This window comes from Mesocricetus auratus, unplaced genomic scaffold (assembly GCF_017639785.1).
Source record: "Mesocricetus auratus isolate SY011 unplaced genomic scaffold, BCM_Maur_2.0 Super-Scaffold_100007, whole genome shotgun sequence".
Lineage (NCBI taxonomy): Eukaryota > Metazoa > Chordata > Mammalia > Rodentia > Cricetidae > Mesocricetus > Mesocricetus auratus.
The window spans coordinates 10,540,776-10,644,549 of record NW_024429191.1 but is presented as its reverse complement, the minus strand read 5'-3'; the positions used below and the strand labels follow the sequence as shown (position 1 = coordinate 10,644,549).

General features: G+C 53.1%; 13 protein-coding genes across 26 annotated transcripts; 7 read left to right on the top strand and 6 right to left on the bottom strand.

The window, feature by feature from the left end:
* Positions 1–655: 655 nt before the first annotated feature.
* Positions 656–17,257, top strand: Wdr90 (WD repeat domain 90). The gene is given in 42 exon segments (XM_040748362.1): positions 656–1,020; positions 1,118–1,294; positions 1,380–1,488; positions 1,657–1,827; positions 2,044–2,158; positions 2,251–2,318; positions 2,669–2,763; positions 2,833–3,051; positions 3,406–3,474; positions 4,486–4,596; positions 4,676–4,821; positions 4,901–4,958; positions 6,148–6,266; positions 6,357–6,518; positions 6,597–6,727; positions 6,793–6,909; positions 7,253–7,488; positions 7,679–7,818; positions 7,988–8,118; positions 9,068–9,198; positions 9,480–9,641; positions 9,736–9,864; positions 10,084–10,199; positions 10,274–10,314; positions 10,511–10,642; positions 10,861–11,052; positions 11,261–11,361; positions 11,754–11,856; positions 12,037–12,158; positions 12,311–12,470; positions 12,544–12,734; positions 13,038–13,206; positions 13,311–13,422; positions 13,771–13,942; positions 15,123–15,245; positions 15,389–15,407; positions 15,410–15,562; positions 15,674–15,804; positions 15,888–16,031; positions 16,099–16,218; positions 16,357–16,441; positions 16,801–17,257. Coding segments are annotated over 42 exon segments (5,676 nt in total). The 5' UTR covers positions 656–684; the 3' UTR covers positions 16,959–17,257.
* Positions 17,258–17,532: 275 nt separating this feature from the next.
* Rhot2 (ras homolog family member T2) lies at positions 17,533–22,907 on the top strand. Of its 2 annotated transcripts, XM_040748364.1 has the most exons (19): positions 17,533–17,677; positions 17,762–17,820; positions 17,907–17,988; positions 18,090–18,133; positions 18,900–18,953; positions 19,291–19,343; positions 19,421–19,529; positions 19,628–19,729; positions 19,863–19,961; positions 20,050–20,158; positions 20,235–20,355; positions 20,627–20,711; positions 20,783–20,925; positions 21,008–21,108; positions 21,184–21,314; positions 21,425–21,505; positions 21,666–21,788; positions 21,882–22,084; positions 22,296–22,907. In XM_040748364.1, the coding sequence occupies exons 1-19, from the start codon at positions 17,641–17,643 to the stop codon at positions 22,420–22,422; spliced, it is 1,863 nt and encodes a 620-aa protein (XP_040604298.1). In that variant the 5' UTR covers positions 17,533–17,640; the 3' UTR covers positions 22,423–22,907. The 2 variants fall into 2 exon arrangements, with proteins under 2 accessions (XP_040604298.1, XP_040604297.1); XM_040748363.1 differs by lacking the exon at positions 18,900–18,953 and having other exon boundaries at positions 17,537–17,677.
* A 959-nt stretch (positions 22,908–23,866) lies between these two features.
* Positions 23,867–27,364, top strand: Rhbdl1 (rhomboid like 1). 3 transcript variants are annotated; one of them, XM_013121704.3, is made up of 8 exons: positions 23,867–24,827; positions 25,249–25,422; positions 25,628–25,852; positions 25,928–26,076; positions 26,243–26,355; positions 26,448–26,548; positions 26,626–26,686; positions 26,770–27,364. In XM_013121704.3, the coding sequence occupies exons 1-8, from the start codon at positions 24,789–24,791 to the stop codon at positions 27,039–27,041; spliced, it is 1,134 nt and encodes a 377-aa protein (XP_012977158.1). In that variant the 5' UTR covers positions 23,867–24,788; the 3' UTR covers positions 27,042–27,364. The 3 variants fall into 3 exon arrangements, with proteins under 3 accessions (XP_012977158.1, XP_012977159.1, XP_005081619.1); XM_005081562.4 differs by having other exon boundaries at positions 23,885–24,827; positions 25,249–25,410; XM_013121705.3 differs by lacking the exon at positions 25,249–25,422 and having other exon boundaries at positions 23,869–24,827.
* Positions 27,365–28,788: 1,424 nt separating this feature from the next.
* On the top strand, positions 28,789–31,105 carry Stub1 (STIP1 homology and U-box containing protein 1). 2 transcript variants are annotated; one of them, XM_005081564.4, is made up of 7 exons: positions 28,789–29,056; positions 29,515–29,713; positions 29,796–29,961; positions 30,129–30,216; positions 30,400–30,456; positions 30,535–30,651; positions 30,728–31,105. In XM_005081564.4, the coding sequence occupies exons 1-7, from the start codon at positions 28,898–28,900 to the stop codon at positions 30,851–30,853; spliced, it is 912 nt and encodes a 303-aa protein (XP_005081621.1). In that variant the 5' UTR covers positions 28,789–28,897; the 3' UTR covers positions 30,854–31,105. The 2 variants fall into 2 exon arrangements, with proteins under 2 accessions (XP_005081621.1, XP_021089519.1); XM_021233860.2 differs by lacking the exon at positions 30,400–30,456 and having other exon boundaries at positions 28,896–29,056.
* Jmjd8 (jumonji domain containing 8) lies at positions 30,006–32,894 on the bottom strand. The gene is made up of 9 exons (XM_005081563.4): positions 32,573–32,894; positions 32,395–32,493; positions 32,204–32,252; positions 32,033–32,129; positions 31,874–31,942; positions 31,670–31,789; positions 31,526–31,593; positions 31,304–31,438; positions 30,006–31,231 (listed from the first exon to the last, which is right to left on the bottom strand). The coding sequence occupies exons 1-9, from the start codon at positions 32,728–32,730 to the stop codon at positions 31,151–31,153; spliced, it is 876 nt and encodes a 291-aa protein (XP_005081620.1). The 5' UTR covers positions 32,731–32,894; the 3' UTR covers positions 30,006–31,150.
* Positions 32,895–33,032: 138 nt separating this feature from the next.
* Wdr24 (WD repeat domain 24) lies at positions 33,033–38,405 on the bottom strand. The gene is made up of 9 exons (XM_005081565.4): positions 37,335–38,405; positions 35,908–36,085; positions 35,135–35,807; positions 34,550–34,668; positions 34,352–34,473; positions 34,176–34,280; positions 33,707–34,047; positions 33,392–33,576; positions 33,033–33,319 (listed from the first exon to the last, which is right to left on the bottom strand). The coding sequence occupies exons 1-9, from the start codon at positions 37,813–37,815 to the stop codon at positions 33,151–33,153; spliced, it is 2,373 nt and encodes a 790-aa protein (XP_005081622.1). The 5' UTR covers positions 37,816–38,405; the 3' UTR covers positions 33,033–33,150.
* Positions 38,406–40,573: 2,168 nt separating this feature from the next.
* Positions 40,574–52,792, bottom strand: Fbxl16 (F-box and leucine rich repeat protein 16). Its single transcript, XM_040748360.1, has 6 exons — positions 52,536–52,792; positions 44,725–45,371; positions 43,536–44,044; positions 43,124–43,208; positions 42,809–42,872; positions 40,574–42,441 (listed from the first exon to the last, which is right to left on the bottom strand). The coding sequence occupies exons 2-6, from the start codon at positions 45,355–45,357 to the stop codon at positions 42,293–42,295; spliced, it is 1,440 nt and encodes a 479-aa protein (XP_040604294.1). The 5' UTR covers positions 45,358–45,371; positions 52,536–52,792; the 3' UTR covers positions 40,574–42,292.
* LOC121141267 (tight junction protein ZO-2-like) lies at positions 52,555–56,558 on the bottom strand. Its single transcript, XM_040748361.1, has 2 exons — positions 56,413–56,558; positions 52,555–53,311 (listed from the first exon to the last, which is right to left on the bottom strand). Exon 2 carries the CDS (start codon positions 53,176–53,178, stop codon positions 52,555–52,557), a length of 624 nt encoding a protein of 207 aa, XP_040604295.1. The 5' UTR covers positions 53,179–53,311; positions 56,413–56,558.
* Positions 56,559–62,483: 5,925 nt separating this feature from the next.
* Metrn (meteorin, glial cell differentiation regulator) lies at positions 62,484–64,690 on the top strand. Of its 2 annotated transcripts, none has more exons than XM_040748354.1 (4): positions 62,484–62,687; positions 62,795–63,285; positions 64,087–64,146; positions 64,230–64,690. In XM_040748354.1, the coding sequence occupies exons 1-4, from the start codon at positions 62,590–62,592 to the stop codon at positions 64,544–64,546; spliced, it is 966 nt and encodes a 321-aa protein (XP_040604288.1). In that variant the 5' UTR covers positions 62,484–62,589; the 3' UTR covers positions 64,547–64,690. The 2 variants fall into 2 exon arrangements, with proteins under 2 accessions (XP_040604288.1, XP_005081623.1); XM_005081566.4 differs by having other exon boundaries at positions 62,487–62,687; positions 62,885–63,285.
* Positions 64,691–64,844: 154 nt separating this feature from the next.
* On the top strand, positions 64,845–68,942 carry Antkmt (adenine nucleotide translocase lysine methyltransferase). 4 transcript variants are annotated; one of them, XM_040748356.1, is made up of 5 exons: positions 64,845–67,438; positions 67,808–67,912; positions 67,995–68,135; positions 68,473–68,523; positions 68,671–68,942. In XM_040748356.1, exons 1-5 carry the CDS (start codon positions 67,277–67,279, stop codon positions 68,899–68,901), a joined length of 690 nt encoding a protein of 229 aa, XP_040604290.1. In that variant the 5' UTR covers positions 64,845–67,276; the 3' UTR covers positions 68,902–68,942. The 4 variants fall into 4 exon arrangements, with proteins under 4 accessions (XP_040604290.1, XP_040604291.1, XP_040604293.1 ...); XM_040748359.1 differs by lacking the exon at positions 64,845–67,438 and adding an exon at positions 67,483–67,561; XM_040748358.1 differs by lacking the exon at positions 64,845–67,438 and adding an exon at positions 67,514–67,655.
* Positions 68,938–72,627, bottom strand: Ccdc78 (coiled-coil domain containing 78). Of its 4 annotated transcripts, XM_005081710.4 has the most exons (13): positions 72,359–72,626; positions 72,036–72,152; positions 71,872–71,958; positions 71,531–71,650; positions 71,135–71,223; positions 70,956–71,034; positions 70,745–70,870; positions 70,321–70,496; positions 70,113–70,194; positions 69,885–69,964; positions 69,424–69,490; positions 69,253–69,353; positions 68,938–69,163 (listed from the first exon to the last, which is right to left on the bottom strand). In XM_005081710.4, exons 1-13 carry the CDS (start codon positions 72,416–72,418, stop codon positions 69,052–69,054), a joined length of 1,296 nt encoding a protein of 431 aa, XP_005081767.1. In that variant the 5' UTR covers positions 72,419–72,626; the 3' UTR covers positions 68,938–69,051. The 4 variants fall into 4 exon arrangements, 3 of the variants coding, with proteins under 3 accessions (XP_005081767.1, XP_040604286.1, XP_040604287.1); XM_040748352.1 differs by lacking the exons at positions 72,036–72,152; positions 72,359–72,626 and having other exon boundaries at positions 71,782–71,903; XR_005878133.1 differs by lacking the exons at positions 68,938–69,163; positions 70,113–70,194 and having other exon boundaries at positions 69,271–69,353; positions 69,424–69,964; positions 72,359–72,627.
* Positions 72,628–72,944: 317 nt separating this feature from the next.
* Haghl (hydroxyacylglutathione hydrolase like) lies at positions 72,945–76,111 on the top strand. The gene is made up of 8 exons (XM_040748355.1): positions 72,945–73,693; positions 73,939–74,003; positions 74,092–74,209; positions 74,295–74,403; positions 74,484–74,587; positions 74,945–75,046; positions 75,260–75,339; positions 75,666–76,111. Exons 1-8 carry the CDS (start codon positions 73,589–73,591, stop codon positions 75,832–75,834), a joined length of 852 nt encoding a protein of 283 aa, XP_040604289.1. The 5' UTR covers positions 72,945–73,588; the 3' UTR covers positions 75,835–76,111.
* A 27-nt stretch (positions 76,112–76,138) lies between these two features.
* Positions 76,139–85,510, bottom strand: Ciao3 (cytosolic iron-sulfur assembly component 3). 3 transcript variants are annotated; one of them, XM_040748349.1, is made up of 11 exons: positions 85,377–85,510; positions 84,233–84,328; positions 82,666–82,809; positions 82,266–82,398; positions 80,012–80,146; positions 79,526–79,644; positions 78,671–78,800; positions 78,135–78,207; positions 77,704–77,841; positions 77,126–77,283; positions 76,139–76,976 (listed from the first exon to the last, which is right to left on the bottom strand). In XM_040748349.1, exons 1-11 carry the CDS (start codon positions 85,440–85,442, stop codon positions 76,738–76,740), a joined length of 1,431 nt encoding a protein of 476 aa, XP_040604283.1. In that variant the 5' UTR covers positions 85,443–85,510; the 3' UTR covers positions 76,139–76,737. The 3 variants fall into 3 exon arrangements, with proteins under 3 accessions (XP_040604283.1, XP_040604284.1, XP_040604285.1); XM_040748350.1 differs by lacking the exon at positions 85,377–85,510 and adding an exon at positions 85,033–85,310; XM_040748351.1 differs by lacking the exon at positions 84,233–84,328 and having other exon boundaries at positions 85,377–85,479.
* Positions 85,511–103,774: the final 18,264 nt, after the last annotated feature.

Here is a 103,774-nt window from a genome sequence, read left to right as displayed (position 1 = left end):
ACTAGGGCTGGTTCCTAGCCAGGTCCCTGACATAGGATTAACCAGGGGCATGTCTCTACTTAGAGGCAGAGTCCATTTACACAGGGATTGAACTTGAATGGGATCCTAGCCCTAGACACCAGGTGTTGCCTGGTCTCTCAAGCTTGTAGGCCTGACTGGGGGGTATTGGGTATCGAGCGTCTTTGGGTATATGTTGAACTTGAACCTGTGCTGACTGGTTGTTTGGGACCCTAGCCCCAGCGGGCATTGATTGGTAACTTGTTTTCCTAAAGCAGTGAGACCCAGAATAACTGGGTGCCGATCAGGTGCCTCCACAGGGTTGGAAAGCATAGATGAGGCCCAGGGCTGACCGTGGACATGGACAGTACTCATCAACCTCTCCTGCTCACATACAGAAAAAAGGTTCAGTCTCTCAAATGTGGAGGCCTCAGAGAGGGTTAGCGACCACCCCTACTTAAAACAAGTGGCCTGGGGGGCTGGGCGTGGTCGCAGAGGCCCAATCAGGAAGGGACAGCGGTGGGAGTGGCCAGGGCGAGCCTAGAGAGGCCGAGGAACTCTCAAGAGAATGGTGTAGGGGTGTAGGAGGCTGCTAGGCAATCGGGTGTCACGCAGCCACCGGAGTTCCGTGCGTCGCCCTGGCGGAAGTGACGCAACGTTGCCTGGCGGCTGTTGCTAGGCGCCGTGATGCGTGTCTTGCGTAGGACGGCGTCAGCTGAGGCGGGAAGCGCGAGCTGTAGCGCCATGGCCGGAGGTAGCTGTGCGCACCTGGAGCGCTGTCGTCGGGTCTCGCGTCCCGGGAATGCCCGGTCCGAGGTGCCCCCTGCGTCACTGACTATTCCTGGCGCGGAAGCCTGTCCCGCAAGAGGAGGGGGAGGGTCACGGCGCGCCGCCCAAGGCCGGTGCTCTGGCGGCGTCCCTTCTCCAGCAGCTTGGCAGCATCCCTTCCTCAACTTATTCAGACACTTCAGGGTGGATGAGTGGAAACGGTCCAGCAAAGAGGGAGATGTGGCCGTGGTGACGGTACTGGCCGGGGCCTTCCTGCTCCTCAGAAATCTTCTGGTGGGCACTCCTAGTATCTTCCAGCTTTGCGCTGTTCGCAGCTCCTCTCTCTTTGCAGGACAAGGTCCTGAAGAGCGCCGTGTATCGCATCCGTGGGTCTGTCTCTGCTAGCAACTACATCCAGCTCCCTAGAACTAGCACCCAGTCTCTGGGGCTGACTGGGCGGTACCTGTATGTGCTTTTCCGGCCCCTGCCTACCAAGCACTTTGTCATCCACCTGGACGTGTCCACCGAGGTGCTCAGATTGGAAGAAGGGCTGTGTGTTTGTTGAGGCTTATTCTCCTGTAATCTCCTTCTAATGGCCTCGCTCTGCCTCACAGGACGGCCAGGTCATCCGTGTGTCTTTCTCCAGCCTCTTTAAGGAGTTCAAGTCCTCTGCTACATGGCTTCAGTTCCCCTTTGTCTTCGAGAGTAAGACGCCCAGAAGAGGTAGTGACACCTGGTTCAGGAGGGACAGCTTGAAGGCCTAGCATGGGATGGTACAGGCCCAGCTGGGCTTGTGTGTGGCCCGGGGGACGGCTGGGGTCTGGCTGAGAGGGTTGCAACTGTGGAAATGGGGAAATAAAATGGTAGGTGCTGACTGCACCTATTATGCAGACCTGGCAGGTATAGCTCCTTCTAATGCCCGCTGGACCTGCCTGCAACTGGACCTTCGTGACATTCTGATACTCTACCTGAGCCAGCGCTATGGCCACCTCAAGAGCATCAGGCTCTGTGCCAGCCTACTCGTCAGAAACCTCTACACCAGTGATCTGTGCTTTGACCCCGGTAAGGTCCACACTTCATGTCCCATCCTAATCAGAAGACTGGAACCCTCTGTTGGCAGATGAGAGCCATGCACCAGTGCCCCCAGTTCTAGAAAAAGCAATGGGGTGGGCTGGTATTCCAGCAATACACTGACAGATGCTTGATATTGCATCTTGTCTGGGATAGGAAGAGACAGGACAAACTCCCCTTGATCTAGAACAACCCTGATCATTGTAGCTGTCACTGTCACTGAGGCCCGGTGTGTAAAGTCGCCTGTCAACCCTGTGCCTCGAGAAATGGCCTTCCCAGTGCCAAAAGGGGAGAGATGGCATGACCATTACATCCACGTTCGGTGAGCAGTTCTGAACCTCTGGTGGAGAGGGGCCAGGTGTCCTTCAGCCCTAGATACTAATTTTGCCTCTGCCTGTGTTTGCCACCCATGAGATTTCCAAGTTATGACCCAAGAGCACCTTATGAGCAGGCTGAAAAGAACTGCACCTCTCCAGAGGCAGGTAGGCGTGTGGCACTACATGGTGCATAGGGCTTGGTGGGAAAAGGATTGGGGGTCTTGAGAGGGGTTCAGGAGTGTGGAGACCGTAGCTGGTGTGTGCCTGGGGCAGCCTAGAGATAGGTGCAGAGAAGGGCCTAGCTGGTGGCCATCTGAGATTCTAGAACCACATTTAAGGTCTGTGCAAATGGCATCTGACCCCCAAGCTTTCCAGTTGGGAGGGGAGCTGCAGGGCCTGGGGCAGAATGATGGCAGTGTTTGTTGTGTGGTGTCTGTAGAGTGGGTGAGGGGAGCTACCTCTGCTGGTGCCTTGCTACTCCATTCTGGCTCTTCGCTCTGTTGTAATCTTCCTAGGGCATGTGTCACAGCGCCTGCCTCATTCAGCAGTCTTTGGCAAACCTTTGCTGAGCAATAGGTCCTCTGTGGCCCAGATATCTAGTCCCGTATTGGTGAGTGCACTTGGAAAAGGGCTCAGGATTGGTGGCCCTAGGGTGCTGATGATGCATGCTCTGCTACAGCCCTGCAGGGTCCCCTCAGCACCCAGACTCCTTCCAGAAGTCAGCCTGACCTACAAGCATCCAGAGGTCTCCAGCATAGGTGCCACCAGCATCCCTGGCCAACACCCTTCAGCCTGGAATGAGGCCACTGATGCACACACAGTGGTCAGTGGTAGACATGCACTTGCTGACAAATCATCTGGGGTGCCCATGGCCCTCGAGGACCTTGGCTCCTGTAAGGTGAGTGTCCATCTGAAGGCATTTGGGTGTTAGTGAGATGAGGACCCTGAACTGCATTCACAGTGAATGGGCTTCTAATTCTCCTTGCTTTGAGCAAGAGACCTTGCTGATGAATAAAGCGGGGCTTGTTCCTGTCGCCAACTCGAAGGGTCACCCAGATAGTCAAGGAACAGGACATGCGTTTTTAGAGGCTTTACCACTGCAGACAGAAGATTCCTGCTAACAGGAGCCTGCCCCCACTCTCCCACCTTCCACCCCGTACCCAAACTTTTCCTTGAGAGGTAGCACAGGTGGGGCATTTGCAGGGGATGGAGTGACTTCCTCAAATCTCATTTTTGCATTCTCCTATTGCAGCTTTTCCTCCCAGACCCAGTCCTGAGGCTCAAGGGAGTCATCGGTTTTGGGGGTCACAGCACCCAATGGGTGAGGCTTTGAGTCACTTTGAGAATTGGGTGGCATGAGTGAGTTTTTGGAAAGGACAGATTCCTAGTCCTGTCTCTGGTACTTTCTTCCCTGTGGTCCTTGAAAAGCTATGCCCTGCCCACATCTGTTCATTCCTTGTGGACAAATGTAAGTCAGGTCATGGGTGTCCCCCATTCATCTGGCAGTGTCTGACAGGTAATGAATGGCTGGATCAAAGGCTCCCGAAGACCCAATAGCTCTGGATTGCATCTTTTTAAAAAAATTATTTTATGTGTATGAGTGTTAGGCCTGCATGTATATATGTGTCCCAGGAGTGCTGAGGAGGTTAGAAGAGGGCATTGGATACCCTGGAACTGGAGTTGTATAGATAGTGTGAGCTGTCATGTGAGTGCTAGGAACTGAACCCTAGCCCTCTGTAAAAGCAACAAGAGCTTTACACTGCTGAGTCTCCGGCCCCATAAAGATTTATGTGTGGGTGTGGGTGCCTGGACGTACGTATGCTTACTGTGTGTGTGCAGAAGCCCACAGAGATCAGAAAAGGACTTCAGATCCCCTGAACAAGAGTTATGGGCAGTTGTGAGTCACCATGTAGGTGCTTGGCACAGAACTCCTCTTCGAGAGTAGTAAGCCCCCTTTACTTCCCAGCCATCTCTCCAGCTCCAGTTACGTCTTTAGACATCTACAAGTGTGGATCTCTCTGCACCAGAACAGACCTGTTGGCATTGGGTGCGATGTGTAACGTCAGCTCCAGCACACGCAATGGGCTTTGAGGGAAACCGTGTGTGTGTGTGTGTGTGTGTGTGTGTGTGTGTGTGTGTGTGTGTGTGTGTGTGTGTGTGTGTGTGTGCGTGTGTGTGGTGTGTGTGTGTGCGTGTGTGTGTGTGTCTGTGTCTGTGTCTGTGTGTGTGTGTGTGTCTGTGTGCGTGCATGCACTAGCCTCCTCTTCTAAGCAGCCAAGAGGGACTTTGCTAGGTTTCTGTGAGTGACTTGGTTCTTGCCCTCATGTGCTAGGCCCTGTGGACCAAAGATGGCATGGCTGTTGTTTACCCCTGCCATGCAGTCATCATCGTCCTACAGGTTGATACTAGACAGCAGAGATTTTTCCTTGGCCACACAGACAAGGTATATGCCTCTTGGGCCTGGGTGGGGAGAGATGAGCCTACAGGCCATATATACCCTTCCCCTTTTTATACTTCTCCAGGTCTCTGCCCTGGCACTTGATGGGAATGATACACTGCTAGCCTCAGCCCAGGTGCAGCCTCCCAGCATGGTGCGTCTCTGGGACTTCCAGACTGGGGCATGCTTGTCCCTCTTCCGGAGCCCACTGCACACCATCTGCTCCCTCAGGTGTGCTAGCCTTGGGGCGGGGCAGCAGTGGGAGTGGGAGGTGCCCGGAAGTCGCTGACCTCATCTTCCACCTCTACAGCTTCTCAGGCAGTGGGGCGCTCCTCTGCGGTGTGGGCAAGGACAGACACGGAAGGACGGTAATGTGTCAATAAAACTAGCATACTTACTTTGACAGAAAAACAAAAAAACAAAAAACAAAAAACAACGAGTATACTTAGATAGCGAGCTTCATCCAGCCTCTGGTTTCTAAAACTCTTGTCTTTGTTTATTTCTGTTTATTAAAGTAGGGTGTATGCCTTGCTTTAAGATGAGGCCAGAGAGATGACTCACTGGTTAAGAGCACTGGCTATTTTTTCAGAGCCCTCTGGGTTCACTTCCAGTATCAACATGGAGCCTCACAACTGTTTGGATCCCCAGTTCCAGGGGATCCAATGCCTTCTTCTGGCTTCTGTGGGCACTGCACATGCATAGTGCACAGACATACATTTAGATAAACACTGATATACATAAAATAAAAATAATTAAAAAAAAAAAGAGTATCAGGCCAGGCGGTGGCGGCACATGCCTTTGATCCCAGCACTTGGGAGGCAGAGGCAGGCGGATCTCTGTGAGTGTGAGGTTGGTTCCAGGACAGACTCCAAAGCTACACAGAAAAACCCTGTCTCCAAAAAATAAACAAAGAGAGAGAGAGAGAGAGAGAGAGAGAGAGAGAGAGAGAATGTCAGATGGACTGGGTGTGGTGGCACATGGCATATTCCTTTTATTTCATTTTGTTTGAGATAGGGTTTCTCTGTGTAACAGTCCTGGTTGTCCTGGAACTTGTGTGTTGGCCTCAAACTCTGCTTCTAGTGCTGGGCTTAAAGCCCTAATACTGGGGAGGCAGAGGCAGGTTGGCATGTGTCTAGGCCAATGTGGTCTACATAGCAAGCTCCAGGCCAGCCAAAGCTACACTCTAGATCTGTATTTAAATGTCTGCTGTTGTCAGAGTTGTAGGCGTTTAGCTCTGAAGCGACTCAGTGTTTCAATGTATGCTACTTCTGGCTTTTTTCCCCTGAATGCTGGGAATCCAATCCAGGGCCTCACATGTTAGATGATTGCCTTGCCACTGAGATAGATAGACCCAGCCTCAGCCAGGTTCTGTGTTTATTGACAGACAGCTGCAGATGCAGACTTGTTGTCCAGGGACAGATCTCTTAAGTCAGGCGAACGCCTCTGTCTGTTGAGGCGCTGGGGTCACAACTAGTCCTTTCAGTTCAGGACAGGGCCAGGCAGAGATCTCACAGGGCTTGATGTCTGCAACTGGAGTTCATGGTGGGTTTGTTGCAGGTGGTGGTGGCCTGGGGCACAGACCAGGTGGGCCCTGGCGGCGAGGTAGTGGTTCTCGCAAAGGTGCATACTGACTTTGATATTCAGGCCTTCCGGATTGCCTTTTTTGATGAAACCAGGTGATGTGGCCAGGCTGTATGGTACTGGGACAGGGTTTATCGGGCCTTGAGCCCCTCTGCTCCACATTACTTACTCCTCCATGCCTACAGGATGGCATCATGTGGTAGGGGCAGTGTGCGACTGTGGCGACTGCGGGGTGGTGCCCTGCGCTCCTGTGCTGTGGACCTAGGGGAGTACTGTGCACTGGAGCTCACTGACCTTGCCTTTGCACCGGCCGGGGATGGCCGCCTGGCACCCTCGGCAGGCGTTCTGTGAGTCCCTGCCTTTGTTGTCCTCAGTCCACCCCTGTACCTTGGGCACCCTTCCTCACCTGTCGCCTTCCTTGGCAGCTTTGTTTGTAGCCAGAGTGGCCACATCCTGGAGGTTGACCATCAGCGCATGGCTGTGCAGCACATCCGCCGCTTGCTGCCCACGCAGTCTCCTGGTGCTCCGCTCACGGAGAAGCCGAGCTTCAGCTTGGGTAGGCGTCACCCATCCCTGGGGGAGGTGACATCACGTTGAGGTGCTGATGCCTGCCCTTTCCAGGGTCTGGCATTGCCATCAGCAGCCTCAGCATCGCTACTGCCACATGTGTCGTGGGCTCTGAGGATGGCTACCTGCGACTCTGGCCCCTGGACTTCTCCTCAGTGCTCCTAGAGGCCGGTGAGGCTGCAGATGTCTATCTATCCTAGCTTGGGGAGAACTGACCCTGCCTTAGGGGAGGTTGGGATCCTCTGCTTTTGGGAACACTATTCTTGTTGTGAGGTCAGGGGCTGTCCTGAGCCTGGCTGCCTAGCAATACCAGTGCTAGCTGCAGGCTGGTTTCACGGGGGTTCTGGGGCAGTAGCTAGTGGGCAGGATACTCTCAAAACCCTGGAGACTGTGGCAGCAACAGAACATGTGGTCTGTGTTCTGGGGACCTCAGTGCATAGAGTGGTATGAGTTTCCTGGAGTTAGTTCTAGAACTTGCAGGGCCCCAGAGGCTGTTAACTCATCCTTCCCACAGAACACGACGGCCCTGTCAGTTCAGTCTCCTTCAGTCCCGATGGCCTGCGTGTGCTGTCCACCACTACTTCAGGTCACCTGGGTTTCCTGGACGTCCTGTCCCGGGAATATACTGTGCTGACACGCTCCCACATGGCTCCAGTGCTGGCACTTTCTACAGAACAAAACCGGGGACAGATGGCCACTGTGTCCCTTGACCATACTGTTCGAATCTGGGACCTCGATACCCTCCAACAGGTGGGGAGTGGCAAAAGGCAGACAGAAGATTGGTCCAGATGCCATATCAAAATTTATGGGCAGGGGACCCGTAGGGAATTTGGTCCTCCCAGCCCTGTCTGGAACTTAGTGTTAAAATCACATAGATTACTCCTGTCTTGTGTGTTCTCTTGGCCCCTTCCCGCCCTCCATGGTGGTCTTTTCCCTCTAGCTGTACGACTTCTCGTCCTCTAAAGAAACCCCTAGTGCCGTTGCTTTCCACCCCACATTGCCAAACTTCTTCTGTGGCTTCAGCAGTGGGGCTGTGCGCTCCTTCAGCTTGGAGAACTCTGGAGTCCTGGTAGAACACACGTGAGTGCCCAGGGAACCGGGGCTTATAGACACTAGCAGTAAATGTGGAAGCTGAGGAGCTATGTGGGATCCCAAGTGGGAAGGACCCTTTGCTGGAAAGCCCGTGCCTCCATGAACCCCATCTTAGCTCCAAGGACCAAGGTCAGTGAGTGTCCCGTGTGTGGTGCAGGCGTCACCGAGGGACTATCACCAGCCTGGTCATCACACCTGACGGCAGATTCCTGTTCAGCTCCTGCTCTCAGGGCTCCCTGGTCCAGTACAGCTGTGCTGTTTCCCGATGCTGCGTCCTGCGTGTGACAGGTCAGGCTCCGAACCACTCACACTGCTTCCAAGGCACTGCAGAAGCCTGTCTTAGTTAGCTTTCTATTGCTGTGATAAAAGACCATGACCAAAAGCAACTTGGGAAGAAAGGCTTTATTCCACCCAGGGAAATCAAGGCAGGAACTTGAAGGTAGAAACTGAAGCAATGCTATGAAGGAGACCTACTTACTGTCTTGGTCCCTTGTTCATCCTGCTTTTTCACACAACCCAGGACCATCAGTCATTATTCAAGAAAATGTTCCACTGGGGGTGGTGGTGCAAGCCTTTAATCCCAGCACTGAGGAGGCAGAGGCAGGCAGATCTCTGTGAATTCGAGACCAGCCTGGTCTACAGAGAGAGTTCCAGGACAGCCTCCAAAGCTACACAGAGAAACCCTATCTCAAAAACCAAAACAAAAACAAACAAACAAACAAACAAACAAAAAAACAAATGGAAAAAAGGAAGGAAGGAAGAGAAAATGTCCCCCACAGATTTGCCTATAAAATCTGTCAGAAGAATTTTCTCATTTGAAGTTCCCTTTTCCCAGATGACCCTTGCTGTGATGTTTACAAAAATATTTAACCAGAGCAGGGCTATCACCTCCACATCCAGGACCTATGTTATGCCATGTGCCTCCCACCAAGGAAGGGTCTCTGAACCCTCCTCACAAGCCAAGGGTCAGTAAGGGTCTGTGTCTGCTCTGCTGTGGAAGGTGGGCAGCCTGGGCACTGGGAAAATGATTGGGAGAGTCCCGTTCAAAGGGCATCTATGCCTCTGGTGATCCACCTTGGCTTATGCCTGCCAAGTGGTCATGTGATCATGGCCTGTGAGAACTGGTGAACTCAAGTGCAAGTTCTGTGGAAGCTGTAGAGGGCCATTGTACGCTGCAGGGGAGGTGGACTGAATGTATCCTGTCACGCCTGCTGACCCACTGCCCTTGCTGCTACAGCCAACATGGTTTGTCAGGATGGCCGCCCCAACCCCAATATTCTGGCAGTCAGTGGAGACAGCTGCCGGCTGGCCTTTGTGGGCCCCTCTAAGTGCATGGTGACAGTCATGGAGTCAGACTCCTTGGATGAGGTGAGTGTGGGGCCTCCTAGGTCAGGGGTTCTGCCTGGCTAGATATAGAGCATAAAGTGGGCCAGAAGGAGGTAAGAGGCTGCAATTGCTCAGGAGCAGTCCCAGGCCTATCCGCCATGCTAAAGGGGTCCTGGGCTCACCATGCTCTCCAGAGTTCAGCTTCCTATGTGAGGGTTGTGTCTGGATACCCAGGTGGGTACTCCTGAAGCCACTTCCCTCCCAAGCTCTGGGTGGTGCCTGCTAAACCTGGAGTTGGAGGCTAGTGGTCACTTGTCCCCCAGCTACTACACGTTGATGTTAGCACCCTCAACCTGGCCAGCAACCACCTGGACTGGGCTGTGGCTGTCTGCTTCAGTCCTGGGGACTCAAACCATCTGCTGGTGTCCACATCCTCCAACAAGGTTGTGGTACTGGATGCTGTGTCGGGACACACTCTCCGGAAGGTGAGTCATGGGACAACAGGCAGCTGGCCTGCTGACCCTTCCCTGTTCCTGCAGCCCTGCCCCCAGTGCCCACTTTGAGAATACTTCCTTCTAGTTTTCCAGTGTCCGCTCCAGAGCCTGCTCCTCCCTGGCTCTTAGTGGGGATGCGCGTTTGCTGCTGGCAGCCGCTGGCCGGACCATTACAGTGTGGGATTATCCAACACAGCCAAACTCCAGCTGCCAGGTATGTGCTGTGGGCAACAAGTGGGTGTGGCTCTGCATAGCTGACTGAGGAGACCCCTGGAGGACCAAGTGAGGGAAGGCAGGGACGAGAAGGATGGAAGGTGATGTGCAGAACCTTCTACCTGCTGAGGCCAAACGCTACCTGGGGATACCTAGATACTGGGAGCACAGAATCCTGGACATGCTCAGGGACCCTGTATGTGACACTTGCTGTCCCTAGGTTTACATTGGCCACTCAGAGCCTGTGCGTGTTGTAGCCTTCACACCTGATCAGCAGCAGGTCCTCAGCGTGGGGGATGCCATCTTCCTCTGGGATGTTCTGGCCACTTCTGAGAGGCAAGTATCCACTCTTCACCATGTCTGCATGGGCCTTTTGCTGACCAGCCTCTAACACCTTTTCTTGTTCTCAGTGACCAAAGTGAACCTGGGGTGCCCCCAGTCCATGAGGCCGGTGAGTGACCCAGCTTAGCTGGAAGAAGAGATTATAGCAGTGATAGTTGGTGTGAAGCTGGCACTGGGTTGGGCAGGTGACTCCATGTCCTCTCCCATGCCTGATTGCCTGATGTGTCTGTCATCACCACAGAGACTGCCTCCCTAATAGACAGATCTGATATGCTCAGCCCTGATAATGGCCTTTCTATCTCTAGACTCCAGTGTAGGACAGCTGGAGGACCTGGCATCTGGGGCCAGTGGACTCCCTCGGCTGCAAGTACCCATACCATCTCAGGCATCACCACCCACATTGAGTATCCATGACAGGCCCCTTGAAGACAGCACTGGTAAGGGTTGGGGTCCTGGGCAGGTCTGCGTGCATGGGCTCAGTGTGTGCCTTGGTGCTGATTCTGGGGTGGTGTCAGGTAGCTGTTTTCTTTTAAGACAGGGTCTCACTATGTTGCTCTGTAGACCAGGTGACCTCGAGCTCCCTGAGATATGCTTGTTGGGATGAAAGGCGTGCACCACCATGTCTGTTTCCCTTTCTTGTTGGCTCTAATCCTAGGCACCTTCTCCACATCGGATGAAGAAGGACTCTGTGAGGAGAGCCATGTCTCTGAGGCATTTCTGCAAGCCCAGGCGCCGATCCCACCTGTGCTTGTGGAGAGGGAGGCCAGTGGGGCTGGGGATGGCCCAGGGCGGGCTGCAAAGGGCTCTTGGGCACCAGCTGCAGTTCCTTTTCGTCCCAGCCAGACGGGTAAGCAGGTGGTCAGGGCAGTTTGGGGGCTTGTAGTAATCTTTCTTCAGAGATGAATTGAGGTCACCTCCAGGACTCTGGGGATCTTGGTATACCTGCAGTGGGTGGAACACAGCTCAGCCTAGCAGGGTTGGGGGGCTTTGTGTCTGGGGAGGGGTCTCAGATGGTAGTAGGCAGTTCAGTGTCCTATGACCTCTTCTCCTGTCAGGTGAATGGAGCAGCCTTCGGAGAGTGAAGACTGGACTCCCAACCCGTCCGGATTCTTACAAGCACTTCACAGCTCGATACAAGGCCCCTACACGGGTCAAGGTTGGCAGCATTTCATGTTGCCACTCGAGGGGTTTCTGAGAGTACTCCTTTCTGGTGAACATGGGTCTCCTCAACCTTCCCCAGGGTCTCTTTTAGGTCTTGCTCCCAGAGGGGTAGCTTTCACTCCATCCTGCACCCACACATTGTCCACCCTGCACCCACATATACTCAAGCTGCTGGTGCTTTGTTGATCCTGCCTCTCTCCAGTGCTGCCCCTCCCTGCCCCCTCCACACTCCAGGAAGATCATCCTATGGCTTCCATGTGTCCCACCTGTCTCCCTGTTTATACCCTAGGTTCCTTACCTGACTGCTGTGCATCTCTAATCAGTTTACCTGCGTAGTCTTGGGGCCAGCTGTGCTGATACCAGCTTTCTGGGTCTGCTTCTTTGTAGAGTGTCTCCTTCCCTCCCGTTGGCAGGGAGCAGCTGCTACTGAAGGCCGTGGTGGGCTACAATGGGAATGGGCGGGCCAACATGGTCTGGAGGCCTGATACAGGTAGAGTTGTTACAGTGGCAGTTTCATCCTCTAGGGCAGGTCCTCCGTAGCGAATGAACACTGGATGTCAGTTGAAGCTTCTAGAGTGCAGAGCACTGGCACATGCCCTTGTTATGCCAGGGCCCCATGAAGTCTGCCTGCTAGCAGTGACAGGGACATTGGCATTTTCCTTGCCTACAGGCTTCTTTGCCTACACATGTGGTCGACTGGTTGTGGTGGAGGACCTGCATTCTGGTACCCAGCGGCACTGGCTTGGCCATCCCCAGGAGATTTCTACTCTGGCACTCAACCAGGATGGCCAGGTGCATTCCCTACCCATGTACACGGCACAGTGTACAGCAGAGCCTGGTTCTAGCTCAGTATGAAGGGCACCGTCCCAGCTTCTCCTCCATTCAGCAAGGGCAGGCATACATAGCTACCTTCCTCCACTGACCACTTACCCTCCTGCTTGCAGGTCTTGGCCTCTGCCTCCTGCTGTGGCAACACAGCTACCCGCTGCCAGATCCGCATTTGGGATGTTCCCACGGGCCTCTGCCAGCACCTCCTTTCCCACCATGACACAGCTATACAAGCTCTGGCCTTCTCACCAGATGATGAGTTCCTTGTGACACTGGGTAGGTGGGCTTGGGCAGGCACAGGAGCTCTGGTGGCTGGACTGTGTCTGACATCGTTGTTTTGTGTCCCCAGGGGACTATGCTGACCTCACCGTTGCCCTCTGGAGCATGGCCACCTATGAACTCCTGTCATGCACTCGCCTCCCAGAGCCTGTGCATGGTGTGGCCTTCAACCCCTGGGATGCCAATGAGCTCATCAGTGTGGGCACAAGTGCCATTACCTTCTGGCTCCTGCAGCACAGTGGGACAGACACCAGCTTTCAGGTATCAGACTGATGACTGAGGTGTTTCTTTTTTTTTTTCAATTTTTATTTTATGTGCATTAGTGTTTTACCTTCGTGTATGTCTGTGTGAGGTTGTCAGATCCCCTGGAACTTGAATTACAGACAGTTGTGAGCTTCCATGTGTTTGCTGGGAATTGAACCCAGGGCCTTTGGAAGAGCAGCCAGTAATCTTAACTACTGAGCCATCTCTTCAGCCTTAATGTGTTTCATGGGCAACTTCAAATGATGGAATCTGACTGCCTCAGGACATCATTCACCCACAGCCACCCTTGTGCTCTGTCAGGTACACCGGGAACCAGTCCCTGAAGAATTGGGGGTATCCGAGTTGACGTCACTCTGCTATGGGGCCAGCCCCCTGCTCTACTGTGGCTCCAGCTCTGGCCAGGTCTGTGTCTGGGACACTGGCACTGGCCGCTGCTTCCTGTCCTGGGAGGCCGATGAAGGCGAGATTGGTAGGTGCCCAACAACTTCTGTAGCTCTCCAACTGTACTAGCTGTTGCAAGCTGGGGCGGGGGGGGGGGGCCGGGGGGCATCTCATACTCACCCTGTCTTCTAGGAGTGCTGCTGTGCTCGGGCTCAAGATTGGTCAGTGGCAGTAACACAAGAAGGCTACGCCTTTGGGCTGTGGGGGTCGTGCCAGAGCTGAGGCGCAAGGGCTCGAGTGCCAGGTGAGCTGCCATGGGCCTCTGTCCTGCACCTTTCCCTTGGGTTTTGGCAGCAAAGCCTTAAGTCCTTGATGGTTCCTGCAAGCCAGCACTGCTGTAGCACAGCTCCTAAGTGAAAGCTGCCCTACATACCTGTCATAGCTGGTCCCTCCTTGAGAACACACGCACGCATAGCATGGGCCTTGCAGGCTACAGACCAAGAAGAGATGGGCTTGAAGCCCCTGGGCTCTTAGGGTCTTGGTTCCTTTACCCATGAGAGCACAGCACCAGCTGGCTGCTGTTTCCCCACCACCTGGCATACTCAGCTGGCTTGTGTCTCCAGCCTCAAGACCCCTTTCTCTATTCTTTCAGATCCAGTTCTGTTTTCATGGAGCGTGAGCTGACCCTGGATGGGGCTGTTGTGAGTGCCAGCTTTGACAGTGGCATGGACATGGGTGTAGTGGGCACCACAGCTGGCACGCTCTGGTATATCAGCTGGACAGAGGGCACTAGCACCCGCCTCATCAGTGGCCACAGGAGCAAGGTGAGCCTGCTGGGATGTTAAGGAAGACAGGGTTTCCACCCCAGGCAGGGTAGGCTATGGTAGCAACCCACTTACTACCCTCCTCTTCCATCCTAATCATCCTGTCTTCAGCTCATAGTAATACTTAGGGAGACTCAGGTGGGCCCTCCAGGCATTGCATATATCTGTTAGGGTCCTGACTGGCTCTGCAGCGTTCCTAGATCCTTGCTAGTGTTCCTGTTTTACTTTTCTTTCTTGTAACTTGTTAAGGATGCACATTACTTGCTTAGCAAGCACTTCCCACTGGCTGCCTTTGCTGACATCATTAGGGTACTACTTTGGAATCCAGTTGGCAGAAGGCCCCAGCAGGTTCTGGTTGGATCTGCTCAGATGCAGTTAGAACTGGTCTGGATGTTTCAGGTGTGGTCATATATAGGGCCAGGCCAGTCAGTTGATGGGAGTATCTGGATGTATTCATGCCTGACAGTCATGTGATAGATTGTGCATGTGGCCTGTATCGGGCTCCCTTCACTGTCCATCAGATTTCTCTCCCACACAAGTTTGGGTCTTGAGCCGCTGAACTGTGCTGGCAGTCCTGATTGTTTTCCAGTACTAAGGTTTGATAGGAGTTCCAGACCCAGAAGCCATGATATGAACATCATGAGCCCACCGTTTGTCAGCTGAATGGAGCTAGACATGAGACCCAGGACCCCCGAGCAGCTCTTAGCCTTCAGTTTCCTCCAGGAGATGTCATGCATCAGTTTGTCATTGCATCGTGGCATCTGTGCTACCTTCCTCCAAAAATCCTGATTCTCAGTGGTGCCCATAAGATACACACCTGTTTTCTCCATCAAGACATTCAACAGCCTGAAGGAAAAAAAAAGCTGCAAAGCCAATCATGTCACAAGTACTGGAGACAGCCAAGTTCTTGTGCTTTTGCTTTCAGTCTGTAGCCTACCAGAAACACTTGGTCACTTTATATATTTTAGGTTCTGTCAATGTTTCCCATGGGTTTCCAAGTCCTGCCTACTGATAGGGTCATCCCCAGGTATAAGGAAATAGCATGTACCTCCACATGGAGGTGGTTGGGCCAAGTAGGCTTGGGCAGAGGACAGATGTTCCTCTGTGGGTAGCCTGGTCCTGGAGACCAGGTAGGAAGGGCCCATCTGGGCATCCCCTCATCCATACTGGGATCCCACAGGTAAACGAGGTGGTCTTCAGCCCCAGCGAGTCTCACTGTGCCACCTGCGGTGAGGATGGGAGTGTGAGGGTGTGGTCTTTGGCCAGCATGGAGCTGGTGATCCAGTTCCAAGTGCTGAACCAGGTAGGTGGGGAGTTCTGGGGGGCAGACTTAGTGTATGCTCAAAGCAGAGCCCAGGTCATGTACTATGCTCCCATGGGCTGAAGCTGATGCCTTTGTCACCTCCCTGGGGAAAATGCTGATTTTTCCCCACCATGGGACACTAGAGCTGCCTCTGCCTTGCGTGGACCCCCCATCCTGTGGACGCCCAGAACAGCAGCAGGTGGTGGCAGGCTACAGTGATGGCACACTTCGAGTCTTCAGCATCTCTCGTACTGCAATGGAGCTCAAGATGCACCCCCACCGGACTGCTCTGACAGCCGTTGCCTTCTCCACTGATGGTGAGGAGATGGGGCCACAGAGACTGATGTGCCAGCCTCATCTGGCCCACATCACACTCTAGGACATGGGCTAGCCTCACAGGGTGGCAACATAGTCTCCATCTGGCACAGGTCAGACCATCCTATCTGGAGACAAGGATGGGCTTGTGGCTATAAGCCACCCCTGCACAGGAATGACCTTCCGTGTACTCAGTGACCACCGGGGTGCTCCAATCTCTGCTATCCAGAGCACAAGCAAAGAGGTAAGGCAACCTCATGTGATGGTGTGGAGAGGTCTGGGTGCTGTGGGCAGTTGGCAGGTTCTCATATCCTTCATTTCTCCCAGTATGGAGACCTAGGGCTAGAGGGTGCAGACCTGTGGCTGGCTGCAAGTGCAGACCAGCGGGTCAGTGTCTGGGTCTCTGACTGGCTCCGGGACCGCTGTGAGCTCCTGGAGTGGTTGAGCTTTCCTGCACCTGCCACCTCGGAGGTAAGAGTCCCAGGGGCATGTGGGTGGGGATTGCGACCTGCACAACTCAACATACTATTTCTCCCAGGCTGTAGGCCTCCTGCCCCCCTCTCTTGCTGCCTTCTGCCCTTGGGATAGGGCGATACTGGTGTGCGTAGGCCTTGGTGCACATGAAGAGGTGGTCTTCTACAGCCTCCGCCAGAAGCAGGTTTGTGCATTCATGATACATGCTGCATTGTAGGTAGGCATCCAGGGCTGCTCATCACAGGGTGATAAGGTCATGGAGTCTGGGCTGTGTCCCTAGTGGGAGTCCCCAATATCTGTCACGCTGTCTGCTGTCCTACAGGTGGTACAGAAGACACCGCTGCCCTTCTTTGCCATGTCCTTGAGCCTGTCCCCAGGAGCCCAGCTCATGGTGGTTGGCTTTGCTGGTGAGTGCTGGTAGACACATTTGTACTGTTTGGGGGACTGACTAACTGGCCCACCCACTCTTCATCTCTGTGCCTGGGGGCTTCCTCTCTTTGAAGAGTGTGGAGATGTAGCCCCAAAGAGGGCCTAAGCTCGAAGGCAAGGTGCAAGTTACCAACCAACTGCAGCACCTGCGCTGAGGCACATGGGGCAGCTTTGATGGCCTTCAGCCATAGCAGGTTGGGAAGACAGAGATTGAGCATGGGCTTTGACTCCTCAGCAAGATTCCCTGGTGCTAGCACTGAGTCAGGCCGGGGGCACAAGAGGATTGGGTGTCCCTCTGGGTGCTGCCTGGCCCTCTCATCCTGTCATCTACCCACAGAATGCATGCTGAGGCTCCTAGACTGTGTGTCAGGGAGTGCCCAGGACTTTGAAGGCCATGATGACTCAGTACACCTGTGTAGGTTCACCCCATCTGGCAGACTGCTCTTCACAGCTGCTCACAATGAGATCCTGGTGTGGGAAGTCACCAGCCCCTGAACTTTTGCTAGGAACAGGCAGAAAAGCCAGACTGTGGATTGCTGTGTGCTGAGCCAGGATGGCTGGGACAGGCTTCAGAACTACACCATTTTGCATGTGGGTGACCTGAAAACATTTAAGGAAGCTGAAGGTGTGGCAATGTCTTAGAGTGTGTGAGGACAAGGATTTGATCCGCAGAACCATTCATTCCTCCCTGACAGACAAAAAACTTAGCATACTGGGAAGGTTTTTCAGATGAAGGTTGTTTTATTGTTTTTATTATGTACAGTTTAAATAAAATCTGGCATTTGCTATGTTGACACATTGTTTTATTATTGCTCCATAAATTACATCTCTGCATCACTTCTGTCCTGAGCTCAGTCTTTGCCCCTACCCCCCAATCCTGTCGTTTGTTTAGCCTTTCTCGCCACTGGCCTGTCCACCTGAGGAGCTCGTTGGGTCCAACAGAACTGGCTGCATCACCTGCAGCATTAGGAGCATCCATGTGGTGGCGCCGACGCGTAGTTTAACCAGTAGCTGGAGCTGCGCGGGCGGGACCGGAAGTTTGGATGAGGGCGGGATTAGAGACAGGAAGTGTGGGGGCTTGAGCGGGTTGAAGGAGAGGGTTGGGTTGGGGTTGGGTATAGTTGGTCCATTTTGGGCCGGGAGGGGTGGTATTTGGACGCTGCTGCGGGCGGCAGCCATGCGGCGCGACGTGCGCATTCTGCTGCTAGGCGAGGGTAGGCTCCGGGACCGCGGGCAGACGGGTAGGGTCGCTGTGACCTCGGCCATGCTCCTGACTACTGTTCCCTCTCTGCGCACAGCCCAGGTCGGGAAGACTTCTCTGATCCTGTCGCTGGTCGGCGAGGAGTTTCCCGAGGAGGTGTGCCAGCCGGACTGGACACTCGGGGAGGATGCGAGGCTCTGGGCGGCCGGGCTCCGCAGTCAATCCCGACCCACCTGTTGCAGGTCCCTGCCCGCGCGGAGGAGATAACCATCCCCGCCGACGTCACCCCGGAGAAGGTGCCCACTCACATCGTGGATTACTCAGGTATCTCCAAGTACTGCCCCCTCAGCCGGTGTGTATTGGGCCTTCAGCCGGTCTGCAGCGAGCCAAGCAGCCTCTCTGCATGGCTTTCTCTTTCCTTCTAGAAGCGGAGCAGACAGAGGAGGAACTTCAGGAGGAGATCCACAAGGTACGTAGAGATCCGGAGGGCCCGTGGGTACTGAGCCCCATTCATTGGTCCTAACTTGCTGCCACCTAGTCTTAATCGGCTTCTTTTGCGGAGCTGGATTAGGTGACAGGCTGTGCTTGATTGACCCTGATAATTCTGCTGTGACCTTCAGCACTGAATGTTATTGGCTTTCCCATCTCAAAGCTTTCTGGGAGCCAGGACTGGTCCAGTGCCTCCATTAGTGCTCAGGGAGAGAAGGGACCTCCCTTCTTTGTCCTTCCCAGGGTCTAAGGGGAGCACATACATGTGTCCTTCACTGCTTCAACTTAAACACTATACTCCCTTTCTCCTACCAGTCTACTGCCTGGCTCCCCAGGCTGTGGTGGATGCCGTCTTAATTAGGGGTTAGCTGTTGCCGGAGTTACCCGTGTTCCTAAATGCAGTCCTTCGGCCTCTGTGTCCTGTGGGTGCAGGCAGGGTCTCCTCGCTCTCGTCCGCAGCGCCCTTGCTGCTTGTACTGAGCTACAGAGACTCTGGTCACGACTGTACCCTGTGTGTGGTGGGTGTGTCCTAAGCACACAGGACAAAGACGTGCTGACTAGAGCCGTGGTGCTAGTGTCTGGCGTCTCTTAGGGAGTGCTGGCAGGGAGAGGCTTGTCTGGTAAAGGTGGGCTTCCCAGTCTTCATGGCCCATCCTGCTGTGAGCACCTGGGATCTGCTGGAGTGACCCATGCTGCTTATAGCGAGCAGGCAGCCTCTGGTCACCCTGTGTCTTGCTTTCCCTTAGGCCAATGTAGTGTGTGTGGTGTACGATGTGTCTGAGGAAGCCACCATTGAGAAGGTGAGCAAGAGGGGAGCTCCTTGTCCATCTCAGCCCCTGCTGCTAGTGCCTGACCTAGCTGGCAGTTGACCTGGGCAGAACGTAGTGGCTCTGGTTCCTCAGTCCTCACTCCCAGCTTCATCTCTGTTGAGCCCCCTACCTTTGAGCTAGGGACTGCTTGGGGAGATTGCAGCTGTTGGGATCAGACAAGTCCCTATCTGTCATCCTCAGTCTCCCAGCAGCTTCATCCACAGGACCACAGTTGCCTTCCAACTCTGCTCCACTCGTAAAGCTTGCTTAGCCTCAGGTAGGGGAGCATGTGTGCATTCTTCCCTCACATTTGGACTCTCTCTTTCAGATCCGAACCAAGTGGATCCCCCTGGTGAATGGCAGGACTGCAACAGGGCCCAGGTGACCAGCAGGGCCTCAGCTAGGGGGACTATACCCCACCTGCTCCCCATCCCTGGTGATCATGGCCTCTCTCCCAGGTTGCCCATCATCCTGGTAGGCAATAAGTCAGACCTGCGACCAGGGAGTACCATGGAGGCTGTGCTACCCATCATGAGCCAGTTTCCTGAGATAGAGACCTGTGTAGAGGTGAGCAGGGAGATTGAAAAGGGCTGTGTTAAGACCCTACAGCAGCTCCCTAGGTCTGTCTTGGATCCCTCCTTGATTCTGTCCCCATCCTTGTCCAGTGTTCAGCCAAGCACTTGAGGAATATCTCAGAACTGTTCTACTATGCCCAGAAGGCTGTTTTGCACCCCACGGCCCCCCTTTATGATCCTGAGACCAAACAGGTGAGTAGCAGGTGAGGGCCACACACTTCCTTCCCCAAGTCTCATCCCACGGTGCATGGATAAGGAGAGCAAATGAATGGGAGCGCTGGCAGGGTGAACAGGAAAAGGGCCACTTGGTGTTGTATCCCCGCAGCTAAGACCCGCGTGCGTCCAGGCTCTCACACGCATCTTCAGACTCTCGGATCAGGACCTAGACCAGGCACTCAGCGATGAGGAGCTCAATGCCTTCCAGGTGTGGTCCTACCCCAAGACCCTAGCTGCCCTCATAAGAGTACTCACGGGCAGCTGACTGATCCGAAACACTTTCTTACCGGAGGCAGAAGTCCTGCTTTGGCCATCCCCTGGCCCCACAGGCCCTAGATGACGTGAAGAGGGTAGTGTGCAAGAATGTGGCAGGTGGCGTACAGGACAGCCAGCTGACCCTGGAAGGTGAGGCAGACATCACCTTGGGCTCTGATGTGTGGGGAGGGGCTGGGCTGAGTGCTAGTCCTCCACTTTTTCACAGGCTTCCTCTTCCTGAACACACTCTTCATCCAGCGTGGCCGTCATGAGACCACGTGGACCATCCTGCGGCGCTTTGGTTACAGTGACTCACTGGAGCTGACGCCTGACTACCTCTGCCCACCGTGAGTTGCAAGCGGGTGGGCAGTGGGGCTTATACTCTTGGGGTGGATCCTGCTCACTGGGACTGTCTGGGATTGGGGCCTTCAGCATTGACTTCCTATTGGATCTGTCTTGATCTTGTGACCTGGGGACTCCAGCTTGGCCTCTCAACACACACTCATTGCCTAGCCCCTGCCATGTGACCAGAGGGTTCTGTTGGGGTGCCTGACTGCCCAGGCAGGTCCTGCGTTGTGATATTTGAAATGCACTAGACTGCCTCTCACATCCCCACAGGCTCCATGTGCCCCCTGGCTGCAGCACAGAGCTCAACCACCGTGGCTACCAGTTTGTGCAGCGGGTATTTGAGAAGCATGACCAGGTGAGCACCACTACCTCACCTGCCCCTCGACACACCCCAAGCACATGTCACCACAGCCCCTCTGCCTATAGGACCATGATGGTGCCCTCTCATCCTCGGAGCTACAGAATCTCTTCAGTGTATTCTCAGTGGCTCCCTGGGGCCCCAAACTCCCATACACAGTCCCCACTCAGGCTGGCCGGCTGACCTTACATGGCTATCTCTGCCAATGGACGTAAGTACTGTCTGCACCTGTGTGTCTGTTCCTACCCACCCTGGCCTTACTCCCCTTCGCACTGTGCCTCTCTTTACCCCAGCCTGGTGACCTACCTAGATGTCCAGCAATGCCTTGCACACCTTGGCTACCTGGGCTACCCCACCCTCTGTGAGCAGGACTCCCAAGCACAGGCCATCACAGGTGGGTAGCAACTTTTTTGGTCCCTGGACCCAGCTCCTCCTCAGTGGCCAACCCCCTCATGTGAGCTCTTTACAGTTACCCGTGAAAAGAGGCTGGACCAGGAGAAAGGGCAGACACAGCGCAGTGTTCTTCTGTGTAAGGTGTTGGGAGCCCAAGGAGTGGGCAAGTCAGCCTTCTTACAAGCCTTCCTTGGCCACAGTCTGAAGGTGAGAACTGTGGCGGCCCCAGCCTCTACCAGGGAACTCAAGGGGCGGAAGAGGTACCACAGGGAACTCTGGAGCCAGGAGATAAAGGCTTCTTTCCTACTTCCACACAGGAAGCCAGAGAACTCCCTGAGGAACGCCCCATGCACACCATCAACACAGTGCGGGTCAGCGGACAAGAGAAGTACCTGATTGTAAGTGAGGGACTGTATCCCCCACCCCCCCACCCCCGTCTTGGAGGGTTAGACCTGTGACTCCCCATGTTCCCTATTCTATCTCCTAATGGAGCTGTCCCAGGGTGGCTGTTAGGGGGACCTAGCCTTGGGAAGCTACTAACACCATTGTTTGTCCCAGTTGTGTGAAGTGAGTGCTGATAGCCTGCCGGACACCTCCCTGGACACTACCTGTGATGTCGCCTGCTTAATGTTTGATAGCAGTGACCCCAAGACCTTTGTACACTGTGCTACCATATACAAGGCAAGTCCTGACCTTGGGTCCTATAAGGGGATCCCAGCCAGAGACTAGCTAGATAGGCCAGCAAACTCAGTTCTCACTTTTCTTCCCTGTCAGCACCATTACATGGACGGGCAAACCCCCTGCCTCTTTGTCTCCTCCAAAGCTGATCTCCCTGAAGGTGTTGCCGAGCCAGGCCTGTCACCAGCTGAATTCTGCCGAAGACACCGGCTGCCTGCCCCCACCTCGTTCTCCTGCTTAGGACCAGCACAGCCCAGCACAGCTGTCTTTACCCAACTTGCTACCATGGCCACCTTCCCGTGGGTACACCTAACGCAGCCTTAGTGTGGGGTGGCTATCCCAGGGCTTGGTCTATCTTCTGGGTACAAAGGTGTCAGAGCTGCAGGGTGGGGCCTGTGGCCCAGAGAGCTGTGCTGGGTGTCCTCCTTCGGCCTGGCCTCTGACTGCTCGGGACACGGGTTTTCAGCAGGGAGCTTTTAGCACGTGCCTTGCACATTCGTCTCTCCACAGACACCTGATGCACACAGAGCTGCACCCCCCATCCTTTTGGCTCCGAGGAATGCTGGTGGCTGTCGGGACTGCTGTGGCTGCTGTCCTTAGCTTCTCACTATACAGGGTCCTAGTGAAGAGTCGATGATAAAGGACCCATGAGCCTCTCCTAACCAAGGCACAGCATACTGCTTCCTCGTGGTGACCCACATGGCAGAGGAGTATGGGTTTTCAGCTTGGCGGTGTAATGGCTGTGTGGCTACAGGGTCCCTGGGACTGATGTGGAGTACCTGCTCAGGGACTTGGCTTCAAAAATCTATTGCTCCATAACAGGGCTGTGTTTTGCCTTGTCCTGCTGAGCCTGAGGGTACAGGTGGCAGCCTTGGAGAGTGTATTGTGTGTTAGGGGCTCGATTGTGGGTAAGGAAGCCAGGGACCAGGACCAGGAGTTCTCGGGGTGCTCCCTGGTTCATGTGGGGAGCAGGAGATGGTGGTCAAGTCGGGGAGGGACACGACAGTCACAGAGTCCTCACCTTTCTGTATGGTGTGGAGCTATACCCACACCGTACCAGCTTCAGAGAAAGTGGAATTGGGTTTCCTGATTAAACTTCACTCGTCTTTTCCACCTCTTGGATATTGGTCTCTCAAGATGACTTTTTTTTTCTTAAAAAAAAATGTTTATATGTTTGCTTTGCCTGCATGTATATAAGTGTACTGTGTATGTGCCTGGTGCTCACGGAGGCCAAATGAGTGTCAGATCCCCTGAGACTGGAGTTAACTGATGTAAACCACCATGTGGATGCTGGGAACAAGTCCAGGTCCTCTGCAGGAGCATCAAGTGCTCTTAACCACCAAACCATCTTCTTAGCCCCTTAAAAATGGCTTTTCTTCAATCAGTCTAAATGTGACTTCTGTCTTTGTGTGAATTAGAAATGTCAGCTGACCCTCCTGTCTCCCTCTGTTCTGGGTCCCTATTCTTAGGTCTCACTAGTCACAGTGTTAAATGGCTATGGTAGATCCAGTTGGGGGCTGCTGTTCAGTAAAGTCAGGATCCACCAATGGGTTGGGTGTGTGTGACAAGTCCAATGCACATCCCTATTCCCCCCCTGGGGATGTAGCTGATTCCTTAGTACCCACACTGCATACTCGACCAGTCAGCCTGCCTAGCTAGGCTTTATGTGTAGCCTGACTGTTATGAGTAAGGGATATACAGAGACTAGATCCCTGCCTGGCCAGGAGCTGAGGTGAGGATAGACAGTGGGACTCAGAGTTATCCTGCAACATGGTCTACCACCAAGCACACAGACAGGAATCTGCATATCCACATAAGCAGTGTGCGGTTTGAGTTGGGGCAGGTAGTACTCTCTGCCTCAGAATGTCTGCCTAATGGGGATCCTTGAAAGGGGAAGTCCCTCCCTTTTGCCTGGTCTTCTGTCCCACTAAAAGCATCTGGACAGGATGCTTTTTTTGGGGGGGGTTTACGAGACAGGGTTTCTCAATATTGTTTTGGAGGCTGTCGGTCCAGCCCGGCCTCGAATTCACAGAGATCCGCCTGCCTCTGCCTCCCGAATGCTGGGATTAAAGGCGTGCGCCACCACCGCCCGTTGGACAGGATGTTTTTTGTAGGCAGCTGTATTCCCTATAGAGGAACTACCATTGCATCTCTGCAGCAGAAGATGCCATTTTGAGTGATACTTGGAGGGGTTGCCATGGTTACATGTCCCATTGGTCTGTCACCTTCACTGTCCTCAGGAACAAATCCCCTCTTTTACAAGCTGTGGTCTTACCTTACTTCAGAAGACTGTGTTTGCCTGACTATCCCCTGTGTCTGAGTCTGTTTCTGCACTGGAGGCCCTGCTGTCTCGAATCTAGTGCAGAGGTGTTTGGTTAGAGCTTCTAGCCTTAGACACCAGTAGGGGGGAAGGGTGTGAGCCTTGGTCTGAGCAGTGGCAGTACCCTGCCACCTGGTGTGTAGGCTTGCTTTGCAGGACCTGGAGTTTCCTTGCTGGAACACTGCAAATAATAAGGACAAGCAGCTCCCAGCCCAGGAGAAAGTCTTGAGTGCAAATGAACCTTGACATTCTGGGGATGGGCCACGGGCCTTTTTTTTTGGCTGGGCTAAACCTTCCTAGAGAAGGTGCTAACTAAGCATGCGAGTACAGAAGCCAGAAAGGCTGCATAAGAGGGATATTGGGTGCCGCAGGTTCCCAGCTACAGCCTCTTGGGAAAACCTGCAGCACGCAGTGCAAGAGCTATGCGCAGGCGGTAGTTCTGGGTCGAGCTGTTTGGTGGGGGACCGTTTTACCCAGGATGTGCGGCGAGTCGGGGCGGCGCGTGCGCGCTGGGTACGCGTGTGCTCTGCCTGTGTGCGCGCAGGGCTGACATCTCAGTGACGCTGTCTGAGCTTGGTGCGCGCAGAGCAGAGCAGGTGGAGCGGGCCGGCCGGGGCGGAGCGGAGCGGTCCGCAGAGAAGCCCCTCCCGGCCTCGGCCGACCCCGGCCCTCGGCCCGGCTCTATGGACAGGAGCTCGCTGCTGCAGCTAATCCAGGAGCAGGTGCGTGGTGGGTGGGAGCTGGCACTGCCTTGGCCCCCTTCTGGCCGGTGAGGGGCTCAGGGGAGGGACCATGTTCGCAGAAGGCCCTGCCAGGCAGCCACCTCTGAAGGCTCCCCGAAGCCTGAATGACCTTGGCTTCTGAGACTCGCGACCCCAGGAAAGGTCTGGCTTCACTGGGTTTCCACGGAAAACTGGGGAGGGAGGGTGGTGATCCTCGGACCTAGATCCTCCCCCTTCTAGGACTGGTAGGGTGAATATGAGGTGCTAGAGCAGCCAAACCAGGCACCTTACCCTGCCAGGGCCTGGAAACAAGCTGGTTCTAGCAAACAGGCACTGACCGGCACAAAAGTCCAGTCTTCCTAGCCAGTCTGGCTCAGCCCTGTGACTGGAGGTTGGCCCACCCTCTACTCCCCCACTACAGCAGCTGGATCCTGAGAACACAGGCTTCATCGGTGCAGACACCTTTGCTGGTCTGGTACACAGCCATGAGCTGCCCCTGGACCCTACCAAGTTGGACATGTTGGTGGCTCTGGCTCAGAGCAACGAACGGGGCCAGGTCTGCTACCAGGAGCTGGTGGACCTGGTCAGTGCCATGGTGTGTGGGCAGCAGGGGAGGGGCCCTAGTCCTGACCAAGCACAGCACCCTGACCAAAGCTGGGTGGGCAGGCAGCTTACTGGGTAGGGCTTACCGACCTGGGCAGTGTGGTATAGGGTATCCGACTATTAGCAGGCGCATAGCCGATTAGGGCAGGGCTTCACAGGAACAGTACTGTCACCCACACTAAACCCCTTCTCCTCAGATGAGCAGCAAGCGTTCCAGCAGCTTCAAGAGGGCCATTGCTAACGGACAGCGGGCGCTGCCCCGGGACGGACTGCTGGATGAGCCAGGCCTGGGCATCTACAAGCGGTTTGTGCGCTATGTGGCCTACGAGATCCTGCCCTGTGAGGTGGATCGCCGCTGGTACTTCTACCGGCACCGCAGCTGCCCGCCCCCTGTGTTCATGGCCTCTGTCACCCTTGCCCAGGTGGGCCTGCCCACATGCTGCCCCGGGGCCTCCTGAGTCCCTAGTCTTGACCAGCTCTAACACTAGTGTCCCCAGATCATCGTGTTCCTGTGCTACGGGGCACGTCTCAACAAGTGGGTGCTCCAGACCTACCACCCCGAATACATGAAGAGCCCTCTAGTGTATCATCCGGGACACCGTGCTCGCGCCTGGCGCTTCCTCACCTACATGTTCATGCATGTTGGGTAAGTGAGCCTTGGGGTCCCAGAGTCCTGTCTCCTCACTTCCCAGCATGTGCCCATTGACTTTGAAGGCTTAACTCCCACAGGGGGGTTGCAGCTTCCTGGGGTAGTCCGGGGGTAGTCAGGGCACACATCTGATCTCCCCTCCCCAATGCTCGTTTGTGGCCAGGCTGGAGCAGCTAGGGTTCAATGCCCTCTTGCAGCTGATGATCGGGGTGCCCCTGGAGATGGTGCACGGTGTACTTCGCATCAGCCTGCTCTACCTGGCTGGAGTGCTGGCAGGTGAGACGGGCACATTGGTGACTGGGTCCCCTGCCTACCATGCCTGGTGAGCTGAGGGCCAGCTGTGCCTTCCCCTCTCCCTTTGCCCACAGGCTCCCTGACTGTCTCTATCACAGACATGCGTGCCCCTGTGGTAGGGGGCTCTGGAGGGGTCTATGCCCTGTGCTCAGCACACCTGGCCAATGTTGTCATGGTAACGGGACTGCCCTTTCGGGAGGTGGGAAGGGGCCCACTGGACATGCTTCACAGCCCGTCTGTCTGCCCCATCAGAACTGGGCTGGGATGCGGTGTCCGTACAAGCTGCTGAGGATGGTGCTGGCTCTGGTGTGCAGTGAGTAGTGGGGCAGGGGGGGGGGCGCTGGGAGGCCCTCTACCTGCAGACAGGGCCCCTCCCACCTGTTGCTCCCTCTGCAGTGAGTTCCGAAGTGGGCCGGGCTGTGTGGCTGCGCTTCTCCCCACCACTGCCTGCCTCAGGCCCACAGCCCAGCTTTATGGCACACCTGGCCGGTGCAGTGGTAGGTGTAAGCATGGGCCTTACCATCCTTCGAAGCTATGAGGAGCGCCTGAGGGACCAGTGCGGCTGGTGGGTGGTGCTACTTGCCTATGGCACCTTCCTGCTTTTCGCCATCTTCTGGAACGTCTTTGCCTATGACCTGCTGGGTGCCGATGTTCCCCCTCCACCTTGACCTGCTCCTTAGGGCCACATGGCTAGCGCCTGGCCTGCAGTGGGTCAGCCACGAGGTGGGCCTGCATGTCTGCCCTATGAATGGACCCCTCAGGGCTGCTCTTCCCCCCGGGGGCAGGCAGGCCCTGTGGTCTACCAGGTTGAGGCCAAGCCTTACTGCAGCCCTTGCCACCCTCCCAGGCCTTTCTGGGGAGGGTGTTGCTAGACCAGGGCTGGGTGGAGGTCCTTGAATGTAGCCCTGGAGAATATCCCCTCCCTCCCTCCCGATCCCCAGGACTTGCAGTCTGAGCCTTTTTGGAGAATGAATAAATATTTTACACAGCACTAGGTAGCTGTCCTGGGGCTCTGCAGGCTTGTCTGCCCCCTCACCCAGACGGTATGGGACACCTCCCCTCCAGGATGGTCTGTGCTCCCTTTCTCCTTGAAACTCTGCACCTGGCATGAGTTAACTCCTCCAGGCCAGGGCCAGAGGCAGGGCCGGTGGTAAGAGACTGTGGACTTCCAGGTCAGCTCAAGTTCAGCAATCGTTTATTGGGCTACAAGGGCTTCCAGTCTCCTGTTCTTTCAGCCCCCTTCCAAAGACAAGCTCACACAGATCCAGGTTCACTTGGCCTGGGCTGTTATTCTTGGTAGGCCTACAGTCCTTGTGGGAGGCCCAGTTGGGGTGAAGTTCAGGCAGCAGGTCAGGGTATAGCTTCCACCCCACAGCCGAAGTCTGCAATGCTGTCTTCACAAGAGGAAGTCTACAGCCCTAAGGCACAAGGGTCCTGGGGTCCAGAGTTACTAGCCACCTGAATCCTGACGAGGTCCTGCATGACCTCCCAGGCCACTCTCCCACCTGGGCCAGAAACAGCAGGCAGTGTTTGGCTGTGCACTGCACGGCTAGCAAGCTAGGCACTGTAAGCCGCCGCTTCTTCGTACATGAAAGCTGCCACCTCAGAAGCTCCTACCACCAGGACTGCTATAAAAAGTGACAGGGAGGTTCTGGGGATAGCTTCTTGGCCTATCCCAACTGGGGCAGATGCTTCCTACTCACTCCGAGACGGTGACAGTGCGGAGCACAGATCAGCAGAAAGCCGAGTTCTGCTCCTCCAACTCCGGGGATGGGGTGGGGAAGACAGTGGACAACGGCTGCAGCAGCGGATCTTCTAACAGACCCGGGGTCAAGGGGTCCTAGACGCAGGCGTTCTCCAAGGGAACCTGCAGGCCCCGCCCTTGAAGAGGCTCCGCCCCATGACTGCAAGAAACGGAGAGTCCAGCCGTGCACCCGCAGCTTCCTCCTCAGCAGCCGCTGCAGGTCCTTTCGTGTCAACGTGTCACGTGTTTGCTTCTCAGCCATCAATGGCCGCAGGCACCTCCTCCCGATTCCCAGGGAAGCCCCGCGAGGGCGGTCTGACCCGCCGGTCTCCCTCCCACTCCTTCCCTCAATTCCGCGGTCCTACCAGCGCTCCAGACGCTCCAGGTTCCCGCGGACACCGGCATAGCGGGCTAGGACAGCGGTCCAGTAACTGGTCCCCGGAACGGCATTTCTCAAAGGCCGCTGCCACGTTCCCGTGCAGTGGGCAGGGGGCGGGGCTTGAACGGCGAAGGGGCGGAGCTTTGGTCTGAATAGTGAAGACAGCTCCTGGCTACTGTGGGGCGGGGCCCGTAGAGAGTGCGGCCACAGCGTCGCGATCAGCGTTTCGTGAACTGGCTCAGCAGCCGCGAGGCTCCGCCTTTGCTCACGTGTCCGCATGCCAGCTCCGCCCCACGCCGGAAGTTCCGGTGGCGGGTCGCCGACCGGGCGGAGCTGATCGCTGCGCGGGCTGCGAGACCTAGGTGGCCGGGCGCGGAGCCCAAGCCGTGCCGCGCGGCGCCATGAAGGGCAAGGAGGAAAAGGAGGGCGGCGCGCGGCTGGGCACTGGCGGTGGCAGCCCTGATAAGAGCCCGAGTGCGCAGGAGCTCAAGGAGCAGGGGAACCGGCTCTTCGTGGGCCGCAAGTACCAGGAGGCGGCGGCCTGCTACGGCCGCGCCATCGTGAGTGCGGGGGCGGGGGCGGGGGCGGGGCCCGATGTGCCTCCTAGTTCTGTGATTCCGGGACGATTTTTCTGGCAGCCAGGGCTCGGTGGCTAGCTTGTTCCCCTGGCTCCCGGATTACTGTTCCCGAGCCCAGGGCTGGTTGACTGGGAACTGATGGGCGGGATGCTTGATCGAGGCAGGCTTAGGATAACAACCAGGAACCCTTGCCCCTTGAGGCGCCCAAGCTCAAAGCTGGGAGAGAGGTTCTGGGTAATTTTCACAAAAGCAGTTGGAGTTAAGAGAGCACACAGCCAGAATCCGGAGCTGTGACAACCCGGAAACCTCCAGTTTCTCGATTCCAGCTCATGGGCTCCAAAGCTGGAGCATTACCCAGATCATTGGTGGCTGTCATCTTCCTGGGATAGAGGGGTCCAGTTGAGCCCACACTCTTTTATTTGCCTGCCTTTGGTCCCCAGACCCGGAACCCACTTGTGGCAGTGTACTACACCAACCGGGCTCTGTGCTATCTGAAGATGCAGCAGCCTGAACAGGCACTTGCTGACTGCCGGAGAGCCCTGGAGCTGGATGGGCAGTCTGTGAAGGCACACTTCTTCCTGGGGCAATGCCAGCTAGAGATGGAGAGTTATGATGAGGCCATTGCCAATCTGCAGCGAGGTGGGCTGACAAGATGCCAGGTTGTGGGCACCTTGGGGCCAGGATTGTTGGCGAGTGTAACTTAAAGTGTTCACTACCCCAGCCTATAGTTTGGCCAAGGAGCAGCGACTCAACTTTGGAGATGATATCCCTAGTGCCCTCCGCATTGCTAAGAAGAAGCGCTGGAACAGTATCGAGGAACGGCGCATTCACCAGGAGAGTGAGCTGCACTCTTATCTCACCAGGCTCATTGCTGCTGAGAGAGAGAGGTGGGTCTCCCCCTACCATGCTACTTCCTCGGATTGACACTGAGTCACCAGCACAAGTGTTTATTGAAAGACAACACTGGCACATGGGAAGCCCCCGAGGAAAGAGGCCTGAAGTGGGGAAGGCTCTGGTCAGGACCATCACTGACTTGCTTCTGGTTAACCCTCAGGGAACTGGAAGAGTGTCAGCGGAACCACGAGGGTGATGAGGACGATGGCCACATCCGGGCCCAGCAGGCCTGCATTGAGGCCAAGCACGTGAGGGTGCCCCTAGTCCACATGTGGGTCGTTGTGTGTGTGTTTTTGTGTGTGGCATGGAAAGTGCCCCAGCCTATGGTGGATCTGTTGGCCCATGCATGACATGAGTGCCCTGGTGGACATAAGGTGTGTGTGTCTGTGTGGAGGAGATGAGTTGCCCACACATGGCACTCAACTCTGCAGGATAAATACATGGCAGACATGGATGAGCTCTTCTCTCAGGTGGACGAGAAAAGAAAGGTGGGTATTCCTTGAAGCCTGTGGGCAGGTGCTGGGGTGATCCTTCCAGTTCCAGACATTTTTCCCATTGTGCCGTAGAAGCGAGATATCCCTGACTACTTGTGTGGCAAGATCAGCTTTGAGCTGATGCGGGAGCCCTGCATCACACCCAGTGGTATCACTTATGATCGTAAGGACATTGAGGAGCACCTGCAGGTAAGGGTCCATGGGCCTTGGGACTAGGATTGGAGGCATACTCAGGTGGTTGAACACTCTGACTCTGTTGTTGCAGCGTGTGGGCCACTTTGACCCTGTGACCCGGAGCCCTCTGACCCAGGAACAGCTCATCCCCAACTTGGCCATGAAGGAAGTCATTGATGCATTCATCTCTGAGAACGGCTGGGTAGAGGACTACTAAGACCCCATATCCTGCCTGGCACCCTGGCCCAGGAGGGTCTGGAAACAGAAGCTCCAGTTCCTGTATATAGTTTGTGTCCCTGGGCCTACCCCCATCAGTCCTTGCTGATGGGTTCTGAACTGCTCCCCTTCTCGGCATATCCCTTGCTGGGCCATGAGCCTCCCCTGCCCCCCTTCTGGGCTGGAAAGCGGGTAAGGGTGGGCTGAGGTTGCTGCTGCTGCCACTGTCCTGTAATAAAGTCTGTGAGCACTACATTGGCATGTGCTGGTGCTGTGGGCTCGCCAGTTGCCTGTTTCGCTAGCCAAGGAAGGTAGAAATGAAGACACTAGTATCCAGATTGAGTGTGGCGTGCCACCACCGGTCAGGGAAGTACAGCACCTGACAGAAAAGAGCACAAAGATTGGCTGGGGCTTTTCGGATTGACCCACCCTCTACCTACCAGCCACTGACTTCACCAGCCTGGATGGTACATTCCAGGGGCCGAGTTGATGGGGCTAGGGATGGGTATGTTTCCTGAAGCCAAGCCAGTGTGGTCTTGTTGGGGTGGAACTCTGGTGTTTTCTCAGGCGGGTAGAGGAACCAGCGCTGGAGGAAGAAGTATAGGTCACTCTTGCGTGCTTTGGACTATAGATTCCCAAACTTCAGCTCCTACCCTTGTACCCTTGTACTGACCTTCCGACCATAAATCACCTCTGAGAAACCAGGCCCATGCCAGTGGAAGGGTACCCCAGATCCAGCTCCTGTGGGGTCAGTTGTGAATAGCTGATGAACAAAGTATGTCTAGGCTTCCCCAGTCTGTTTTGAAGAAGCACCCACCTGCAATTCCAAAGCTGTAAGCAGGGGTGGTTCCCAGCAGACGAAACGGAGGTGGAGAATAATGCTGGAATAGCGGTGCCCACTCAGTAAAGTTGTTGTCTCCAAAAAAGTAGAGCGTGTCTGCCAGCAGAGAAGATAAGAGGCAAGAATACTGGCAGCAGTGGACCCCTAAGTGCCCTGTTCCCAACGGCCAGTCTGGCTCACCATTGCCTAGGGATGTGGGATCCTGGGGGTGCAGCAGCTGTTCCACATACTCCTGGAAGGGCAGGTCCACTACAAGAAGGGGGTGTCCAGTCGGGACTGGTCAGTCCTGCCTTTGGGGTGCCGGCAAGCAGGCAGGCCTTAAAGGGTGTGTTAGCTCACCTTTCTGGTATGAGTAAGTGTTGGCTGTACTCAAGCGAACAACGTTGTCCCCAAATGAGGCCAGCAGGTTTTCCCGAGAGCAGAGGGCCCTGAACCTCTGGGGTTGGAGGATAAGAGAACTGAGCAACTAGTCAATCAGGATTAGTTGCTCACGTGGGTTCAAATACTCACCGAGTTGTCCGTGAGTCCCTGTAATATGACCGGCTTGAGGAAGGCATAGCTGGGGGAGAAAAGGCAGCATGCTCAACTCTGCAGGGGCCTCTCCTGCCCACTAGGCAGTGAAGTTACGGCCTCAGAAGCCAAAAGACCATGCTTGGGTATATGCCGAGAATCATGCTGAAACTAGGGGTAGAGACACATACTGTTGCATGAACTCGGGGTATGTGAGGTGTGCCCGGCGCTCCACAGTACAGTGCTCCTCCTCTGTCACTGCTGCTGCAGTCCCCAGCCTGCTCTGCTGCCTGTGAGGACAACAGGTTAGCGCAACCTGCCAGGGCTCAGAGCTCAGACTCCCTACCGCCGCCCATTCCTGCCGCTCACCATCCCCCTTCGTCAGAGCCTGGCAGAACCGCAGTTACCAATGTACATAGTACAAAGAGCAAAAGTGGCCCGGGCCGTCTAGCCGCCGCCATGAACATACGGGTGCAGGCGCGCAGCACGCTGGGAATTTCGTCGACACTTGCGTAACCACGAGCCATTGGCCTATTGCCCCAACAACTGTAGCTATCGGCAAGTAGCAGCTAGCCCGGCCCCCGAGAGCTTGCTTCATACACAGGCACATACGCATGCGCACACACACACACACACGCATAAGCCTTCTCCTTGCGCGCGCACACAAAGACGTCTCTCTCACACACACACACAGACACATGCCCCTCAATCATTTCCTCAAGGCGGAGGGAAAACTATGCCGAGCAGCCATTGGCTATTGCGGGTTACCAAGGCTACAGCCCCCCTGCCGGAAGTCCCCTCCTGCGGCGCAGTCAAAGTGACAAGTGGCTTAACAGCAGCTCCTGTTTTTTATTGGGTTAACACGTTGCAGCCACATCCCATCCTGGTACGTGGGATGGGTAAGAGGCTGTGAGCCTAGTCAGGTGGACCTCGGGGTTGAGGCCAAGTCAGGAGTATTCGCAGAGATGGCCGCAGCCTGCAGGGCAGTGGGAGCTGCCTTCCAGCCATTTCATGATGTGCTGAAGATGGCCGCCATGGCTGCAGCCCTGACACCACACGAACAGACCTTTAACCACATGATGGCAGACAGCACACATGCTGGCACAGCGGTGGCACCTGGGATGGGAAGACTGTTCAGTTGGGTTCTGGGCTGCCTCCCTCACAAGACCCCCAATCCTGTCATCGCACCTGTCGCAAACCCAGCCGCGGCTGCTCATGGGCCGCTTGCAGTGACTGCAGTTGACGTGCAGCGTGGTGGAGGCTTGGTTGAGGCAGCTGACTGCCCTGCTGGTACTCAGCTTCACCACCTCATTGGACACATTCCAGAGGCAGAAGCGCTGCAGAAGGTCAATGTAGGATGTGTACCAGTGCTCCTAGGGGAAGGAACAGGTTCAGGTTAGTGTTTCCAGGCAAACTGGCGTAGGGGGTGCAGCAGGAAAGGGGCAGCCTCAGACGAGGGGACAAGCGGCTAGTCCGGGAGACCCGCTCTGAGCCATCACACACCTGGGTCTGCTCGTCGATGTCCTTGCGTACTCTCTCACCCAGCACAATGAGAACAGACACAGCCATCTGGACGTCACCCTGCTCAGCGTAGAAGTGCAACATGTCCCGTACCAACACGCTGAAGAAGTCAGGCGGCAGGCGGCTGTCATACAGTGCATGGGAGACAGAAAGGAGGGAGGAGGAGGAGTCCACCGGTGCCAGGGAAGCTGTGTCTGCCTCGTTGCCGCTTACATGTGGAGAGTCAGCTTTGTCCTGCAGATGCTCGGGCCCGGACGGTGTATCCACAATCTCATGACGCAGTGGGAAGGCCTCCTGTGGCAGCACATATTCAGGCTCCTCGGCTGAGAGGCGGGGGTGAGGAAAGATGGACCTGAGCCTAGGCTTCCCACTCGGCTCGGCTCCTGCTCAAAGAGCCACGCTCCAGGTCTGAGCCCTCTGTACCAACCCTACCTGCCCCAGTCCCACTCACGGTGCACATGTTCTGTGTCCAGTGGGTATAACTCATCCTCCTCTCCTTCCACATCACCCAGAAGGTAGTCAGCAGGCACATCACTCCCCTCAGTTTCCTCGTTGTCTGCCCAGCAGGGAAGGGAGGTCATTCAGGGAGTGGCTCCCAGCCCTATTCCCATCAACATACCTGCCTACCCTCATTCGTGATGAGTGTAGCTGAAGAATCAAGCAGAGCTGTGTCACTCCGAGTGTCCCCTTTGCTGCGATCTAGCCGAGTCTCACTGCCCAGCCCTGGGCCCATATCCTTCAGATTGAAGCTAGAGGTAGGGAAGGCTTGTGGGTGGCCAGGCCCTAGCAATCCACCGGGGCGGGGGAGGGTGGCCAAGGATCTACCTGTTCATGAGTGGTAGGCCGCAGGAGCTGCCTTTGCCGACACTGTGGTTGAGATTGGCAGAGGACACCAGGCCAGGGCTACAGTAGATAATCCGTAGCATGGTCCATGTCTGTGCCACCTAGGGGTAGGCACCAACCACTCGTAGGTCCTGGGCACCTAGCACCCAAGCTGGCCCCCATATCCTAGGCAGAATCATATACCAATCCATGGCCTTAACCATCCCACTGGGGAAATTGTGGCACATGGGAGAAGCAGTCTCCACCCTCCAGTAGCACAACTGTGAGGCTCCTGGTGCTAGGGTTGGCCAGGGGAGAAGAGAGATGGCACACAGGAGGCAGCTCCAACGCCAAGAGTGAGGCAGGAGGGGGCTGTGGGCACTTCACTCCCTAGGCCTCCACCCCTAGGTTGACCCCAGGGTGGGGTCATGTTCTGTCGCACATGATCTTTACACTGTCAAACACTTTGGCAAAGGCTGGCGTTCTGACTGACCAATGTGCTAAGCTCAGGGTGGTTGTGGGCATGGTGTCCCAACAGCAGCAGCCTCTGACCCAAATCATGGCCCCTGGACCCCCAGCCCCACATACCTGGTTACGGCCAAGCTCCCGAGCCACTTTCGCGTTGTGATCACAGAGCTCAGCTAGTGGCCTACCAGCCAGGGCATAACGCTCAGCTGTATCCACAAACCAGCTCATGCTGCCACCACCAGACTCTGTCTCAAAGACACTGAGCGCACTGGAAGCCAGGCCAGAAAAAGGTTCAGCAGGATCTAACTTGCGCTTGAAAAAGATGGGGTGGCGCCGGTCACCAGTATAGGGTTTGCGCCCAGATTCAGCAGCCACCAGGCTCTCCTTAGCAGCAAAGGCCAGGTCCCCAAAGAGGCCATAACAGAGGCCCTCAGGGTTGGCACGCTCAACAGGCTGGCTGGCATCACGAAACAGGTGCTGGCATAATGTGCTGTCCTTGGAGCCAGAGAGTAGGAAAGAGGGATCATGTGGGTGGCGCCAGGCAATGCCTGTTGTGACATCTCGGTGCTCTTCAAACATAGCAGCTGGCACGAAGGGCCGGCGTACATCCCATACATAAATGTTGTGGTCCACCATCATGGAGCATGTGGCAAGGTGGTGGCGGCACTCAGGCCGCCATTTCACTCGGGCCACTGAGGCGATGGTCTGCACACAGTGCATCTCCTTGGCACGGTGTGTTGTCATGTCCCAGACCTTCACCATCTTGTCTCGTCCACCTGTGGCCAGCCAGCCCCTGGGGAGAAGGTTCCACTCAAGCTCTCAGTGACCTCTCAGGGGGAAAGGAGACCCTGCCACACCCCAGCCTTACTGCCCTCCTCACCCCCACACCACACCTGTCCTCTGGGTGCCAGTCACAGCAGAAGACAGGTCCGTTGTGCGCTGTGAACATCCTTTCACATCGGTCGGGTCGGCGGATGTCCCAGAGCTGCACGTTGCCATTCTCAAAGGTGGAGGCGAAGGTGAAGTAGTCGCGGATACTGAACTGCACATCCCGCACACTCTCAGACTGGCCTGTGGGCATGCGTCAGTAAGGAGGAAGTGAGAGGGCTGGCCCTTGGGATGCGGAGCCCTTAAAGGCGCTAGAACAGTGTCATTCACCAGCCTGTGGCCAAGCTGGGAAGGACAGAGAACTGAGGGAACACCATCAGAATCTGCCTAGAGCCGGGCGTTGGTGGCGCATGCCTTTAATCCCAGCACTCGGGAGGCAGAGGCAGGAGGATCTCTGTGAGTTCGAGACCAGCCTGGACTACCAAGCGAGTTCCAGGACAGCCTCTAAAGCCACAGAGAAACCCTGTCTCGAAAAACAAAAAACAAAACAAAACAAAACAAAAAGAATCTGCCTAGAGCGGGTCTCTGAAGTCTAGGCCAGAAAGAACTCCCAGGTCTCAATTCCCTGGATTCTGTGAGCACTGAGGGTATAGGAGCCCAACCCAGCTGGTTGTCTACACATCCCTGGGGCCAAGGCTTGTGAGACCATAAGAATGGAAGAGGAGGTTGCCTCATTCTCTGCTCAACACCTCTGTCAGCTGCCTAGTTAGTCCCAAACAACCGAAGGGCTCAGAGACCATATCCACCTCAGAAGACCACAATATCCAGGCTTCCCTGCCACAGACAGCTCAAGATCTATCTTAACCCACAAATTCTCCAAGGGTTCAATGCACTGCTTGTGCTTCATTTGATCTCATTGAGAACCAGGGAGAAAGCTGGGCATTATTGCCTTTAGTCCCAGCACTGGGGGGGGGGGGCAGAGGCAGGTGGATCTCTGTGAGTTCAAGGCCAGCCTGATTTACAGATCGAGTTCCAGGACAACCTCCAAAGCTACATAGAGAAACCCTGTCTTGAAAAACAAACAAAAGAACCAGGGAGAAGCCTTTCAGTGGTGACTCACGCCTTGAATCCCAGCACTCAGGAGGCAGAGACAGGCAGATCTCTGTGAGTTCAAGGTTAGCCTGGTCTATATAAAGCAAGTTCCAGGACAGCCAGAGCTGTTATATAGAGAAACACTGCCTCAAAAAACAAAAACAAAAACGCTCTACCTTCCGCAGCAGCTGCACCCAGTCTCAGTGCCCACCAGTCTGACGTCCTGCCTCCCCCCAACCATCCATCCCTCACTGGGACAAGCCCTCTCCCTCTGCCTCTGCCCCCACTCTCCCAGTGCTGTTCAGCCTCTGACAGTACAGCTGAAGACTCTGATGAAGCTTGTAAGGTCTACTGCCTGCAGAAACACACACCTACCCCACCCTGTGTCTGTGAACCTCACCAGAGAAGGTGCTGACAGAGTCTTTCCTTCGGAGGTCAAAGCACTTCATGAAGCCATCCTGAGAGCCACTGAGCAGCACATGGGCCTCAGTAGGGTGGAAACAGACTTTGTTCACTGTGCGTTTGTGTTCTGTGAACAACTGATCCTGCTTGTTTCGGGATGGCCGCCCTAGGTTCCACGTAACCACCACACCATTGGTGGCGGCTGTGGCCAGGAGATTCTCGTCCATCTGGTGCCAGACCACATCAGCACAGCTCAGATTGAGTGAAGGCTTCCGGCCCACACGCAGATTCAGCTTCTCTACAAACTGCTCTTCTTCAATGGCGTAAATCTTGAAGATGCTTCGGCCTGCCACAACAACCTGGGCTGCATCGCGGCATACACTGATGGCATTAGCCGGTGCGTCCAGGTGGCAGTGCATGGTGCGGCCTGTTAGTGCGCTGCCACTCAGGGCTGTGGTAACTCGGGACATCTTTTCCATGGCTACACAGGGATCAGGGGCAAGAGGTCAGTGAAATGTGCTGGTCAGCCATGGTGTCCTAACAGTTCAGGTTTGTCCTCTCGAACCTTCGGCCTGAGATGGTCCATCAGCCAATCACCATCACAGGAAGGTTTAAATTCCTTGGAGTTCTCTAAAAGGCTCCAACAGCTAACCTGAGACTCGTCAGCACTTAATCTGACCTCCCCAGATTCTATGTATTTAACCATCCATTAACGAGATCCTGGATGCTACTAGACCCTTGGTTGGTCGATCCCAGTGTGGAGAAAAGTAGCTCCTGACTTCACAGTTAGCCCCGTGCCTCCGAGGATTGCGGAACAAACAAACGAGAGCAAAGGGTGGAGGAACTGGAGGGGTCCGGAGGGCTGAGTTTAGAGACCTTGGGAGGCAGAAGAGAGGCCACAGCACTAAGTGTAGGTGTCTGGTTGCACCGGGCAGCGGAAACTGCCGGACCAGAAGCTGGTGCTGGGAAAGCTTCTGCCTCGGTGGCACGCCAGACATTTACCGAAAGCACAGAGTTCCTCGGCTACCGTACCAGAAGAGACGCACCTTTTCCCCGCCCATTGCCGGAAGTAGTCCTCTTTTTAGTCTTTCCTCGCCGGAAATGGGTACAAACTCTTATCCCATACCATAAAGGTTCCGTGTTTGCGTGCGGCGCTTTGGCCAAGCGAATTAACCAAAACTGGGGTCATCGGGCTCCCTGGTTCTTCTTTGGTGATATGTCTGCGTTTGTTTGGCTAGGGGTTTTTTGGTGCCGGAGATTGAGCACGAACAGAGCCTAATGCATACAAGACAGATTCTCTGTCAACTGGGCTATTTTACCGGTTCCAGTTTGTTTTAATCTCAATATCTTAATACCAGAATTTAAACCTCTCCTCCAGTCTTGCAGCGAGTCATTTTCCCCCTTACTCTGGCTTTTTTGTTTTGTTTTGTTTTGTTTTGTTTTTCGAGACAGGGTTTCTCTGTGGTTTTGGAGCCTGTTCTGGAACTAGCTTTTGCAGATCAGACTGGTCTCGAACTCACAGAGATCCTGCTGCCTCTGTCTCCCGAGTGCTGGGATTAAAGGCGTGTGCCACCACCGCCTACTGGCTTATATTTTAAAAATTAATTTTTATTTAAATTTAAAACAATCTTATTTTACATACCAATCCCAGTTCCCTCTCCCTTCCGCCCTCACATTCTCCCCACCCCACCCCGCAGCAAGTTATTTTCTAAGTAGATTCTGAGTTCCTCTACTCTGCCCCAGTGTCATATTCTACTCCCACAGACACACTTTCCACCGGTCCCTGGTACATCATTTCCCGCACAAGAGATCTTTGTCTACTCAAGGTCCTTACTGCACTGTTAATAAATCCCAGACCCCTGGCCCTGAAGGTCCTGGTGCATCCACAGCTGTTTCTTGGCTCCCTTTTCTCAGCATGCTTCCTTCCCATTCCCAGCTCCCTTTCCACTGAGCACTTTCTTCCTCTTCTGTATACAGTGTTCTGCCTCCAGGTCAGAAGAGGACACCAGATCTCATTACAGATGGTTGTGAGCCACCATGTGGTTGCTGGGAATTGAACTCAGGACCTCTGAGCCATCTCTCCCCCCTTCTGCTTTGGTAAGCTATGTAACTATGTCTTCTACCTATGCTTTCTACCCTTGCAGAATGTGTCTCCTTTCCAACCTTCAGCACTTAGCTCAAATGCCTATCATCTTAGATCATCCCTCCTGCCCAATCTAATGTGGTCTCCTTTGTCTATTGGGGGGGTTGTTTTGATTTGTTGTTTGTTTGTTTGTTTTCGAGACAATGTTTCTCTATGTAACAGCCTGGAACTCGATCTGCAGACCTGGCTGGCCTCAAACCTACAGAGATCCACCTGCCTCTGCCTTCTGAGTTACTGGGACTAAAGGTGTGGCCATCACAGCCGGGTTCTACCTGTTGAGGATTTTATGTGGTTACACCTGTTTTGGTACTTTCAGGGCCTGACAGCCAGTTCTATCAGTGGCCAGGTTTAGTCCCAGTTTCCCCTTTCTTTTGGGGTGGGCACAGTAGTCTTGGTCTTCTGGCACACTGTGATCTTTTATTTAATTTGTGTGTGTGTTTGTCTATCTGTGTCTGTGTGAGGTGGGTTTTTTTGTTTTTGTTTTTGTTTTTGAAGACAGGGTTTCTCTTTGTAACAGTCGAGGCTGTCCTGGAATTCACTTTGTAGATCAGACTGGCCTCAAACTCACAGTCTGACTGCCTCTGCCTCCCAATTACTGTCTGTGTGTGAGTTTTATGTGCACCATTGTGCATTCTGGATTCATAGGAGGCCAGAGGGCATCAGATCTCCTGGAACTAGAGTTACAGGCATCTTAAAGTCATCTTATGTGGGTGCTGGGAACTGAACCTAGGTCTTCTGCAAGAATAGTAAATGCTCTTAAACACTTCAGTGCCATTGTAACCTTTTAGAACATCACAATCCCTCATTTAGTGACCCTGTGCAATAGGCTAGTCTCATTTCTGCTCTTCTTAAAGGATGGTAGACTAGACCCTAGATCCCTTTGAGGGAATATACATATTGACATCAGCCTCATTACTCCCTGTTGTGCATTCAGGGCATGAAAAACCTTTTCTTGGTTAGTTGCTAAGCCTCTATATGTTTATGGAAGGAATGAGTAACTTTGATGAGTTGAGAGAGGCAGGAAAACCCAGAAACCTGGGTCATGGAGTCATCTAATGACCAAACACATCTAGTGACCAAAAAACAACCCAGACTTGTGTTTTTACAACTTTTTAATATATATTTTTATAAACAGGTCACGTGATAAAATAGCACAAGAAACACTTACCAAATATAAGGTTATATCTTCCGCATATACAGGAGAATGAGGTCGTTATGTACAATAAGAAAATGACTTTAGGGGTTGGTTGATTTTGTTTGTGTTCCTCTCTCCCCTTAAATTTTCCTCCTACAGTCATTGGAAATATCACAGCTTCAGTTGCATTAATACTTTGGGCAAATGGACAACTTCTCCCTCCCTGTTGGGGGACTGTGGGAAGAAGGGCTGAATCTGGCTCCTGACCACTTCAGCCTGGAGCCTCCCTGGCCAACACTTCAGGGGGCAGGGAACTCTTTGGGCTGTTGAACACTTCTTTTTTGTCAACAGCATCTCTCTCTCTCTCTCTCTCTCTCTCTCTCTCTCTCTCTCTCTCTCTCTCTCTCTCTCTCTCTCTCTCCCTCTGGCTCTCTGGGAATTAATTACTCTCTTCCAACCAGATAGGGATGTCCCAAGATTGACTGTGGGTGCTGTGTCTCCTGGGGCTCAAGGTTGGGAGGGAAGGGGTTCCCAGTTCCTTCCTCAGCATTGCCACACATATGCCAGGATCCCCGAGGACTTCCAAATGTCTTGGAACCTGACAAAACGTGGTCACAACCCATTTGGACAGGCAAATTTTTTGAAAGTTGGGAGAGGCCAAGGAGTACTAGAAAGGAGCCCTCCTTCCTTGGGGTGTGAAGGGTGTGCTGACCCCTGGAAGATCAGAATTACTGGTCGGTGCTGACCCTGACCCTTGGCCAGGCCCTCTGCAGATTCTACCTGAGGAGACCTATCCAGGGTGAAGCATAGTGCTCAGCTGGGGTAGAGGCTGGAGTGGGTGGGCTGCTCCCAAGGCCTGACAGCCTGGAGGGTGGCTCCAGATTGGGGTCTGTCAGGTGCCTATTCCACAGTTTGCACTTGGGTAGATGGGCACCAGTTAGGCTAACGTTGATTATTCCAAGGTCTGCATCCTAAAGCTGTCCCAGCCTGGCCAGGGCCCAAGGATCTGAGGGCCAGGGGGAAAGAAGGAGATGGCGGTACAGAGGACAAGAACTGACCCATATGGCAACAAGGAAGAAAGGAAGCCACTGGGTCAGGTGGGCATGGGGGAGTTGGGCTCCTCAGGGGGCCATGGCTTTGGCAGTGGCCTGTGACGCCTTATACCCCTTGGAGGGCTCCAGGCGAGGTGCAGTGGAAGATGTGGGAGGCCCTTGGGGCTCTTCCAGGCCCCTGAGTCCTAGGGGACCAATCCCTCCATCCCCTTGGGCCCTGCCCGGGATGGGGGACAGCGGGGGAGGCAGAGAGCAGAATGAAGTGGGGAAGTCAGTGAGGGCATCTGCACTCGAAAGCATCCCCAAAGGACCTAGCCCCTCCTCAGAAGGCGGGCGAGAGATGGCGGCGGCTGTGGCATGGTGGAGGGCGGGCGTGCAGTGCGGGCACGAGGGGCATGCACAAAGTCCCCGAGTGTGCGTGCGTGCGTGGGGGCTGGCCCCTCTGCCTCTTGCCCCAGGCGGGGATGGAGCGGTGGAGCAGAGGAGCAAAGGAGGCACGGGGCGGGGTTTCCCTCGGCTTGCCCCGCCTCCAGCGCAGGGCTGAAAAGTGGTAGCTCCAGCAGGGATGGAAGAGGGGCTACTGCCCAGGGCGTGGCGAGTTCCCGCGTCAGGTGGGGAAGCCTGCGCTATTCAATGACGAGGCAGCGCGGCAGGTGCTGCGAGAAGTACTTGAAGAGCTCCGGGGTGGCTCCAGGACAGTTGGTCAGCTCCAGCTCCTCCAGCTCTTGCAGCTGCACGAGGCCCGATAGCCCCGTGGTGGTCAGGAGCGGGCAGCCTGCAAGCGCGAGGCATGGGGACTGCCGCTCAGCAGCTCAGCTCTGCCCGGCAGAAGGGCTGGACTGGGCTGGGCAGGAGGGCAAGGCTGGAGAGGTCAGCAGCCTGCTGGGAGTGGGTCCTACAATAGGCTTAATGAGGCAGGTCCTGTACTGGCATGGAGGGGTGAGAATCTGACAGGATGGGCGGGACCTGCAACAGGGAGTGAACTACAGGATCGGCAGGGGCTGCCTAGAGTTCGTCCTTCCTCCCACCCGCCGCCTGGGACGTGATTTGCCAAAGTCTGAAGTGACTCTATGTGGGTAAGGGACCCCAGGGGAGTCACACTGAGTAGGCATCACTGCCCATGCGGCATGCAGGGGTCTCACCTGCTAGAGACAAGAGTCGCAAACTCCTCATGGCTAACAGGTGCTTCAACCCGAAGTCCTGCACCTGGGAAGAAATGAGAGGAAGTCGAGTTAACTATTTTCACTTGCCTGGAACCTGGAGCCACTAGAGGGGCAAAACGTGGGGGTTGAAAGCACCCAGGAGGGCCTTAGGGAATTTTGGCCTGGCAGCCAGACGAAGGGATCTGAATGGGGCCCAGTGTAGTTCAAGAATTGTTTGGACTGGTGCTACCCCACCCCACCCTCCGCGCCACCCACAGCATTCGAAATTGCAGATCCCTGAGGGCATGGCGGTACCTGGCAGCACCATCGCAGGTAGAGGCTGCGGAGGGACGACATGGTGGACAAATAGCTGAGGCCAGTGTCCGTGATGCGTACACACCTGTGGTTGCACCAGAAGGGGGACTGCCCACCTTTAAATCATTTCACCCAGTCCCCGCCTAGGTCCCTCCCTTCTTTCCAGAAGTGTTCCTACAGCAAGTCCCTACCCACCCACCCCTGGCCTACCCTGGTCTCACTACCAGACCTGCCCTCCCCGTGACTTCCCCTTTTGGAATATGCCCTTTCCTCCAGGCTATGCTGGAGTCAGGCACTCTGTTCTCTGTGGCCTTCCCCATCCCAGGAGCCCATGGAATGGCACTACCCACTCTGGGCTTCCTGGTCCTGGAGGTCCTACCAGTACCAGTCTGGAGAGTAGAGATGTGTGTACCTGTCCAGCACGAGCTCCTCCAGGCGGTGCAAGTCGCAGGCCACGTATTCTAGTGCCATGTCAGTGATCCGAGGGCACCAGGAGAGGTCAAGGCTGCGCAACTTTCTCAGGTTCTCAGCTACAAGCTCCACTCCGTCGTCTGTGACCTTAGAGCAGCCCGAGAGGCTGAGTGAGGTGAGGTTGGGCAGACTATGCACCACATTGACCACCCCATGGTTGGTTATCTCCCAGCAGGAGAGCAGGCGCAGTGTGTGGGTGCTGTGGCCCTGGCGTGCTGTGAAGTAGGCCAGTGCAGTGTCAGTCACGTGGTAGGCCTGAAGGCTTAGCTCTGCCAGGTTGGGTAGAAGTTGCGAGATGGCAGCAATGGCATCGTCCGCCACGTTGATGCAGTCACTGACACTCAGTGAGGTGATTCGTGCACTGAGGCTGGACCACAGGCCAGCCTCGGTGAAATCATTACAGCCCGACAGCTCCAGGCGCACCACTCCCTGCATCTGCTCCAACATCACCTACAGGCAGGCACAGATCAGAGGCCAGACTAAGTCAGCTCCCCCACTCACACGTGGTACCCAGCCTGCCAGTGGTAAAGAGAGTTGCCTAGGCAGAGCGGAAGAAGCTTCTGGGAATCTGGAAGCAGTGGTCTTTTACATGTGGGCTTGTGCAAGCATGCATCGAGCTAAACTCCAAGCAGTGCACTTAAACTGCCTGTTATACTTTGCCAATATTCCAAAAGAGAGGCAGGGCACAGGGGACCATGAGCCAGGGCCTGGCCAATGTGGGTGTTTGGAACAGATGATTTGAATATTAAAATTACAAGGGGAGGGGGAAACAGGGCAGAGTGCCCAGATACTCCTTCAACCGGTGCTCTTAGCAGACTCTCAGTTGTCCACTTCCTCCCCCTCCCCCTCCCTCTGACATCCCACTCACCAAGGCCAGCTTCACTAGTAATCAAGAACCCACACGTAATTGACTACTCTCTTGCCCCAACCTTGAAATTTTAATCATTTTTTTAACAAGCCCATATTTTCACTTTGCATTAGGCCCTGACAATGCTATCCCTGGTACTTTTTGTTCTGTGTACACCTGAGCATCCCCTTGGCCCTTCATCCTCCCATGTCCATAGGGTTGCTGTTGTCTGTGCCTGCCCCGCCCCACCAGCCCTGTCCACTTCTATCCAATTCAGACATACCTCTAGGCCAGCGTCAGTGATGGTGGAGCGTTTGAGGCTCATGGCCTTGACTCCCTTCTTAGAGAGCGCATAGTTGTCGATGAACTCACAGATGTCTAAATCAGAAACACCAACTAGGCAGAAGCCTTCAAAGCCTCTTGCAGCGAAGCCCTGAAGGTTCACAAACTCCTTCTCGCCTCCAGGCAGCACGTTGTACAGCTCCTTAGCATGCAGCACAGGTGTGAGGCCTGCCCAGAACTTGGGCTGGTAGAGCACACGCCGCCAAGCCTTGCATACCTGGGCTAGTATGCACTTCTCACATGCTGAGAAATACCAGAAGAGCCCGTTAAGGATCTTCTCATCTGTGGCCAGGGGTGGCCGCTCCACCGGGGGTCCAGGCACTGGGCCTGAGGCTGGTCCACTGGCTGGGGGGCATGGCCCCCCTGCCAGAGCAACCCGGGACAGTGGTGTAGCCAGGCTGGGAGGTGGAAGGGTGGGTGGGGGTGGTGGCTGGCAAGGGCGGTTCTTGGCAGCAGGTGTGCCCTTGGTGATGCTGGCTGCACCTAGGCCGTTGGGCTGGCCAGGCAGCTTCACCAGACCATTTCGAGGCAAGCATGGAGGCTTGGGGTCACCATCGATACCTGGGCTCGACATTTTCCTTGCACGTTCTGTGGGTGAGACAAGAGGAACAAATGAGTCTGCCATATCTGGAGGAGCTGGAGAGCTAGCCCTGTTCTCATCTTTGAGTGTCCTCTCCCACAGCACTTCCAGGATCACTCAACAGAAAGGATCCTAGCACAATGCCTTTTTCTCACTGCACAAGAGGCAGGTTGACCATATTCACAGCTGGCCCAAGTGGCCATGTCCTCTCTCATCATATTCTCACAGGTGCTTTCTGATGCTTTGATTCCCATTCAAGGTTAGGGAGAGATGAAGTCCTTAATTGCTCCCTCCTCCTCTGCTCTCTTGATGCCCACTATTGGGACCTACCCTGCTAAGCAGGTTCGGGAAAATTGAAGAAAAGTGCTTGAGCAGTTTCTGACTCCTCCTTCATGGAGTGCCAGCACCCCAAAGAGTCACAGATCAGCTCTCAAGAATCTGTGCACCTATAGTAAGCTCTGGCACCCAGGCATCTTCCCACAGTTGACTGTAGTACCAGTAGAACACATGCTTTTTCATATTTAAAAATTAACATTTTCAGTGTATAAGTATTTTGTTCATGTGTATGTATGTGTATATCATGGGTGCTTTGCATCTGTGGAAGTCAGAAGATGGCATCAGATCTCCTGGAATTGGAGTTACAGGCCCTCTGGTCCTCTGTAAAAGCAGCAAGTGATCTGAACAAGTGAGCCACCTCTCTAGCCCTGCGGGACACATGATATCTAACCCTATACCCAACCCAATGAGGATGGTGTTGTGATATCTGTTGTATAAACAAGGAAGTGGAGACCAAGGCCAAGTGAACTGCTTGTTTGAAGTCATGGCCAGTAGTTAAGTAATAGAGCTGAAGTTTGGACCAGAGCTGGAGGAGGAAGGGCATGGGGAAGGCCAGGGTCAACAGGTCTGGATCACTATTCATCTCAGGTCTTCAACTCCCAGTGCTGCAACTGGGTGACAGAGGTCATTGTGAACAGACACCATGGAGGGAAAGGGCATTGAGATTCTCATAATGTCATGACCATCTGCTCTGCATTCCAGATATAAATATCATGTCCACCACTGCCCAACATACAAAAAAGAGGTGGTTTTTCCATGGGTTCCACTTGCAGATCCAATTGCACTCTGGAGTCCAAATGGCCCCTACTTTGCTTTTTTCCTCTTTTTTTAATTTTTTTTCGAGACAGGGTTTCTCTGTATTGTTTTGGAGGTTGTCCTGGAACCCACAGAGATCTGCCTACTTCTGCCTCCCGAGTGCTGAGATTAAAGCACCATCATATCATCACCACCCTTTATGGTCTTGTCTAGCCACTGGTGGTTGGACATGAATCTGGGAGATAACACTACAGACTCTCTCCTTTGGGAGGGATTTATAGTGTATGGTAGAGTAAGGATTGTATGGGTTTTTTTTCTGTTTTTGTTTTAATTTTTTGGTTTTTCGAGACAGGGTTTCTCTGTGGCTTTGGAGGCTGTCCTGGAACTCACTCTGTAGACCAGGCTGGCCTCGAACTCACAGAGATCCGGCTGCCTCTGCCTCCCGAGTGCTGGGATTAAAGGCGCGCGCCACCAACGCCCAGCTGGGTTTTTTTTTTTCTGAATCCCAGAGCTAACCCAAGGGGAAGGCGTGATCTCACTGCATATATGTATAGGTGATCCCAGAACTGAACTGGATCCACATGTGAGCTAACTTCCTGCCCTACAATCTCAGGAAAGTCAGCAAAAGTTTCTCTCAGTTCCTCTGTTATACCCTCACACCTGGTCCTCTGTTATACCTCACACCTGGTCCTCTGTTATACCCTCACACCTGGTCCTCTGTTATACCTCACACCTGGTCCTCTGTTATACCCTCTCACCTGGTCCTCTGCTATACCCTCACACCTGGTCCTCTGTTATACCCTCACACCTGGTCCTCTGTTATACCCTCACACCTGGTCCTCTGTTATACCTCACACCTGGTCCTCTGTTATACCTCACACCTGGTCCTCTGCTATACCCTCACACCTGGTCCTCTGTTATACCTCACACCTGGTCCTCTGTTATACCTCACACCTGGTCCTCTGTTCTACATTCATACCTGGTTCTCCATCTTCCTAGAACAAGGTCTTCATGACCAACAACCCAGCTCTGTGTCTAAGGATGGTCATTGGCAGTTCACCCCAGGCCCTCAGTGCAATCTCCTTATCATTCCCCTCCTCAGTATGCCTCTGGGACCTGGGTGGTAGGTCAGTTTTTCCCTGAGGGGGGTTTTCAGTCTTTGGATGCTCTTTTGTGCTGAAGAACAAGCAATAACAGTCACACAAAAATAACATTCCCCAAATGCACAATGGGACGACTACATATTTCATTTTTACAGCAGACATCCTTCTGTAGGGGTAACCACTGTTGTTACACCAATATTTATACAATGAGCCTGAGGCTCTGAAGATCTACAGTTGGATGCCATGGCAAGGGAAGTCTAAAGTGAAGTTACTGAGAACAATATAAGGAAGGGAGCCTGTTGTAGGACAGCAGCATCCATGATGGGAAAGGATGAGGTTCTTCCTTGACTGCTCCAATTCTTGTCCAGCACCACCCACATTCCTGGGAACTGTGCTGAAGATGGAGAGAGAGCCCCAGACAGAATACTCGCCATATCCCCGATTCTCAGTCTGTGTAAGCCTAGATCGCCCATCTAGCCTCAGCCACTAGGCGTAGACCCAGCGCTTTCGGAGCCCCGGGAACAGTACCATGGACAGCGCCCGCGTTCCTTGGGGTCAGCTGGGCTTTCCGCACCACAGACAGAGGAGCGGAGGAGGGATGATCGGTGGCTCCGGCAAACCCGGCTCCACAGGAAGAGACAGGGGGAGAAGCCGCCCGCTTGGCTAGGATCCGGAGGAGGCTGCGGAGGCGGTGCCAGGGGAGAAATAATCCAAGAGCTGTGCCGATTTAGGCTGAAAATGCTCCCAGTCGCGGGTGTGCACGTGGAGCGCCTGAGTTGCTGGGGGCGTGTGGGGGGAGATGCACGTGGATGCCCCGGGCATCTGCAGGGCTCCTTCCTGCCCCTCGCTGCAGCTCTGGAACTCACGTTTGCAAAAGCACACGATCCCCTTCCTACCTTCCAAGTAGGTGAAACCAGGCCAGACTAAATCTCCCAACCAGGCCCCTGCCCTTTGTGGAAAGCACATCTCCACAGAGGAATTCTGCTGCTCCCCAGCTTTGTGCTGGGGGAGGGCTCTCACCGTTTCTCTCACGTGTGGCATAATTAGCTAAGCCCAAGAACCCCTGGACTGTGGTTCAAAAACGGAAACAGTTACACCTGGGCCCAAGGAAGGGCTGAGGCTTTCAGGAAAAGCTGAGCACACAGTGGAAGACTGGAACTTTCCGGCTAGGTAAGCAAGAGGTTATTGACTGGCTCCAGCAAGGATCTCTCTACCTGGCCCTGCTGTTTAGCCAGATGGTGACCTAGAGCCTGCTCCCAAGTGCTGTAGAAGCAGAATCTCATTATGTAGCTGAGATTGGCCTTGTATCTGCAGCAATCCCACCACTACCTCACCTGCTGGGGTTACAGATGTGCACTCCCATGTCCAGCTAAAGCCCCTTCTTGAGGATGCATCTCCTGTCTCCACCCAGGGCGGCTCCTGGAGCCTGTTTGGAGTTGCCTGCTAGGAGGGGGAAGGATCAGTGGCCAGGTCATTCAGGCTGCCTCTCACAGATGTGTACCTTAGGAGCTATTACTGGGGAGAGACCTTCTGAAATGATGGCTGATCTGGCACAACACTCAGGCTCAGGCTCCACATGTTTAGTGCTCAGTTTGGAGTGGAATTCTGGGTCAGCTCTAGGCTGCAGAGGAGCTTGTGGTCCCTGAGTCCATCCCACGCTAGGAGACAGTGGCGACTTTCTCATCTGCCATGCCTTCATCAGCACAAGCCTCGTCGGTGTACCCCAGGGAAGAGCTGACTGGTCTTTCCTCTCACTGGAGGACTCACTGTGGACACAGAGAGAATGGTGGGCACAACGGGGCTCCTGGGAAAGCTCCAGTACTTGGTGGTTTCCATGTTGACAGTCCACAGATCCTGGTGCCGAGCCGCAAGGACTTGTCTCTTCTGTGTATCCAGTCATTGGGCCCTGAGACCTGAGTATCTTCACAGTCTCACCTCCAGCCCCGAGTCCTTGCCCAACCAGACCTCTGTCCTTTCCTCTTCTCCTATTCCACCCCCCTCATCTGGCCAAATAATGGCCCCTGCTTGTTACATACATAGGCTTTCTCAGCTGAGGATGAGTGCTGCCTGCCTCCATAGCTAGGATCCCCAGTACTTTGCAAAAGACACCTTCAGAGTGTCACCCATCACAGGGGTTGTCATGGCTATCTGTCTTTTCCCTTGGCCTGGTAACTCCTTGAGGACAAATGGCATCATGACTGTGTGACTTCCCGGTACTTATGAAGGAATGAACAAGAACTGGTCACTCAAACTGCCAGGGGTGCAGTTTCCTGAGCCTTAGAGGCCTGGCTGGTCAGTGAGGCAGGAGCAGCTCAAGAATTCAATTCCATGTGCAACTGTGGTCAGTATTTCTAGAGAAGGAACCGGATTGGTGTTAGCACTTGACTCCCCAGTCCCAGTGAACTTGAGGTGCAGATACTGGGGGAGAAGAGCTCTCACATCTCTTTTTTGGCTAAGTCCCCTCTGGAGTTTCATGGCTAAAGAATATGGATGTCTGTTCCCTAAATATGGCCTGATCCCAAAGAAACAGAAGCCACCAAGATGATGGGAAGAAGGGCCTGTCCTCCCAGCACCCTCTACTTCATTACTGTCTGGAGCACCACTGAGGAAAACAAGGCTCAGAGAGGGGTCTTCTTGAAGCCAAATACAAGTGCAACATGTCCCAAGACTCCAGGGCTTTCTGATTCCCAAACGTCAGACCAGGAACACATCTGTTGGATTTTACTTCTCTCTCTTCTGCTTCACTGGGCCCTGTGTCTTCCTTCAATCTGGCTAGTGGCCTCTGCACACAGCTCTCATCCAACAGGGTCTCTACTGTAACCCTGGAGTCCTAAAGACTGCCAACTACTTGCCCACCAATGTCCCACTCCTCACAACTATCACTCTAGGGGCTCCCCCTGTCTCTGACATAGTCGTTTCTGTGAGCACCAGCTCAGGATGCAAGCCACCTTGGAGGCTGGTTCCTGGCCTGTATGGGACCTGATCATCTCATGCTTGGAAAAAAATAATCCAAATACTCACAATCCAAATAATCAAAGTCAGTCTGTGGTAACAGCCCCAGGGACTGGGGTGACAAGCAGGGTAGCTGGGATTGGGGGCACAGTGCAGGCAGCATGTTCTGTGACAGTGCTGTGACTCAGGCACGCTCACATCCCTGCCACATTGCACGTGTCAACAGCAGCACTCTCTCTGCTTCCACCCCCTGCTGTAGCAGCCTCTGGGGGTGTACCAGGGATTTCAGGATGGGAAGACCCTTGGCCTAGGAGGTACACACGCCTTGATGCTCCAGGAGACTGAGGCTCTGCAGCCAAGCTATGGGCAAATAGCCACCAGGCAGTGTGGAAGCCTGGCTGTAGCTTATCAGGTCTCTCCTGTTCTGGAGAATACGAGACCTCCAAGAGGTAGGCCCAAGGCTCCTTTAGATACCTGCCAAATGCAGCCTAGCTAGGTTCTCTGAGACCAGTGTGGCCACTGAACCACTAGCAGGGAAGGTTCAGGGCCACTCACCGGCCTCCCAGGGCTTGCTTAGCTGCCATCCGCACCCTTCCCTGTGGCTGCCATCCCCACCCTTCCCTGTGCCAGTGCTGGAAGGTACACCAGTGACTCCCACAGGTGAGGACAGTTGAGCCATGCCAGCCAGAAGCCTTTTCCTCTGTTTCTAGAGTCTACTTGCCTCAATCTCTCAGGACTTCCTGGATCCCTTATACCCAGAAGCACTTGCTTTAACCTCAACAGTGGGAGAGAGGACCCATTTGGGTGTCAGAAAGTGAGTGTTTGGGAAAAGGGGTGGGTGCATATGTGTCCAGGACTCAGGGGCAGGGGTGGCTGGGGAGTCAAGTAGTGAGGGTTGCAGGAAATGGGGCAACTGGATCCTAGGGTATTTCAGTACCACCCATGTTTCCAGCCTTGAATCACCCAGCCCAGCCCTCAGACCACTTCTAGACAGGACCACTAGGCTCCGGCAGGCTTCTGGCCTCGTCTAGACGGCCCCCAATCATTCCAGGCGCTTTTCTCAACCCCCACCTTCTGCTCCAAGGCTGCTGTCCAGCATCACATCAAAGTGACAGGCTGGAAGGAGAGGGTCCTGTGCCCAAAGGGGCACCAGGGAGGCCCGAACAGACCCTGGTCAGTGGGCCATGGTACAAGGTGGCAGTGGGAGTCATCCCTCAAGGAGGGAGCAGGTGAAGTGGCATCTGCCATCTGCTCCTGGGAGGTCAGCTGCTGGCTCAGGCTGGGAGGGGCTAGCAGGAGGGCTGCTAGGCCAGATCCAGGCCTCAACAGTGCAGCCTTCTCTCCTGGGATGAAGGGTGGGGAGGATCCCCCACTGACCTAACATCCCAGAAGGACACAGAAGCCCTGTTCAGCAATCTCGGGGTGCCCATTCCCCATATTGAAGCCTTCCAACCTTGGCCAAGGCCCATTCCCTTCTCTAGAACCAAAGACGTGCCAGCCCACTCCCTCTGCCTCCTTGTGGGCGGCAGTTCTACACCAGCTCATGTCCAGAAGGTGTCCAAGGCCCCTAGGCCACATATTCACATGGCTCCCCCCATTTAATTGTATGAACACCTGTCACGTCCTCCAGTCCGAGGCTCATAGAACTGGAGTGGGGAGAGCCTAGAGCCAAGCCAGAAGGCGTGGGGGCTGACCGCCTGCAATTTCGCGTCCTCGCAGCCACCGTGCTGCCTCTCAAGCGGTTGCATGGTTCCGACCCACAGCCGGACCGCTTTGCCGATGGCGAGCGTGGTGCGATGAGGCCGGCTGTTGGACTAGGGACTGTGGAGCGATCCGCTGGCCCAGCGGCCGGATGGTGAGGTGGGGAAGGGGCTGCGATTACGTAAGCCCTGCTCAGGCGGCGGCGGCCGCGGCGCAGTCCCTAGTCCCCACCCCGCCCCCTCCTCATTGTAGCCTCCGCGGAGGCAGTGGCTCGACCTGGACCCTCCCCTCCCTGCAGCCCGGCCGCGCGCGCACACACCTTACCTCGGCCAGGGCTTCTGGCTCATGCCACGCTGTCCGCCGGGCGACCTCGCGTCATGGGGAGCCCAGCACCAGAGCCGCCAAACGCGGAGGCGGACGAGGTGCTGGACTGGATAGCAGGGCCCGACTGCGCCCGGTGCCCGGCGCTCCGCGCCAGGGCCCTCTCGGCAGAGCCCAGAGCGGAGCTCCCCGGTGGGAGAGGATCTACCGCCCTGAGCCTCCCACCGGGGAGGCTGAGGCTGTGCCCAGATAAATAAGGCCGCTTTGCAGGGAGCCCGGCGGGCGCCTCCTCCCTCCCCTTGCCCTCCTCCCTGCGCTCCTCCTCCGCGCTCCTCCCCGCGCTCCTCCGCGGCCGCCGCCGGCGCCGCGCGTGCCCCCCGCCCGGCCCTAAGAGCCGCGCCCTCGCGCGCTCTCGGCGTCCGGACCAATCCCGGCTCTCGGGCCAGGCTGAGGTGTCGAGAATCCCGAGCCCCGCCCCACTCCGCGCAGCGCGCTCCCGGTGCGGTACCGACGGGCACGCGCCAAGCACCAGCACCCGTTCAGCGGCCGGTGCTCGCACAATAACAAACCCCGCAGGCCGCGCGTCCGGGAGGACATTCGAGGGGAAAGCAGGGCGCGCGGCAGAAAAGCAACTTCGAGTGCCCATCTGCACGAAGCGGTGGCAACCCAGAATCCTCCTGCTGAAGAGAGCTGGCGTCCTTGGCGTGAGCGCTTGACAGTAGAGTTCTGAATTCTACGCAGATGCAGCCGGCCCTATGTGCTCTTGCTTGGATTGCCACCTGCGAGGGCGAGGAAAGGGAGACATCAGCACGATCGCACCTTCACACACACCCCTTCCGCATGGCAGAGGGCAAGCCTCTGGGATCTCATATCCCTTCCGTTCCTGCTGCTGAAGAATGCTCCTTCCTGGTGACATAGTCACGCACCTGCAGAAGCCTGCAAGCAAATGACTAAAGCGAATGTCAATGAAAACATAAGACAGTGTAGTCATATTGGGAAGGGGTTACTTCTGAGAATGTCACAAATGATTTGAGACAACCCACTTCCCCGGGGGATGAGAGACAGGGGACAGGAATGGTTCAAGAAGGGCTGTGCAAAGATCCTAAGGCCTTAAGGAGTTCCACAGGTTCCCTCTGGAATGAAGTGAAGGTCAGGTGGTAGCAGCCCATATGGCCCAGGACAGGCGGTTTGTATGGAGGACCCTGCAAGCACTGCTGGATAGCCGGGCCTTCCAGCAGGCTAATGGAGCCCCAATCTGGGGGTCTCTTGGGAGCAGGGATGACAGATGTGGAGACAGCAGAGCAGCGTCCCGGAAAGGAGGAGATGCAGGGTGAAGCGTTCTTAAATGAGACCAACTGGCATTGGGAAACATGGCCTTGTGGGACTGTGAGAAGGAGAAGTAACCTAGAGCCTGGCTGGTGTGTGTGTGTGTGTGTGTGTGTGTGTGTGTGTGTGTGTGTGTGTGTGTGTGTGTGTGTGCATGGAGGTGAGAAGTTAATATTACAATCCTCCTTTACCATTCTTTTAACTTTTGTTGTTGTTGTTTTGAGACAGGGTTTCTCTGTGTAGCTCTGGCTGTCCTGGAACTTACTCTGTAGACCAGGCTGACTTGGAATTCACAGAGACCCACCTGCCTCTGCCTCCTGAGTGCTGGGATTAAAGATGTACACCACCACTGCCCAGCTTTTACCCTGTTTTTTGGAAACAGAATCTCACTGAACTTGGGGCTCACCATTTATGTTAGCCTGGCTGACCTGTCAGTCCTCAGGATCCTCCTGTCTGTCCTTCAATGCTGGGGTTGAAGCAGGCACTTCACCCACAGAGCTTTTCCCTAGCCCATCACACCTCCCCCCCTTCTCTCTCTTTCTGTTTTTTTTTTCTTGGGGTGTGTATGAAAGTGCAGGTAGGTTCTCTTCCTGGCTTGGAACTAACTGACCAAATAAGCTAGGCTGGCTGGTCACTGAGCCCCAAGGATACGCCTATGTTGCCTTTCCAGCACTAAAGTTACTTATAGCCACATGTCACAAAATTCAACTTTTAATTTTTTTAAACCTGGTACTTGCAAGATACTTTTCCAACTGATTTCTTTCTTTTCTTTTTTTCTTTTTGTTTATTTTTTGAGACAGAGTTTCTCTGTGTAGCTTTAGAGCTTGTCCTGGAACTCACTTTGTAGACCAGGCTGGCCTCAAACTCACAGATATCTGTCTTCTTGCCTCTGCCTCCTGAGTTCTGAAATTAAAAGTGTGCAACACCATTGCCCAGCTTACAGATGATTTCTTTCCAAGGCTTTTTTTAAAAAACATGATGAAGCACTGGGGTCATTGGGTCCAGCTTGCCATAGCCAGGATCATGGCGAGCATCTGTGTGGCTGGGACTGGAGTGTCACTATCTTGCCTGGATATGGATCAGACAAGGTGGATTGGCATGGGACAGAGACTAGTGTAGATATTGAACCACCAGAGGGTGTCCTTCCCACTTGTCTAGTTATTGTCCTTGGACAGGTAGCCAGCCAATGGGTGATAGGAGGGGCCCTTGTGCAGAGGGTACTGTTCTGGAATATGTGTGCCTTGGCCTGGCCTTATGATGAACATACCAAGTGTGAAGAGCATGAGAGAGGCCTAGGCACACAATGGCCTTGGAACGGGTCCCAGAAAGTGAAAGTGGTCCTGTTTTTGAGAAAACAGCATTGAGGACACTTAGAACATATTGAGCACTAATCTGGAGGGGGGTGGCCTCTCCTGCCTCCTCACATCAAGGGACCCACCAACTTCCCTCTACCTCTGCCATACTTCCCAGATTAGGCACCCGTTTTCTCCTTCATGACATCAATAGCTTCCTCCTCACTGGTCTCTCCCCCTCCTCCTGCCCCTATTTTCCCCAGGGTTCCCAGGGGTCAGTTGGTATGCAGTAATGGTCCATCTGTCCTAGCCTGCTATCTTCTCTACTGTGGTCTGTAAGACCCTGGTTCCTTGGGCTCTGTACGAGCCAGGAGTGGACCACATCCCTTATCCGCAGAACCTCTCTCACCTGGCCCCTCACCTGGAGCAGCCTCTTGGCACCTGCCCTGAATGAATCTATTTAGCTCTTGGATTTGGCTGTCCTTCCTAGAAACTTTCACTTCCATGTCTGCCCACAACACTGAAAGCCTCCTCTTCTGAGCCTGGGCCTGCTGGCTTTCTGATGGAACAGAAAGTTACAGCGGGCTGTTAGCTGACAGAACCCAGAACCCCTAGAGGGCCAAGGTGGGGTTCCCTGGGCACCCAGCAGAGCAGAGGGAGGTGCACACACACATGTTGTCCCAGGGACAGGGAAACTGGCTTTTGAAGACCCTTCCACCAAGGATTCCTGATTGCTTTTGGAGAACAGTTTACATCCTGAGAGAAGTATGCCAGATAAGGTCCAACTGGCTGTACAGGTGACTTTTCGTCTCTTTGCAGAATAGGAGATAGCATATAGGACCAGTTCAACCAGAATGCTCTTTTCCTGGGTTAGTCTCAAGGGACTGATATGGGAGCATCTATGAACTTGGTTCCTAAGATTACATGTCTCTTAGTGGAGCACCCCCTCAAGTGAAGCACCCTCACCTGGAGGACTCCTCACTTGAAGCACTCTCAGTTGGATCATCTTTTAATTGAAATACAGTTAACTGGAGCAACCCTCATGTGGAGCATGCTCAAGTGAAGCATCCTCACCTGGAGGACCCCTTGTTTGGAACACCCTCAACTGGAGTCCCTTTGAACTAAAACACACTTTACTGGAGAACCTTTCGCTGGGAGCACTCTCAGTGGGAGCACTCATTTCCTGGAACACTTCTCACTTGGAGAACCCCTCTCTGGAGACATCCCTCATTTAAAACTACTCCCACCATCATCACCCTTACCTTGATGTCAGAGCACAGAGGACTGTCTCCTGTCCAGGCTTCTGGTGTCCAACTCTACAGTGATGGGTACTCTGCAGACCTGGGGCTGCGGGCACATTTGGCTTAGAGGGCTGAGGGAGCATCAGGGGTCCACTCCCTGGGTCTAGAATGATGACTGCACATGTTCCCTAAATCTTATCACAGAAGATCCCCAGGCATGTCCTTATGAAGCCCTAGTGTGGAGAGGGAGACACATGGCTGGGTCTAATCCTTCCCTGAACCCTTTCTGGGAAATGTGACTGGGCTCTAAGGAAGGATGCCCTGAATACTTTAGCACATTATTTGTGTCGAGTAACCCCCTCAAGGACAAAATGAGTCATCTAGGGACTAGATAGGTTCTCTGTGGCCCTGAGCCTCTCTTCCTACCTCTCCCTCCTTTACCTACTCTGTGCTCCTTCCCATTCTTCTTCCTCTCACCACCTATACCCCTGGGCCCTCCTGCTCCTCCACCCTGTGCCCACCCAGAGTCAGAGGCTCAAGAACACCGGAGAGAAGCAGTGGGACAGCTGTCATCTAACTGTTCAGATGACAGGGTGAGGGCACCAAGGTTTTCTGGTGGCCTCTGCTCTGGCCTGGCCCGCCCCCTGTCAAGGCTGAGGATGACTCAGGGCCCAGCTGTCACCTCAGCAGCACACGTTGTCGCCTAGTGATGGCGGTTTCCCAGCAACGGTCGTCTCCTAGCAATGGGATATTTTCCCCTGGCCCTGGCTGGAGCCAGTGGCTATTTTTAGCTCAGCTTCAAATCAATCAGCAACTGCATTTGGACTCCTTGGGAGATGCAAGGTGTTACGGAGTGGGTTTCTCAGCAAAAATTGAAAACAATTAAAAAAAACAGATAGAAACCTTAATGCCCAACCCCTTGAAGTGCTTGGCTGAAGGTGGGTGCAGCCAGCTCCCCTGCGCAGTCTTGGGAGCTGGCAGCTATGATTATGTCCTGGATGAGGTCTCTGTGTTCAAGGGGCTGATGGCTGGATCACCCTAAAGCTGCTAATGTCCAGCTGGGTACAGTAACCAGAGGCAGTGCTCACACTAGGTGCCACTGGTGCACTCCACAGGGTCCCCCAATATCCCCTGCCCATCAGTCGTAGGAACTATCTCTCTTGTTTACACCACCCAGTAGCCCCACCCATGCTCAGTCCTGGCTGTAGGGTCCTGGTGTCACAGGTCTAGCTAGAGACAAAGAAGGGTCTCTGGTCAGCTACATCTAGTGCCCATCTGGCTTCAAATGAAATTTGAGACCTGTGAAGAGGGGAGTCTTGGGCAGTGGGAAGACTTGCTATCCTTTTTAGGTTTTCTCACAAGATCAGGGAGGAACCTAAATTCACCCACTGCCAGTAGGTGTAGAGAGCTGACACTATCATCTTTCCCATTTATAGTCTGTGGTTGTTTGCTCAAAGCTCTATGGTCCTGGGGCCATCGTGTTCCCAACCCCTGTCAACTCTCCTACTTGTATCTCTTCCCCGAATCGCCTTGTTAGATGGCCTGCTCATTGTGAGTCAGCTGCATATCTGCCATCAACTCTCCTGCTGCGTGTTGGGACTGCCTATCCTCTGCTCTCAGGGTCCGGCACACTATGGGTATGGCATCAATGTCCTCAACCGGCAAAGGCCCGTGTTACAGGGGACAGCCGTGACTGGAGGTGGGCAGCCTGAGCGGTGACACTTGACATAAGGACTGAGGCCTCCCTCTGCTGCTGCCCACTTCATCCTATGACGTGTAGTACAAGGCTCTGGGGAAGCCAGAACAGGAATCAGGTGTCAGGATGGTTTCCAGATTGGACATCCCCTGTGATGGCTAATCTTGGTTGTCAATTTAACACACTTGGGAAGAGAGAAACTCAATTGAGGAACTTCCTCTATCAGATTGACCTGTGGGCGTGTCTTTGAGGCATTTCCCTACCTTGGAGCACCCCTCTCTCAATCTTTCTCCCCCCTCTCTATATATAGTAACAATAATAATAAAGGAAAAAGAGGCATCTTAAGACAGTTTCTCTGTGTAGCGTTGGCTGTCCTGGAACTCACTCTGTAGAGCAGGCTGGCCTCAAACTGAGAGAGTCATTTGAATTGGCATTTTCTTATTTCTTTTTTAAAAAAAAGATGTATTTATTATGTGTACAGCATTCTGCCTCCATGTATTCCTGCCAGAAGAGGTCACCAAATCTCATTATAGATGGTTGTGAGCCACCATGTGGTTGCTGGGACTTGAACTCAAGACCTCTGGAAGTGCAGTGCTCTTAACCTTTGAGCCATCTCTCCAGCCCTGAATTGGCATCTTCTTAATTGCTAACTGATACAGGAGAACTCAGCCTACTGTGGGAGGTGTTATTCTTGGGTAGGTGGACAAGCCAGAGAGAGCAGGCCAATAAGCAGAATTCCTCAATGGTCTCTACTTCAGTTCCTGCCCTGGCTTCCTTCAATAATAAACTGAAACATGAAAGTATAAGCCAAATAAACTTTTTATTCCCCAAATTTGTTTTGGTCAGTGTTTTACCATAGCAATAGAAATTAACTAGAATACCCTCTTTGGGTCAAAGGTCTTGAGATGCTGTGGCTGTTGGCTAAAGCCAATAATTTGAAGCCATCATTCTGGTTTCTAGTCTTCTACAGGAGGCCATACGCTTCCATTTCCCATTTCCCAACTTCTTGAAGTACACCTGTGTTTGATTTGAATTCCTTTCGTGGTTTTTGTTCTGAGTTGTGTGGGATTAATGACCCATTCCTTAAGGCAAGGACACTAAATTTTGACACACTCAAGGAAACCCCCAACTAGAGCATAAATAGGTAAGAGTTACCTGGGATTTGGGGTGCCCTCATTTATCCATCTGCTCCCTTTCCTCTGGGTTTCTATCTACAAGCACTTGTACCAGGTATGCTGGATCCTGAGGCCAGTCATGGCTTTCTGGGACCTATGCCCATGGGCAGCAGAGTTCTGACAGCTAATGATGTTCAAATGTCCATTCCATGACAGTTGTAGAAGCAGCATCTGTCCTGCTCTTCTCCCAGGGTGACAGAATCATTGTCGTGTTGTTTAAAGATGAAGATGAGGAGGGAAAAGTCTAATATAGGGATCCAGGTCAGATGAGAGCTTCTTTCAGATCAGGTTACCTCTTGGAGTCCTTCTATTGCTGGGACTCAAGTCAATTCTCCTGGAGAAGGCTAGGGTGGGGGAGCCAACTCCCTGAAACTGGTCAGCTCACGCCCTATATCACCATTAGAGGGCGCCTGCAGACTACTGTCTGCCTCAGAGGCCTGGGCTGAGGAGACCGCCAAAGAATAACCAAAATGCCCTGCTACCTCTTGGGCCTGGAAAGCTGTGGTTGACCCCTGGACATCCAGAGTTGACCCAGGTGTCCTGTGCCCTTCTGTAAATGCCTTGGCATCTGCTATGATTTCATCATGCTGTGTGATGACTTTTAATTGAAAATATTTTATGATTTATTTTTCATTTATTTTTTAACGTGTGTGTGTGTGTGTGTGTGTGTGTGTGTGTGTGTGTGCCTGTTTGTGCACGCATGTGAGTGTATGTGCTTGTGGAGACAAGAGTCGTTTGTTCTCCTGAACCTGGAGTTACATCCTGTTGTGGTCCTCTTGACGTGGATGCTGGGAACACATGCCCTGGTTCCTCTGTAAGCTAAGTAACATGTTCTTAACTGCTGAGCCATCTCTTCAGCCCATTTTATTTTATTATTATTTGTTTGTTTGTTTTCAAGATAGGGTTTCTCTGTAGCTTTGGAGCCTGTCCTGAAACTCACTTTTTAGATGAGGCTAGCCTCCACCTGTCTCTGCCTCCTACGTGCTGGGATTAAAGGCATGCGCCATCACTGACGGGCTTATTTGTTGTTTATTGAGACAAGGTTTCTATGTAGTACTGGTTGTCTTGGAGCTCTCTAAGTAGCCAGGTGGGCCCCAAACTCACAGATATCCTCCTGAGGTAAGCAGATCTCTGTGAGTTCGAGGCCAGTCTGCTCTACACAGTGAGTTCCAGGACAGCAAGTGCTATGTACAGAGACCCTATCTCAAACAAACAAACAAACAAAATAAGCAATAAATAGCCAGGCATGGTGTTATATGCCTTTAACCCCAGCATTGGGGAGACAGAAGCAGGTAGATCTCTGTGAGTTTAAGGCCAGCCTGGTCTACAAAGAGTTCCAGGACAGCTAGGGCTGTTACACAGAGTAAACCATTTACATAAAAGTCTCACAAGGTGGGGAGATTAGAAATTTGAAATCAGGGGCTGGAGAGAGGGCTCAAGGTTAAGAGCACTGACTACTATTTCAGATGTCCTGAGTTCAATTCCCAGCAACCACATGGTGATTCACAACCATCTGTAATAAGATCTGGTGCCCTCTTCTGACCCGCAGGCATACATTCAGACAGAATATTGTATATACAATAAATAAACCTTCAAAAAATTGAATTCCTTACCATAACCATATGTTTATAGTATTTGAAAGAAAAGATTCATATTTAATCTTTCTTATACTCAGACACACCACACTTTGTTTATCCACCCATCAAAAAGGCTGTGGTCATTTTCACCTTTGACTATTACAATACCTTGTTTTGACCCTCTTGCTTGGAGCAAGAAGCTAGCTGCACCTCCTGTTGCTCTGAAAGGGCCTTGGAGCCAAGGACAGGGTCATCAGTGTTTCTAAGCTCTTCTGTAGGCTGGCAGCTGGACCAACTGCTTCCACCAATGACATCACTGGATCTCATTTGTCCCTGAGTCCAGGTTCAGGCCAACTGAAGGGTTTCAAAAGGAACCAGGAGGACAGTGGATACAGAGGTAGAGTCCTGGGGTTGGAGATGCTCAGGGACTTCCCAAGGCCTCCCTCTGACTTCAGTCTCCTCTGCCCTTCCCTCAGCTCAGAAGAGCTCTTCTCTTTTGCGGGGGTTTCAAATCGACTCTGGCATATTTGTTTGTTTTTCTTTCTTTCTTCCAATTTTTTTGGAGGGTTTTTGGTTTTTCAAGACAGGGTTTCTCTGTGGCTTTGGAGCCTGTCCTAGAACTAGCTCTTGTAAACCAGTCTGGCCTCGAACTCACAGAGATTCATCTGTCTCTGCCTCCCAAGTGCTGGGATTAAAGGTGTGCACCACCACCACCCGGCTTGTTTTTTCTTTTAAGAGGGTCTCATGCAGCCCAGGCTGGCCTTGAACTCACTATGTAGCCAAGGATGACCTTGAACATCTGCTCTCCTTCCTCTACCTCCTGAGTGCTGGGATTACAGGCATGACCCACTACAATCAGTTCAACATTATTTAGAAGATCAAGCCCAGGGCTTCATGCCTGAGTGGCAGGCACTGAATAACCTAGCCACATTCCCCAGATCTCCTGAAATTCTGTTTCAGATGATCTTGCAGGATCTGCACTGTGGCATCAATAAGTACTTCCAGGCTTTGTTTCCAGTCTGTGCAGGAATCCAGAGTGCCTCGTTTTTCATCTTCATTTAACACTCACAAAGGTGGGTTTGAAAAAGTATGGTGCAGAAGGAGACCCACCCTGCCCGTGCTGCTCCTTGTAAAGCTAGCCAGTGCACTTCTTCCCCAAACCCAAGGCTTGGTTTAGCTTTAGGATTCAGACCTTAGGCTAATCAGGACCCTCTGTATCCTCCCTTATGGGACGCAGGAACACAGGCGTTCTAATCCCTCTTCCCTGGAGTACCAGTAACAGGGTACCAGAGTTCACATGTTGGCTGCAGACTCCCTTTCCACTCTCAGGAAGGGACAGTCCTACCACCTACGAGGTCCATTGATTGAAGGCCAAATGAAGTGAGCAGCCTTCCAGACTTCAGCCGACAGCGAACCCCCCACCCACCCACCAAAGGTTCTTGGGTACCGGAGATCGCCAAATGGGTAGACAAGAACGCTACAAACTCCAACCCAGTCCTGGACCGCGCTCCCGCCTTCAGCCCGCCCCGCCCCCACGAGGGCGCTGCAATTGGCGGAAAGTTCTGGGGCTTATGGCGATTGGTCCAAGGGCAAAGGCCCCGCCCCCATCGTCCGGGAGCTCAGAGAGAGCTGCGCCAGGGGTAGCGGGTTGTGGGGACGCGCCGGGCCGGGCGGCCGCGCCGCGGGCTGCTAGCGCTGCGGCCCCGACCTCCCGGGGCAGCAGCCCGAGGCCCCGGCGCGTCCCCGAGCCATGTCGGTAGCCGCGCTTCTCTGCGCGCTGTGCTGCGGTCTCCTGGCCACGTCTGCTTGTGCCGGCTACTCCAAGGACCGCTGCAGCTGGAGGGGCAGGTAGGGTCCCTAGGAGAGACTATGGGGATGGTTTTTTCATCTTGTGTTGGGGGCCTCCCTCCCACTGGAAACTGAGTAAGCACACACCTCAATATCCTGTTCCACAGAGTGGACGCAGGTGCTGGTGGCGGCGGGACAGGGGGTGGTGAGTCGGGGAAAAAGGGCTACCCGCCTGAGAACCACCGTCCTGTCCCCAGCGGCTTGACCCAGGAGCCTGGCAGCGTGGGGCAGCTGACCCTGGATTGTACTGAGGGCGCTATCGAGTGGCTATATCCAGCCGGGGCGCTGCGCCTGACCCTGGGCAGCCCCAATCCGGGCACGCAGCCCAGCATCGTCTGTCTGCGCCCCGCGCGGCCCTTCGCTGGTGCCCAGGTCTTCGCTGAACGGATGGGCGGCAACCTAGAGTTGCTACTGGCCGAGGGCCCAGGCCTGGCTGGGGGCCGCTGCATACGATGGGGTCCCCGCGAGCGCCGGGCCCTTTTCCTGCAGGCCACACCACACCGCGACATCAGCCGCAGAGTTGCTGCCTTCCGTTTTGAGCTGCACGAGGACCAGCGTGCAGAAATGCCTCCCCAGGCCCAAGGTCTTGCTGTAGATGGTGAGTGATTAGACTGACTGAGGAGGAGGTTGGTGCCAGGAAGTGGTTCTCTAACCAGGCCTTGACACTCCACTGCACAGAGGGTCCGTCCATAGCTCGACAGAAACCACTCTGTTGGAGAGCGGCTTCCAGGTCATAGGGAGTTGGGTGGGAGTGCTCCCTCCTTTCCCTCCTCCTCTAAAGGGTTTTAGGGAACGAGCAGGAGGGAGCAAATGCAGGAGAGGCCAGCCCTGTGCCTCTGGTTTCTGGAGGGTTGGGGGGGAGGGATGGGCTGGGGCAAAATCAAAGCCTATGGCCAAAGCTGTCCAGGGCTCCCTGGCCTGGTGGTGACCTCCCTCCCCTCCCCCAGCCCAGCCAACAAAAGTCCACTGTGCCTCTTGGTCACCATGGAGACGCCTGCCCTGCCTCCCTGCAGGGCACCAGGCCCAGTATTCTGCTCTTCTGGAACTTGCAGCCTGACCCTGCAGGGGCTGGCTCTCTGACTGTTCTGCCCTATCCGGGGACCCCAGAACCAGAGTCCACCAGAATGTCCTGTCATCCTAACTGGGCCTGTGAGGCAGCTCTGAGAGGTCACAGAATGTTCTTCGGGATTGGTATGAGTTTATCAGATGGTGTGCAAGGATGTGTATAAAGCAGGGGGTGTCATCGGTAGGCATGTGCCTGCAGGGTGCACCGTGACTGCTGGTGCCTTCAGGCTGGGTGGTTGCTGGGAGAAGGTTTAACCACCAGCTGAGACCTTTTCCTGCTGGGAGGAACAGGCTGAGAGCACAGGCCTGGCTGACGACCTGCCTTGCATGCTAGGTGCCTGCAGGCCCTGCAGTGATACCGAGCTCCTTCTGGCTGCATGTACCAGTGACTTTGGTGAGTATTCCCGTTGTGGGACAGCGTAGGGTCTGCCCCACACTCCCACATTGCCCACCACTGGCCACCGTGTCTCTCCACAGTGATCCATGGGACCATCTACGGGGTCGCCCATGACATGGAGCTGCAAGAGTCAGTCATCACTGTGGTGGCCACCCGTGTCATCCGCCAGACACTGCCACTGTTCCAGGAAGAGGGCTCAGAGGGCCAGGGCCAGGCCTCCATTCGTACCCCGTTGCGCTGTGGTGTGCGTCCTGGCCCAGGCTCCTTCCTTTTCATGGGCTGGAGCCGATTTGGTGAAGCCTGGCTGGGCTGCGCTCCCCGCTTCCACGAGTTCAGCCGCGTCTATGCAGCTGCCCTTACAGCCCACCTCAACCCATGTGAGGTGGCACTGGACTGAGAGACCTGGGAGCAAGCCCCCACCAGACCTTCTGGGGATGGGGTGCTGGGGCAGGGTGATAGGAGGGAGGGTGGGAAGGGTGTGGCTCAGACTGCACACTGGTGCCCACAGTGAGGTGATAGATACTAAATGACCTGGATCACACCAGCCGCTGCCGACTTGGTCTTCTGTGACACACCCAGCTCTGCTCCTGCCTCACTTTACTTACTCTTTTCTCTGCTGCACATCTAACCCTTCTTGGCCTGCGTGCCCTGCTGACCCAGCTCACTGGTGAGCCCGTTTTCCTCTAACTCCAGGATATCCTTGGGTCTTAGAGCAGCAGTGCTGAAACTCTCAAGACTTGGGCTAATTGAGGTCCTTTAGGGGACCCGGGGGGGCAAGCAGACAGACACCACTTCCAGGTCTGAACTAGGTCTGTTGGGGGGGGGTGCTGAAGTCTGGCAGGGTGCCATTCCCTTCCGTGGTCCTTGTGAGCCTTACAGTCATCCTTGGCCTGGTCCCGCCCTTGGGGAAGAATGGGCCCCTCTGTCCGGAGGCCCCTGCGACGTGCTGAGCATCCAGACATGGCAAAGCGCCTGCAGGGTGTGGGGTCTCCACTGCAGGATCCTGCTTGGTCGTTTCCGGCGGGAGAAGTGCACAATGGGGTCTCTAAGGAGTATTTCCCGCCACTGGCCCCATTGTTGCTGTCCCTGCCTTCCTCCTGGGCCTCTTTATTTCATAAAGGGCAAGCGAGACCCTGGGCAGACAAAGCCAGTGGCCTGAAATCCTTAAGTGAGGTGTGCACTAGGTTCCTCAGGCACCAACCAAGCACATTCCTGCCACCTCTCCCTCAGTTCTGAGAAACTGCTTCAGCTCCAGTGCTGAGTGGAGTGGAGTTCCAGAAATGGCTTTCTGTCCTTGCGCCCTCCCTTTAAGCCTTTCACCCATAATCACCCCAGTGGGCTATTCATTCTTTGGTAAGAAACAGACTGAGAGTGGGACACGGCTGGGGAGGGACCAGACATATGGTTCCTTGCTTCAGACTTTGCCAATGAAGGTACCTGGTGGTGGTGTCACACCCTACACAGACCCTGGAATGGCTACCTCTGAATGTTTATAGGCAGATCGCTTAAATAGCACCTGTGCATATTCTGGGGTTGGGCAGAGAGCATGCTCCTTTCACTGAGACTGCCTGCTGATGGAGTGGGAGGGGGATGAGGGCAAGAGATCACTCCTGAAGAGCAGGTGACACCATTTTCTTCCACCATCTATCTGCCTCCGAGCTGGCTCCCTGCTGCTTGCTGTCATTTCCCCAAATTCCATGAAGTGCTAAGGGCTTAGCCCAGCTCCTTTCCACCTGGGTGTGGGGGAAGACTGGCCGGATGGTCTCATGTTTGCTCTAGGGAACAAGCGATGAAGGCCCCCAGAGTGGAAGCAGAGACCGCAAAGGGGGATGGTGTTTGTGAGCAGGTGGACTGAAACCACAGGAACTAGGCTGGGAAAACCTGTGTGAACCAGAGCCACCTCCAAGTAGAGCCCTGGCAGCTGAGGAGCAGGGTGCTTTGTGTGGGTGCCAGTGTCAGGTAAAGTTGCCAGGGCTTTCTGGGTGCTCCAGGCCTGCGAATACTGCCAGGAGCAGCAGATAAGAATAGCTGTGCCCAAGCAACCCTGTCTAGAATTCTGTGTGGGAGGGCCCCATTACAGTTCTTCCAGTGACCAGATTCTGAGCTGGACGCAGCAGAGCCTCTCAGCAGAATACACATACTCCTGCTGCCTCGGCACAGCCGTCCTTCAGACTGTTTTGGAGGAAAACATTCTGCACCTGGGAGACAGGGGGGTGGTCTTGGGCATGCTCTATTTGGGAGTCTCACTATCTCTGCTGGAGATAGCTGAGGAGAATCAGGTCAGGACTGTGCATAGACAAGGAGGACCTGACGTTTACTGCCATTTAGCAGTGATTGACTCAAGCCTTTCTCTATTTCCATGCTGGGCCTTACTAGGAGTCACTCAACCCTTTATTTTTGAAGGAAGGAGATCTTCCGGGCTCCTGGGCTGTCTTTCACCCCAGGCTGGGCCAGCTGCCAGCACCCAGCCTCTCACATCCGGCCGCCTCCCTCCCTACTCACTAGACTGCCAACATCTGTCTGTATCTGCCCGCCCCTCTCCTTCGACCCCAGAACATGCTCTATTTCCCTCTTAATTGTCGTCGCTGCCGGAGGGACTGAAAGGACGTCCTCCGTGGGTTGCTGTCGGGTGTTTGGTAGGCTTCAGGAAGTGTTGGTCAGCAGAATCCACATGAGAATGACTCACAATAATATTGTCCCCTGTTTTAACAGGGGCTGCGGGGCAGGAGCAGTATGGCCTTAGGGAGACCCAGAGCTGAGATTCCATATAGTTGTCTGCAGGGTAGACCCAGAGGCTGGCTGGCCTTTGCAGATCTTGGTCCTAAGACCTACAAACCTTGTAAGGCTCGCCTATCGCCTGTGTCACTGGGATCCAATACCATTCCCCGGAACCCACAGGAGGGGTCACGCCCAGCTGGGCGGAGAAAAATGAGTGACGGACTGGCCCCACGGGCTCCTTCCACTTCCGGCATCTCATAACCACCTCTTCCTAGACTTACACGGTCGCTGTCACGGTTGGGTAGGCACCAGGCAGAGAGAGTACGGCTCAGGCCGGCAGGGCAGCCACCTCCAGCTCCCGGCTGGGGGGCCTTGGAAAGGACGGCCCTGAACTGCGTGTCTCTCAACCATGGATCATGACGAACCGGCCGAGGCCTTGACTGCGCTGAGTGAGAGGCGGCTGGGCTTGCTGGAGCTATTGCAAACGGCGGCAGGCTCCGGGTTGGCCGCCTACACCGTGTGGGCGCTGCTTCTGCAACCCGGCTTCCGCCGCGTGCCTCTGAGGCTGCAGGTGTGACGTGGGGCCTTAGAAGGGGTGGGACCAAAACTGGTGCGAGACAAGCACCAATGGGCGAGATCGAGGCTACTGTACGTAGCTTGTAAAGATGGGCAGGAACCTAACCAGGGACCAGATGTACGGAGAGGTGTAACTAGCATGTTGTAGGGCCTGGACCTACTTTCGCGACCAAGGGGATATAAATGAAGCTAGGATTGGATTACTGAGGGGGGTACGGGTAGTGGTGTGCCTGGAGGGTGGGTGGGGCTGCCACTGGGTATGGCGGATATCTAAGGAAGGAAAGCTAGTAGGCACACAACGGCCCCCGATGTGGTGCTTTGGTCTGTGTGACTCTAGCCTCAGCCCACCAACTTCCTCATTCAGGTGCCCTACGTTGGCGCGAGTGCCCGGCAGGTTGAGCACGTGCTGTCATTGCTGCGAGGCCGCTCTGGAAAAATGGTGGATCTAGGCTCTGGTGATGGCAGGATCGTAAGGCCCGTGTGTCTGTTCATAGTCCCTCCCGTGATGGCCCCTTCCCTACATCCAGGTCCCCCACTCTTGGCTCTCATAGGTGCTGGCGGCCCACCAGTGTGGTCTCCGTCCAGCTGTGGGTTATGAGCTGAACCCGTGGCTTGTGGGACTTGCACGGCTGCATGCCTGGAGGGCTGGTTGTTCTGGGAGTGTCTGCTACCATCGAAAGGATCTCTGGAAGGTAACCTATCAAACTTCATTTTCTTTATCTTTTTTGGGGGGGTGGGGCCAGGGGACTTGGTCTCTAGTTCAGGCCTACTCAAACTCATGTAGCCTAGAATAACGTTGAACTCCTGCCTCTACCTCATGAGCACTAGGGTTACAAACATGGGCTATCAGACCTACTTTATGAAGATCAAACCCAGGACTTTGTGTACGCTGGGCAAGCAAGCACTCCCCCCGACTGAGTCACATCTCCAGGTTTCACACTGAGTGCTGTCACGCCGATACCTGGGTGGGCTGGAGGCTAGAACTCAGTGACCCCATGTCCTCCAGCCTTTTATCTTTCTTTCCCACAGGTGAGCCTCAGAGACTGTCACAATGTGTCTGTGTTCCTGGCCCCCAGTGTGGTAGGTCTTGGGTCTGCTGTCCTGCTGGGAGGTCAGGGCCACCATCTTGGCTGTTCTGAGGCCTGGAGTAGGTTCTGGGCCTAGCTGGATGGGGCAGATTCTTCTTACCTGCTCCTGTGCCCTCCTCCCTCCTGTTCTTTCCTACAGCTGCCACTGCTGGAGGACAAGCTGCAAGCAGAACTACCTGCAGGGGCCCGTGTGGTGTCTGGACGCTTCCCCCTTCCCACCTGGCAGCCTGTGGCTGTGGTGGGTGAGGGTCTGGACAGAGTCTGGGCCTATGATGTCCATGGTAGTGGGCCAGCCGTGGCTTCTTGTGGGATGCCCATCAAGGCCATCCCAGAGTCTACTTCTACCTCCATCCTTAGGACTGTCGTTTGACAGGCTGGCTGACTGATATAATAAAAACTCTGAGAGTTCAATTCTGACTCTTGTTTGTTTCAGGAATCACTCCATGGGCTGGGGTGTGCAGTGGGTTCCATGTTGCCTGTGAAGAGGTTTGATTTGTGCTGTCTCTGGGAGACAAGCTAGCTAATGACTCTGGGTCCTTGGGCGCCAGGGCCTAACGGAAGCCATAGCTTCTACTTCCTGGGGATCTCCTGTGTTCACCAACTTCCTCAGTCTCTGGATTTCCTGCTTGTACCTGATTGGAATGATCAGACAAATCACCTGCTGGCCATGGGTTCTTTCCCTTCCACCTAGATTAGAGCCCCGGGATCATACCCGGCCTACCTGCCCAAGTGCTGGTCCACATACTCTTGTAGCTCAGAAAGCTGCTGCTCTGCCATGGTGGCCCGGACCATCAGCTGTGCCCGCTCTCGTTCTAGCTCTGCCTGGTGGAGCCATGAGCCATGAGCCAGGGCAGGGTGTAGGGAGGAGTCCCCACCATTCCTTGCCCACTACCTGGGTGTCCTGGGAGAAGTCCTGCAGCTTCTGTTGGATTTGGGCCCTGGATGCAGTATCCAGGGTCCTGTGAGGGGAGGAGGGCAGGAGGGACAGTCTCCAAGGCAGGCATAATAACCTGCTGTGTGATTTTAGCACGGCTTGGGGCCCTGGGGACCCTCTGGTCTATTAGGCGTCCTCTTCCCCATGCCTGCCTGCTATACAGCAGGTGTAGAGGCTCAAAGCCAGGGCTGGCCATGTCACCAGACTGTCAGCTCCCACCAAACCCAAGTTTCACTTGCCAGATGCTTACCAAAGCAGCCATCCATTTTTTTCTACAGTTGCCAGTGACCCCTATATAAACTGAGATAGCCCAGAGCAGGGACAGGAGACTCCCAGCCAGCAGCATGGGGTGCCAGAGTGGATGAAAGCTATGCAGCCTGACTCCTGGACCTCCCCTACACCAACAGGAGGGCACTCACACAGGCTGTGACCGGCCCTCCTTGGAAGCTTCACCAGATGCCTTTTCTGGGTAAAGTAGCAGTGTCCTATGTCGGCCATACTGTAAAAGTACAGGATAGGTTCCCTTGATTGACTGAACAAGGCCCAAAGGTTCTGAGCTTGAGATGAAGCCTAGGGTGAGTGCTAGGGCTCTGGGCTTCAAGGCAGTTTCAGGCAGCAGGGATGGGGCACTTGGGTCCCAGTATTACCTCATCTTCCCTTCGGTGGCCGAGTTCAGTGGCCCACTGCATGGGTAATGGTTCCAGGTTGATGGCTGTTGCAAAAGTAGCCCTGGGAGTAGCATGTGCCCTGTTGGGATCTATTTGTGTCTAGGACAACTCCTGCAGCATACTAAGCTGCAGTGCAGGTCATATGGGGCCACCCCACCCCAGGTGCTTGGGTCAGAGTGGAGCCCACCTGTATGTGGTTAGCAGCAACTCCTGCCTCCAGCTCAGATCTGCCAGGCGCTTGCGGTAGGTCCGGGCAGCTTGGGCCAATTGTTGCTCTCGGCTCCGGTGTGCAGCCCGAATGTCCTGCAGAGTGGCCTCCAGGAATGTTTGAAGGGCTGCCTGGTCTGTGCTATTGGCAGTCTCCTGGAGGAGGTTGGATAGAGTAGAGCTAGGGTTGGGGCTGGCTTTGGACTAGGTTAGGCAGCTACGCTGAAGGAGCTGGGCTTGAGTTGGGCAGGGTAGCACTGATTGAGCCCAACCTCACCACCTACCCCAACTGGCTGTGCAGGGACTTGGAACCACAAAGTTTCCCCTAACTGTCCAGCATGCCCAGGCTATATTTGCACCCCTCAAGACCCAGAGGTTACTTCTGACCACCACTAAGTACTCACCACTGTCTCTTTGGCATAACACTGCAGTCGGACAGCATACTCCTCATTCAGCTTCTTCAACTGCAACTGCAGCTGAGCATTTTCAGCCTCTGCCTGCCGGAGCTGACCCTGACAGGTAGACAGCACCTGGGAGTGCACGAGGGGCTCTTGTTCTGTTTGTAGGACTCCCTCCTGCTAGATCTTGAGGCTCACAGGGTGGCTAAGCCCTCACCATGGCTTGGGCAGCCAGTCGCTGACCAGCTACCCTGGCTTCCTCTTGGGCTCCTTGTAGCTGCCGGCCTAGGACTGCCCTGTGAACGCAGTACAGGCTCAGCTGGTACTCCCTAATTCCCTGAAGAGGGATCTTTCTGGGAACTGGGTTCTGCTGGTTCTAGGTGAGGTGAAACTCACACTCGTGTCTCCAGTGCCTGCTGCCTGACTCCATGATGCTCCAGGACCCGCTTTAGTTCTTCCTGCAGCTTCTGCTGGCCTCCTGATGGCTATAGGGTGAGCAAGATCTGGCTATGTGGGAGACATCAAACTCTGGAATCCCTGCCGCCCCAAGCAGGTAGACCCCTGTGCTAGGTGTCTGTGCACTCACATTGCTCATGCTCTCACTCCCAGAGAATCTGTCTGGTTTGAGCTGCACCTTCATGGTCAGAAAAGGAGTGGGGGGGAGGGGAGGGAAGGGAGCAGCAGACACCCGTTTCACTGCCCCTGTGGAGCTGCCCAGCGCAGCTCTCTAAGTACTCATGGTAACCTAGAGTCTGTGGTAGGTGACATCCAGGCCTGGGTTTCTCCACTAACCTCTTCTTGCAGTGGCACCTGGTGGTGCCCCGAATTGACTGCTGGTGGGACTCTATGTCTCCAGCAGTCACCATTTCCATGCAGCTCTAGCTCTAGCACCCGACTTTCCAGTCGAAGAACCTGTGGACGTCAAGGGTGAGCAGGGCTACCACCTGGAGCAAGCAGGTATTCACCTAGGCACATGCAGGAGCACATATACAGGGGCCAGGAAAAAGCCTACAGACACAAAGTACATGTTTACTCAGAGGCACCTGGACCCCATAATGGCTGGCGCTTGTCCTGGGTGTGCACTCCATTCCTGAATGCACTCAGGCTGACATATGGCTTGTGTGGCTACTCACTTCCCTCTTCAGCTCGAAGACTTCAGCTTCATGCTGTTCACGAAGGTGATGGGTTGCAATCTGAAGATCAACTAGCTCCTTGGAAATCTGTGGGTAACCGGGGTAAGAGATGCTGCCCATGGCTTCATGGGCTCTCAGTCAGTACCCCACAGTCTCACACCCACCTGCAACCACTGCTGCTCACTCAACTCTGGATCTGGTTTATATTCTGTCTCCAGGCTGGCAGCCCAGGCTGGGTGTCCAGAAACTCTTGGCAGCCAGTCGTCAGCTCCTGGAACGACCTGGGAAGGTACCACCACCCCACATTTAGGTGGGTCTCCAGCCTGGCCTGTGGACCCCACTCTTATAGAGCCATTCCAGTCCTCCTGAACAAGGTCAGCTCCTTCTCTGGGCAGGAACAGACACAGGATCCAGGAACTTCATCCCTTCTGGTCTATGAAGAAAAGGAAGGACCCCAAGGCAACATCAGTATCCTAGGAAGACTTACATTCTCTGTGACTTGAAGTGGGGCCCCTGGCCTGGGGCCTGGGGCTGCCACATACTCCATAGGGAAGAGGAACTCTAGCCCAGGACTTGTCTGATGGAGGTTTGCTTCCTGACTGTTGCAGTGAGTGTTGCCACTGTTGCCAAGGTCTCTGTTGATCTTAGAGACTACTTATCCTGCCTACAAGGAAGGGCAAGGCCGTCCAGTGCTTACGAAGAGAGGAGAGTGCACAGCTCCTTCCACATTCCATTCCTTCGTGGGCCCCGTATCATCTGGGAAATACAGACAGGCACCCCGTTTACTTCAGGCCAGTTGGATCCAGGAGTGCATGACAACGCCAAACCTATACCTGTAGCTGTGGGCACTATTTCTCTTTATATGGATGTCCTACGCCGTCCCCCACCCCCACCCTGTAGGGATTTGTAACTCTAGACTCTTGCATATCTTCCTGTGTCAGCCAAACTCACACCAGCAGGTGAACAAGCGGGACGAACCCCACCACCCTCTGTCTGAGAGAAGTGGGCATGACCAGGGGCAGTGGACCTCGCGAGCTAGCTCAGCCTGGGCACCGAAGGATAGCATGAGGAGGTGTCCTTGCCTGATGCTGAGTTGGAGCATGCTCACTCAGCCATACTGTGTCCTCGGTGCGTGTATTCCCTTTTGCGCAGGCGCAATTCCTGCGGCTGCCCTTCAGGTCTCGGCAGCACTCAGGATCGTGCCTGGGGAGTGAGGGAGCGTGGGGATTCAGGGACGCTAGATTGGCGGCTCAAGTGTAGGTGAGGACAGCAAGAAATGAGGCCAACCCAGGCCTTGGAGTCCCACTGTAGCTGAGAGAGGCGGGGCCTGTGGAGGAAGGCGAGGCCTACCGGCACCGTGGGGCGGGGCTAGAAGAAATCCGCATTGCTGTGTAGCTTTTGGAGGAAGCTGAAGCTGGGACAAGGGGCGGGATCTAAGGTGGGCAGGGCCGCCGGTCCCTGAGTCTTGCTTGGAGTTTGGAACTGAAGCAGTCCTCTGAGGAGCTCCTGGGCAGCGGATCAACTCTTTCTTTGTACCCCCGGTGTGTGTGTGTGTGTGTGTGTGTGTGTGTGTGTGTGTGTGTGGTACCCCCGGTGTGTGTGTGTGTGTGTGTGTGTGTGTGTGTGGCTGACCTGCCTCGAGCAGCTCAGAAGAAGAGATTCGTTAGACTGGGGCGCCTCTTTTGGAGAAGGTGCGGATTCACTGAGGTCTGAGACTATGAAGGTCAAAGTCATCCCGGTACTTGAAGACAACTACATGTACCTGATAATTGAGGAGCACACACGGGAGGCAGTGGCTGTGGACGTGGCTGTGCCCAAGAGGGTGAGGACAGACAAAGGAGGCCATCAAGGGACCCAAATCTCTATATTTTTACAGCATTTGATGTATTATCTTTGGGCTCCCCTGATTGTTTGTAGTACTCCAATACTTGTAATTGTCCGATATCTCCCCTAACCCTTGCTGCTCTGAGTCCTGAGCCTGCCTGGAGAACTAAGCCCTGAGCCTAGTGCCCCAGTATGGGATGGGGCGCCCCCCCCAATCCCGCACTACAATTCCTTTCCTTTTAGCTGCTGGACATTGCAGGCCGCGAGGGGGTGTCTCTGACCACGGTGCTGACCACCCATCACCACTGGTGAGTAAAGATGGTGTTCTCCGAGGCCTAAGGCAGACAGACTCCTCGTCTAGCACTCTGACTTGACCAGGCTCCTGCACTTCCACAGGGACCACACACGTGGAAATGCGGAGCTGGTGCACCTGCGGCCAGGACTGGAAGTCATGGGAGCTGATGAGCGCATCTGCGCACTAACCCGCAGGCTGGCACATGGGGAGGAACTTCGGGTGAGCGTTCACCCAGAGGGGTGGGGAAGGTCCTGGCCTGGGCCTGTCCACCAGCCCTCACAGGTCCAATGCCTCACCATCACAGTTTGGGGCCATCCACGTGCGATGCCTCTTGACGCCGGGCCACACCACTGGTCACATGAGCTACTTCCTGTGGGAGGATGAGTGCCCGGACCCACCAGCCCTCTTCTCTGGTACCTCGCAACCTGGACTCATCCACTGTGCAATTCCACTTTGCCCATCCTACCCGCTTCTGACCCTCTCTCCTCTCTAGGGGATGCTCTGTCAGTGGCAGGCTGTGGCTGGCATCTGGAGGACACTGCCCAGCAGATGTACCAGAGCTTGACCAAGATCCTGGGTACCCTGCCACCCCAGACGGTGAGAGAGCCTTTTGTGGGGTCCACATGCTTGGTGCTGAACTTTTTTTTTTTAAAGGTTTATTTATTACATATACAGTGTTCTGCCTACATACCAGAAGAGGGTACCAGATTGAATTGTAGATGGTTGTGAGCCACCATGTAGTTGCTGGGAATTGAACTCAGGACCTCTGGAAGAGCAGCCAGTGCTCTTAACCTCTGAGCCATCTCTCCAGCTCCGGTGCTGAACTTCTTACTATGCTTCTGTACCTGTCCTGCTTTGGTGGACCCGGTGGGTTGGATGCTAGGTTAGGGATGAGGGCCTGCCCCTTCCTTGGCTTGGGGCAATGTGTGTTCACTGAGCTCCCTCTTCTTGCAGAAGGTGTTCTGTGGTCATGAGCATACACTGAGCAACCTTGAGTTTGCGCAGAAAGTGGAGCCCCGCAACGGCCATGTGCAAGCTAAGCTGTCCTGGGCCCAGGTACATCCATTTCTGGCTCCACAACAGGGGTGGGGGCAAGAGCAGTCTTCCTCAAGTTTGGGGGAAGTGCAGAAGGGGAGCCTCTGGAGTCAGAATGACACTTCTGCTGGCTAGGCCAGGTTCTGCCTTGCTGCAGACTTTCTGTCACCTACCTTAATCTCCTTGTGGCTGTCTGTGGAGCCCAGTTGTGATCAGCGACCTGTGTTCTTTCAGAAGAGGGATGACGATGATATACCTACTGTGCCCTCCACACTGGGAGAGGAGCTCTTGTACAACCCTTTCTTGAGGGTGACGTAAGTATGGCTGTGTCCTGGGCCTTCCTGTGGTGGGGCCTGAGCCATACCAGTGGGTGGGGCAGCTTCAAGAGGCTGTGTGCACTGCCAGCTGGAGTCTCCCCATGGAGCAGTCTCAGGACTAGCCTGGCATCCTTGGGGCCTCTTTGGCAGTCATTTGGGTAGTTAGGAGAATATCTAGGGACTACTTATTGAGCTCAATGTCCCTGGCACCAGGGAAGGGCGTTTGTTAAGGGCCCTCCTCCTTCCATCCACTGCCCTGCTGGGCCCCACCCCCATGGGCAGCTGGCCAGCCCCACAATTCCCCAGCATACTCTTCCCTGTAGAGAGGATCCAGTTCGTGAGTTCACAGGCCAGGTGGCACCTGTCCAGGTCCTAGAGGTACTCTGCAGGGAGCGAGCACGCTTCCAGACTGCTTTGGAGCCACCGCAGCCCCAGGTCCGGGCACTCCTGGCCTTGCAGTGGGGACTTCTGAGTACACCCCAGGAGAAATGAGCCACGTGGGAAGCCTGCTTGTCTCCACACTCCTTCTCCTGACTGTAAATGACTTCAGTTCAGTTCCAGCCTCAACTTCAGGCTGACTGGAACCCTGACCTCTAGAACATGCCTCTGAGGCCCTGCCACCCTGCTCTGAAGAACCAGCAAATGGTGCTCTCCTTGTCTCTACTGCTCATGGTGCCACACAAGCAGGGTCTCTGAAGGAACTCTTGTGGGCCCTGAGACATGCATGTCCTGGGGACTGAGAAGGGTGAATAAAACTTTGAAAGGTTCAGTGTGGTGCCAGACACACAGCAGATGCTTCCAGAGGTGCAGACCTGTTTATTAGTGGTGAGGCTGGGTGAGAGACAAGCTCAGTGAGACTCATATGGACTTCTCACGGCCATACAGGCTTGGTGCCAACAGACTGCCCAGACGGCAAGGCAAACAGTTTTTCAAGAGGATCAGGTGCCCCAATAGGTTCAGGCTTGATACCTCCCTTTACATTGTAGATTCAGAGGTTAGCCACAGAAATGAAACTGTGCTCATCATACTCAGGGTACTACACCCGGAGGCCTGGACAGGGAAGATGCCCATGGCCTTAGGCCAGCAAAAAAGATTCTGGAACCTCATTGAACCTTTAGCCCCCTTGGCTACCCGGATCCTGCCTGCACTCCTACCCTGAAGAGCTCAGTGTGGAATCTGCAGGTGCACAGGCCATAGGCAACGTTACCAACCAGAGGCACACAGGTCATGTACTGCCAAGGACCCAAGTGCAGCTAGTGCCCCACTTTAGCACAGAATCCAATACATCCTTGAATTTTGAAGGTCTCTGGTGTGTTCTCTGTTGCTGGTACACACATGGTCTTCATGGGAGTCTTGGTGCTGGTCCCTGGGGCTCTCACAGACTCTCAAGGCCTCCTACCACCTGATGCTGAGGCCTGAGTTGGTCTTCTCCACGGCATGGTACTGTGTGTGCAGCAGGCGGCTGGCCCGTTCGGAGCCCTCACCTTGCAGCCAATGCTGGTACAGCTCCTGGACCCCTGGTGCATCTTCGGGCGCCTCATTCCTCACCATGCTGTACAGTCTTTCCACTTGCTGGAGGAGCTCCCTGCCTTGCATGTCTGGAGCCTTGAGCTGGCCCCCTCCATTCAAGCAGCCTGTAGCAGAGCACAGGGCATGGTCGTGGCAAGCCAGGGTTTAGCCCTCTAACCCCCAGTGTGTGTGGAGAGGGGACATGTTCCCCTCTGTCCAACCCCTTCCACCTTCCATTGGTGGCAGGCTTCTGTGCTATGTTAGGAGGAGCTACCTGAAGGGCAGGCCATGACTTCCACATAATGGTAGGGACAGCGGCCTCGCTTCAGCTTCTGCACAAGGTTCTGGATGTTGCGGAAACCATAGGCCACAGCAAAGCGCAGCAGCACCTGGCCTTCCCTCTCCAGTGTCACCTCCTGGAAGTCCTTGTTCCTGAAAGTGTAGGAGTTGCCCTGCAAACCTGTCCCTGCCTAGGCGCAGAAGCATTCTGGGGTTCAGCACACTACCATCTGGCTGTCGTTTTCTGATTGCAGGCAGGGGAGGGATGATGGAGAGGGGGGCACAGCTTGCATCCATGGGCCCAGAAAACCTCACCCCAGCCTTGACCTCCTTAACTAACAGGGTTTCCCAAGGGCAACCATGAAGCCCAGCAAGGTGTGACACTCCAGCCCCAGGTGCTGTACCCATGCTAGGCATCTGCTAGTCCTTGCATGCGTCGCCCAGGCTCAGGGTCTCTGCTGAGACTGAGGAGAGTACACTGACCTGCTTGCTCATGCCTCGTGCTCATAAGAGGAGAGTCAAGGGCTCCAAGGGTCTTTCCCCCAAGTTCACTTCAGTGCCTGCCCCACTAACCTCATGGGTTGGTAGGTAACTTCAGTCACATGGACTCCAAAGAGCTCTTGGGCTGCGTGCCGGAACACATGCTCCAGGTATCCTCCTGAGCCTCCACCCCGATGGCTGGTGGGCTCCTCAGCAGACACACTACTGGTTCTGGGAGAGGGGCAGGTCAGTGCAGGAGGCTGGGGCTCAATACAGCTGAGGTCTCTTGTAGTCAGACCTTAAGAACTGTTCTTATGGTGGCCCTGGGAAGCTCAGATGGCTTCTAGAGCAGGCTCTGCTTTGACACTGTAACTCAGCCACTCTTGGGCCCCAGCCAGGCTGTGGGGAGGTCTGGAGTCAGCCAGAAGGCAGCCTGGGTAGAAAGGAGGGGACAAGACACTGCCCCACCCCACAGGCAGCATCTGATCCCAAATAAAGGTTCTCAGTCCCCACCACCAACTCACAAGCCATCCAGGGGCATAGGCTCCAGCTCCATGAGTGAGACTCCTTCTTCCTCCAGGAGTCTAAAGACTTCTCCTACAGAGGACACAGTACATGCTCTAGTTGGCCTCAGAATGCTGAGCTGTCTGTCTCCCCAGAGGGACACTCACTCCCATTTGTGGTGGGATGGTTGAGTTCAGCAGCCTCTGCAGACCCACCAGAAGGCATTCCTTCCTGGAGCTCTGTAAAGGCAGGGCCACTCTGCCAGTCCAGGGGCAGGCTGTTTAGCCTTCCAGATAGTTTATTTTCCTGATTCTTCAGTAAGACAGGCTACTCTACTCAGAAGTGGAGTGAAGATATGAGCCACAGGGACTAGACTTGAGATCATGTTTCCTCTCAAGACTCATTTTTAAACCAGCAAGGATACAATACTGGGGCTCCATTGGTCACAGGATCCTGAGAGGCACTGTGGGAAGGCCCAGCTGTCTGCTGGACTCTAGTGCTTGGCTCTAGGGGAGCCCTGGAGACAGCAGAGGGTAGTTATGCATGGTGCCTGCACCTGTTGTAAGGACACAGTCTACGTCACGGGTCTGGTACTTCTGGTTGAAGAAGTCAGGTCTGGACGCTTCTAGCTTTTTGTCGTAGCAGGGCATCACTGTCACATGGTAGATCTTGTCTGGAGTCAGATGCTACAGAGAGAGTACAGAAAGTTTCAGTTCCACCTAAGTCAAGCTCAGAAGTGACCTCACTGAAAGGTGAGGCAGAGTGGCTGCCAGGCGTGACTGGAGCAGTTACTCACGCCCACTGGCCATCATATAATGATGGTCACACATTACCTCTCCTGCTTCTGTGGCAGGAGAGGAGATAAGCTCTCACTGTCTTGGAAAGAACGAGCACATCACAGTGGAAAACGCACGGACTCAAGGGAAGGGTGGCTGTGCACGTGTAGAGGGACCGCAAGCGACTGATGCCAGTGCTTACGGCTTCAGGTACAATGGAGGCCAGCTGCCTTCCTCATCTTCCATCAGTGGGGGGCTGGGTTCAGTGGATCACTGGAAACGACCTGAGATGAGATCTGGTTCCTTCATCCAGCAGCCTGTGAACTGTGCTTCTAGCCCTTGGTCTCCTGCTCCCTAAATGTGGAGTCTAGCCACCTCTAGATGCAAGAAGTGCCTTTATATCAGAACTGGGCCCCCTGGTATCTGATAAAAGACAGCCCAGACAGTGACAGGCTAGCTGGGCAAGACTGATACTGAGGTAAAGCTTACTCCACCGGCAGCTGCCATTAGATTCCAGTCACCCAGACGGATACCTCCGTGCCATGGTCAATGGCCAGCCAGTGGGCCATCTCTTACTCCTGCGTCACAGATCACCACTCCTCATTATGTTGTCTGGGGATGCCCAGTCCTCTTACCTGTTGCTGGGCAAAGAAGTCTTTGACCAGGGAGCCCATAACCTGCTGTGGGGACCGGGCTGTGCTGATGTAGGGGAGGATGAAATTGCCATGTGTCTTCTCGGCATAGCAGATCCAGCCTGAGCCAAAAGAAGAGAGGTCTGGGGTGTGCATAGGGCAGGCTTGGGGGTGGTTAACAAGCTGCTGTTCTCCTCTTGGCAGTGACTGACATTCCGGGGGTGGACCGAGTCATACAAAAAATTACTGTGGCATTAAAACATTCCTCTTGTCATCACTGTCACAAGGAAGGCTGGCATCTAGGTGATCACCAATGGGAACTGGTGACCATAAGTGGTGTCTTCAGCCTTATGTACCTCCTAGGTACTGACATTTCTACCCTTCTTTCAAGATACCACCCCTGCCCGTCATTCCCATTGTTCTTGTCAAGATGTCAGTATGTTATCAAATCCTAACTTCAACTGAACAGTCATTCAGCCACGGACATACCTGGGCAGGCAGAAGCCAGCATGGGCAAGGCCTCTCTGGAGTTGGTTTGCCCTCGGAATCGCTGCACAAACTCTCTCTGGCTTTCCAAAAGGCTGAAGTTCCTTGCGAAGGCAGTATCAAAGACAAAGTGTACCCCTGGAAGGTGATGGAAGGTGAGCATGTGCCTTAGCCTTAGCCATGGCAAAAACCAGCATCTGAACAACTCTGTCCAGAGCAGAGCAGCTCTATGGACCACAGGCCAAGAGCAGGGCTCTGCCCGAGTGGTACCACAGCATGTCATTTCTGTGGGGGCTCTAGGAAGCACTGTTTTACCAGGTACAGCACCTACTGTGTAGATGCCCTGAGAGCTGTTCAGTGGCCCCACCATTGCCCCCCTATAGCGAATTCCTAAAGAATATACTCTCCTTGGCACCATCCTAAATGTGTTTAAATCTTTCATGCTAGTAGGGTATGGCCCCTGGATGCTTTGGCCTCCTCCAGAACAACCTGTGGTGCATACAGAGATCTCTGCCTTATTCAATGGCCTCCTCCTGAGGACTACAACCCTGAGGGCTAGGGCCACCACACTGTGCTGCACCCCTGCATGGACTATGCAGATGTGTCTTGGTGGCCTCTCAGCCACAGTGAGATGCTATAGACTTCTGCCTGCCTGACTGCCTGCCCTAAGCCAGAAGCTGGAGCTCCTGCAGAGCCCCAGTGGAAGACTGTGCTCCTGGCTGCTCAGTCCTCCCCAGGACTAGGAATGGTCCTGAGGTGATGCAGGACTGAGGGCTCTAACTCTTCTCAGAACCATGCTAGCTTTTCTTAGGACTCTGGGGACTGAGGATGGCTCCTATTATCACAGCAAGGGTCAGAACTCATGATACACATGTGTCACACAAGAGCATGGGGTACCTATCAGTAGGTGTCCCCTGCGAGACTACTGGTCATGCTACACAATAAGTTGCCCCAGGTCATCGAACAGACAGGAGCAGAATTCTGTGAGGTGGAGCCATGAGTGCCCATGCCCAGTCCTTCCACTTCCCTAGGATGAGCTGCTGGTCACTCTGGTACTGAGACCCCCAACTTAGCAGGGGATTTCAAAACACCCATGTCCTCCTCCATCCCAACTCCTGGCACAGAGGTCAGCCAAAGCTGACCCAAGGCAGAACACAGCAGATGTGACAACATGCCTGACAAACGGTGATCAGAGCCAGTGAGATGGTTCATCAAAGAGAGGTCCCTGCTGTCAAGCCTGATGACCTGAGTCTGATGCCTGCTACCCATGTGGTGGAAGGAGAGAACCAAGTCCTGAAAATGGTCCTGTGACCCACACATACATTCACACACACAAATAAATATGCAAATAACATGTAAAAAAATAGTGGGGCTGGAGAGATGGCTTAGTGGTTAAGAACACTAACTGCTCTTCCAGAAAACCTGAGTATAGTTACCAGCAACCACACAATGGCTCACAAACCATCTGTAATGAGATCTGGTGCCCTTTTCTGGCCTGCAGGGACACACATGAGACAGAACACTGTATAACATAATAAATAAATCTTTTTTTTTTTTTTTCAAGACAGGGTTTTTCTGTGGCTTTGGAGGCTGTCCTGGAACTCACTTTGTAGACCAGGCTGGCCTCGAACTCACAGAGATCCGCCTGCCTCTACATCCTGAGTGCTGGGATTAAAGGCGTGTGCCACCAACGCCCGGCAACATAATAAATAAATCTTAAAAAAACAAATAGTAACTGAAGTTGGGTACAGTAACACATATCTGTAATTCAAGTACTAAGGAAGCTGAGGCAGGAGGATTGTACGTTTGAGGCCAGCCTGGACTACACAGTGAAGTCAAGGCAAGCCAGGGCTACAAATACTAAACACCGAAAACCTAAACCAACCAAAGCGCCCAAACCAAAGGTAGCATGTTCATGTAATCTCAGCACTTGCTAGGTGAAGGTAGGGGACCAGGTCCAGGCCAGTGTCCTCTGTGATCTAGTTTCCAAAAACCAAACACTAATGACAAAACCCAGGAGACTCAAGGGGACGGTGTAAACACACAGGGGATGGTGAACAGCCAACGGAAGCACAAGTCAGAACTCAGGTGGCTCCTCCCCTAAGGTCCTGATCTCAACCATCCGAGTGAAACTTCAAGCTCAAGTCAAACTAGGGAGAGTGCCCCTGTGCTCAGTTCAGGATGAGTGACGTGTGCCCTGTGGGTGGGAGGAGTCCTGGTACCAGCCCCCCTCGCACACTCCAGGTTCTGCACCTACCTATGTTTTTGAAGAATGAAGTTAATTTCCTGGCGGTGTCTGAGGGGTCCAGCTGAAGCCGGGCGGCCAGCGATGCTCTGGACTGGGGTGAGATGGAAACGACCACCAGCCGCTGCTGACCGGGCGCTGCCGCCTGGAATGCAAAAGTCTCTGGCTGGGCAGGCTTTGTAGATGGCCAGAGGCCAGCCTCTGCAGTCAGATGCCATCAGTCACATGGCAGTCAGCCTTGTTGACGTTGAGAACTCAGCCCAAAGCCCCAGACCTAACACTTAGTGTCAGAGAACACTGACACCAGAGCCAAGAAACCTAAAGATGCCGGAGTCACCGGAAGCCAGATGGGTGGACTAGGTGAGTTTCCTGGGGAAGTATGTGTAGGCTGCCAGAGATCCCCACGGCTTACCTTATTAGCATCTAGAACCTTCTTCAACTCCTCATGACTCTGCTGGGTGATGAGCACCGTCTCTGCTGAAGTGACACAGCCACTGCACGCTAGGCAGTCATTCAGGGAGACCTTGGCTTTCTCCAGCTTCTGGGTTCTTCCATCCTGCAGGGGAGCAGAATCTGGAGCACAGGGTCTTGAGGGGGATGGGTAGGACATTCATTCCACATAGCTTTTTTTTTTCTTTCTTAGAGACAGGGTTTTTCTGTCTCTGGCTGTCCTGGAACCCACTCTGTAGACCAGGCTGGCCTCCAACTCACAGAGATCCGCCTGCCTCCCAAGTGCTGGGAATAAAGCACCACCTGGCTCCAAGAAGCCTTTTGACTTCCACTCACACCACCAACAGCCAGCATGAGAGTCAACTGGGGGTTTATTTGCCTCCCACTGTTCATTTTTATTTACTTTTCTCTTCTCATTACAGTAGACTGAACCTAGCCTGAGCCCCTCAACCCTCCTACAGATGCAGGAATGGTCTGAGCTAGGGCCATGTGAGCTACAGGGGTCCAAACTGACCAGAGGAGTAAGGCTAGAGGGTTAGAAGTCCCCTGAACTGTTCTCTGAGCTTCTCTACACCAGAGCCCCAACCTGAGGTTAATCCACACCAAGAGACCCAAAAAGGCCCACAGGCCTGGGCTGCAGCAGCACCATGAAGATGAAGCCACTTGTTCTTAAAGCACAGCCCAATGGTGATGGGCGCCTTCCTCTGTCCCTCCATCCATGGGACCCCTTGCTGAGAACCAGAGCCTCCTGGTGCACTGGCGTCTAGCTGGTACTATGGTGTTACAATGTCACTGTTGTGGACAGACAGCCTTTTCTGGTATAGCCTGATCCTGCTGCTCTTCACTGTTCACAGGGATCTGCACACCATTCCCTGAACCTATCCAAGGTTCCTCCCCTACTCAGTGTTCCATGGCTGGGCATCACTTTTCAGTATGGTGGTGCATGGGATTTTTTTATTTATTACATTACAGTGTTCTATCTGCATGTATGCCTGCAGGCCAGACGAGGGCACCGGATCTCATAGTGGATGGTTGTAAGCTATCATGAGGTTGCTGCAAACTGAACTCAGGACCTCTGGAAGAGCAGCCAGTGCTCTTAACTGCTGAGCTATCTCTCCCGGTGCATGGGATTTTGAAGGCATTCTTTAGAATACAACGGGCAGCTAGTCAGGGTTAATTTTCATTTAGAGAGGAGGAAGGGCTTGAGGGGACAAAACCAGAAAATCTTATGCTACTAGAAGCAGGGGCAAGAGGTGGTGGGCAGAATCTTCCATCTCCACAAAAGGGCCCCGTGCAGAACAGGACAGGCTGGATGCTCAACCTGGGCGTCCCTACTCACTCTCCCAGCTCCCCAAGGTCAGCGACTGTGATCAGTGAGAGAGAACTGGTAAGGTGCAGGGAGTTTCAGGGGGCCACATCTGTGACTGGATGAGGCAGAGGAGGTGTGTTTCAGATCTGCACCCCAGCACCCCACTCCCACCTGCTCCCAGCCCCCCAGCAGGGACGAGGTGAGACCTCTGGCTTCTTACTGGGTTCACTTGGAGGTAACTCCCATCATCCTTGATGTGGATCTTGGCTATGCCACTTCCTGGCTTCTTATCCACCTTCACAGGCTTGATACAGTCCTACGCCAGGAAGAAACCCCAAAGCAGGCTCTATCAGGGGAAGGCAACTGGAGGATGCTGGGCCTCAGGGATGGCTGGCTGCTGGCCAGGTTGAAGCACACCACCGGGGCCAGTTCTACCCCGTTCTTGCCACTGAAGCCATGCTGAGCTCTGGTCGCCCCTCTCTTCTGTACGAGGTGCGGCTATCACCAATGTCACTCACTCTCTGGGTCCCGATCAGCATGAAGACCGGTGCTAACGATATGCAAGCGAATGACTGCAGAAACCCTGACAAACCCGTCCTTCCTAAGTGCAGACAGCAGCACACCACCACACGCCTCATGTCAAGAAGCCATGGCCAGACCGGAATGCTTTCCTTGGAAACTCTGGAGGTCACCTCTAAACCCACTGCCACAGATGGAATGTCAAGTCTCTCCCCCTCCCCTTAACATCTCCTGTCACTGCCTCGAGAACCTTGGTGGCCTTCTAGGAGGTGGTCTTCCACATGCCCAGTCCCAGGCAAGATGCCCAGTTCATCCAGCCAGAGCGGCAGCTCCACCTCTCTTCCATGGATCATGGGACTGGGCTACAGAACTACTAGCCCTGGGGACAAAGGAAAACCCGGGCAAGGGCACCGGCTCCTGCTTTTAGGTGTGGCTGTCTAGAGTCCCTTGTACCTTCCTCAAGGTAAGGTCAAGAACTTGTGGCCCAAGTGGACATCTCACCTTCCCCTTCAACATGGCCCTTCCACTGAGATGATCAACCAGGCTCTGAGACAAGGACGGGAAGGGATGTCTCACAAGTGTGTGGAGGCTGTGCAGCCCCAACCATGTCTCTGCAACGCGGTTGGGTGACACACGACTAGGAACCCTTGGGGTCCAGTAGCTGGCTGTCCAGCCCTCCCTGGCCTCAGTTGTCTGTGTTGGTAAGAAGGGACCCAGACTGACTGAGGCCCTGGGCCCTGGGTCGGGTCTCGTGCTCAGGAAAAGGCACGGGTGGGAGAAGTTTCCTGCCGCGCAAGGCCAGGCCCGGCCCCTCCTCCTGCGCGACTTGCCCTTGGCCGGCCCACCTGAGATGGCCCGATGAAATCATCCAAGTCGGTCAGCTGTAGTACCCCACTGAAGGGCGACGCCATGATAGCCTCACTGCCGCTGAGCGCCGCACGGAGGTGTCGCAAAATGACACCAAATAGTAGGACTGTTCCGCCACGCTGCCGGAAAACGAAAATTCCGGCGCATGCTCATTCCTCCCCACGGGCAAGCTTGGGAAAGAGTGCGCGCCCTCTGCTGGCGGTCTTGAGCGCTCAGACCCGAGGACTCAAATACCAACTTGCACCACGTTCAGTGCCTCCCTTGGGTTGTGGTGGTGAACAGGGGTAGTGTAGACAAAGAACGCAAAGAATGAAACTGCAGAGTCAGAATCTCTCCCGCATCACGTAGGGGTAAAGATTCGGGTTTCACTCATCTTGGTGCTGTACCCGAGCAAGGACCCAGATACAGTCAGTGCCTGCATCAGGAGAACACGTTATTTGCAGTAGAATACAAAAATTAACTTTGGTTTACTGGAATGCTTTGGAATGGGCTTACCTAAAATGATCGACAAGCGCTGTTGAGATTTTAAGACAGGAGTGTGGGAGAACATTAACAGAGGCAGGTTCTTGGATAGGACCAGGGCCAGAGAATAGATTCTGTTTGCGTGGGTGGGTGGGGAGCAGAGTTCTAATGTCGGAAAGAGAGTGATGCGATCTCCCCTAATCCCAAAACCTTTAAGAACAAACATTGTGGAGGACTGGCAAAAAGTGAGGATTATCCAAGGCCCAAAGCAGACATACAGCGGAACAACCTGGGGCAATGGAAAGAGCGAGTCCTGACATTCATCTTAAGGTTGGTGACCCTGAAGACATTACGGTCAATGAATGTGGATGAAGCCAGTTACAAAAGACCACATGTGTGACTTCATTCAGCAGAATGTTCAGAACAGGCAATCCCATAGATTGAAAGCTGACCTCAGGTGTTGGGGAGAAGGCTTCTGACCAGGGTGGTAAAAGTCTTTAGAAATTGATGCTGCACACTGTGGTGTCTTTTCTGTTTTTGTTGTTTTGTGATAGGGTTTCTCTATGTAACAGTCCTGGCTGTCCTGGATGGAACCCATTCACATTCACAAAGATCCACCTGCTTCTGCTTCTGCCTCTGCCTTCCCAGTGCTGGGACTAAAGGCGTGTCATACCATACCTGGCCTTGTGACATCATTAGTGCCACCAAAATGACTATTAGAATGGTTACAATCAGGCTGAAGATGTGACAGTTGATAAAGTGCTTGCAGTGCAAACAGGAGGAACTGAGTTTTACCCCGAGCACTAATGTAAAAACTGGGCACAGTGTCATGTGCCTGCAGTTCCAGAACTGAGAAGGTAGAGACAGGGATTCCTGGGGTTTGCTGGCCAGCCAGTAAGTAAAGGCTCCTCCTAGCAAGCCTGATAACCCGAGTTCAATCCCCAGGAACCATAAGATGGAAATAGAGAACCAACACTGACTGCCACAGGCACAACATACCATGAATATACGCATACACATATATGTACAGACACAAATAAATGCAATTTTACAAAAGAAAACAAAAACCAACGTGCTAAAATCAATTAAATCCTACACTTTTTTCTTTTGGCTTTATTTTCCTTCCCCTAACAGAGACTGTCACTGAGTAGCCCAGCCTGACTTCAAACTCTTGATCCTCCTACTTGGCTTTCTGAACACTGTGGTTACAGGAGAATGCCACCACTCATAGTGAATTGTACCGTTTAAACGGGGGCAATTGTACGGCATGTGAGTTTGTGTCTTAATAAAGCTATTAAAGACATGGCAGAGCTGTGGCCAGGTATAGTGACTTATGCCTTTAATCCTATCACTTAGGAACTGGAGACAGGAGGATTGCTTCAATTTTTAAAAATTATTTATGAGCCAGTAGGTAGTGGCACACACCTTTAATCCCAGCTCTTTGAAGGTAGAGGCAGACAGATCTCTGAGTCCAAAGCCAGTCTGGTCCACAGAGTGATTTCCTGAACAGCCAGAGCTACACAGAGACACCCTGTCTTAAAAAACAAACAAACAAAACAAAATATTTATGGGACAGGAGAGATGGACAAACTGTTAGGAGTACTGGCTGCTCTTACAGAAGACCTGGGCTGGGTTCCCATCTCCCACATGGCAGCTCACAACTATCTGTAACTCCATTGGGGAGCCAATGGCCTCTTCTGACCTCTGTGGAACAAGGTATGCACACATGGTTCACATACATACATAAAGGCAAAATACTCATGTACATAAAATAAATATAAATGAATCTTAATCCCAACACTCAGGAGACAGGCAGGCGGATGTCTGTGAGTTCGAGGCCAGCCTGGTCTACAAAGTGAGTTCCAGGACAGCCTCCAAAACAATATAGAGAAACCCTGTCTCGAAACCCTCCCCCCCAAAAAAAAACAAAAAGAAAAATAATTACTGTATGCATGCAAACGTGTGTGCCTGTGTGTCAAGACAGGTGTTTGCCATTATGAAGAAGGTGAGCATGTGGGTGAGCATGTGGGTGAGCATGTGGATGTCAAATAGCAACTTTGTAGCATTGCTTCTCTTTTCCCCACTTGATAGGCTTCCAGATTGAACTCTGTTTGTCAAGCTGGCAACCTGCTGAGCCATCTTGTCAGCCCAATTGCTTCAAGTTTGAGGCCAGCTTGTGCTATGTAGTGAACATAGGCTAGCTAGGACTACACTTTAAGACTCTTAAGAAAATAAACAAACAACAAAAGGGTGGAGATTGAAGACTCAGTGACACCAGTTTCTGGAGTGACCTTGAATCCAGGACATACGTTCTCAAGTCAAATATGTCTATCATCTACAAGAGACAGAGTAAGCTGAGAAGTTTTGCTTTATTTCAATACCTGAGGATGAGAACTCAGCTTCCCGCATGTTGGGTAAGTGATTTCATCAGCATCATGGCTAGTTTCTGGTTCATAAAATATGACGACAATTTCTAATTTTTTTCTCTCTGTCTTACAGACACACACACACACACACACACACACACAGGTTATTCTTCTGCTGGGGGCTTGCCGTCCCTCAGACATCTTTCATTAACTCATTTCCCTCTGGGCACTAGCTCTGTGCAGATGTCAGGCCTCTGGGTCCCCAAGCTCCTATTTTGCAAATTGTTTCATCATCACCATTAGCTGGTATTTACCATGTGCTTCCCCTGTGCAGGTCCCTAAGCTAGACTCTGGGAACTGTAGGGTTTACAGACGTCAGGGAGGGGAAAGGAGGACACAGGGGCCAGCCAGGGACACTGGAAGAAACCATCTGTGTCTCAGCTGCCGTAACACTGTGCCCCATTGTGGCACTCCTTTCCTTGAACACCCCTGGCAGCCCTGGGTACTCTCTTGTCCACAGGTACCAACTTGCCACCAGTTGGGGGGAGCAGCCATTTCCTGCTACCCACGTGGTTGTGTCCTGAGGCTTGCCTATAGCCCTGTCTCTTCCCTTGACTGTGCCAGTTTGACCCTTTGTAAGGATGTGCGATGTGCTAGTACCTCGAGGCTGCTATAACAGATGACCACAACAGGGTGCTTAGTAATGACAATTTATTTGCACAGCTCTGGACATGAAAAGCCTGACATCCTAGCTGTGCAGCGCCTCACCCCCTCCCCAGACTGCGGGCTAGACATTTTCCTGCCTTGTCCCTCTTCCAGGGGTTCCAGGTGGCCTCAGCGTGTGAGCACACAGTTCCAGCCTTTGTTTTCACATGATCACTTCTACGTGTCTCTGAACTTCTCTTGTCAAACTCCTGTCACTAGACTTAGGGTCCAACTTAGTCAAAGATCACCTGGAGACCTTCGAAGTCACCATACCTTGTGGAAATAGTTGGTGGACTGGTTAGTTTTCCTCAAGTTGACACAAACCAGAGTCACCTGTGAAGAGGGCTCCCCACTGAAGGGTTGTCTCCATCAGATTGGCCTGTGGGTATATCTGTGGGGTTATTTTATTTATTAATGATTGGTGTGGGAGGGCCCAGTCAACTGTGGGCAGTTCCACTCCTGGGCAGTTGGTCCCTGGTTGTACAAGAAAATAGGCTGAGAAGCTGGGCGTTGGTGGCGCACACCTTTAATCCCAGCACTTAGGAGGCAGAGGCAGGTGGATCTCAGTGAGTTCGAGGCCATCCTGATCTACAGAGAGAGTTCCAAGACAGCCTCTAAAACAATACAGAGAAACCCTGACTCGAAAAACCAAAAACCAAACCAAAAGAAAAAACCTGGGTTAGATAATAGTTCAGTTGACAGTGCTTGTCCGCCTGGCACAAAATCTGGGTTCAATCCCTAGCACTGCCTAACCCAGACGTGAGGCGTGCACCTGTCATCTTAGCACTTGGGAGGTGGAAGCAGGGAGATCAGAAGTTCAAGGCTATGCTCAGCTGTATAGCACAATCAAGGTCAGACAGGGCTACCGTACATGAGATGCTTCCTCAGTGTAAGTAAGTAAAGGAAGGGACCGTGGGGAGGGCGCTACCAGAGGAAGACACAAAGAGTGAGTGGAGGGAGGGAGGTTTCAGCCCTGCATTCTCCAGCAGACCCTCCCAGGCTGTGTTTGAAGATGCTTTGTTAAAAGAAATTCAGAAGCCGGGCAGTGGTGGCGCACGCCTTTAATCCCAGCACTCAGGAGGCAGAGGCAGGCGGATCTCTGTAAGTTCGAGACCAGCCTGGACTACCAAGCAAGTTCCAGGACAGCCTCCAAAGCCACAGAGAAACCCTGTCTCGAAAAACCCCCCAAAAAAAAGAAATTCAGAAAGGAGAAGTGGGGGTTCCCCCTTCAAACTACTTCAAGCTACACTTGCCTGTGGTCTCCAAAGCCCAAAGGATACTAATGCTGTTGTCACCCTGAGGCCCTGCAAGGGTGGGAGGAGGCCTATGCCCATGGAGCCTCCTCAACCAGATTCTCCCTCCCACCTGTCAGAGATCATCCAGCTAATGGTTCAGGTCCCGAGAGCTGCTAGACGGACTGGTGGCAGCACATCCCACCTGTGTCAAACGCTGGGCTGGAGGTTTCCTTCACCTGTGTCAAACGCTGGGCTGGAGGTCTCCTGCACCTGTGTCAAACGCTGGACCGGTGGCAGCACATCCCACCTGTGTCAAACGCTGGGCTGGAGGTCTCCTGTACCCGGTCAGACCAGTCCACGCTCAGGGCAGGTGGTGTGGCTCAGACAGCCTGTGCCGCTCACCTGCTCACCCTCCACGTGTTCTGTGAGCGGGCACTTACTCTTTTGGTTTATTAGTGTGTGTGTGACTGATATGGTTTGGGTCTTGAAAGTGCCTTTAAGTCCATGTGTAAAGACCTGGCTCCATGGAGCTGTGAGAGGCACCATCCTAGGGGTAGGCTATGTGGGAAGTTGGTTGCTCTTAAGGGTCCCTCTTTCTGCTTCCCAGATGCTATGAGGTGCATAGCCACCATGTGATCACACACACACACACACACACACACACACACACACACACACACACACACACACACAGTAAGCCTGAAGGTAATAGACTGAAACCTCCAATACTCAACATCTCCCTTCCTCCCTTCCTCCCTTCCTCCCTTCCTCCCTTCCTCCCTTCCTCCCTTCCTTCCTTCTTCTCTTTGAGACAAGATTTTGTGTAGCTCAGAGCTGGGCGTTGGTGGCGAGCACCTTTAATCCCAGCACTCGGGAGGCAGAGGCAGGAGGATCTCTGTGAGTTCGAGACCAGCCTGGTCTACAAGAGCTAGTTCCAGGACAGCCTCCAAAGCCACAGAGAAACCCTGTCTCGAAAAACCAAAAAAAAAAAAAAAAGATTTTGTGTAGCTCAGACTAGCCTCAAACTCACTATAGCTGAGGATAGCCTTGAACTTGTGACACTACTGCCTTTACCTTCAAGTGTTGAGATTACAGACACACACCAGCACTCAGCTTATACAGTCCTAGAGACTGAACACAGGGTTCCATGCATCTAACATAACAGTCTTTCTTTTTCTCTACCGTGTGTGTGTGTGTGTGTGTGTGTGTGTGTGTGTGTGTGTGTGTGTGTGTGTCCGTCCTTGGAGGCCAGAAGAAGATGAACTTTGAATTCTCTGGAGCTGGAGTACAGGCAGTTGTGAACAGCCTGATGTGGGTGCTGGGAACTGAACTCAGGTCTTCTGGAATAGCAACCCACTCCCTTAACCACTAAACCATCTCTTCAGTCCCTCTTTTTTTTTTTTTCTTTTCTTCTTTGTCTTCTCCTCCTTCCTCTTCTTTGCGACTATTTCAGGATTTTGTTACAGTGACAAAGCTGATTGTTACAGTGGCTGGTAAGTTGTGGGTGAATCAGCCTAGGTCCCTGATGGTGATGGGGTCATCGCTCTTGTGTGGGTGGATGTAAGGTCATCTTGTTTTATCCTATCCCTTCCTTAGGACTTGAAGTGTAGGAAATTCCCCATGGGAAAGGCCCCACTGGGGTGCTGTGCTCCTTGCAAAGGGTGGGCTCCCCACCACAGCGGCATCTCTCTCAATATAGAGATAAAGTAACTGTTTGTAGCAAGATTTTGCAGTGGTGCTGGTGATATCGAGCCTGAACCCCCACTGGCTTGTATTCATCTTACTGAAACACTACCTACCTCATTAAAGCCCAGTGTGAAGATTCGAGATAGAGGCTGAACTGCTGAGTTTTATTTGTTGAAGCAACTACTGCTGGGCAATGAGTGCATCATTAGTGGCATAACCAACACATGGCTTTGTCCTTCTGGGGCAGCTACATCTTGTCAACAGGTGGGATCCCAGCAACCATCCCGGGGGAAGCCTGAGCAGGCAACAATTAGTAACTAATGAGAGGCCTGAGTGGCTGTTCAGCCAGAGCAGTGGCCTGAATGGGACATGAGCTGGGCTGTCGCTGTGGTTTGTGTACCCTGACAGCTGAAGTGTCTGGTTAGGAGCAATGGTGACTGGGGGCAGTGTATTATTCGTGTATAAGCTTCTTTTACTGTTATTTTTACATTTATTTTTCTATTTAAAAATGTCTGTTTACTTTCTTATTTATTTATTTTTATGTTTGAGCAAAGATGTGGAGGTCAGAAGATGATTTTTGGGAGTTGGTTCTCTCTCCACCACATTGAGTTCCAAGGATTAAACTCAAGTCATTGGTCTAAGCACTGAGCATCTCATTGGTTCCTATTATTTATTTAAGTCAAGTATTTTCTTTATTTTATTCTATCTTTTTAATTGAAAATAGATTTTTTCCATATACTATATTCTGATTATGGTTCCCCTCCCCCCACTCTTTCCAGTTCCTCCCCAACTTCCTTCCCATTTGGATCCAAACCCTTTCTGTCTCGCCCGGCATTGGTGGTACACACCTTTAATCCCAGCACTCAGGAAGCAGAGGCAGGCCGATCTCTGTGAGTTCGAGACCAGCCTGGTGCACCAGAGCTAGTTCCAGAACAGCCTCCAAAGCCACAGAGAAACCCTGTCTCGAAAACAAAAAACAAAAAACAAAAAAACCCAAAACAAACCCTTTCTGTCTCTTGTTAGAAAACAGTCATCTAGCTAGGTCGGGGTGGCAAACCCCTTTAAGCCCAGCACCTGGGAGGCAGAGGCAAACCAATCTCTGTGAGTTCAAGGCCAGCCTGGTCGATAGAGAGAGTTTCAAGACAGCCAGGACTACATAGAAAAACTCGGTTTCACAAAACAAAAACACTCCCCACACACACACCAAATAAAACAAAAACAAATGAATCAGAATAAACCACAAACAAGAAAAAAAGTCAAGGAAAAAAGCACAAGAAACACATGTAGACACATGTATTTGCACAAACAGAAATCCCATAAAAACACAAATATGGCCGGGGCGGTGGTGGGTCATGCCTTTAATCCCAGCACTCAGGAGGCAGAGGCAGGCGGATCTCTGTGAGTTCGAGGCCAGCCTGTTCTACAGAGCGAGTTCCAGGACAGCCTCTAAAACAATACAGAGAAACCCTGTCTCAAAAAACCAAAAATAAATCCCCCACAAATATGGAAGCCATAATATACATGCAAAGGACCTATAAGGTAAGAAAAATAAAATCCCTGATTTAACACTAGGAGACAAAGAACCTCCAAAGATGACTGCCATCTGCTGATGGGCATAGGGCCTACCCTTAAGGGTGGTTTGTTTCCCAGTGAGACTCCCTTGGAGAAAAGCAATTTTTTAATTTGAATTTGGAGCTAGCTTCTGGGTGGGCCGTGTGTCCACTTCTCTGAACTCTAGAACCATCTGGTGCAGACCTGTGGGGGCTCTGTGTATGCTGCCTCAGTCTCTGTCTGTTCACATCGTTTAATTTTAAAAATTGCTTATATTAATTTATTTATTGTGTGTATGCATGTATGTATGTAAACACCAGCATGAAGAGTTCAGAGGACGAGGTATGGGAGTCTGATCTCTCCTTTCACAATTCGGATCCTAGGGACTAAACTCATTTTATTAGGCTTGGCAGCAAGCCTTTACCTGCCAAAACATTTCATTTGCTCTTATTTAGTAAATGGTTAGTGTGTGTGTGTGTGTGTGTGTGTGTACACACGCACTCATGCATGCATGTGTTCCAATGTAGCAGACAAAGTACAACTTGTACTCTCTTCTCTCCTCCTGTGTGGCTTCCAGAGATAAGCTCATGATGTCAGGCTTGTCTGTCTCACTGGTCCACTGTTTTGTTTCTGAGACAGCACCTCGTCTAGCCCAGGTTGTCCTAGAACTCACTCTGTAGCCCAAGCTGACCTTGAACTCATGGCAATCCTCCTGCCTCAGCCTCCTGAGTGCTGGGGTTACAGGCACATACCACCAAGCTCAGGCCTCCTGGGGTTCTTAAGCAGGGCTCACATTAAGCCCACATTCTCGAGCAGGGCCCAGGAGCTCATGGACGGTGCCTTACCTGGACGATTCTCTATGATGCTGCGGGATGAAATACGGTAGCTGGGGGCTGTGTGCAGCTCACCCTACTGCAGAACCACCAGAGGAAACAGTGCTTGGGTTCCTCTGGTCATCCTGTCTTCTACACACTCTGAACAGGCTCTGTGGGGTGCTTGGAGGGGTACAGAAGCACCTCAGTTTCCCACGGAAGGTGATGCATCATAGACCTGCTGGGAGGGTTGCCATGACTTTTCTTTCAGACAATGTACAGAAGGCAGGAGACCCTGTGAAGGTTTCAGTCACCCTGCCAGCCCCATCTACTAGCACGTGACTTATCCCCTTCCTCTGTCCCTGAGGGGGTGTGGCCTAATACCTGGGCACTGCTCAGAGTATGTAGCAGTAGCCTCTGAGGGCACAAGCAGGTCACAAGAGGGCTTTGTACTGTCCCCTCACCTGTGTCCCCACATCTGGACACCCTGTGATCCTGCCTGGATTGCTACTAGGTAGCCTGGGCCCTTCATTCACCACTTGACTCTCAAGGTTCCCTTTGCTGGGACTCAAGGCCTCAATCATCTGAGCTTCAGTGTCATCAGGGCAGGATGGGAAAATGGAGGGAGGGGTAAGGGGAGCCCCGCTCTTCTTGTTAATTAAGACAGCCCACCTTGGTCCACATCTCTGCTCTTGGGCCCTGAGAGTAATGAAGAGGTGAGAAAATGGAGGTCATATTCAGTATACAATAACCAGATGGGAAGCATTCCCTGTGATCCCAAAAGTCAACGTAGCAATTCATACTTGATAGAAGCGGTTGGCCACCATGGGGCTGGCACTGTTCTAGGAACTCCTCAATAGGAAAGAGGACCCCTGAGTGTTTCTCAGCCCAGAGGCACCCGAGGACCACTGCAGGCCAGTAGGACATTCCTGCCATTCTGGGGGGACAATATTGAGATACCAAAGCAGAAATCCAAGCTCAGAACGTGTTCTTCTGCTATACACCTGCTGCTGGCTGGTCTCCCATGAGCCTCTGTAGGATCCTCAGGTTAACTCAGATGCCTCCAAACCAGCAAAGCAGAGCCTTCGGCTTATCTGTATCCTCAGATGGGCCTAGAGATCGCCTGCCAAGGAAGAGGTCTGACCACGTGAAAAACCAGCAAGCAAAACTCAAACTCTGTTTTATGTCATCAAAGAGAGAAGGGGACTTGTGCAGAGTCTGGCAGCACACATACTTGGCAGGAGGCCTTCTGTGCCTGTGGGCAAAGCTTATGGATCTCCAACCAGAGGGTAAGAGTGAACAACAGGGACTAGAAAGCTGCATTGTGTGTCCCTTCTATATGTCAAAACATCCAACCATTATTTTTTTTTCCCCCGAGACAGGGTTTCTCTGTATTGCTTTGGAGCCTGTCCTGGAACTTGCTCTGTAGACCAGGCTGGCTTCAAACTCACAGAGATCTGTCTGCCTCTGCCTTCCAAGTGCTGGGATTAAAGGTGTGCACCACCAATGCCTGGCCATCCCATCATTCTTTGCTCTTGTATGTGCAATTATTATTATTACTATTATTATTATTTTGTTTTGTTTTGTTTTTGGTTTTTCGAGACAGGGTTTCTCTGTATTGTTTTCGAGGCTGTCGGTCCAGCCTGGCCTCGAACTCACAGAGATCCGCCTGCCTCTGCCTCCCGAGTGCTGGGATTAAAGGCGTGCGCCACCAACGCCCGGTTATTACTATTATTTTTTGTTTTTAGAGACAGGGTTTCTTTGTGTAACCTTTGCTGCCCTGGAATTTACTCTGTAGACCAGGCTATCCTGGAACTCACAGAGGTCTGCCTACCTCTGCCATCTGATTAAAGGCATGTGTCACCTCACCTCCTCCTGGCTGTATAAATGCACAATTTTATTTGAAGTTCTGTGTCTAGCAAGTCAAAGCCCTGTCCGTAAACCCACCAGCTGTTCAGTCTTCTGTGAAGTGCTACCTGGTGCCTTTGGCTCTGTTGCATCTCTTGCTCAGGTCCTGTTACTTACTGGGCTTTTAACCCATTCAGGTGGTGAAAACATTTTTCTCCTATTTGGCATCTCCCACTATTGCCAATTTGTTCACTGAATAACCACACTGGTAAGATTTCAACACGTTTCTTCTGGGGGATTTCTGTTTTTTCTCTATTCCTTCTCTCCTTTTAATTCCTGAGTTGTATCATACATGCCTTACAGTCCCAAACCTGCACTGTGCTGAGGTTTGAACCTGGGACCTTGCATATGCTAGGCATGAGTTCTCCCAATAAGTCACAGTTGGTACTTGTTTTGCTTATAATGTGAGCCAGTGCCTTGCTTTAATTTTCTTTTCATAGTTCATCAGATTTTACAACACCATTTGCCCAATAGGATTATGCAGCATTTGAGGACACCCTTTCTCCTGGATGATGTTTCCACATGATGTAAGTGTGTGTGTGTGTGTGTGTGTGTGTGTGTGTGTGTGTGTGTGTGTGTGTGTGGCTTTGCCTTTTAACATCTGGTAGCGTGTGTCTTCTTTTTATAACATGAATATTATTTATTTATTTTGTGTGTGTGTATGTGTGTGTGTAAGTGTGCACTAGTGTAATTGCACATTCCTGGGGAGGCCAGAGATGGTGTTGAATCTCCTGGAACTGGCAGAGTTACAGGTGGTCGTGAGCCACCTGATGTGGGTACTGGGAACTGAACTCAGGTCCTCTGGAAGAGCAGCAAATGTTCTTAATCACTGAGCTCCAAGCATGCCTTTTATTGTGGTAAAATATATTTAGCATAGAATCAACCGTTTGATCAACTTTTGGTACACTGTTTGGTTGTGTTAAGTATTTTCATCATGTGACCATCCCCACCATCCAATTCCAGAAAACTGTCATTATCCTACACAGAAACTCTGGACCCAATAAACAACTCCCCACCCCCTTCACTGTTCTCCAGCCTCTAGGGACTTCTGTATTTGTTGTCTCTGGATTTTCCATTTTATTTAAGTAGGAACATGTGATATTTGTGTTTCTGTGACTGGCGGCTTTCTCTGAGCACAGTTTTTCTAAGGCCATCTACACTGTAGCATGTATAAGAATGCGGCCCTCGGAGTTCAATAATGGCCTTTTGTATGCTGTAGTTTGTTTGCCCATGATGATGGGCACTCACATTGTTTCCAGATTCACTGAGATGTAATTCATATGCTGCACAACCCACTCTTTCAGGGTGTTCAGTTCAGTGTTAGTAATTATGTTGATGCTTTCAAATAAGCATAGCTCTATCTGCGTGCCATCTACATCTAGCTATCTCTCATTTGTTTGCTTGAGACAGGGACGCACTGTGTAGTGCTGGCTAGCCTGAATATCATTATGTAACTCAGACTGTGCTGAAACTCACAGAGATCCGCCTGCCTCTACCTCCCAAGTGCTGGGATTAAAGGGGTGCACCACCATACTCAGCCACCTTCTCCCTCTTCCTGAGGTTGCACCTTACACCATTGATTTCAGACTACCCTTTTTTTCTTTTTGAGATAGGATCTCATGTAGCCCAGGCTGTCTTGAACTTACTATGTAGTTGAGGCTAGCCTTGAACTGATCCTCTTGTCCCTACCTCCTATTTCTAGATTACAGGTGTACACCATCATGGTCAACTATTTAAAAAACTTTTATTACTTTATTTCTTCTGTGTGTGTGTGTGTGTGTGTGTGTGTGTGTGTGTGTGTGTGTGTGTGTTGGGAGGGGCATATGTAGAGTATGTGTGGAGGTCAGAAGACAGCTTTTAGAAATAGCTTCTTGCCGGGCGGTGGTGGCACACAACTTTAATCCCAGGACTCGGGAGGCAGAGGCAGGCAGATCTCTGTGAGTTCGAGGCCAGGCTGGACCGACAGCCTCCAAAACAATACAGAGAAACCCTGTCTCGTAAAACCAAAAAAAAAAAAAAAAAAAAAAAGGAAAAGAAATAGCTTCTCTCCTTCCACCAAGTGGTTAAGGGGTTAAACTCAGGTTGTCAGATGTGGTGGCAAGTGCCTTAACCCACTGAGTTATCTCAATGGCCCTAATTTTTGTTGTTGTTATTGTTATTTTGTTTTTTGAGACAGGGTTTCTCTGTGTAGTCTTGGTTATCTTGGAACTCTCTCTGTAGAACAGGGTGTCCTCGAACTCATAGAGACCCATCTGTCTCTGCCTCCCAAGTTCTGGGATTAAAGGCATGTGTTACCACTGCCTGGCTTGAATAATATGTTTAAAGATTTATTTTAAATTATGTGTATGTTCTTGTGGTGTTTGTGAAGATCAGAGATGTTGGATCACCCTGGGGCTAGAGCTGCAGGTGATTGTGAACCACCTGACATGAATACCGAGACCCGAACTCAGGTCTTCTGCAAGAGCAGTGTGAGCTCCTAACCACTGAGCAATCTCTCTAGCCCCCTGAATAAATATTTAAAAAATATAATTAGTTCATTTATTTCATATGTGTGAGTGTTTTGCTCACATGCATGCCAGGTGAACACAGAGGTCAGAAGAGGCTGCTGGGCTCCCTGGAACTGGGGTTACGGGTGGTTGTGAGCCACCATGTGGGTGCTGAATATTGAACCCAGAACTTCTGCAAGAGCAACCAGTTCTCCAAACTGCTGAGCCAACTCTCCAGCCCCCATACATTTTTTTCAAGATTTATTTATTATGTATACAGTGTTCTGCCTGCATGGCTGCAGGCCAGAGGAGGGCACCAGATCTCATTATGGATGGCTGTGAGCCACCATGTGGTTGCTGGGAATTAAACTCAGGACCTTTGGAACAGAAGTCAGTGCTCTTAACCTCTGAGCCATCCCTCCAGTCCCTAAATTTGTTTTTGTTTTTTGTTTTGTTTTTGAGACAGGGTTTCTTTGTGTAGCTTTGGAGCCTGTCCTGGAACTTGCTCTGTAGACCAGGCTGGCCTCAAACTCAGAGATCCGTCTGCCTCTACCTCCCAAGTGCTGGGATTAAGGGAGTGTGCCACCACCGTCCAACTCCCCACAAATGTTTTTAACATACATATTTTAATGGCTGTCTCCCTGACAGGGGAGATGGTTCAGTGGGTAGAGCACTTGGTGTGCAAATGTGGGACCTGAGTTCGTGTGAAAACCACGTGACTGTGTGATCCCAGCTCTCCTGTATCAGGGTGGGAGGTGGAGACAGGAGGAAGGTTTTCGGGCCAACTGGTCTGGTTTATGAAGCTGCAAACAACAAAGAGATCCTGTTTCAAACAAGGTGGAAGGCAGAGGCCAATACCTGAGGTTGTTTTCTGGTATTCACGCCTGTGCACACACATCAGATACAAGATAAAGATAAACTAGGAATGCATAGTACATGTAGGTATTTATGGGCCCGGTGTAGCATTTCAGTCCCAGTGTGCGGTGGGCCTGTCACTCAGACTGATCACTCTTGTGTCGAGAGCAGTTACAGGCTTCTCTGGCTGTTTTGAAATCTGTAGTTAACTGTTGTCAATCATAGGTACTGCAGGGTGCTGTAGACTCTCCCAGGTCATTCCTTCTGCTGCCATCCTCTCTCTCCAGCTCTCCCCTCCCTTTCTCCCCCTTTCCTAGTCATACTGCTTTAGCTATAGAAAACACCTTGTGTTTGTTGAGATGAAATCTGATCTCCCTCGCCTCCTTCCTCCTTCCCTCCTCCTGTACATCTGAAACTCCAGGACTCAAGTAATCTCAAGTAATCCTCCTATCTCAGTCTCCCAAGTAGCTGGGATTATAATAAGTACACAGTACCAATTTACATCAAACAACTTAAAATTTTTAGGCTATTATTTTTAACTATGTGTCTGTGGATGGGTATTGACACATTGGGTTCTTGATGAGACCAGAGACACTGGATGCCCTGTAGTTGGAGTTATGGGTGGTTGTAATCCCTCCAATGTGGGTTGCTAGGAGCCAAACTCGGGTCCTCTAGAATAGCAGCATGGCTCTTAGCTACTGAGCCGCTTCTCCAGCCTTCTATAATCTTTTTTCTTCCTCTTCCTTCTCCTTCTTCTTCTCTGTTGTTGTTTGTTTCTTTGTAGCCCTGGAACTTGCTCAGTAGACCAAACTGGCCTCAAACTCAGAGATCCACCTGCCTCTGCTTCCTGAGTGCTGGGATTAAAGGTGTGTGCCACCATTGCCTGCTCCTCTAACAACTTTCAGGTCAGGGTTGTTTGCTAATTTATTTAGTTTTTTTGTTTCTCTGTATTGTTTTGGAACCTGTCCTGGAACTCGCTCTGTAGACCAGGCTGGTCTCGAACTCACAGAGGTCCACCTACCTCTGCCTCCTGAGTGCTGGGATTAAAGGTGTGTGCCACCAACGCTCGGCTTTTTGCTTGTTTTTATGTGATTCTGGGGATAGAATCCTGGGCCTCACTCATGCTAGGTAAATGCTCTACCACTGAGCCTCACGCCTAGCCCAAGCCAGATTTAATTACATATAATTTACTCACCACTCTCACTTCAGTGAGGATCTGTCTCATTGTCATTCAGTGAGAAATATCATATTTCCTATCTAACTTCTTTTTTTGAGACACTGTAGCCCAGGCTGGCCTAGAACTCACAGAAATCTGTTACGCCAGCCTCCTAAGTGCTGAGGTTACAGGGGTGTGTCATTACTCCCTGTAGTAACTTCTCTGATCTTTGGATCACTAAATTGGGATTTTTCTAGCTGGTTACTGATGTCTAATCCTGTTGTAGTCAGAGAACATTCTCAATAATTTCTTTTTCTTCCTTCCATTTTTTCTTCCTTCCTTCCTTCCTTCTTTCCTTCCTTCCTTTCTCTCTCTCTCTCTCTCTCTCTCTCTCTCTCTCTCTCTCTCTCTCTCTCTCTCTATTTCTTTCTTGGTCTTTTGAGTCAGGGTTTCTCTTTGTAGCCCTAGCTGTTCTGGACCTTGCTTTGCAGACAAGGCTGGCCTCGAACTCACAGATATCCAAGTGCTGAGATTAAGGCATGCACCACCACTGCCGGGCCACACTCTACATCTCAATCCTTTTAAAGTGGAGACTTGTGTAGAGCTCCCCATGTGGTCTGTGTTGGTGAATCCAAGCGTGTGTGCTGTGCTCAGAGCAGTGTGCTTTGCCTTAGTCAGCTGTGGTCTTCTGCACCTTCTGGGAAAGGTCATCCCATGTTTTTATTTGGGGCAAGATCTCCTAATGTAGCCCAGGTTGGCTTCAGACTCCCAGTCCTCCTGCCTCTGCTTCCTGAGTCCAGAGATGACGGGTGCGGACTTCTGCACCCAGCCTTCTTTTATCTTTAAACGCTTGTCCTTACATTTAAACTCTGTCTCTTATTGACAGTTTACAGTTAAGCTTCACCCTCTTCCCTCCCCCATATTCCTGCCAGTTAATGTGTGGGTTAAATTTTTTTCTTTTGGTGTTTTTTGAGGCAGTATGTTTTTATGCGGCCCAGGCTGGCCTCCAATTTGTGATCCTTCTGCTTCCGCTTCTTGACCGATATATCAATTTTGTCTTTTAGATTTTGGTGGGGAGGACCCAACCCAGTGCATGAGCATGCTAAGCATACCCTTTACCTCTGAATAGCATCCCCAGACCCCAAATGCGCACTGGCGTTCAGCTTTGTAGGCATGTTTGATGTACGTTGTGTATGCCTGTGTGTAAGCAGGGCGCAGAAAAGTGTGTTGGATTCCCGAGAACTGGGGATAGGGACAGCTGTAAGCTGTCACATGCATGCTTGGATTTGAACCCAGGTCCTTTGCAAGAACAGCAAGCACTGTTAAGCACTGTGCTGTCTCTTCAGTCCCCTCACCCTGGGATGTACCTCTACATTTTTAAAAAGTTAAAAACCTAAGAGGATAATATTGGTGATGCATGAAAACTGTCCCTAAATATAGTTTAGTTGCCACACAGTTGTGTCACTGGTAAGGTTTCAAGGCTCTGCTCCCACAACCATGGAGTGGAGTGGAAGGGGTGGGCTCCTTGTTTTGCTTGGCTGCCTGACGTCTCCCTGGGGATCACAGCAGCTGCAGAAACACAGCACGCTGGGGCCACATGTTCTCCATTGTGACATCTATGTTCTTCTATTACTGGGGCTCATCATGTGTGAAGGGAACCCTGACTTTTTGGCGGACTGGCCTGGCAGTGTCGGTCAGAAGGGAATGCTGCCCAGCATGCAGCAGGCCCAGCGGTTCTATCTGTATCGATACAAGACAAAGAAAAGTCAGTGGCGCTGCATTTAGGCTGTAATGACACCGCAGCTGCTAGCATCACAGGAAATGTTCCCGCTCCACCGGAAAGCTAGTCAGAAAAATTAGAAAATTTAAAAATAGAACAGATTACCATAGCAGAACAACTTCACAGGAATAAAAATTTAAAAAAAAGAAAAAGAAAAAATGAGGCGACAACCTAATGCCATTCATTTGTAAATCAAGCAAGAAAAGTTAGATTGCAACATTTGAGGAGGTAAATTCAGAAGAAATACCTTTGTGTACGGATATTTGTACAAAAGCAGCTGTTCTGAGAGAGAAGGACGTTCATTGTCGGACTCTGGGAAGCTGACTCGGGGAAGGTTCTCACAAGCATGTGGCCCTGAGTTTGATCCCCAGAATCCATGTAATCCCAGCACCGGGGAGGCAGAGACAGCCAACTGAGACAGTGAGCTCCAGATCAGCGAGAAAACATATCTCAAAGTAAAACTGACCTGAGTGCAATCCCTGGGAACTCGTGGAAGGAGAAAGCTAGCACACAAATTGTCTTCTCTCACACATGTGCTGCAGAGCGCGCGCGCACACACCCACACCCACACACTCACAGAGTCAATTATAAAATAAGCAAGTCAGGTGTACAGTTCAGTCCATGACATGATCCCAGAACTCAGGAGGCTGAGGTGAGGGCAACAAGTTCAAGGTCAGTGTGAGGGCTACATAATCAGTTACTGTTTCCAGAAACAAACAAGCAGACACAAAGTAAACTCAAACCTGATATTTTAAGTGATTTTTCTTGGCTCATAGGAATTCACAGAATCCATGGTCACCAACCATACAGCCTATTTACCGAAGGAATCGTCTATAGGTTGAGTTGGGGGGGTGAGTGGGAAAGAGCCTCTTTGTCCAGCCTGATGAGTGATCCCACAGGCAAGAGCATCCCCAGGGCTGTAAACAGTGGAACCTGAACGGGGTCTGCCTTCAGGTCTTCTGTGTTTCAGGTGATGTTGGAAAAAGTGTGTGGAAAGAGAAAAGACTGAGGGGGACTGGTCTACCCAGCTGGGAGTTGGGAAGTGTATACAGGTGCTCCTGGTTCTCTCTGTGTTATTTTTCCAGCATGTTCCCTATGGGAAGTATTTGAATGCCTCTGAATTTCTGAAGTCAACTGTGCATTTCCCCTTCATCAGTTCCAAGACTTTTTATCAGAAGTGGATACTGAATAACAGCCTGACTTGCCCTCCCAGGATGGGCCAGGTGTGCTATGGTTCTGCCACCAAGAGCAGGGGACTCTCCCGAACAGGAAAGACCTTGGGTATGGACAGCTTCAAAATCAATGTTTCTTTTCTTTCTCAGCTTACTATGTAGTTCAGGTTGGTGTTAAACTCAATGGCAATTCTGCCTTCCT

Excerpts from the sequence above, each read along its gene's own strand:
- Jmjd8 (XM_005081563.4), bottom strand. The coding sequence starts at position 32,730 with ATGGCTCGTGGTTACGCAAGTGTCGACGAAATTCCCAGCGTGCTGCGC. Across the intron at positions 32,494-32,572 it reads GGCTCTGACGAAGGGGGATG|GCAGCAGAGCAGGCTGGGGA; the intron begins GTGAGCGGCAGG and ends TTGTCCTCACAG. Across the intron at positions 31,439-31,525 it reads AGGTGATTTATGGTCGGAAG|CGCTGGTTCCTCTACCCGCC; the intron begins GTCAGTACAAGG and ends TTCTTCCTCCAG.
- Ccdc78 (XM_005081710.4), bottom strand. The coding sequence starts at position 72,418 with ATGGAGTATGTGGCAGCCCCAGGCCCCAGGCCAGGGGCCCCACTTCAA. Across the intron at positions 70,195-70,320 it reads TTGCTGCTAACCACATACAG|GGCTACTTTTGCAACAGCCA; the intron begins GTGGGCTCCACT and ends TGCTACTCCCAG. Across the intron at positions 69,354-69,423 it reads ACTTCTCCCAGGACACCCAG|GCAGAGCTAGAACGAGAGCG; the intron begins GTAGTGGGCAAG and ends TGGCTCCACCAG.
- Rhbdl1 (XM_013121704.3), top strand. The coding sequence starts at position 24,789 with ATGGACAGGAGCTCGCTGCTGCAGCTAATCCAGGAGCAG. Across the intron at positions 26,549-26,625 it reads ACCTGGCCAATGTTGTCATG|AACTGGGCTGGGATGCGGTG; the intron begins GTAACGGGACTG and ends CTGCCCCATCAG. Across the intron at positions 26,687-26,769 it reads GGTGCTGGCTCTGGTGTGCA|TGAGTTCCGAAGTGGGCCGG; the intron begins GTGAGTAGTGGG and ends CTCCCTCTGCAG.
- Fbxl16 (XM_040748360.1), bottom strand. The coding sequence starts at position 45,357 with ATGTCGAGCCCAGGTATCGATGGTGACCCCAAGCCTCCATGCTTGCCT. Across the intron at positions 43,209-43,535 it reads GAGGAGCTCGTGCTGGACAG|GTGTGTACGCATCACGGACA; the intron begins GTACACACATCT and ends GTGCAACCACAG. Across the intron at positions 42,873-43,123 it reads ACCTGCGATGGTGCTGCCAG|GTGCAGGACTTCGGGTTGAA; the intron begins GTACCGCCATGC and ends ATTTCTTCCCAG.
- Wdr24 (XM_005081565.4), bottom strand. The coding sequence starts at position 37,815 with ATGGAAAAGATGTCCCGAGTTACCACAGCCCTGAGTGGCAGCGCACTA. Across the intron at positions 36,086-37,334 it reads CTCTGTCAGCACCTTCTCTG|GCCAGTCTGAGAGTGTGCGG; the intron begins GTGAGGTTCACA and ends GCATGCCCACAG. Across the intron at positions 33,320-33,391 it reads CGCGGCTGGGTTTGCGACAG|GTGCCACCGCTGTGCCAGCA; the intron begins GTGCGATGACAG and ends TTCCCATCCCAG.
- LOC121141267 (XM_040748361.1), bottom strand. The coding sequence starts at position 53,178 with ATGGGCACTCGAAGTTGCTTTTCTGCCGCGCGCCCTGCTTTCCCCTCG.
- Rhot2 (XM_040748364.1), top strand. The coding sequence starts at position 17,641 with ATGCGGCGCGACGTGCGCATTCTGCTGCTAGGCGAGG. Across the intron at positions 17,989-18,089 it reads TCACATCGTGGATTACTCAG|AAGCGGAGCAGACAGAGGAG; the intron begins GTATCTCCAAGT and ends CTTTCCTTCTAG. Across the intron at positions 20,159-20,234 it reads CAGCCAGCTGACCCTGGAAG|GCTTCCTCTTCCTGAACACA; the intron begins GTGAGGCAGACA and ends ACTTTTTCACAG.
- Ciao3 (XM_040748349.1), bottom strand. The coding sequence starts at position 85,442 with ATGGCGTCGCCCTTCAGTGGGGTACTACAGCTGACCGACTTGGATGAT. Across the intron at positions 82,810-84,232 it reads GTTACCTCCAAGTGAACCCA|GATGGAAGAACCCAGAAGCT; the intron begins GTAAGAAGCCAG and ends GCTCCCCTGCAG. Across the intron at positions 77,842-78,134 it reads CCTATGCCCCTGGATGGCTT|AACCAGTAGTGTGTCTGCTG; the intron begins GTGAGTTGGTGG and ends CCCCTCTCCCAG.
- Metrn (XM_040748354.1), top strand. The coding sequence starts at position 62,590 with ATGTCGGTAGCCGCGCTTCTCTGCGCGCTGTGCTGCGGTCTCCTGGCC. Across the intron at positions 62,688-62,794 it reads CGCTGCAGCTGGAGGGGCAG|AGTGGACGCAGGTGCTGGTG; the intron begins GTAGGGTCCCTA and ends CCTGTTCCACAG. Across the intron at positions 64,147-64,229 it reads TGCATGTACCAGTGACTTTG|TGATCCATGGGACCATCTAC; the intron begins GTGAGTATTCCC and ends GTCTCTCCACAG.
- Stub1 (XM_005081564.4), top strand. The coding sequence starts at position 28,898 with ATGAAGGGCAAGGAGGAAAAGGAGGGCGGCGCGCGGCTGGGCACTGGC. Across the intron at positions 30,457-30,534 it reads AGGTGGACGAGAAAAGAAAG|AAGCGAGATATCCCTGACTA; the intron begins GTGGGTATTCCT and ends ATTGTGCCGTAG. Across the intron at positions 30,652-30,727 it reads ACATTGAGGAGCACCTGCAG|CGTGTGGGCCACTTTGACCC; the intron begins GTAAGGGTCCAT and ends CTGTTGTTGCAG.
- Haghl (XM_040748355.1), top strand. The coding sequence starts at position 73,589 with ATGAAGGTCAAAGTCATCCCGGTACTTGAAGACAACTACATGTACCTG. Across the intron at positions 74,004-74,091 it reads CTGACCACCCATCACCACTG|GGACCACACACGTGGAAATG; the intron begins GTGAGTAAAGAT and ends GCACTTCCACAG. Across the intron at positions 75,047-75,259 it reads CTAAGCTGTCCTGGGCCCAG|AAGAGGGATGACGATGATAT; the intron begins GTACATCCATTT and ends GTGTTCTTTCAG.
- Antkmt (XM_040748356.1), top strand. The coding sequence starts at position 67,277 with ATGGATCATGACGAACCGGCCGAGGCCTTGACTGCGCTGAGTGAGAGG. Across the intron at positions 67,439-67,807 it reads GCGTGCCTCTGAGGCTGCAG|GTGCCCTACGTTGGCGCGAG; the intron begins GTGTGACGTGGG and ends TTCCTCATTCAG. Across the intron at positions 68,524-68,670 it reads TGTTCCTGGCCCCCAGTGTG|CTGCCACTGCTGGAGGACAA; the intron begins GTAGGTCTTGGG and ends TCTTTCCTACAG.